This window comes from Pinus tabuliformis, chromosome 4_2, assembly GCF_031772625.1.
Source record: "Pinus tabuliformis cultivar Carrire ecotype Pingquan chromosome 4_2, CPIR1, whole genome shotgun sequence".
Taxonomy (NCBI): Eukaryota; Viridiplantae; Streptophyta; class Pinopsida; order Pinales; family Pinaceae; genus Pinus; species Pinus tabuliformis.
The window spans coordinates 279,241,738-279,385,916 of NC_142304.1; the positions used below are offsets into that span (position 1 = coordinate 279,241,738).

At 38.7% G+C, this 144,179-nt stretch overlaps 1 protein-coding gene across 2 annotated transcripts; it reads left to right on the forward strand.

The window, feature by feature from the left end:
- The first annotated feature begins 42,654 nt into the window (after window positions 1-42,654).
- On the forward strand, window positions 42,655-113,917 carry LOC149169083 (uncharacterized). 2 transcript variants are annotated; one of them, XM_089428548.1, is made up of 9 exons: window positions 42,655-43,015; window positions 43,108-43,329; window positions 111,906-111,963; window positions 112,100-112,144; window positions 112,491-112,571; window positions 112,663-112,743; window positions 112,973-113,053; window positions 113,225-113,305; window positions 113,398-113,917. In XM_089428548.1, the coding sequence occupies exons 1-9, from the start codon at window positions 42,936-42,938 to the stop codon at window positions 113,410-113,412; spliced, it is 744 nt and encodes a 247-aa protein (XP_089284674.1). In that variant the 5' UTR covers window positions 42,655-42,935; the 3' UTR covers window positions 113,413-113,917. The 2 variants fall into 2 exon arrangements, with proteins under 2 accessions (XP_089284674.1, XP_089284673.1); XM_089428547.1 differs by having other exon boundaries at window positions 42,656-43,015; window positions 113,395-113,917.
- The last annotated feature ends 30,262 nt before the right edge of the window (window positions 113,918-144,179 follow it).

A 144,179-nucleotide genomic window follows, 5' to 3' on the forward strand; every position in this document is an offset into this window, starting at 1 on the left:
CATAAAATGATGATTACAGTGATGAGCCAGTTGCAATTCCATGGTAGTTGCAGGCTTCATGCAGAGGATCACCTTCGTGGTTGTGATTTCAGTTGTCTGGAGATTCAAGGAGCAGGAGAGTGGCAGAGAGTTTGGAGCCATCTTAGAGGTAGGGCTCAAAGCCTACATTAGACCCTCTCCATTGGAAATTTCTCTATAATAGCTTTCCAACAATATGCGGAAGTCCAGAAATGGATTCCTGGTTCAAAAGTTAAGGCCTGCTGAAGTTCAAGGATTTTAAACCTTAGGCAGGAAGGAATGTCGGCATATCAAAGATCAAAAGATCGGAGGCCAACCATATCAGAGATTGCAACCCTGGAGATCATCCATATCGACGATCACATATCGGAGGTTGGGCATACCAGGTCATTGCAACACGAGATATTGGAATTTTCGGCGATTGCATATCGGATGTTAGATAAATCGGCGCATCGCAACATCAAAGATCAATGGTCGCAACATCGGAGCAACTTGTATCACATATCGTAGTTCAGAAGATTGAATATTGGCACATTGTGAATTGCATATCAGCAATCGTGATATTAGAACATTCCAAGTGTGAACCCTTTAAAAAGTTGCGATATGGGTAAAGTTATGATTGCGTTAAAAGTCGCCAGGGACATCGATAAAGAATTAACAAAGGATTTTACTATAAAACGAAAGGTGTATTGACCCTTTTATCTCTCATCTAGTAGGACGCGTGGCAACATCGGAGGTCCTACATATTGGAGCATCGGCGCATCAGTCATGTTGGCAATCCTTCTTCGTGTGCAAACCTTTAAAGAGTTGCGATATGTTAAAAACACCAATAGCATTAAAAGTTGTCAGGAATGCCAAAAGAGAAATGAGAAAGGAATTCATCGCAGAACCAAAATTGGGCGAGGCCCTTTTCTCTCTCCTTTAGTAGGACAGGTGCTGGCATATGATTGGCTCCGATAAGGACATATGGTAGCATGTGATTGGCTCCAATAAGTACACATGGTAGGATCTGATTAACTTTGATAAGGGACAAGTGGCAGCTGACATCAGCATGATGTAGTAGTATGGAAGGACACATGGAAGGTTGTTTTGGTGTTTTGGGGGGGCCTAATGGGTCATACCTAAGTGACATGCGTCACCATTCAGGAAGCGCCACGTGGCAGTGATGATGTCACATCGAAAGTCGGGGATCGGAGGATTGAGGAGTTCGACACTTTATAACAGTTAGCAATTGGAAAGTTATGATAAGAAGAGCTTCCAATGTGTTGGCACTTAGTCGAAGAACTTATAGAACCAAGGGCTCTAAGGTCTTAACAAATAAAAAGGCTTCCGGCAGAATGCTAAAGGACTTACCACCTTAAGGCTAAGACTCTGGTCACCACACCCGGTCCTATGGTGAAAGATGTGATAAGGAGCTACGTAAAAGGGGCTAAAGGCCAATCAAAATTTTGTGTTTTCGTAATATATTTTAAGAATAAAGTTCTGATAAAGAAGAAATCTGATATAGAACTATGGCAATAATACAAGACATATTGGGCTCTAATAGTGTAATACAGAGAGTTAAAGGCATATGGGTAGGCAGTTGAAGGCTAAATGAGCGCATAGGAGTTGGTCGTTGGTATAAATGTCAACTGCCAAAAATCAGCAGAAAACTCTTATACAAGGCAACACGGATAATGGTCCACATAAAGGTCATGACTGAGTACAGGGAATCCATGCCTACGTACTAATAAAACATGAATAGGCATGGAGAGCCTCAATGATGGGAGAGTTGCAAATAGAAGAGGAATGTGCCTAATTGGAGTGTGCAGTAGGATAGAGAATTAATTCTTAGTATGGATAAAACTATCAAAGTGCCCTTTCCTTTGTTTAATGCAGTGGTAGATGCAATGACTGAATGGAAGGGCCATGCCAAGGGACAGTTTCATGGTGTTAAATGGAGGACAGAGTGGCAGCATTGATTGGGGAGCAGCAGAGGAACAAAACCTAGGAGCTCTAATGAGAAAAGTGGGGAAAGAAGCATAGTGGCTAGAGAGCTGACTGGAAAAATCTCTATGAGAGTGTACATTCTTGTGTAAGGCTGAGTAAGAACCTGTTCTACAAAGTGAGGCCGAGAGTTCCTATGCAGAGGTAAAAAGACCCCCAGAGCTATGCAGTTGTGAGTAAAGGTTGAAAGTTGTCCATGCATTGTGTGTTAGGTTGAAGTTTCCTTTACGCTGAGAGTAAGGCCAAAGGTGCCTGCACTGTGTGAGTAAGGTTGTGTGTGTGCTGTAGAGAGCAAGAGGCTGAGAGTTGAGTGCATGCTGATGAAGAGTAGAGACAGAGCTGCGATGAGTAACTTTTGTGGAAGCAGATCAGTGGGCTGTTGTAGAGTGAGCAGATAGAACAAAGTTGTTATCAAGCAGAGTGGCTGCCAAATTACAAATAACATTAGTGGTTGGTGCCTGCATATAGGAAGTTGGTGCTTCCATTTTCTAGTGGGTGCTTGAGAAGGCTTGGGAGTTGGTGTCTCTTGCAAGTTGGTGCTTGCATAAATCCAAGGAGCTGCAAGTTGGAGCTTGCAACAAATTTGTGAGGTTGGTGCCTCACATGGGGCTTCTGATAAGTTGGACAGGTGTCTACAAATAGAGGGAGTTGGTGCTTCCTGCTAATCGGTGCTAGCAAACAATCAAAGGGAGTTGGTGCTTCTTGTGAGTGGGTGCTCACAAAATAGATTGATGTAATAGAGTAGGTGCTCTTATTTTACATTAATAACAACAACAAGCATGGTGGTTTTTTCCCAAAAGGGTTTCCACGTGAAAAACCTTGTGTCTCAATTGTATGGTGCTCATGGTGTGTATTCTTATTTGTTGATTTCATGTTGCCACCATATTACACATTGTTGCTGAGTAGATGGATGATTGCCAAGTTTAAATAAGAAAAGTAAATTGGCATAAAGGATTTAAAATTAGCCTTAATACTAATTGACCCCATCCTCAGTATCATCACTTGTTTCCAACCAATGGTGCAGATAATTTGGAGCCATTTTTAGAGCAATAGATCATCTCATAAGTAGGTGGAACCCACACATATGGAAAGAGCTTGGAAAAAACTTTCCATTGATATGTGGAAACCTGAAAATAGCCTCCCGACTCAAAAGATAGAGGTAGTCAAAGTTGGGCATACAAAAGTCAAAATCCCAGAAGCTGGGAACCTCAAAACCCCAAAAGTGGGTAGCAAATTCAGAAGGCCCGAAACCCTGGAAGCGGGTAGCGAACCAGGAAGGGCCGGAACCCTGGAACCCCGAAAGTAGGTAGCAAACTTGGAAGGCACAAAACCCTAGAACCCTGGAACCTTGTAACGAAGATCAGAGTGGCATAGCAGGGACGGAAGCCTGGAATCTCGAAAGGTCTGGAAGGCGCCATGAATCCCGTAACTTTTTCAATATTTAATTTTCCAAAAGATACGAGCACCAGGGCATCTAGGATCAAACTAAATAGAGTGGAAGCATGAGTGAGCCTACCTAGAGAAGAAAAAAGGCAGAAATAGGTGATAACAAGTTAATTGGTGCATAAAAGGTGTAAAGTTGGGACCATACCCAGAAGGTAGAAACCCTGTAAGGTTCTGATAATTGTAATTAAATGATGTGTCAGGCACTAGGGGACCTAGGAGAGCACACAACACATAAGTGTGGAGGTGTATTACAGTGGGCCATGCTGGAAGCCCAAATCTCATAACTTTTTAGAATTAGAATATAGCAAAAGCGTCAAGATCAAGGGCTTTAAGCAATGGATTTGCATTTTGCATTAAAAAGAAGATCAATGATGGAGAACCACATCAAGACCACTCTCCCTAATACCATAAACCACAATGGTGTGGTGTTGAGGTCGGTTTCTTGAACCCAATGCTTTTTTATTAATAAAGGAAATTGCTCGCAAAACAAAGGTCTCGAGGACCCTTTCTCTCTCCTCCAGTGGGAAAGGTGACAGCATGCAATTGGCCTGGACGACACAAGTGATGACATCAACATAAGCCAATCAGTTATGGACACGTGGCAGTCATCTTTGGCATTTTTGGGCACCCAAAAGGCCCATTTTCTAGGTGACATGTGTCACCAATCTTTGGTCGACACGTGGTACAAGTGACGTTAGAATGACGTCATCCCGCTAGTTCGAGCTTGATTGGTTATTAGTGGTGTGCAAGTGAAAGCATTGAGAAACGGGAGTCGAGACACGGAGGATAGACAAGCTGGAAAGCGACACCAATCGAAGCACAAGTGAGCAGTCCCCACGGGATGCGTCAACCCCGCAGATAGACATCATCAATTTATAAAGAGGGCGTGAGGTAATGCTCCACGATAGAAGGGCTATAGGCTAAGCCATGACACTTGGTCATTTTGTGTAGAAATATACCAAGGGCACGAGCTTGGCCATTTTGCGTAGAAATGAAACATGCAGGGCTCCACGTAACAAGGAGGAAGAAAAGTGGTGAACCAGGGAAATAAAAGGAAGGGAGTACTACTGAGACTGGGGGAGTTTTTTTTATGGAGGAAATGAAGTGCAAGGAGGAAATTACTGAGAAAGCTACATATTGAGAGAATCCTCACTTATTCTTGAGTTTTTGGGCACCGGGGCAAAGCACCTCATTTGTGAAGTACTTTGAAACTAGGCATTGAGATCGTGCCTAGTTTGGGTGGGAGGTTTTGGTCGTTTTGATAACGAAAGTGGGAACAACAACCACCAGAAACACCATCAGACATAAGTTCGACTTCAGGAACACTCCAAACAAAATTTACAAGTAAGTATTTATTAATGATTTGTCAAATTTCAAATAATGTCTGTTTGTCTCATAAATTTAAAGGTTCAATTCTATAAGAGTAAATTTAGAGGTTCAATTCTATAAGAATGATAAATTAGGGCTTTATCGTTGTTATGGGCCTTACAATAGGTGTTGGTGTTGCTTGTGCATTATTTGTTCAATAATCATAAATTGTTGAAGATGACCTTATTGGTGTTTCGTAATAGTAATTAGAGATTGTTGAAGTTGAAGGTGTTTGTAAGGTGGGTTTAGTGAGCAGTAGCAATGAGCAAGATTGATTTATTTATGAAATAAGTGGCCTATTGGTTCTAGTTTGAAAATGGATGAAACATGGATCGACAAGGTTGGAAAGTAATAGCTTGTAGATCAGGGGTAGTAGTTCCTTCTAGTGGGTGCTAGTGAATGAGCAGGGGCAAGAGTCCCTTTTAGCAAAGACTGATAAACGAGCAGAGGAAAGAGCCTCTTTCAACGTAGATTGATAAAAAAAGTAGGGGCAACAATCCCTTTCAGTGAAGATTGATAAACGAGCAAGGATAGAAGCTCCTTTCAGTAGCAGTTGATAAACATACAAGTAGTAGATTATGGGGGCATTGATGTAATCAAGTTGAAGATTGTAATAAATTAAAGATTGGTGTCTTATGTATAGGTTTCTCGTATGTTTATGATGTTATGTTTACATTATTAGATAGCGTTGTTGATCCATGAATAATTGTTAAAGTGGTTGAAAAGTGTAATTTGTGAAGAATTGTATAATTTGTCCGTAGTGTCCAGGTTTCCATTGTTTCTAACATCTACTTCATATGGGTTAAGCTAATGAGAGGTGAATTTTCCCTTGAAGTCTTTGAATTTTGAATCAAAGAGAAAAGCCAAATCATCAACTTTGAAATCCTTCTTTTTAATGAATTTGGCATGCCACTTTGAGCTATGTTGTTGCATTATCATATTATTCTGCAATGCTTCTTGTTTTCTTTCATCTAGTTGATTAATTGCATTATTCTTTCCTTTTGGGTTTTAGATAGATTCAACCCTAGTTTTGTTGCTAACATGAACATTAATAATTGGAATACAATTGGAAGGAGAATTTTCTTACCAAATACTAGTTCATCCGACGTAAAACTAGTAGCACTTTTCCAAGTTGTTATATATGTCCATAAGACTTGTGGCAACCTACCTACCTAGTCATTTCTATGCAATTGGATTGTCTTAGTCATGGTTGTTTCTAGAATCTTATTAGTTGATTCTACTTGGTTGTTGGCTTGTTGATTCCACTAGAACTTGCACTAACTTGGAGGTGAATTGTGCTCCTTGCTTTGTGAAAATTTCTCAAGGGACTCCAAATCTAACAAAGATGTCCTCAAAAGGAAAATTGACCATTGATTTCTCATAAGCTCTTGCTAATGCTTTAGCTTCTACCCGTTTTGGTAACATGGTCAGAAAAGACCATAATGTACAGCTTTCCTTTTTATTTAGGGTTGATTGGACCAACGAAATCTAGAGCCCATTTTTCAAATGGTTCTAAAATAACTTTTCGTTCCAGGGCCATTTCGTCAAATGTTATTAGTCAACCCATCTTTTGACACCTATCACAGCTTCGGACATGTTGTCTTGCATCTTTGAACAAGCATGGCTAATAATAGCCTTGATTATGGATTTTATAGGCAATTCTTTTGTTTGCAAAATGGCCACCATAACGTTCATTATCACAAGATTTTAAGATATCAAATATGCTATCTTCTCTAATAAACCGTCTAATAACAAAATAAAGCCCTATGTAGAAAATATTTCTTTTAATCCAACAATATCTAGACAAGAATTTGAAAAAAAAAATCTAAAGCATTCTCCTCAGATTATCCTAATCGTCATTAGAGCGTATTTACCAAAAACCAATGGATGGATTTTTTATTTGGAATTTTCATCAGCCAAATGCTTGGTTTTCCGATGAAAATGTTATGTACCCATATCAAAATAACACAAAACATAAGAAGAGATAGACCAACGCCTTGATAATAATCCAATTTGAGGGGGAAACCTCCTTTTACATCACATAAATGAACAATTCTTGGATGATTCAAATGAAAATACTTCCTTGGTATATAGGAGTTTAAAGGGTAAAATTATATTAGGGCCTACATAAAAATAATAACGTAATGGAAACAAAATAACAATAATGGGCTTCTATGGGGCACAACAATAATAATATAGGAGCTACCCTAGTTTTATAGGGACCTAAAATGCCCCTCTCCTTCAAAAAAGTGTCGTCCTTAACGCTTGAGTAGTTCTAGATGCTTCTATATAAAATACTCATCGTCCCACGTAGAATCTTCACCAGGTAAGTTCTTCCACTTAATGAGATACTTTCAAATTAATTGAATCCATAACTATCAGATTCTTGTTTCAGTGATTTCTTCATGATCCAATAGGATTTTTCCTTCCTCATCAAGTTCTAGAAATATAGTTTGAAATGGGATCTTATCACCTATAAACTTCTTTAAGCATGAAACATGGAAAGCTGGGTGTACTCAGGAAGATGCATGCAAATCCAATTTGTATGCCACGGTACCAATTTTTTGCAACACCTGATAAGGGCCATAGTACTTGGGTGATAATTTATTATCCTTCTTAGCTTGCTTGAGGGACATTTGTTTGTATGGTTGTAGTTGTAAAAATATTGAATCACCCACTTTAAAACTTCTTTCATTGCGATGTTGATATGCTTGTTGTTTCATTTGATTTTTCACTAGAATTAAGTTATCTTTTAAGAGTTAGAGAACTTGTTGTTGATGCTCGATGTGATCTTCCACTACTTGAACCTTAGATTTGTATCTTAGAGATAATGTAATGGATGGTTATGATATCCAAAAAGCACCATAAATGGGGTCATTTTTGTTGTGGTATGGAAGGAAGTGTTATACCACCATTCTGCCATGGGTAACCACTTGACCCATTGTGTTTGTTTATCAAATACAAAGCAACGAAGATATCCTCCAAACATTTTTTCACTATCTCATTTTGCCAATCAAATTGAGGATGATAAGATGAGTTATGAGCCAATTGAGTACTGAGACAAGAAAATAATTACGCCCAAAAATTTCAAGTGAAAAAGGGATCTTTATCACTTACAATAATCTTTGTGTTTCCATGTAGATTTTGAATTGTCTCCACAAAAGCAATAGCGACTGTACTAGTTTTGAAGGCTGAGATAGTGCCAAAAAGTGTGCATACTTGGTAAGTCTATCAACCACCACCATGATGACACTCTTTCCTTCGGACTTGGGTAGACCTGTGATAAAATCCATTGAGACCTCCTCCCAACACTGACTTGGAATTACTGATGGTTGTAAAAGACCTAGGGTCTTAATTGTCTCAACCTTATTTTGTTGGAAAACCAAACATACCAGCACAAGCCTCTAAATATCAGATTTAAGGCCATCCCAAAAAAATTCCTTCTTGACCTTGTGGTAAATTTTTAAAAATCGTGAGTTCCCTCCAATAAGAAAGGTGTGCAAGTCCAAAATAACCTTTTGTTTGATTTGGGAGTTCTTACATAGATATAAGTGATATTTGTGCCACAGTGAATCATTTTTCCAGGGAAATGTATCAGATGCACTAGGATTTTGTTACAACTTTTGAATGAGTGTCCACACTTCTTCGTCATTCTTCAATTCATCCCTTACTTTAGTTATCCAATTAGGTTGGATAATAGAAATGGCACAAAGAAATGTCTCCACATCCTCATCCTTTTTTTAGAGTGCATCTACAACAACATTTTGCTTCCCTTTTTTGTAAATGATTTCAAATTCATAGCCCAACATCTTTGTGACCCATTTATGTTGCTCTTCTGAAGATGATATTTGTTCCAAGAAGTATTTAAGACTATCATGATCTGTTTTTACATTGAATTTTTTTCCCATTAGGTAAGAGCACCATTGCTTCAAGGCATGTAGTATTGTTAGCATTTCCTTCTCATAAATAGGTTTGTGTAAATTATTTCCCTTGATTGGATGACTTTTAAAGGAAATGGGTCTTCCTTATTACATTAAAACAATATTAATGCCATTTCCCGAGGCATCACATTCCACAATAAAGGTTCTTATGAAGTATGGTGTAGCTAAATCCAGAGCTTGAAAATTTTCCTCTTTAAGATGTTCAAAGGTCCTAATTGCTTATGGAGTCCAATAAAATGCATATTTCTTAGGTGTTGTTGTTTGCCCATAATTCTTAACAAACTTGTGAAAATACCCTGTCAACCCGAGAAATCCTCGAAGATTCCTTAAGGTTGTGGGGATTTTCCATTCCTTATGGATTTAATTTTGTTGGGGTCTACATTAACACCTCATGATATATGATATGACCCAAATATTCCACCTCTTGTACCCCTAAAGAAACATTTAGAGGGTTTTGCATACAATTGTTTATCCTCTGATAGTTTGAGCACCCTATCAACATGTTGAACATGATATTTGAAGACTTATTGTAGATTAGTATATCAACAAAAAATACTAACATAGATTTTCTAAGGAAGGGTTTGAAAGAGGAATTCATCAAACCTTGAATTGTGGAAGGTGCGTTAGTAAGGCCAAAAGGCATTACCAAAAATTTATAATGACCTTCATGAGTTATGAATGTTGTTTTTGGAATGCCTTCTGTCTTCATTCTAGTTTGATGATATCTTGAATGAAGATACAACTTGGTGAAGTAAATTACTTTGGAGAAGAGAAAGAACTTTGGCTAGGTTGAATTATACCAACCTTTAGTATTTTTTAATCATATATTCAATTTCACTCTTATGGGCATATTTGTAAGGTCTAATGTTTGGAGGAACACTTCCTAGAATCAAGTGAACAACATGAGCATGATCTCGAATAAGTGGGATACTTTTTTGAGTATCAAATAATTTGGAATGATTGTCAAGGACTCTTTGGAGATCCTGAGAAATGGATGACTTAGATGTTTGAACATTTAGTGAGCATAATTGTGCAATTACACCTCGTTGTTCCTTCTTCAAAAGCTTTGTCATGCCATTAGAGCTTGTTATCTTACCAGGTACCCCTGTGATACCCCTTAATTCAAATTCCTTTCCTTCTCAAAAAAAAAATTCAAGAAAACTTATTGAAAATTAAAAGCTATCATCCCCAAAGATTGTAACCATTGGACACTCAATACAACATCAACACCACCCACTAGAATGGAAATCATTGGACTACTTAATACATATTACCTATGGTTAGATTGATATTATGGCACTTCCTTGTGTAATTTATGGTTCCTCCATCTGCAACCATCACTTGGAACTCTGGTGCTATGTATATAAAGAAATTCAAATTCTTGGCTATCTTACAATGAATAAAATTATGGATACTACTTGAATCAACCAACACTATTACCTTTTTCTTATTGATATATCCTTCTATCTTGAGCGTTTGAGGAGTGGTAATTCTAGCCATTGCATTACAATATATGGTCAGGCTAATTTCTTCTATTTCAATCCATGGAGTTGGTTCCTAGTGTTTATCTTATCCCTTTGATATTTCTTGTTCCTTGTCTTCCTCCTTTTCTCAATATATCTAAATAATTTCTTCTCAATGCACTTATGACCTTTACTATACTTTATATCACAACTATAACAAAGCCCTTTTTCTGGTTTTTCTTCTAGTTGTTGTGGTTTCAACCTTATAGGTTGTGGGAGGCTAGAAGCGACAACACTTCCATATTTATAGTTGTGAGTGGTATACCTCCTTGTTGACATAATTTTTCTTTTAACATGTCTCACCACCTTGAACACATTCTCCAAATACTTAGGTTCCAAAAGGCAAAACTCATGTTGGATGTTATCTCTTAAAGTCCCTATGAAGACATTAGTCAAATGCTCCTCTAGAATATCAATTACCTTGATATTAAATCTTTGAAAGTTATCAATGTGCTCTGCAACCGAACCCCTTTGTTTGAGATTTATCGATTGGCTAAAGAAGGTATTTTTATTTGTATCCTCACAATGTGTTGTCAAATCCTTCATAAAAAAAATTAGGTGACAAGTGATTTACCAAAAAAATCCATAGATACCACCCGAATTGATTGGGTTCTAAATATAAAGATGTAATGAGTACCTTTTATGTGTGTTGCACATCATGTAGATCAAAGAATTCCTCCATATGTAGCATCCATGTTACCAGATCATCGCCATCAAAATTCCTCATATCTATCCTTGGAGTGTGATTGGTCTTCCACCCAAAGTTGGAGCTTCTAAAATCATGGTTCACATTCCTTTTGTTCTCATTGTGAGTTTCATGGAATACCTTGTCATCACTGGGAAGCATTTCTTGTAGCAATTTTGTCAAACCTTCCATGTCCCCTTTATGTTTGCTTTTAAACCTTCCATGTCCCATTTTAGGTTTACTTTTAAACCATCCATCTTATCATTCATGATTGCTTCTAGTTCATTTTAGGTTGTTCTTTGTGAGAGTGAAATTTTTTGCACTTAGTATCATAATTTTGATATATCATGTTGCATTTGTTCCTCTTCTTCATGTGTCATAATAGATTTTTCTGGGGGCTTAATGGGTGTAGCATTTTTTTGTTTGGGAGACATTTTGGAACCAAATAATGATATATATGCTTCACTATGCCCTTTGAATCACTTCAAACTGATTTTTCAAACAAAAGTTATGCAATTTTAAAAATACACACCTTCTTTGTTTTTATGAGCTTGATTTTGAGCTTGTTGATATGGTTGACCTTGAAACATTTGCATATCTATGATTTTAGCTTCCCAAGTTTAAAAATCCATCATGAGGTAGATTTTTATGTCATCTTTGCAACCCCACAAAGCTACTGGTGTAGATTTGCAACTGCTCATGAAGTTTTAATCAAAATCACAAGATACAAACCTACTTTATTGCTCTACGGAAAGTAATTCACAATCTAGAACAAAAATTTCAGACATGCAATAAGTAATAACACACATGCACACAGTAGTTTTCCTGGGGAAAGTAATCTGCTAAAAACCCCAATGCCTGCTTGCATTAATCTGATGAATAAATATGTATTACAATTGCTTTGCTCAATTGAGCACAACCTGCAAGTGAATAAGCTATCTCTCTGCTCATTGAGAAGCTCTGACCCAAACTTAGTCAATTTCAGCCTTTGCTTGAGCCCCTATTTCCTTGTGCAATTCCTGAGGAAATAGGCCCCTATTAATTAGGAATTTCCTCTAAAATGTTTGTGCAATTCCTCAGGGTTGATCACCTGACCTCATGCAACACATGTCCACTCAACTAGTTTACAATTGTTGGTTAACTGCCTTGGAAACTCCACCATAACTGGGAAACTCGTATTCTTTACATGCATGAGCTAATTATTAGTTGATTGATCAGTTAACTAGATTATCTCTGAGTTAGACTGATGTCCCACTACTTAATTGACCAACAACTAGTTTTATTAACAGTTAGAACTAGTTTAACTAATTATAACTGAAATTAACTCAACCTAGGCTCCTAAAATTTAGGAACCACTATATACATCTGAGCTTCATGCACCTAACTCAAATTAACTGAGCTAATTGAGTGACAAGAGCCATGTCACCTCAGCTAACTCCTCCAAGTCGTCTGTTGATGTGGAATTTCAAATTTTATCAGTTTAATAAAGGCAAAATAAAATTGAGAATTTCTTGCTGCGTGTTTCAACACCCCCTCTCAGCAAGAAATGGATTATCAAGAACCCTTGTCCTACACCTATCAAATGTGTTGCATGAAACACTTCTCATTTTTTTTGTTACTACTACAATGTTTGCAACTGAGAAGCATCCAAACAAAACTGAATCAACTTTGTTGGTAACTGTCTACTAGGAAAATTGTGTTGTTGTTGATTCTGTTATTGAGCCACCTGCTCTGCTGTCAACACTCCTCTGCACTCAGTATCTGACTGACATTGATCCTCCTACTACTAAATATTGTGGGCCCCCATAGCAAGATAATGATCCATGAGGAGAACACCTCAGTGGACCTTGCCCAAATTTCTACAACTCTTGGACTAAGGATCTACATCACTCCACCTCACTCCTGGAGGTATAACTATGTGTGCTTCCTCTGCCCACTTGGCTTGAACTCTTCTCATACTAGAGGTCTCTGATTGGTCCTCTTCATCATCATCCCAACAACCAATTGGCTGAGAATGCATCTTGAGATCTAAATCATGCTCCCTCTCAACCACAACATCTCTAATCCATGCCTTGCTCCTCAAGGTTGTGCATGCATCTTCCTCTAATGTGTAGAGGCTCTCAATCCTAACACCAAATTGCGTGATTTGGAATGAAGCAAGATGCTTGAGTTATGCCTTCCCATCTCTAAAGACTACCTCATACCCTTTGTCTTCAATCCTCAATTTGTTCATCAGGTCAAGTTTCATGGATTCATTGCCATTTTTTAATAGATCATTGAGGGTCTTCCACGTAGCAAAGGGAGTCTCTTTTCCATGTAATTTCGAGACTATGTGGTCTCTCACACCCTCTAAGATGATCCTCTTGTCTCTAGCTACATCTTTCTTCCACTTAGCAAGGTTTTGGGCATCAACTGATCCTGGTTTTGCAATGTTTGTCTTGACATTAAAAGCAATCCCTTATCATCCAATACCGCCTCCATGTGATCCTTTCATGTGATGAAATTAGAGTTGCCTTCCAAGCATACTCTAGCCTCAGTCCGTTGAAGGTCATCTTCTCAACTTTGAAGAGATCCTGCTACATTGAACTACAAATTCGAACTTCAAAATTCCCGCTCTAAAGTGAATCCTGCTCTAATACCATGTAGAAATTATGGTGTAGATTTGCAATTTCTCATGAAGTTTTAATCAAAATCACAAGAGACGAACCTACTCTACTACTCTGTGGAAAGTAATTCACAATCTAGAACAAAAATTTCAGACTTGCAATAAGAAATAACACACATGCACACAGTAGTTTTCCTGGGGAAAGCAAGCTGCTAAAAACCCCAACGTATGCTTGCATTAATATGATGAATAAAGATCTATTACAATTTCTTTTCTCAACTAAGTACAAACAACAAGTGAATAACCTATCCCTCTTCTCATTGAGAAGCTCTGACCTAGACTTAGTCAAATTCAACCTCTGCTTGAGCCCCTATTTCCTTGCGCAATTCCTCAGGGTTGATCACCTGACCTCATGCAACACCTATCCACTCAACTAGTTTACAATTGTTGGTTAATTGCCTTGGAAAATCCACCACAACTAGGCAACTCATATTCTTTGCATGCATGAGCTAATTGACCAGTTAACTCGCTGATCTTTGAGTTAGACTTATGCCCCACTACTTAACTGACCACCAACTAGTTCTATTAATAGTTATAACTTGTTTAACTAATTACTCCTAAAATTTAGGAATCACTACATACAACTTAACTTCATGCCCCTAACTTGAATTAACTAAGCTAATTGAGTGACAAGAGACATGTCACCTCATTTAACTCCTCCAAGTTGTCTTATGATGTGGAATTATGAATTTTCTCAGATTAATCAAGGCAAAATCAAATTGAGAATTTCTTGCTGCATTTTTCAAAAAGTTAGAATGAGAATGGATTCTTCAAGATAATGTTATGCCAAATCTCCCACAATGACCTGATTATGGATTGGTTTAGTATAGTGAACTTGTACAAGCTTCCACATGTCATTGTTTCAACCTTCAACCCTAAAATTTGTAACAAAAAAACTACATTTTATGTATTTTCAGTAACTTTTACAGAATTCAAATCGGATGCTCGAAGAGGAAGTTATCTTGATTTTCCCCGGGACACCTATTTAAGATTGAAATGAGGGCTTGTAAAAAACCTAACTTGCACTGATCATAACATCCAAACCACAACAAATGTTTTGTTGAAACATGAACCCAAAGTACTTCGACCTATAATATTCATACTGTAAACGTTTCATACCCTTATCCCTAGCCAAATATAAGTTGTAGCAAAATTTCCAAGATGACTAGTTTTGAGGAAGACAACCCTGAGATTCGTTTGTTTTGATACCAAATGTTACATAACCAGATCAAAATGCCTTGATAATAAGCCACTTTAATGGGGCAACCTCCTTTTACATCACATAAATGAACAATTCTTGGATGATTCAAATGATAAGACCTCCTTGGTATATATGAGTCTAAAGGGTAAAACTATAATTAGGGCCTACATAACAATAATAATGTAAGAGAACACTAATACAAATAATGGGCCTCTATGGGGCACAAAAATAACAATATAAGGACTACACTAGTATTATAGGGACCTAACAAAAAATTCAAGTTTAGGTTATGCCAAGAACCTGGATTTTCATAACTGAACTTTTTGTTATTTTATTATTTTTCATCTTATTTTTCTTCTTCTTTTTTAATAGTTTATGGGAAAAAAAATTCTAAACGGATGAGGGGTAAAGATATTGCTATCAATACCCATAACCCCATGTATCCCAACAACATCCACTACAACATGATGGTTGGGAGTCTAACCCTGTAATGCTCACATTTAGATTTGCACATTGGCCTTTTGTTTCTAATCACTTAATTCACACTATGATCATTACTCCTCATGTGCCTTCAAAATTATCTCAGACCATATATTTCCATGCTCAGTAGCCTCCTGATTCTTTTGCTCATATTTCCTTGGGAAAATTTCATGTGTCATCCCTTCCTGCACATTCTCCCTCTTAGGCAACTTCATCATATACACATACTTACATTCCAAAATCAACAGGAGTGGGTCGAAGAGAAATCTTCTTCCAAGACATGCATTGAAAGATACAAGGAGAAAAGGAGGAGGAGGAGAAAAGACCATGCTACATGGTTGGCCCTAGCAAGGCCCCCAAGATGACATAAGTTATTTCTTTGACATGATGTGTTTTTTTTTTTAACAGAAACGGATAGAGGTTCTATTAAATACTTGGCCTTAATGCCGAAAAACAATTTACAAAAGGTGAGACCGATTCCACAAGAACCGCACAGCCATGCAAGGCCATGCCTTTTATGATTTGCTCACATTTCTTTTTGCCTGCTACTATGTAATCTATTTCTGAGATTTTCCCAACTTTATGGGTACAAACAAACTACTTTAACAAAATGCAGTAAAACATGACAGCTATCTAAATTAAGGAATTGGTTCCCATGATTCTTGTCCTCCTCTGAGTAGGGCTCCAGCCGAAAGGAGGGCAGCTTTGTTGGCTTCGGTGTCCGCCTCTTTATTGTTAGCTCTAAAAACATGATAAAATTCAACTTCTGGAAAGAGTCTCTGAGATCTGATACACGGAAAATCAGCCTTGCAAGCTTTAGATCCGTTGGCTTAGAATGAGTTACCATAATATTAATTATAACTTGGGAGTCCCCTATTACATTTGCCTCCCTGATGTTCAACATTTTCATAATCTTGAGACCTTGTAAAAGAGCCAAAGCCTCAGCTTGTATGCTAGAAGCTATGCCTAGACCCCAGGTGAAACTGTGTATCTTTGTGCCATCGGGATTCAAAATGACGCCTCCAGCTCCAGCTCTTCCAGGATTGGCCTTTGCAGCCCCGTCAAAGAAGAGGAAGAATCTCTGCTGATTTGTGGCCCAGTCTTTGAATTCATTTTCTGAAAGTCTTATTTGCCAATCTTTGAGGAGGGAGGTATTGTTTGCATTATTTTGGAACTGAAGTCCAAGAGAGGAGCCCCAATTTATATCTTGCTAACTGAGATTTAAGTCATCTTTAATATCTCTCAGATTCTCTTTAAGCTGGCTTTTAATCTTGACTGCCACCAGCTTGGCCTCCTGACCATAGCTTCTAAAAATCCTTTTGTTTCTCTCTAGCCAAACCTGCCAACAGATTATTTTAGGGAGAGCAGTCCAAGAAGCTCTGATGATTTTGTTTTTTGGAGGAGCCTCGGGATACCTTTGCAGCCATTTAGAAAAAATATCAGGGATGGAGGAAGACAACATTATGCTGAAACTCAGAGGTCCTAGAAAATTTGTCCAAATCTGCAAAGTAAAGGTGCATTTAAGCATCAGATGATAACGCTTTCCTGATTATCCTTACAAAGACTGCACCTTGAAGGATCGTGAAAACCACATTTCTGTAGGTTATCATCAGTCAGAATTTTGGAGTGACAAAGCAGCCAGCTGAAGAAATCGATTTTAGGCAAGGTGGGATAATACCATATCCCTTTCCAAGGCTCAGGATTAGTGGCCACATGGGGATGCTCACATAGCTTGGCGTAGCCTTGAGCAACAGAGTATCCGCCAGACTTCGTACCCCATCCTCTTGTGTCCCTTTTTCGAGCCAACAAAGGAGACAGGCCGTGAAGCATGGAAATCAGGGTCTCGCGCTCCATAAAAAGTTCTGGGGGTGTTTGAAGATTCCAGCCATCCCAGCGTGAGTTCTGCCAAGCTGAAATGTCCCAGAGAGTTCGCAAACCAGCCTCATTCATCCAACTACGCAGCGATTGGAGTGAATGGTAGTCTCCTAGAGGCTTGTTATTCAAAATTTTGTCAGTCCAGAGGTTGATGCTTTTCCCATTACCAGGAACCCAGAAGGCATGATCGTTGATGAGAGAGCAAGCATTGCTGCAAGACTTCAGAAAGGATGAATTTGTATGCTTCTTAGGGTGATCTAGGCAGCGAGAACGCTGGCCTTTGAAGTATTTTTTCAAGAGAGCTAATTGCGCCCAACCAGGTTTTGGGGCAATAATTCTCCAGATTAATTTAGCTCCCATTGCTACATTATGATAGCCAAGATTCTTGAAATTCAAGCCTCCTTCAGACAACGGTTTGGAGATACATTCCAAGTTGACTAGCGGAATCTTTTTCTCATTTTGTTTGCCCCCCTTCCAAAAGAATTTTCGGATGATCTCCTCCATTTTTCTGAGAATGCCAGTTGGAGCGAGAAGGACAGAAAACTGAAACAGGGGAAGACTGGAAAGAACAAATTTAATGAGGACCGACTTACCAGCTATGTTAAGCCAAGAATAACCCCAGGCATGCAGCTTATTCTTGAATTTCTCCAATTGGGGGAGCCAATCTCTGTTGTAAGCTTTTTTGAGGAAAACCGGGAGGCCCAAATACTTGAAGGAAGTCCAATTTGAGGATGCTGCAAAACCAAAGGTTCTGGATATAGAGTTGAGCAAGCTGGAAGTGGTGTTCCAGCAATAGATATGGCATTTTCCTTTGTTTAGACAGCTTCCTGAAACCAAACAAAACTCATCCAAAGCTTTTTCAAATCTGGAGGCAATAATCCCAGAAGCAACTCCCAATAGCAGCGTGTCATCCGTGAAAAGAGTGTGATTAATGGAATTCACACCCCTCACTATACAGAGTCCAGAAATATCCTGATCTGCTCTTTTTTTGTCTAGATAAAAACTGAGAAAAGAGGCTTGAAGAACAAATAAAAGAGGAGAGAGAGGGCATCCCTGCCTGAGCCCTCTCGAGGCTTTGAAAAAGTCAGTAGCTCTGCCATTAATTAATGGGGCAATCCAGGGCTTTGAGATGCAAGCTCGAATCCAATTTATAAAATTCTCCCCAAATCCAAGTTTATGTAAAACTTTCAGTAGAAAACTATGTCTAACTCTGTCAAAAGCAATAGCTAGATCAAGTTTGACAACCATACCTTTTTCATTGCGGCTCAAGCTTGAATGGATTGCCTCCTGGACCAGAATGAAGTTGTCCACAATCTATCTACCTTGAATGAAACCTCCTTGACTTTCTGGCATGATTTTTGGGGAGGATGGGCTTCAGTCTATTAGCGATGAATTTAGTGATTAGTTTGTAACCTATATTACAAAGCGAAATCGGACGAAACCTGTTGAAGGAGTTGGCTCCCTTCTCTTTGGGGATGAGAGCGAGGAAAGCAGAGTTCGTGCTTCCTCCAATTTTCTTGCAGACTTGAGATTTAAGGACCATTTTGAAAAGATCCTTTTCCACAATGGACCAACAAATTTGAAGGAATCTAGCTAAGAATCCATCTGGCCCAGGGGCTTTGTCTAGATTCATGGCAAATAAGGCAGCCTTGACTTCATTCTTGGTGACTTTAGCTTCTAGGAGTTGGTTCATATCAGCAGAGATCAGGGAAGGGATCCCATCCAACATCTCTGAGTTTTGATCCAGAATTATCTCTTCACTATACAGACTTTCAAAATGAAGAGAGGCTGCTTTTTTGATGTTTGCACTGTCCTTGTGAATGATGTTGCCATCTTTGATTTCAGAAATAGAATTGGTACATTTCCTGGCCTGATCTTGTTTGTGAAAAAAGGAAAAGTTCCTGTCCCCTGCTTTGAGCCAAAGACTGCGAGACTTAAGTCTCCAATATTCTTCCTCAGCTAGACATGCCTTATGATAGTCTTGCTGAAACAGAGCTTCTTTGTCTAAGATCTCTTTTGTTATGACCGTTGTTTCAGCTTGCAGCTGATGGACTTCCAGCATATGCTGGATTTTTTTCCTTTCGTTGGCTGGGTTTGGCAGGGATTTAGCCCAAGTTTTCAAAGCCCTTTTCACTCTTCTGAGCTTTTCTTCCCAAACGAAAAAGGGAGAACCTTTGACCGGTTGCACCCAAGTATCCTTGACTACTTGCATGAAGTTCGCTTCCTTAGCCCAGAACGGGCTGAATTTGAAAGGGATGGGACCAAGGTTATGCTGAAACACGAGTTCCAGCTTGATGGGTTTATGATCCAAAGTGCTGCAAGGGAGAATATGCACTCTAGCCTCTAATCCAAGCAGAATAAAAGAGCTGTGAATTAAGAATCTATCCAATCTAGCAGCAATGTGGCCAGGACCAATTCTTTTATTAGTCCAAGTGTACTTACCATAAATTGGCTTGATGTCCAGCAGATCCCAGTCCTGTATAAGATCCTCTGCCCATTCCCTTGCCAGATCTCGAACGATGCTGCCTCCTCTCTTGTCTACTGATGAGAAGGTGAGATTGAGGTCTCCTGCTATGATGATATTCTCAATGTTAACTAAATCTGCTTGGGCTCTTATGGAGTCCCAACAGTCCTTTTTTCCCACAGCGTTCATAGGGGCGTACACATTGAAAAGACTGATTATCTCTTTTGAATCTATGTGCTGCAATTTTAAGAGTAGCCAATGAGTATTGAGGGTCTCAGAGACGAATGTGAATTTGCTAGCGTTCCAAAGAGAGCCCAACCCTCCAGAAGCCCCTCGGCCTGAGATTGCTTTCGTCTCACATTTGTTCCAGAGTTTCTTACTTGCCTGAAGGAAGACAGAGTCTTCCAGTTTGGTCTCCTGGATGAGAAGTATGTCAGGAGTTTCTGTTCTTATTAAACTTCTAATGACTTCTTCTTTGATTCTATTACCTCTGTAGTTCCAGGAGACTATCTTCATCATTTGTATTTCTGATTGGCTCCTTTGGAGCCTTGGGGCTGGTTTCTTGTCATCTTTGCTTTTGATGCTAGTAACTTCTCAAGGGTTGGCTGGCTGCCTTGAAGCTTATCTTTGAAAGTTTCCTGCTCTCTTTTTTCCCGATCTGATTTGCAGCCTCTTGTGGATCTCCTTATCGTTGCTGGAGATTCTCCTATTTCCCCCTCTTCCTCCGAGCATTCCGATTCATGCTCGTCTTCCTCTTCTTCAAAAGTGTTTCCTTTGGAGCTCCCATCCATTGCTATTGCTGGAACACCACTTTCAGCCATTACCTCTATTGCTGGGACACCATTTCCAGCTTGCTCAACTCCATTTCCAGGACCTTTGGGGGTGCCTTTAGAGGGCGAGTTTGATTTTTGATTTTCTGGGTCCTGAGTTTCCTGTACTTGCGAGCTTAGAGGGGCGAATTTGTTTCTTGGGCCATTCTTGGCGGGGGTTGCTGAGGGGGGGCCTGAGTTCCTTTTTCGATTGTACCAGCCTGCTTTTGAATTTTCCTGGTGCGCATGATCTGATTCCAACCTTCTTCTTTTCCCTTATCTAGTTCTACATTGCTTGGGCATCCTCTGGCAAAGTGGCCATAAACATGACATTTTCGACATTTGAAAGGCACCTGCTCGTAGTCCAGCTTTTGCAAATGAGTCTAGTTACCTACCTTGATTTTGATGGCTTCCGGGAGGCCCACCTCTAGGTCTACTTCTACACAGATACGAGCACAGTCATATTGATCTTTGTTGTTTTCCCTATCTATGAATTTCCCAAGGGCGTTTCCGATGTGTTTCAGTGAATCCCAGTTCCAGCAATGGACTGGGAGATTAGGGAGCCTGACCGAGACAGGAACAACTGAGGGGACATCCACCACAGGGTCGAAATCTAGTGTCCATCTGTTGAGATACAAACCCTGGGGGCCCATGAAATAGGGGCCATTCTGAAAAATCAGGTCCTTATCTTCCTTTGAGGAGAATTCGAAGAGGAAAAACCCTCGACCTAAGAAGTAAGAAGTGACGCTTCCCTTGATCAGAGGAGCCCAATTCCTAGTAACCCAGGACTCCGTGGTCTTAGGAGAAGGCCAAAGACCTGTAAACTGGCCCACGAGAGCCCGCTCAGCTAAGGAGAGGGCAACTTGAATCGGGGTCTCTGGCGGCAGGGAGATTTCAGGAATATCATCCAGCCTCTTGACAAACTTCGGTGCTTCGCTCTTCTTCTTATGCGGCAAGCCAGCCAAGAGCCGAGAGAAAGCTTCGGCAACTGAAGGCGGGTCTGCCTGGGGTGAGCACGGGGCCTCCATAAGGACGGGCCCGGCTTTAACGCCTACCCAGCAGAGGCTGAGCGATCTGAATCCGTAGAGAGGCTAAGGAGAACGCAAGGGGAGGGGAGAGGGCCCAAAGCCGGGCTGCAGAGCAGCCTGGCGCTGAAATGCGACAACTCGCAGCTAGGGTTCAACACAACGTCTCGCAGCACAAAAATCCCCGCACTATACCTACATGATGTGTTTTCACTTTACTCTACTTTGACATATTTCAAACTAGGACATTATCGTGTTTTTGAGACAAAATATTATTATTTTTACTATGCTACATGTTTGATGGCACTATTGCTTATGGGAGACACAAAGATTGTTTCACATGTTTGTTTATATATGATGATGGATAAAGAGATGCTTCATAAGCATGATATCTATGGGGATGGTATTATTGATCATGTCATATTTATATATGCTTTATTTCATGGGTGTTAAACACATTAATGAAAATATTTCATGGAAATGGGGGACCCAGCCTACTAATAACATTTTAATTAATTAAAGGCTCCTTCTAAATGCCTTCTTCAGAATTAAAAATAAAAAGAGTTTAACATAATAAAAACATTAGTTATAAAATAGTTTTGCTCTCCAAATATCAAAGGAGAATATAAAACCAAACATAAGGCGCAGAAGGAGGTGGGTGTGGGGGGGGGGGGGGGGTGGTGGGGTGGAAAATAATAGTGATGAGAGGTATGCACAAGTTTTAAAGTTGTCATTTTTCCTCTAATAAATTTGTTATAGGGTATGAGAGCTTACCAGTTTTGTAGATAGTAGAAATCCTTTAAGGAGTGACAAGAAGAAAGTGAGCTCATCTATTTCTGGTCCTTTTATTAAGGTTGTTGTTTATTTCTTGCATTCTTTTATGATGTTAGAAGGTTTGATATTTATTATATCAATGCTAATTGATGCACTTTTTGTAGAAGATATTGTTGATCCAATTTTATCAAAAGATTCCAAGTTTCCCAACACTTTGTCTTACTTATTTTTTGGCATTTCAAAGTGTCTATGTAAGAGTCTTTTTACATCTATGGGGATGGTATTATTGATCATGTCATATTTATATATGCTTTATTTCATGGAAATGGGGGACCCCGCCTACTAATAACATTTTAATTAATTAAAGGCTCCTTCTAAATGCCTCTTCAAAATTAAAAATAAAAAGAGTTTAACATAATAAAAACATTAGTTATAAAAATAGTTTTGCTCTCCAACTATCAAAGGAGAATATAAAACCAAACCTAAGGCGTAGAATGGGGGGGGGGGGGGGGGGGGTGGGGGGTGGAAAATAACACTGATGAGAGGTATGCATGAGTTTTAAAGTTGTCATTTTTCCTCTAATAAATTTATTATAGAGTAAGAGAGCTTACCATTTTTGGAGATAGTAGAAATCCTTTAAGGAGTGACAAGAAGAAAGTGAGCTTATCTACTTCTGGTCCTTTTATTAAGGTTGTTGTTTATTTCTTGTATTATTTTATGATGTTAGAAGGTTTGATATTTGTTATATCAGTGCTAATTGATGCACTTTTTGTAGAAGATATTGTTGATCCAGTTTTATCAAAAGATTCCAAGTTGCCCAACACTGTGTCTTACTTATTTTTTGGCATTTCAGAGTGTCTATGTAAAAGTCTTTTTACATCTATGGGGATGGTATTATTGATCTTGTCATATTTATATATGCTTTATTTTATGGGTGTTAAACATATTAATGAAAATATTTCATGGATATGGGGGACCTCACCTACTAATAACATTTTAATTAATTAAAGGCTCCTTCTAAATGCCTTCTTCAGAATTAAAAATAAAAAGAGTTTAACATAATAAAAGCATTAGTTATAAAATAGTTTTGCTCTCCAACTATCAAAGGAGAATATAAAACCAAACATAAGGGGCAGAAGTGGGGCAGGAGGAGGGGGGGGGGTGTGGTTTGTGGAAAATAATAGTGATGAGAGGTATACATAAGTTTTAAAGTTGTCATTTTCCTCTAATAAATTTATTATAGAGTACGAGAGCTTACCAGTTTTGGAGATAGTAGAAATCCTTTAAGGAGTGACAAGAAGAAAGTGAGCTCATCAATTTATGGTCCTTTTATTAAGGTTGTTGTTTATTTCTTGCATTATTTTGTGTTGTTAGAAGGTTTGATATTTGTTATATCAGTGCTAATTGATGCACTTTTGTAGAAGATATTGTTGATCCAATTTTATCAAAAGATTCCAAGTTGCCCAACACTTTGTCTTACTTATTTTTTGGCATTTCAGAGTGTCTATGTAAGAGTCTTTGTACATTCTAGACATTTTAGAATTAATTTATGGTTTAGATTCTGATAGGAATCAACCAAAACAATATGTTGTACTCATATTTTTGTTAATAAAATCAACATTTGACAACCTATATCTTTTTTGCATATATCTCCAATTTTTTTCTTTATGTTGTTAATTTTTATGAATATATTTTTCTGACATTAGTGGCGGAAATTTTTAGTTAATTTATGTCAGATTTCAAGACATACTTGTGTGGTCTAATGGCTAGTTTGTTCAAATTTCAATTTATTTACTTTACATAATGTACATGATTGTTTAGATTATCCCTCTTTCTTTTGTTTCTCTCTTTTAATAATTTTCTTTTATTTCAGGGCAATAAACCTTGCGCATAGTCCATTATCTCACCCGCTCAGTGAGATTCAAGGAAGTTGACAATGAATCATAAGAACCTTCGCTCATCAATAAGGGTTTTATTTACAAATCTACATTTTTTATATCTATATCTAACGTGCGAATGTATAAGTAAATGCTATTAAAACTAAATCTAATTTAAGTAGACAAATATAAACATGAATTAGGCTTGCGTGGACTCAGCTAAAGTGAATGTGCAAGTTCTTACCTCTCGTCTTACCACCTCCACTCCTCCAAATCCTAAATGTTTATATTGTGAAAAATATAATGCAAATATTCAAGAAAATTTTAAGTCTAACTTAACTCAAAATGCACTCCCCCGTCAACAGTGCCAAAAATATCAGGCTATATTTAAGTGCATAAAGTAGGACATAATATGTGTATCAATCTAGGTGTTCATAAACTTAGAAGCATAATACGATATGTAGAGAGCTAGGTTAGATTGGTTGTCATGTTTTAAAACTAAGTACTAATGTTAGCTAGTTAAGGTCAAAACTTAGAATTCTAGCAAAAGTTAAAGAGCTAAGCTAAGAAAGAGGAAATTAAACTTAAACTAATCACATTGCTTGGAAAATAAAATAGACATACTTGAAATATGAACACCTATGATTGGGCTTGCACTGAGGATTTTCACATAGTTCATGGTCTTCTACGCAATCATTTTCAAAGGATTTGCAAGTTTTCACACTGACACCAAATGATTGTAAATGGAAAAAAATGGAAATAATGCTCAAGAAGTTTAATTTGATGGATTGGTAATGTCCTAGGGCCTTTTCCAATAGTAAAAGTAGATGGACAATTTGGTAGTTGTTTATCAAATCTATTAAACTCAACTTAACACTACTTAAAGAGCCAAGAAATGAATGGACACTCAGATAGTCTTTGATTCAACTAATTAGTTGGTGTACACTTAAATCATTGATTTAGTATAAGAAAACAAAGAATGAATAATAAATCTAAAGAAACAAGGAACTATGATGCTTGTTGATGCAATGCTAAGTGAAAATCTATGAGAGAGTTAGGGCCTTTACCATCAAGAAAGCTAATAGGTGGCATTCTCATCCTCTACTTAACTTGTCTTCATGCAACACATATTGTATGATAATTATGGCTCATCAATAGTACTTTAAACCATAAAATAGGAACAATAATATATAATAAAATATGGACAACAATATGTAGCCAAATATGGCAGCAAGCTCGCATGTAAACTACAAGCATAATAAAATAAAATAACTAGTATGAACAAGATAATTGAAAATACATTAAAACTGAATGTTAAAGGGTATGAATATGAAAGAAACACATATAAATAATGTTGGAAATAATACTGAGAGGGGGGGGGTGAATCAGTATTATCAGATCAATCAATCTTTTTCAATGCTCAAAAACATATACGCTACTTCAATTAAGTGAACCCGCGTGTACACGCTACTGTGTCTAATGAAACTCGCGTATATCCAGAGATCTTATAATTCAGTTAGCTTAATCTTCAGTAAATGCATCAGATCATTATTAAGCATATTAACAGTAAACAGGTGCAGTATAATAGAACAGATCATCACACAAAAGCCACACACATGAATACAAAGATATAAGGTGGAAACCCAATGTGGGTGAAAACCACCTGCTGCAAGTCATCTCAATCTTCTTCTTAATAAGAAAATCCTTTTACAATATTTGTACTGGTGCAGTCTTATACCAGTACGGGAGCTACAACCCCCTTTGCTCTTGTACTAGCCGATCCATTTACTAGTATGCAGGCTACTACCTGCTACAATGCTCCAAAGATCTCCTTTAGCTTTTGTACTAGCTTAGATACTAGTACGTAGGTGCTTGCCTACAATCTTCTCACCTCCAGGTACCACGTTTCATCAATTTTCAGACTGGATACACTGAAGCACAACACATAATCTGTAAGGCCACTTTTCATCCAATTTTCATACTGGACCCATAACTATCATTGAAGCTCAAAACAATCATCAAACTCTGAATCACTGAAACCCTGTTAACAACAGTCACCAGAACACAGAGTAGACACAGAACTCTGTAATAACTATCAGATCCATCTGCAACTTCAAATATTAAGATTTACAATGTATACGCTACTTCGATGAATCAAACCCGCGTGTATACGCGCTTTTATCAAAGCCAAACCGCGTACAGATCTAAAAATAATTTCTCATAACTTGCAGCTGTACCATACATCAGTCATACTCATAACACTTATAGAACAATACATGCGTCAGTATGTAGATCTAGAATAAGCATCATAAAGATAGTTCATTTCAAACCATTTGATCCCGATCTCTCCTTAGATCTAGTTCTCCATCAACCGGTGAGATCTCTCCTTAGCACAGATCAAGCAATGCATCATCAACCCATAACCCTGCATACTGGATCTAATGCTTCATCAGATATTCAAGACATTTCAGATACACTTGCCTAATGATTTCCTTCCCTTTATATAGCCTTAGGCCTTGTTCAATACCAAGAGCCAAAACCATAGAAATCCAATACCATCAACTTCAAAACTAGGGATCAACACGTCCGCCGAGACGCCAAGGTCCAAAACCATAGGCACAACTTCCAAGGAATAATCGCCATGGACCAAAGGTACTTTTCCACATACACGCGCTTTTGCTGAAGCCAACCTGCGTGTACACGCGACTTGGGCTTAACGAACCTGCGTGTATGAACTTTCTCTTCTTCTTATAGTCTGATCATCAATTCCTTGTTGCTGACCTTCTGTACTATGATTTGTCATCAGTGAGGTTTGCCATCAAGGACAACACTTATCTCATAATGCCAACAATCTCCCCCTTTGGACTTGATGGCAAAGCTAACTTGTCACACTTAGAACTATCATCTGATCCCTTTGAGCTGTCCTCCATCAGTCACATCTGATATCTCTTCTGAAGATTCATCATCTAATTCCTTTGAGCTGTCCTCCATCAGTCACATCTGATATCTCTTCTGAAGATTCACCCAGTTATACATAAGTGAGATATTCTTCTATGAGAGGGTTGCCATCAAGTACAACACATGCATCATAATGCCAACAATCTCCCCCTTTGGACTTGATGGCAACAACACCAAATCACTCTCCCCCTTTGACATCAAGGGCAAAGGGTGGACCAAGATATTCTCTTCCTTTGCTGAATCATTCCACTGTCCATACTCCCCCTGAGTACCTGCTGAAATCTCTGAATAGTCTCCCCCTTTGTATATGCCAAGGTGTACCAATCTGTTCATGCTCCCCCTGAGTACATGCTGAATCTCTGTACCGCTGAAGTGTGTTGTACATGCTCTTCTTGACTGTAGGCAAGATCTGCAAAAGATGTTCTTCAAGAAGAACATGACTCTATACATCATAAAGGACCTTCCTATCACTTAGGACTCATACATACATCCATCTCTCAACTAAGTGAGGATATACAAAAATTGACTCATCCACCCAACCAAGTGGGAATACATCAAAATTTTACATATGACAACCAATCACATTGCATCAATCATCCCAGGCATAGTGGGGAAACCAAAATAGGCCGTTACATGACCTTGACACCATGAAAGAGATACCACAAAAGAGATATATGACATAGAGACGAAATAACTAGACCAAGACTTATGAAAGTCACCAGCAGCATCTGATAATCACCATTCAGATCAGCAACCAAGAGATCCTTCTGTTCTCCTTTCGCCTTTGTTCCTCCTGAAATCAACACCAAATGTGAACTAGAACCAAAAGCTTTAAGATAATGCCAACAATGCATCATTGGAAGATTATCTGCTCCCCCTGAACCTGTGCCAGATGATCTCTGTCAGACCTATATCAGACTTTCTGCAACCAACATCTGTCCCTGCTGATTTCCTTCAAATCTCCATATACGCGTCTGTATACACATAAACAAGCGTATATACGCAGATATCCCTTACGCAACAGGCGTACACCATATACGCGACTATCCCCTTGTAAAACGGCGTATGCACGCGGATATCCTTTAAACAACACGCGTACACAAATTTCCATATCAGCAACCTGTAAATGTCCTGTAGAGAATAGGTCATCAACCTATAACAAGGTATGTCTGCATCAATTCATCCCTTTGAACAGAATTCAGAGTCATTCACATTGTATCATGTGTGAAACCACCATAGCCATTTCATCAAGCTCTACATGATCCAAGTATCATTACTTGGGAACATCTGCATCAATTAACATATGTAAGTATAAACCTATCATCATATAGATAAGAACTCATCACCATGTCTTCAATAAAGCAACTTTGAGTAGTCGTCCATGTATCAGCATTATGTATCTTGAGCTCAAGCTCTTCTTGATATCATCAACAGCAACAATCCTTATCCACAAGAGTGCCTGCATCATAACTGTATGATTTTTATGCATATGACAACAGCAGTATATGAGTGACCCATCATCAAGTGAGGAAGATGTATATTCAGGCTTTGTACTTCTTCTTGTCCTTATGAAGATCACCATGTAAGCACCATATATGCATCATCAAAGAATCATCCATAAATCTGATCTGAACATCAACTATGTAACCTCAAGAATCATATGAGAGTTTATCATAGACAACTCACAACATCATATCATAGCAAGATATATCATTTATCCATATAAGAATCATCACCAAGGATTATTAACCATAATGCCAACAATGAATTACTAAAGGCATATGCTCCCCCTCAACCAGTGCCATTTGTTAGATCTGGTCATGCATATATCAGCAGTAAGCATCAAAACATCTTCATCCTCAAGTTAGGATCAAAACACTTCCAGACATAATACAAGTAACAAAACATTTCCACACATCCTCAGCAGACTGTAGCTATTAACCAATAGAGCAAATAATGGACTGAATCATATCAGATCCCTTTTCTGAGCCTGTCCCCACTGCTTTTCTTCAGACTGACATATACGCGACTTTGCAGTGTCTAACTCGCGTATATACGCGACTTCCCTTTAAGGAACTTGCGTATGAGATTCAGGACACTGAAGGTTTACACTTTCAGCTCCCCCTGAGTCTGATATGTCTGTGCTGTGCTGTGTCTCAGTACATTGTGCTGACTGTACTTCCTTCTTCCTCCATATCTTCAAGTGTGATGAGGTTTTCTCCTTTCGGTGTGATGTCCATCCTTTGTTCCTGCATTCCTTTGCTATATGTCCAAGCTTGTTACATGCATAACATCTAACATGTTTCATGTTCCTTCTGTAGCAATCAGCAGCTTTGTGACCATACATATTGCAAGCAAAGCAATATCCATTAAAGTACCTTGATTGAGATGACCTGTCCGCATAATAGTCTTGAACTCTTCTTCTTCTACATCTAGCTGCAACATGTCCAAGATTATGACATACATAACATTCAATATTATTCATAGGAGGAGTAAAAGATTTTCTTTGAAGACTTTCTTTCCTTGGTTGATGATGAGATTGACCTTTCATCTCCTTGTTGATCATTTTGGATTTCTCTTTAGAGTTCCTTGCCTCACCTTGTGAACTAGATTCACCTTCAACAGATTCATGAAAACCAAGACCAGTCTTGATAGCAGGAGACCTTTGACTACTAAGAATATCATCCAAGGCTTTAGTACTATCTTGAAATTTCAAAAGTTTATCCTTTTCTTCTAATTTACCTTTCAAGATATTTACCTCAACTTGAAGTTGTTCCTCCTTTTCTAGACATTGCTTCTTCATGTCTTCTCCATCTTTTCTTCCTTCTTCCATTTGTTGCCTTAGATTGAGTATCTCTTTTTCTTGCTTTTCATACAGATCCTGCTGAATTTGACGAACTCTGAAGGCACATTCCAACTGTGATTTTAAGCTGATGACTTCGTTGTCTTGTTTTTCAATTGCTTGGTGTAGATCTGTATTCTGCTTCTTTGATTCTTCAAGATCTCCTTTTAGTGAGAGGATTGTAGCTTCAAGATTTTCATAGTAGCTGGATCTATCTTTGAGTTTCTTGATGGTTGTGCTTCTTTCGTTGACTTCTTTTCTTAATGATGTCACTTCATGCTGCAATTTTTGACATTGGTCTTCCTTGTCCTTGAGAAGCTTTCTTACCTTGTTTCCTTCTTCTAGTTGGGCCTTTAGTTTGGTAACTTCTTCTTCCCTTTTGTTCAATAGATCTTGTTGATCTTTAACTTTGTCTGCAAACCTTCTAAACATTGCCTCTATTTGACACTTTTCTTGCTCACCCATAAAAGCATGTTCAGTAGTTTCACTATCACTTCCATCACTTTCACAAGGAAATATAGCAGGAACATCAGAGGATAACACATTCATACCTGATAATGATTCTGAATCTAATTCTGAATCTGATTCTGAATCTGAAGAACTTCTTATACCTAATCCCCAATCGACTCTCCCACTGTCATAGTCCTTCTGAGATGTCTTCTTCTTCTTATGAGCTTTCTTCTTAAGCTTCTTTCCCATTGTTCCACGGATCTCCTTCAAGCGATCAAGCTTCTACCAAAGGACCTGCTCTGATACCAATTGTTGGAAATAATACTGAGAGGGGGGGGGTGAATCAGTATTATCAGATCAATCAATCTTTTTCAATGCTCAAAAACATATACGCTACTTCAATTAAGTGAACCCGCGTGTACACGCTACTGTGTCTAATGAAACTCGCGTATATCCAGAGATCTTATAATTCAGTTAGCTTAATCTTCAGTAAATGCATCAGATCATTATTAAGCATATTAACAGTAAACAGGTGCAGTATAATAGAACAGATCATCACACAAAAGCCACACACATGAATACAAAGATATAAGGTGGAAACCCAATGTGGGTGAAAACCACCTGCTGCAAGTCATCTCAATCTTCTTCTTAATAAGAAAATCCTTTTACAATATTTGTACTGGTGCAGTCTTATACCAGTACGGGAGCTACAACCCCCTTTGCTCTTGTACTAGCCGATCCATTTACTAGTATGCAGGCTACTACCTGCTACAATGCTCCAAAGATCTCCTTTAGCTTTTGTACTAGCTTAGATACTAGTACGTAGGTGCTTGCCTACAATCTTCTCACCTCCAGGTACCACGTTTCATCAATTTTCAGACTGGATACACTGAAGCACAACACATAATCTGCAAGGCCACTTTTCATCCAATTTTCATACTGGACCCATAACTATCATTGAAGCTCAAAACAATCATCAAACTCTGAATCACTGAAACCCTGTTAACAACAGTCACCAGAACACAGAGCAGACACAGAACTCTGTAATAACTATCAGATCCATCTGCAACTTCAAATATTAAGATTTACAATGTATACGCTACTTCGATGAATCAAACCCGCGTGTATACGCGCTTTTATCAAAGCCAAACCGCGTACAGATCTAAAAATAATTTCTCATAACTTGCAGCTGTACCATACATCAGTCATACTCATAACACTTATAGAACAATACATGCGTCAGTATGTAGATCTAGAATAAGCATCATAAAGATAGTTCATTTCAAACCATTTGATCCCGATCTCTCCTTAGATCTAGTTCTCCATCAACCGGTGAGATCTCTCCTTAGCACAGATCAAGCAATGCATCATCAACCCATAACCCTGCATACTGGATCTAATGCTTCATCAGATATTCAAGACATTTCAGATACACTTGCCTAATGATTTCCTTCCCTTTATATAGCCTTAGGCCTTGTTCAATACCAAGAGCCAAAACCATAGAAATCCAATACCATCAACTTCAAAACTAGGGATCAACACGTCCGCCGAGACGCCAAGGTCCAAAACCATAGGCACAACTTCCAAGGAATAATCGCCATGGACCAAAGGTACTTTTCCACATACACGCGCTTTTGCTGAAGCCAACCTGCGTGTACACGCGACTTGGGCTTAACGAACCTGCGTGTATGAACTTTCTCTTCTTCTTATAGTCTGATCATCAATTCCTTGTTGCTGACCTTCTGTACTATGATTTGTCATCAGTGAGGTTTGCCATCAAGGACAACACTTATCTCATAATGCCAACAAATAAGATATGTCAACATGTACAAGATGAACAACAATTATAATGGAGTGTACAAGCTTCGGTTGTGTGGGCCCTCCATGCCTTAGCAAGGACACAAAGTGACTACCAAGAATTGAAAATCAAAGGAATATCATATATTATATGAAATAAACTAGAAGCAAGCTTCAAAATTGAAGTCTAAGCTCACAAAATATTTCTTCAATGTTTTGGATTTACAAACTTATGCAGAAAGCACTATTTTCTTGTTTTTATAAGCAAAAATGAAACTAAAAACTTAAAAATCCTCCTTGTTGATTATTATGGCCTATCATGGGATTGTAAATAGATTAAATCAACCTTATTATGGACCCAAATCATGGAGAGAATAAAAAAAATAAGATATGAGCGAAAATTCAAAATTGCCCTGCATTTTTGCTATTAGACTAGGCACATTCACTATGTGTTGATCGAGCACCTCCGGGGTGATTATGCTTGAGCGGATAGGTGTCCGTCTATCTTGGGACACTGTGCGACATAAACCCATGTCTCAAATTTTTCCCAAGTGGCCTACATGTATGAGAACGAATGATCAAATATGACAGTGGTTGTTATTGTAACTTCGTTTTACAATGTAATTATTTCATAAATTTCTAAAAATTAAAAACTAACAACAAAACACCTTAGTGAAGGTATTTATTAGGAAAACTATGACAAAAATGTATCATAAGTAACTTGAAATGGATTTCCTAAGGAAAAATGGAGTAATACACCATAGAAAAATGAAGTCATAATGAAGGATTGATATGCATCTTACAGTGTATTGGTTCCATCACTTCACACTTTGGTCAATCTTCATGCCCAACTTGAAGAAAGCTTTAACACAACATGTGAGAGAGGAGACACCTTTAACTACCAAAGCACACAAGTCATATACAATTTGTGCATAATAGTATGTATTTTGTGTAGGTTTGGCTTGTTTGTTTATCTTGTTTACTTATGTACACCGTACACATGCGATAACTTTATATTACAAAGGCACATTGTTAATACACATTTTTGTGCTTAGTATGTAGATCTTTTGTAGGTGTTTAACTTCCTTGTTCCCCTCATTTATTTATATATATTGAAGTTTGCATGATTAATGTTTGTTTTCATAAGGGAAATGCCACACCTATAGGTACACTGAGAGGTCCTAACCCTATTTGATTTCTTGTCATTTGTCTATTCCTTGAGCCCAAATATTTGTTATTATATTTCAATTAAGTAGGTTGTAATAGAACACACCTAGTTAAGGGGTTTCACCTACCTAGGAGGAAAATTAACCTTGGATTTTTCCTTCCCATTTAACAAACATTTACCATCGAGAAAGCTTATAGGTGGCATTCTCGTCCTCTACTTAACTTGTCTTCATAGGCAACACATATTGTATGATAATTATGACTCATGAATAGTACTTTAAACCATAAAATAGGAACAATAACATATAATAAAATATGGACAACAATATGTAGCCAAATATGGCAGCAAGCTCACATGTAAACTACAAGCATAATAAAATAAAATAACTAGTATGAACAAGATAATTGAAAATACATTAAAATTGAAAGTTAAAGGGTATGAATATGAAAGAAACACATATAAATAAGATATATCAACATGTACAGGATGAACAACAATTATAATAGAGTGTACAAGCTTCGGTTGTGGGGGCCCTCCATGCGTTAGCAAGCACACCAAGTGACTACCAAGAATTGGAAATCAAAGGAATATCATATATTATATGAAATAAACTCGAAGCAAGCTTCAAAATTGAAGTTTAAGCTCACAAAATATTTCTTCAATGTTTTGAAATTACAAACTTATGCAGAAAGCACTATTTTCTTGCTTTTATAAGCAAAAACGAAACTAAAAACTTAAAAATCCTCCTTGCTGATTATTATGGCTTATCATGGATTGTAAATAGATCAAATCAACCTTATTATGGACTCAAATCATGGAGAGAATAAAAAAAATAAAATATGAGCGAAAATACAAAATTGCCCTGCATTTTTGCTATTAAACTAGGCACATTGACTGTGTGTTGATCGAGCACCTCCGGGGTGATTATAATTGAGCGGATAGGTGTCCGTCTATCTTGGGACATTGTGCGACATAAACCCATGTCTCAAATTTTTCCCAAGTGGCCTACATGTATGAGAATGGATGATCAAATATGACAATGGTTGTTATTGTAACTTCGTTTTACAATGTAATTATTTCATATATTTCTAAAAATTAAAAACTAACAACGAAATACCTTAGTGAAGGTATTTATTAGGAAAACTATGACAAAAATGTATCATAAGTAACTTGAAATGGATTTCCTAAGGCAAAATGGAGTAATACACCATAGAAAAATGAATTCATAATGAAGGACTGATATGCATCTTACAGTGTATTGGTTCCATCAATTCACACTTTGGCCAATCTTCATGCCCAACTTGAAGAAAGCTTTAACACAACATGTGAGAGAGGAGACAACTTTAATTACCAAAGCACACAAGTCATATACGATTTGTGCATAATAGTATATATTTTGTGTAGGATTGGCTTGTTTGTTTATCTTGTTTACTTATGTACACTGTACACATGCGATAACTTTATATTACTAAGGCACATTGTTAATACACATTTTTGTGCTTAGTATGTAGATCTTTTGTAGGTGTTTAACTTCCTTGTTCCCCTCATTTATTTATACATATTGAAGTTTGCATAATTAATGTTTGTTTTCATATGGGAAATGCCACACCTATAGGTACACTGAGAGGTCCTAACCCTATTTGATTGCTTGTCATTTGTCTATTCCTTGAGCCCAAATAGTTGTTATTATATATCAATTAAGTAGGTTGTAATAGAACACACCTAGTTAAGGGGTTTCACCTACCTAGGAGGCAAATTAACCTTGCATTTTTCCTTCCCATTTAACAAACATTTACCATCGAGAAAGCTAATAGGTGGCATTCTCGTCCTCTACTTAACTTGTTAATTAACTTGTCTTCATAGGCAACACATATTGTATGATAATTATGGCTCATGAATAGTACTTTAAACCATAAAATAGGAACAATAATATATAATAAAATATGGACAACAATATGTAGCTAAATATGGCAGCAAGTTCACATGTAAACTACAAGCATAATAAAATAAAATAACTAGTATGAACAAGATAATTGAAAATACATTAAAACTGAAAGTTAAAGGGTATGAATATGAAAGAAACACATAAATAAGATATATCAACATGTAAAAGATGAACAACAATTATAATGGAGTGTACAAGCTTTGGTTGTGGGGGCCCTCAATGCCTTAGGAAGCACACCAAGTGACTACCAAGAATTGGAAATCAAAGGAATATAATATATTATATGAAATAAACTCGAAGCAAGCTTCAAAATTGAAGTCTAAGCTCGCGAAATATTTCTTCAATGTTTTGAAATTACAAACTTATGCAGAAAGCACTATATTCTTGCTTTTATAAGCAAAAATGAAACTAGAAACTTAAAAATCCTCCTTGCTGATTATTATGGCTTATCATGGACTTTAAATAGATCAAATCAACCTTATTATGGACTCAAATCATGGAGAGAATAAAAAAAATAAGATATGAGCGAAAATACAAAATTGCCCTGCATTTTTGCTATTAAACTAGACACATTGACTGTGTGTTTATCGAGCACCTTTGGGGTGATTATGATTGAGCGGAAAGGTGTCCGTTTATCTTGGGACATTGTGCGACATAAACCCATGTCTCAAATTTTTCCCAAGTGGCTTACATGTATGAGAACGGATGATCAAATATGATAGTGGTTGTTATTGTAACTTCATTTTACAATGTAATTATTTCATAAATTTCTAAAAATTAAAAACTAACAACGAAATACCTTAGTGAAGGTATTTATTAGGAAAACTATGACAAAAATGTACCATAAGTAACTTGAAATGGATTTCCTAAGGAAAAATGGAGTAATACACCATAGAAAAATGAATTCATAATGAAGGACTGATATGCATTTTATAGTGTATTCGTTCCATCACTTCACACTTTTGTCAATCTTCATGCCCAACTTGAAGAAAGCTTTAACACAACATGTGAGAGAGGAGACAACTTTAATTACCAAAGCACACAAGTCATATATAGTTTGTGCATAATAGTATATATTTTGTGTAGGTTTGGCTTGTTTGTTTATCTTGTTTACTTATGTACAATGTACACATGAGATAAATTTATATTACCAAGGAACATTGTTAATACACATTTTTGTGCTTAGTATGTAGATCTTTTGTAGGTGTTTAACTTCCTTGTTCCCCTCATTTATTTATACATATTGAAGTTTGCATAATTAATGTTTGTTTTCATAAGGGAAATGCCACACCTATAGGTACACTGAGAGGTCCTAACCCTATTTGATTGCTTGTCATTTGTCTATTCCTTGAGCCCAAATAGTCGTTATTATATTTCAATTAAGTAGGTTGTAATAGAACACACCTAGTTAAGGGGTTTCACCTACCTAGGAGGCAAATTAACCTTGGATTTTTCCTTCCCATTTAACAAAAATTTTGGTCTTCTTTGAGTTTGAAAGAGGATTAACTAAACAAAAGTTAATCCTAACTAAAGAAAATCTTGAAGATGGACCCAGTTGGAGGTTCCGAAACGTCGACTACAATACTTAAATTTGTGGATCTTCCTAAATCTATCAATAAATAATAGTTATTATATTTCCCTCTCAGTTGTAAATCTTTGTTTTATTTTAGTAGACCAAGTATATCACATAATAAATTTGATATTTTCCATATTTTCTTGATTTATTTCATTATTTAGTTTTCTCTTCTTACTCCACACATTATATCACATAAAGTAAAACATTCAATAAATTTAATTTATTTTCAATACTTTACTTGCTTTAGTTCATTGTTTGGTTTACTCTTTTTACTCCTCACATCTCACATGATAAAGAAAAAAAATCCTCTAAAACTATTGGTCGAATAAACAAAAATTAAATAATCTAATTTACATAGTGGCATACCTTCTCCGTGTCTTGTTTTCTCCATTTTCCCCAAAACTTATGTGGTGACCCAAACCTACCTGAACTAGTCTTATTAACTTCATTAACTTTCATTTTATAGTGCATTGGTATTTCTTTATAAGCTCATAAGCTATCCTCCTTTACCTAGGGCCTTGAATGTCTTAATGTCTTGGTTTGAGAGTGATCATTGCTCCTTTTCTTTTACAGGATTATATCCCATTCCCTCCTTGGAATAATTTCACACTTACATATTATGGAAAAGTGAATATTTAAACAAAATTTAAGTTGATGGAGGCGGGGGTGAGCTGGCTGAACCCTAGCCATTCGACCCCTCTTTTATCCCTCCCCTGGTTTTCAATATGTCGTGTTTTTCTCTTTGCATGTGCTACCATGGACGATGGTTAGTGGGGGCCTTGTTGTGGGGCATGGGATTGGGTGTGTTGGGGTTTTGTTGTTTGATGTTGTTGTGTAAGCACTGCTCCAGGGTTGTTTTATTAGGATTTAACCACTGCTCGTTCCTTGGTTTCCACTATCTTTGCTTCCAGATGCATTTGTAGTCGTTGGATTTGGGGTTACCGTTGTATGTTATGGGCCTTCCAACCATGATTTTGTTGCCCAATCTCGGGCTTTTCCTTCGCTCCTGGAATGTCTGTGTCCCTTGGGGCTTTATTTCGTGGGCCTTGTGCCCTTTCTTCTAGTGATATCCTATTGGGTCTTGTTGACCAAAATTGTAATGGTTATTTTCCCATTTTTGGGCTCTGTTTGATGCTCCCTTTGGGGTTATCCACCGGGCCTACGTGCCTAGTTTTTTTTTTGTGTGTAAGTCTTGCGGCCTAGTGTTTGTTGTCCCTTGGTTTTTATTTTCTTAATGTAAATCATTGTTCTTTCCATTGCAATGAAGAGGTATGTCAGAGGATTTCCAGGATTTTCTTGCTATTCAAAGTATCTTCCGACGTTGCCATAGTAATGATTGGCTACCCATTGTTGGGTTATATTTGGTGCACCCTACGGGGTTCTTTGATGAGTCCACATGCCCCATTTCTAGTTTTTTTCACAGTTTGGTGGCCTAGGGCTTGTTGTCCCTAGGTTTTCTATATGATTATGAATATCAATCATATGTAGTATGGGGAATATACTGGCACATATGCTATATGTAAACATCTTTTTATTTAAACAATTGAACAATAGTATAAAAAATGATTTCATAAAGAAATTATGTAGTTCAATTTGGTATAGAATATTAACTCCATATCTCATTAAATGAATAATGATTTGTGTAATGATAATATAAAAAACATGAAGCTCTTGGCATAGTTTTTGGGATAATCATTGTGTCAAAGTTTTGGAACTTTTCAAAACTTTGACATAGTGATTATCTAAAAGGATACAATATGTTTAACCATTGTGAAAATTTACATTTCAGAACATGAAGCTCTATAACAACTAACACATATCAACCAACTATAACTAAAATCTACACCAACATTGACTTGATTACAATCTCTAAGAGGGTTACATGAATGATACAATCTCAAGGAATATTAATCAATGCACATCTTTAATGTCTGTCTCTAAAATTACAATGGTGCATATTACCCCTCCTTTTAGTATGGGTACATGCAGTACCTTTTTACATTTTAATGAATAGGGAATATTAGTGACATGAAGTAACCTTCTTGGGTGGGCTAGTTGCATTTTGATTTTTGAGAAGTTTCATGGTTCTCTAGGAACGTCATATATTCTAAGGCATTGATCACACCTCTTGATGTATTGTTGGGGTTATTTGGGCATATGTGATGATCTATGTGGAGGATCATTGAGCATTTTCTCTTTGTCGCCTTATGGGTTGATATGGAGGGACGATTTGCACACATGGCAACCATGGGGGTATCATAATAACTATGGGGTTTTTTTTGACGTGGATAAGTTACTTTGATTGCGTAGCCCTCACTTTGAGCAAGTGTGATGATGTGGATTGATCTTGATGATGTTGCTTGAAGATTTATGAGTTGATTATGAGGGTTGACCTGTACTTACTTGCACTATGATAGTCGTGGCACTTTTGGTGATATGACAAGCCATTTAAATGGTTTGGGGGTGAATTAAAGCATTATAATTTCACGTCGTAGGTCAATTGAGGCTAGTATGACAATGTGAAAAATGACTTAAAGGCATTACTTGAAGCTTTACAAACTAAAATGGAAGGCCAACCCCTTTGATTTGGATGTCACATGGTTGTTAGACAATTTTGGGGCTAATTTATGGCTTGGAAAACTACTCCCCTATTTCATGAAAGTGCTTTAACATGAGAAATAGGCAAATAATTTCTTTTTAGACCCTATTTGGAGGCATCAAAGTATTATTCTGCATGATTTATGGGTCTATTTTACAGGGTTGTACCATTTCTTTATCATTGCAAATTCAAATGAGGACATTGCAACATTAAGGTGAACATTCGACATATTTCGACCATGTTTGGGTGTTGGACCATTACTTATGGAGTTGTTATCATGTACTTGTTCCCATGTTGGATTTTCCTTGAAGATTGATTTGCACTTTTAATGATGGAAGCTGGATATAGTTGACTTGAGGTGCCACTTTATCACAATTGGGGCAACATTGGACCACCTTCTTTCAAGGACTATTAACCATCTACAATAATGTTAGAGCCTTTGGAGGTTGGACATGGTGGTTTGGAACATTATTTTCTCTTCTTTGGTGGAGCACACCCTCGCTTTGAGGGTTTTACTCATCGTTAATTGTATATGTGGCTTGACCACTTTATTTTAATGATGTGTTAATTTACTTGATTCTAGGAGTTAGTTAGATTTAGTTTGCTTAAGCTAGATCTAAGGAATTAAATCAAATTATAGTATTTTGTTGTAAAGGAAGTTAGATCTCGCTCTATAAATAAAGGATATAACTTCATCATTTGTACTCATGGTTGGATTGTGAGAGCACTCCTCTCCTTGGAGCTTAATGGAAATATCTTTATTGGGGCATTTTGTTTTTAAGGGTTTATCTATTTAATGAATGTTCTTGACTTAGAAGTTGTTCTTTCTTGGTTATTTCTTCTACATCATTAAAGGCATTGTTATGATTACTCAAGACTACCACAAAGCTATTAAGGCTTATCCATTTGAAGGGTAACTTTGTCACTTGGAGGGAGGAAATCTAGAGGCCATTCTCACACACTCTCCTTTGTTGGTTTGGGGTAAGTTTTAGTCCTCCTTGCCAGGCCATACTCTAAAGTTCCTTAATGAGGGGTTTTATTATATTTCATGCCATGATCAATTTTGTGGTTGAAGGCTTTCCCCTTGGAGGGATCCCTTCTTGTGAAGCCATGATTTCAAGGTTTTTCTTAATTAATCAGAAATTAATTTAGCTACCAAGTTCTACACTCTTGGCCTAATCCACGAGTATTAATAATCAACCTAAGAGGGTATTCTCCTTGATACATATTGCCACTTGATTCCTCTTGACACCATAGCCATAGTAGGATATTGGAAATGATATTCATATTCCTCCATCACCTTTTTATTTTTATTTTTGAACTCTAAAAATATTAAAAAAGAAAACGTTTCACTAAGGCTACTATTGACATCAACTTGTGCACTTTTAAGAAAGCCTTGGTGATCTTAATAGGGGACCCTCCCTTAAGTCAAAGGAGAGCCAATCTAAATTGAAAGGATAGGTTGCTAAGGTGACAATAGGTGACTTTCTTGAAAAGTTCTCATTGGATTGTGCATTGTGGATTGGGGCTTTTATCACACATGTACAATTTGGTCAATAATAGTGCAAACATGTGGGAAGATGAGGAGACATGGATAAATAAGATGTTGAATAATAATCACCATCAACATTTTGAAGTAATAATGGGTCGAGCTCTCATCCATTTCAAGGTCTGTATGTATCTGCAATGAAGTGCCAAGGTAGTGCGAGAAATTTGAATAAGACAAAAACTTTAGACAATGCCACTTAGTCGCAATGCAAGACAACATAGCTAGGATATGAATTCATTTGCAACATAATGCAATGCTTCCACTCTATAAATAAAGTCATGTGATCATACACAAACAATAAATCATGGGATGAACTCTCGTCAACATTATTCCTCTAGTCTTAGATGTGGTCAATCTCCGAATTTATTTTGAATCACAAGTAAATACAAGCATAACAAGTTAATTTTGGGTGGCCATCATAAGAAGAAACACAATATTATTTGAGTATGTATGTGCTTGGGTGAAGTTGGTTAAAGACCCAAGCTATTGCCTCACTTTTAAAGTGATAATAGTGGCAAGCCCTTCTTACACAATGTATTCATGTGGGTCACTTACCATGCTCCATTACATCATTTTTTAAAGTTATACAATGGTGTAGTTGATTAAGAGCTAATGTTGATGTGCTATTGTGTGTTGGAGTAGTCGATCAAGAACCCATGCTAACACTTTTTTTTGCAGCTAGAAAAATATATAATACTCAAGGTTGTTGACCTTACCTTCATTGATACAATCTCAAGCTGCCCACTTGTAGTTGCATCATTATGTGGTAGAAAAAACCTTAGGCCACTTGAAATAATCCGTTGGAGGTCCAAAATGGGACAAACTTGCACTCCTACTAGATGTCTGTATGTCTCACGCAGTTAACTATTTCCTTACATTTAATAAAGACAAACTTTTAGCTAATAAAATATAGTTTAATGTCATACTCCATGACTAAAAAGTGTTTTAGCCTAGATAGTATCCATAAGGTCAAGATTCCATATTATCATCGTTGATGTTATAGTAATGGGGTCATGTGTTTTCAAGTAGCATCAAATGTTAGTCCTATACATGAGACTAGACACTACCCTCATATGTAGTTTAACCTCACATACTAGCACCTTTTTTTTCCAATGCAAGGAAATACCTACAAAAATCAAGATTACTCGCCTAGCTTTTGTTGATACAACTTCAAGACCTTGACATGTAGCTTCTATCATCATGTGCAACCATCATGTATAAGCAAAACTTGGTCACCATCACCAGAAATAAATTATTAATAATTTATAAAAGTAAAATTTCGTTCATATCATATACCTTTTAGATCTTAAATAATTAATTAACTTATTTTCTTACCTTAAAAAAAAGATAAAATTTTAGTGAAACAAAAATACTTTTAAATTATATTCTAGTTTGAAATATACAATTTCAACCCATCATTACTATTCACTAAACATCCCATACCTGGTTTGATTATCACTAAAGTTATTCAAAAAGACCTAACTTTGATCCATACATAAATTGAATACCAAAAACTAGTTGCAATTGAAACTCATGCCATGAAAAAATCATGAAATAGATGAAATTTAATATATTAATTTGGTTGCAACGATACATAAATATTTCTTTTTACCAAACGTGCTCCTTTGTGATTTTATATAGCATGAAAGGAACAAATGTGTCCGTCCGTGGTCACAAGAATATCATGTAAGTGATCTTCGTCGATTAACTGATTCACTGGATTAGACTTTTGAGCTGTATGCAGACAATACATGATTAGCTGATCGGGGATCAGAATTTCCCATATCTGTAGGAAAGGTCGAATTGTGAGAGCACAAGCACAAGCCAGAGAGTGAGCGGTAACTGGGAGATTCGAGTTTTGTCATCTCTCAACGGCTAGGTTGTTGGAAGGTGCTGTTTTTGAGTAAGCGAGGAATGAAGCCGAAGAAGCGAAGTGCAGGTGCAGCTAAAGGCTCAGGGAAGAAGGATCCCAAGGATTTGAAACCCGTTCAGAAGTAAGTGTTCTCTTGCTGGAAGTGGCAGCATACACAGTAAATATATACATTTATATATTAAATTTGCATATGTGTGTGGGGTCAATTTGCAGGGAGAGAGTACTAAGAGTGAAGAAGAACGAAGATAAGCAGACAGGCAAAGGGAAAGGCAAAATCAAGGGCAAAGGCAAAGGCAATGACAAAAGCAAAGGCAATGACAAAAGCAAAGGCAAAGGCAGGCAGAAGCAGCAGCATAAAGAGAGAGAGAAGAAAACCAAAACGGAAAAGGACCCCAACCTACCCAAGAAGCCAGCCACTGCCTTCTTCTATTATATGTGTGTATTCATTTTCTCTTTCACTGCCCTCTTACAGATTTCTATTCCCTTTGAATTCTTACTTTATGTTAGTCTTTGTTGCATGAATTCATATTAGCGTAGTAAAGGCTGAGGGTGCTTCTAATTGGGTCATGCAAACTAGTTCTGTTGCATTTACTGGCTTATTGAACTGAGTTTGACCTAGGGCTACTAGATTGATCGTATAATATATAATGTAATAAGCCTTTATTGTGCTGCATATACAGTAGAAAATATGAGTTAGGGCCCTTCGCAGTCATTAGCAAGTTGAACTAATGGCATCTGCGAGGGGTCTCTGCCTTCCCTTAGTCCAGGTTTTTGCTAAGATAAATTTGCCCAATTCAACAGGCACCCTATCATTGATGTTTTTCGCTAATATCGTCAGGTGGTGTGTATTGGAATGTGACCTCATCAGTGACTTCCTGTAACTACAGTTTTCGTATTGCTTGAGTCTTTATGCCCTCTCATTCCACAAGAGGCATGTACAACCAAAATACAAGCATGTAGGAAAACTTAGCAATCAACCATGTAGGGGGCAGTATGTCCCTCCTTAAAACTGCATTAGGTACCTTAGCCATTCTTGAAAATTATGGTTAATCAAAGAGATCCAGCAAACAGCTTTCTGTCAGCAACTTTCTAATGAAATGCCTGACTATTAGATGCTGTAAAGCAATCATATTATCAACGCTATCCATGCACTGTTGAAAGTGTTCTTAGGAAGATATTGTGGCAATTTTCTACTCCGTGCTTCCCTGCACTTCTCGAGCACCACGGTTCAGAAGCTTTTTTCAGACTGATTTGCCGCCTTCCTCACCCTCTCAGCATCCCTTCCTTTTACCATTATTTTTTGAGTAAATTATTTTGTTGGTGATGTTTTCAGTCATTGTTCTGCCAATTTATGTACCTTGAAACTTAATTGCACTCATAATTTATATCATTATCAGAGTTGGAAAATGTACATCTGCAGACATACCCTCTGAAGGTATATAGGCTTTAGACTTGTGTTATTCGACTTACTGATAATTATTAATCTGTTCATTTCAGTAGCCTTTGCAATATCTAAACCAACGAAACAATCTACTTTTATCTTTGGCAGCTCACATGTATCATTTATATTTATAAAGCTACAAGTAATTTGACATATTTAATCGAATGATTCCAATATGTGCACATTGCTTATAAAAGTATAAACTTTTGACATGATTACTTGAATAATTCCTGTGATTTGTTTTATTGATATATATTTTTGAAATTTTAATATTTATTTCTTTTCCCTGTCCTCTCTTCCTCTGGAACTTTTGGGGTACCTTCCAGAGGTTTCTGAAACCCGTTCCCATATCCCCTGGAAATTGGGGGGTACCTTCTATTTGTTCCCAAACCCATCCCTAATACACCTGTAACCCCATCCCCAAAACTGGGTGGAATATAGAAGATCCATATGCATCGTTTGTTTTCAGGGCTTTCCTATGTTCAGCTTCCACTTCCTTGGCCTTATTTGGTGCTCTTCTTCCTTGTTGTGTGAGCATATTTAAGCATATAACTTGTACGCTATTTATTTATTTTATTTCTTTTGTTATTATTATATTAGTTTGATAATATGGGGCATTACATATTTGGTTATAGATATTTTCTTTCGGTCATGTTCTTTTGCAAGGATAGCATCCCTCATCTTCTTTAGCATGGTCTCTATTCTGTCATACACCTCTGCCAAGTAAGGTTTGTTTGTGTCAAAGTAACAGCGTTAAGAGCCTATTCCTTAGGGACCCCACTCTTGTGAGCTGAAAACCATTATGAACCCAAGTACTGCACTAGCAGTGAGCTAATAGCAGGATTAGAATAAAAATAACAGAGTTTCTGCAATAACAGCTGTAGATTCAGCAATAACAGCTATAATTTTTGCAATAACAGCAGTAAAATAAGAAAGGCTGATTATGAAGTTTTAACTATCAGTGGGTCCAACACTCTGAGCAATGACTAATAAATAGAGATTTCGGTTCAGAAAATCCTAAAAAGATAAGGCAGATTGGTGACCATAATTAAATAATCTAAACTGTAACCAAAAATCTGATATGATGCTGATATCAATTGGGATTCCATCGATATGAGCCAACCCGGAATTGTGCTTTTATAACTGAAATCTGAAAATCCTGAAACTAGATCTAAAACCTGAAAATAAAGCAAACTCAAAATTTTAAGCTAACAAGGTGTTACCTGCGAGGCCCACACTTAAAGATATCCAAAGTCCCCAAACCACACGCAACCCTAGAGGCAATTAGGAAGGTTGCCCACTGGTTCCACAGCAACCCTTCCTCTAACTCTAGGTTGTCTCTCCTCCAGCACAAGGAGGGAAACCCTAGAAAAAGGTGTCTGATATTCTTTAGGATTTTTAAGGGATGGTGGATTTTTTTTTTACTATTTAGTGACTAGGCTGACCCTAGGCCGGGGCCAGCCTGTTTATTGGATGGAAGAAGAATGATCAGCCCACATTGGGATGCTATCACCAAGATTGTGCGACACTTGGTCAAGCCTGGATGCCCCTTGGGATAGTTTAATTCACCCAAACTGGCTTCCATCTTCAGCCCCTCCCCATGAGGTTTGAACTCAAGACTTGGTGGGGAGTAAACCCCACTCAAACCAATTGATAAGAGTCAGGACTAGTGCCTATCCAATGGGTGATGGAGTTAGGATTAACAATCAAAAGGGTTTGAACTTGTACAAAAGAAGGTGTAGCTAGTCTGTTACAAGCATGCTCTAACTAACCACATGTTGATTTTTAAGGTGCAATTAAGGCAATTACAATTTTCTACCAGATAATTACTTCTAATGACACAATTATATATTTAGGTCATTCTAGATAATTAAGCAATTACACTTCAGAAAATTTCAACCATAAAAATAGTAGGGCAATAGAGATCATAGTAAAAATAAAGATGCACAACAGACTAAAAAATTTATCCTGGGAAAACCCAAACCAGGGAAAAACCCAGCAATCTTTTCTTAGGAGAAATTGTCCAATTCAATCAAATGTACATCTGAATTTTCCAGTCAAAACATAGTCAAATTGACCACACCACTTTCCAAGTCAAACCTGGTCAAAGGAGAGAGAAAATTCAGACTTCTGTTCAGCTAGTCAAATCTGGTCAACAGGCTGAAGTTTAGCCTCTGCTGCTCATGGTCAACTGTGGTCAAAGAGTCTGAATTTGGTCAAACTGCAACAATTGACTTGCGGTCAATGCTAGTCAAACAGGTTTGGTCAACGTCGAGATTTCTGCCCAGAGATTTTGTCAACGGCCAGTCAAAGATGCCCAGAATATTTGGTCCAATAACCAGTCAAAAGATTCCAAGTCAAACAGCCCAGAAAATGCCAAAGTCAACACTGGTCAATGAGTCAAACTTCACTTCAGATTTCGGTTGTCAACCTCAGATTTCCTCTGATCCTTTGCATGTGTGAACAGATAACTAATTGCTCGTGTGTGATTCGAATTGATGCCAAATGAGGAGGTCAAAATGTCAATATATATGTGTTCAATCATGTGGGTTTTGACCAAGGGTCAAACCCCTTCAACTAGTGGGGCCAACCTGACAGTTTTGGAGCCTACATGAACAATGAAATAATAATTTGTTTTCCCAGTCAAAAGATTCCAAGTCAAACAGCCCAGAAAATGCCAAAGTCAATGCTGGTCAATGAGTCAAACTTCACTTGAGATTTCGGTGGTCAACCTCAGATTTCCTCTGATCCTTTGCATGTGTGAACGGATAACTAATTGCTCGTGTGTGATTCGAATTGATGCCAAGTGAGGAGGTCAAAATGTCAATATATATGTGTTCAATCATGTGGGTTTTGACCAAGGGTCAAACCCCTTCAACTAGTGGGGCCAACCTGACAGTTTTGGAGCCTACATGAACAATGAAATAATAATTTGTTTTCCTTTGACTTTGTTGACTTAAATACCGACCATAGCAACAAAATATCAACATCACATAGATTCTCTTCAATATGCAGTGAATTAAAGGAGAGCTCTACAAAGATGCTTCTCATAACTAGTAGAAAATCAACCAAGTAATAACATGCAACCATGAATAATTAAAGGACATCCACATATGAAACCCTAAATGAAGTAGACGAGTAGAAAGCCTTGTATATATTTGAACAACCAATAAGACATATTCTTTAATTAGATTTCACCATCATATTAAAAGAGCCTAAATGTGCTATGCTTAACCTTCAAAATTTAGTTAGGGCAGCCCTCAAAATAGAGCGAACAGCCCCAACCAAGACATTATAGCGGCAAATATCCTTTCAATAACTCCAATGATTATAGCAAGGACGGTTTTGCTCTGATACCACGTGTAAGGAACCATCTTGAGGTCCTCAAACCATAAATAAAATTCCCACATAATTTCATAGCAAAAAAATAGCATATTTACAACACAATATTTTTTTGACAACAGCATATGAAAAAAATGTAACAAAATTGATTTATAACAATTTGCATAATTTAAACAATGACAAGAAGAATATACTTGGTTACGATGGCTTAGTTACGATGCTCTTGCTAGGATCGACTGACTGAAAATGCTACCCTGCCAACTAGGTAGTCTATCTGACTTCCTAGCCCAAGGAACCTCCACAGGTTCCCTAGCCCTTCGAGCCCAAGTCCTACCGCAATCGTAGTGTGTTCGAAATTGATCCCCCACTCTTTGCCCCACTCCAAATTCTTCCTCCAAGTTATCTTGCTCAACCTCCCGTAAGAATCTCCAAAATCCCCATCCTCCTTCCTCCAAGCTCTCTGTGAAAACAAATATAATGACGGCCCTGTTACCGCTCAAACTAACAGGGGACATAAAGGGATTCCTAAAGGGAAACTGCTAGATCAAAGGATAACGATTGAGGCTTAGCCCACTGTCACATCAACTAAGACTCCCTACTCTTTACGGACTTTCACCGATGGGAGGAGACCCGGTATATACAAAAGGTCACTTTACAAGGATAAATCAACCAATGGATGTGAAGTGACCCTTATAATCCTTTTCCTTGAAGGGGTTTCAAGGATATAAATTTCTTTCTTGTCAAGCAAGGTACGAAGATTTCTAGGAGGAGATGAGGACTTGAGGGTTAGGTTTAGAGGAATATGCCTTATGAAGGAGTTTCCCAATCCTAAAATCCTTATTAAACTTGACTTCCTGAATGATTCTTGAAGATTTGACTTTTCAGAGGTGCGGGACCACACGGGACCAAGTGGACCCAACCAAGGTTAGGGGGAGGAATTTAGCAACCAATGGTGTTCTTAGCTTAGACAAGCAGGGGAAAGGATCAAAGCAAGAATTTTCACTTAAAGGTGTCAAATTGATCCTATGAGGCACTAGCCTTGGGGATGCTAGGGAAAAGTTTGATCTCGGAGCTAGGGCTTGGGTTATCTCACAACCCCACCATCAGAATGGCTTAAAAATTGGAGGAGGTCTTGAGGACACACCAACATAGGAGAGGCTAGGAGATCGAACTTTTTGGAAGACTACTTAGTCGGGAAAGTGATGCCCTAGGTGATCCAACTTGGCTAGACCTAGAAGAAGGTGAAAAAGAGTTTATTTTTGAGTGACCATCTTTTGGTAGATTAGTGCCTTAGTCTCGAGAGAATGGAGTCTAGGATAAATATGAATGAGGACCTTGTTTCTTAGTCAAGGAGACCTTAAGACTACTTCGTTTGCCTTCTAGGGCAAGGGGAAGTAATGTTACAACTTTATACTTCGACTTGCAAAAGGTGATGGCTTGTCAAGATAAATTCGTTGATAGAGTTATCCCTAGGAAATTTCATTCAAAATTAGATGGCCCATACATTGAGTGATGCTATATAGAGACAAAATTCCACAATTTAAGCAGTAAATGCATGCAACAATTAGCCCTAAAAATAGCAAAATTCCCAATCCAATGTATATGACAAAGTAAAATAAGAATAACATTAAAAGCATGTATTCACATGTAATAGAACATATTCAACCATCCACAATTTGACAATAGAGAAGCTCCAAGATAAGATAAACCAAATCCAAACATCAAAATTCATCTATAAAGCTCCAATTCATCCTCCAAGAAAAAGTGCAAAATACTTAAGAGAGAAAGGAGATCCAATCCAAAGTGATGATGAGAAAATGAACTCATCTCACTTGTATTTATACACTAATGAGGAGTTCGAATTAGTCTCCTTGGCCTACATAAGCCCCAAAAATAAAATAATATGCTAATATTCTAACTTTTGGTGACAAGCCCACCAAACTAGCTCACAAATGAAAGAATATGTCTCTTAAGAGGTCAAATATTAGCTTTTGCCCATATGCTAAATGCGTTAGTCTTGACCATATTTTGGATTTTGTGGTACATTTCCTTGTTGGATGTGGCCAAATATGCTTTTATCTTTCTTTTTAGCTGCGTCAACCTCCGGGGCATCATTCCAGGCCCCACCCAAGGTGTGGGCAAGGGGAGGGGGTGAACCAACCCTATGTGGACCCATTGGAGGAATGTGGACCAAGGTGGAAGAAATGATGAATGGGGTAATAATGAGTGGAAAGGAAGTAATATAAGTGGATAAGGGAGCGGGACCATGCAACCAAAATCAAGGTTTCCTGTGAAATACCATCCTTGAAGCCAAATAGTTAGTAAAAGAAATCTCACGGGACTAGAATCCAAGGTTAATATCCAAAAGGGGTCTAGGGGACAGGAGCACAGACCTAGCCCATTCTTTCCGCCGAATCCCCCCATTAATCCATGCCTAGAAGTGTCCATGATAAGCAAACTACAATACTCAATTACCAAATGACAAGGCATACCTTTAGGTTTGGGAGGCCCACCTTCAAACATACGATCATGGTAGATGGGCGAGGGACCACATGGCTAGCTCAGGTGGCACGATGAGCTAGTTGGTGGCTGCAAGGGGCTGCCCGCTGAGGACCATCTTAGAGAAAAAAATTCTCCTAGGGATATCACCCACAAAATGGTGGGTAACATCTGGCTCCAACCGGGATGTGATCTCTCGAAGAAGAGGGCGAAGCTACTCGAACAGGAAGTCATGAGAACTCCGACGATCTCTTGGTTACCGTAGACTTGGCTCTTGCACATATGATAGATGAAAAAAACATGGGGCAGCATGCTTTCGCGGCCTCTCATGATCGCACATGCTATATTTTAGGCCATAGAATCAACAAAAAATAAAATATGCAAATATGCATCTATCTATCATGAGAAATATCATATGATGTTAGTTCTAATGCAAAATCAACATGTAATGCGTCCTACTCTAACATGCATATGATGAAGCTATTATTAAGTGTAATCATAAAGCCAATGCAACCAACATATCATCAAGTCAATATAAATATGCATGCCTATATGATTACTCGTGCAACAAATCCCAAAGCGAATGCAAACCCAAACAAATGGAGGATGTTGTGGGCAGGAGGTGGGAAAATATGATGCCCACACATGGATGATTATGTGAGAAGAGCTAAGAAAAGGATGTAATCTATAGTCCATGAGATCTTCTCTTGTAACCAAAATATAGAGATGTCAACAACCAAGCTCTTAAAATTTTGATGGATGGCAATCTCTGGCATATCACTTCCACCATTGCCCTTATTATTCACGTCGTGGCTTGTGGCCTTTATCGGGTTATGATTGTGAGAAAAGCTAAGCCCTAGCTCTGAGATCAAACTTTGCCCTAGCATCCCCAAGGTTAGTGCCTCATAGGGTCAATTCAACAACTTTAAGTGAAAATTCTTTCTTTGATCCTTTCCCCACCTTGTCTAGGGTAAGAACATCATTGGTTACCATACCTTTTTCTCCTACCCTAGACTGGGTCCACTTGGTCCCGTGTGGTCCCGTTCCCTAAAGAGATAATTCTTCAAGAACCATGTGGGATACCAATTTCAATAAGGATTTTAGGGATTGAGATGCTCTTTCATGAATCACATCGCCTAAACCTAAACCTCAAATCTTCTAATCCCTTTCCTAGAAGTTATTGTACCTTGCTTAGAAAGCAAACAAGCTCTATCCTTCAACCTCTTCTTGAAAGGAAATTATTTGGGTCACTCCCCATCCATTCATTGATTTATCCTTCATCGGTGACTCCATAATATACCGGGTCTCCTCCCATCGGTGAAAGTCCGTAAATAGAAGGGAGCCTTAGCTGAGGTGATAGTGGGCTAAGTCTCCATTTGTTGCCCTTGGTCTAGCATTTTCCCTTTAGAGATCCCCCTTAGGTCCCATGCTAGTTTGAGCGGTAACAGGCCCCTCTTCCCAAACTTCCTTCTACTTATGTCTCCCCCGAGTAAATGCCACCCACTCGTTTATGTCATCAACTCTCCCCATATACTTGAATTAATTCAAGGGAACCATGTTAGGGCCTTGAAGAGATAAGTAATAAAATATTAATAGTTAATCATGTCCGTGAACTTTATGGATTCACAAGAACCCTATCAATTAAATATTAAATAATCATGTTAAAATGTAATTTATTAATAATAGGTCAAGCTTATGTTAGTTTTCTTGCGAACCTAGCACTCGGTATTTAATTCTTATCATAAAACTTACTGAATAAACACACAACTAGGTTCCTAACAAATTTAGCGAAAACAAATATAACGATCTCAATCACAATGGCACAAACAGAGTTCTGCGCAACAAGTTTTTCATTAAAAATCCAAACTTACATCGACTCTTGTCCTGGGATAATGGCCCACCTGAGAAAATACATAATACAGTTAACCTGGATCTAATCTAGCAAATCTACCCTAGATTGATGCTCGATCTTCTTTGCAAATCTAGATCTCCAACTTCTCTGCACACCCTCAAACTCAACACACTGCTCATTGAGATGCCGCTCCCAATCTTGTGCTGCTGTAGCGTTTATATCTCTTCTCCTTTGCCTTGCTTTTATAACTTTACATTGAGCTAAATCCCTAACCCTAGCCCTAATCTCAAAGTGATTAACGACTGAGATTAGATCTCGTCTCACTTGACATCAACGACTAAGATTAAAACTCACTCACTAAAGTAAATAACTAAGTTGCACGAAACGGGGAAACGGGTACGAGTTTCCGAAACGGGAAGCGATACGAAATGCGACCTCCCCAAATTTTGGAAACGGGGAAACGCGAATATATATATATATATATATATATATATATTGAAAATATATATTTTTCAATATATATATATATATATATATATATATATATATATATATTGAAAAATATATATTTTCAATATATATATATATATATATATATATGTGCAATCATAAAGCATAAATGATACATTATAATCTATTACACTTAAACATTAAGATTTAATTTACATCGCATTTACTCATGAATGATCACATAATGAAAATAAAAATATCGGAATATCCAAAAGCAACCTTTATTATATATCCAAATCTCAAAATCAGCCTTTATTTATATTAGTATATGACGCTGCAAGTACAATAAAGACTATAAGGCTGCAAGAGAGAGATCCAAATCAGGATTTTCTGCATCCACATCCCATTCTTTAGAAGGATCACTGTTGTATTGGGAGTCTCCTCCTACATAGTCGAACGACCTTAGTGCTCTTGATTAAATACACGTGTCATACCCTAGTGCCCTACATGATCTTGATTATTGGGAGTTTCCCCTGCATAGAGGGCTTGGTTCTCTTGAATAAATACAAGTTCCATACCCTAGTACATGATAAAATCCAATGGAAACATTGCAATCCCTCCAATCCTGAAATCCTGAAAAACAAATAAGTCTGCTGGATTTTGAGTGAGATCTAAAATTCTACTTTCTCCATATGAAATCCAATGAGGGCGAAACCACTCTCAAACATCCTGAGTCATTTCATGGTAATGTTAAAAGTTTAAGTAAAAGGATGAAAACGAAAAATAAAGGAGAATATCACTTTTACTTTAAGAATTTAACATTACCATGAACTGCATATCCCTCAAACTTCCTGATGAACTGCATATCAACACTAGGGCAAAAATTCACTTTTATAACTTTAGACACGCATCTTGAAGCAACAAGAAGTCACTAACATACCCTAAAAGTAAATTAAAAAAATTTAAAAAAAACACAAGTTAATGAGGAAACGTGGGTCGTACGGCCCTGAAACGCGTTTCTGGCCGTACTGGCCATGATTCTGTTTCGAGAAACATGGCAGTACGGCCGGGAACGCGTTTCAGGGCTGTACCAAACACATTTCCGCGTTTCGTACCCGTTTCCGTACGGAAACGAACCTCTATACCACGTTTCCTGCAACATAGGTAAATAACTTTAATTTTACTAAGTTTCTGTTAGTTGAATAAGTCAACATATTAATATCTATTTTTTCCCAAGTTAAACTTAGGCTAAGTTACATTGACAACTTGCTCACACTAGAGCAAGTGTTCTAAGGTGTTGAAAATCTAGTGATGGAATGACTAGAATAGTTTTTCACAATTGATAACTACTTCTGTTGATATAAATTGTTCCTTCTTTATACTTTAGTCAACAAGAAACTATATGTGAAAAACTTCAACCATTATTTTTTCAACAAGAGCAGTAAGTAGAGATCATAGTAGACAATGAACAAAATACAATAAGCAAGAGACAAGAGACACCAAGATTAGGCTCACAACTAGGGCAAAACTCACATGGGGAAAACCCAAAATTCTTTCCCTATGAGAGAGAGATTTTGTCCATCAAAGCACATCAAAATGTTCCAACAAAATCAAGATAATTAACAATGCAATTCCCAATCAAAGTCTCCTCATAGAAGGAGAGATAAACCACTTCTATCCAATAATTAAGGTCTGCATAAGGAGGCCTAAACTCAAGCTTGAAGTCACTGTAATGGTAGGTTGAAATCCTCATTGAAGTTACCACAAAATCTGCCAACGATCTTGTCAAGAATTCAGTCCTAACACCCTTGGTCGGCCTTAACACCCTCGGTCAATCTGCAGGGGTATGTCACATAAAGGAGCGAGCTTCGCTGTAGCTTCGGCCTTAGAACAAAAATCAAAATGATCCCAAAATCTTCCCCAAGTCATTGTAGTCAACGAACTTTTTAAGGAGATCAAACCTTAGTCAAAACGAGCCCTATTTATCTTCTTCGCATGTGTGAATATCCCTGTAATAGAAGGCCGTCTTTATTTTGTAATTGTGGACCGAATTGTTGTGTTGAAGGTATGTAAAATGAATGCCATATTAATAGATGTCATGTGAAGGCTTAATCAGCCCTAATGAGCCGACTTGATGACCTTTCAAGGAGCCAACTTGAAGGGCTTGATTGAGCCAACTTGAGGTGATCAATAATTAAATTCTCCTTTGTGTAATCAATGAAAAATGTTGACCGAAGCTACAATATATTTCAACACTCCCTTCTTAGATAGGGAGGTAGTTTTTCATTCTCTCTCAAAATAAATCTTCCTGACTAGTCTATAGGTCTCACGGCCCACAACCCAAAGGAAGAGAACACAATCCAAGTTACTCTTGCTCTCAAACTCATCATAAGGAAAGATACATAGCATCCATCTCAAAACATCTCCTCGACCATGAGGTCTCATGGCACATAGCCTAAGGGAGGAACCCATCAATACATCTTTTGGACACCAATGTCTCTCGGCACACAGGCTGCAGGAGGTATCCATCAATACATCTCCTAGACAACAATGTTTCTCGGCACACAGGCTACAGGAGGAATCCATCAATACATCTCTCAGACAACAAAGTCTCTCGACACACAGCCTATAGGAGGAATCATCAATACATCTCTTGGACAATAATGTCTCTCGACACACAACCTATAGGAGGAATCATCAATACATCTCCCAAACAACAATGTCTCTCGGCACACAACCTACATAAGGAATCATCAATACATCTCCTAGACAACAATGTCTCTCGGCACATAGCCTATAGGAGGAATCCATCTTCCAGACCACAATGTCTCTTGGCACACAGCCTACGAGACATGGTTTATCCATGATGCTATGTAGTTAGTGCTCCCTCTCCAAGGGGATTTTCATTCATTCCAGTTTCTTCACATAAACCTCAACAACCAGTTCATCATCAGAATTGTAGCCATGGTGGATCACAACAACATTCAATCGTTCATTTAGCTTCAACCAGGGCTTCTCTCAGAAGCAAACATCAACAACTATTAGCAGACAATAGTAGACCTTAGCAGTGGCTTCTCACAGAAGCAATCATCGATAACCATAATATAGTCCTATAGACAATATGTGGCTTCTCACAGAAACAAGCATCAACAACCATAGTAGAATCCAACAAACCATAATCAAATCTAACAGATAACAATAGATTTCAACAAATAGATCAACGAACCAATCAATGAATCAACATCAAAATCTTGCAACTTCTTCCAATCATTCATAAGAGATATATTGATGGACCTGCAGTCCATTGTGCCAAGGATATTACCAAGTTCATGCCTCAAAAAACAACTCCCTCTTACATTCAATTAGGCTAATCTTGTCTGCTCCCTCCGAGTACAAAGCCTATTATGAGTCTTCTTTTTGTCATATTTTTCTTTTGTCATTTCCAATGATTTGTCACACTTTGGCAGTCTTCATTATGCACCCGCAATCCTCTCAAGGAGGCTATGAAGAACAAGAGAAACGAAGCAAGCCAAGAGACTCATAATGAAATAATCAATAGAAACAATCAAGATAATACTTATCTTTTAAGAGTGTGTTAGCTCCCTCTTGATCTTAGCCTTCTCAAATTGAGTCAATTTCATCACAACATCAAGGAGTCCATACTATGATCAAAGAGTTCACGTCATCAAGGAATCCACAACATCATTAAGGAGTTCTTATCATCAACAAAGTGTTTGTAGAGTGCAAGTCATTGGGGAGTTTATATCATCATCATCATCATCATCTTCAAGGAGTCAAGGAGTCATCATCATTAGGGAGTCAACATTATCATCGAGTCCCTATCTTCATCATCATCAAGTAGTTTTGTTCATATCACCAAAGAGTCCACACAAGTAGTACATATCATCTTATATTATCCATGTTAATATCATCATCAAGGATTCTAGTCCAATACATCATCATCATCAATATCATCAGCCCATGTCATCAATGAGTCCATATTATCATCATCAACATCATCAATGGGTTAATGTCATCAATGTGTCCACATTATCATCATCAATATCATCAGCGAGCCCATGTCATCAATGAGTCCATATTATCATCATCAATATCATCAAATGGGTTAATGTCATCAATGTGTCCACATTATCATCATCAATATCATCAGTGAGTCCATATCATTAATGAGTCCATATTATCATCATCAACATCATCAATGAGTCTCATCATCATCATCTAGATCATCATCATCATCATCAAAGAGTAAGCATCAAGGAGTTCAGATCACCATCAAGGAATCACATTATGAGTCATACATCATAGTCAACAAGGAGTACTTATCATCATTAATAAGGAGTACACATTGTCAACATCATAGGGTGTGCATCATACATCATTAAAGAGTCAACATCAACATCCTCAAGGAGTCCAAATCATCATCCACATTATCAACATCAAAGAGTTCACATATCCATATCATCAAGAAGTCTATATCATTAACGAGGAATAAGGGTTTAGTTTATTAGACTTGGATTTTCTTCTCCAAACCCAACCTAGGGTTTTAGAAATCATAGATAGTTAGTGTTAATTGAAACAACAAAATAAACACAAGATACTTATCTTTTGAGCTTCCTCTTAATCTTTAGTCCTTTTACATTCACCCTGCAAATCAACTTTAACAACAAGATGTCAAATCTTATTAAGTAGAAGCAATCAGGTCCAGGGTTGGATTCATAAGCCCTAAGCTTTCTTCTCCAAACCCCACCCAGGGTTTACAAAACAATCCAATGTCAGTAATAATTAAAACAATGAATGAGATACAAGATACTTATCTTTTTTTGATCAGGACAAGTCCCTCTTGAATCCAACCTTAGAACTTCTTTTCAAGTAATTTAGATAGCTAGAATGAGTGTTTAGATTCATATTCACTTCTTCTATGCCTCCTCTTTGAAGATGGATCATCTAGATCAACAACAGATGCATGATGTCTTCTACTTCTTTTACGATCATCATCCCTTTCATAGTCATCTCTTCGATTCCTTCGAGGACATTGAGTTTGATAATGACCATAAGCTTGACAATGAAAGCATTGAATATTGGACAAATCTCTTTTATCCCTTCTATCTCTTCCATCTCTTCTATCTCTTTCATCTCTTCTATCTTTGATTCTTTTCTATCTGGAGAGGGAGGAGGAGGCCTTCTATGAGAAGTAGAGTCCTTCCTTGAAGTAGATCTAGGTCCTTGTCTTTTACCAACACTTTGGGATTTGCCAAAATTTGATTTCTTCTTCTTGTTTCCCTTAGCATGAGCTGCAAATGCTTCTATACTTGGATCTTCAATTTCTCCTCTAGAATAGAGTCTTGACTCTTATTGAATGCATGCTGCCCATAACTTGTCAATGGTTGGATCATTCTCTCTTGCGCTAATGCATAATGCAAATGAGTCCCAAGATCTAGGGAGACCACCCAAAGCAATAACTACCAGTTCTTTATCAAATACTTCTTCATCAATGGCTTTGAGTTGGTCTCTAATTTGAGATATCTTGACAAATATGATGCCACTGTTTCATTCTTTGTCATCTTGATGTTACGAAGCTAACCTCGTAAATTGATAGATTGATTCACATTATTGATGGTATATAATCCAATGATGGCATCGTACATAGCTTTAGCAGATTTATGTTCGGCAATATAGGGAATCAAATGATCCCTAACATAATCCAATAGAATACTTTTGCCAAAATATCGTCTTCATGATACTTCTCCTTTCCTGCTTGATCAGATGGTTCAGTAACTTTCCCTGTGACAATTCCCAAGGCTTTGTTCCTTTCAAGAATGATCTCAAATCTTGCTTTCCATGCCTTGTAGTTTGCGGCTCCTTCAAGCTTACTTTTAGTCTTCATGAATGTAATGTTCCTACGTAGGAATACAAGTGAATACAAGCACACAATCAATTCAGCAAACAAAAAACCGAAATAGACACTAAGGACCCATGGAAATGTCGGAAATAAGGAGCTGCTAAGCCATTTTATTACTTTTCCAAGAGAAAAATACAATAGTAAATAGAATGGTGCACCTGGGCTTGTCTCAATGGACAAGCATGACCAAACCCAGGTGAGCAATAGCTGAACTGAAGGTTGCTACAACTGTTGCACCAAAATGCACTACGCTGCCCAGAAAATTGCTCTTTCTGTTGACTTCGAAGTGTTGGAATCACTACTTCCCGTGCTCAGAAAATTATGAGATTCGAGTTCCTGACTCCTTGGCCTAAACCAAGAAAAACCCACGAAGAAATTTGGCTGGTTCAGACTTCTGAAATTCGACCCCCAAGGAGCCCAACTTTAGCTGTTGCAAAACTTGGCCTGCTAGATTCTGACTGTAAAACCTCCTGGAAAGTGTCCAAAAGTGCTAGGCTGATCCCTCCTACAAATCTCCTGACTTCCCGGATGAGTTTCTGGGTTGTTACCCTTGCCCTCAAGACCCACGAAATTGCTGGACTGGCCCTCTGCATTGTCTCCCAGGCCTGGAATTCGAACTGCTGGGTTGCTGGCTTTTTTGGCTCCAAAACTCTCACTGAACGTTGGCCTAATGCTGTCCTTCAGATTCCTTGACTCCTCTGTGTGTTCTCCCTGTAGCCCAGAAATATGCATTCCCTGTGTGTGGCTTAGTGATGGTGCTGTAGAAACTCCTCGGATCTCTTGAAAATGCTAGTGGAACTGCCTTCCTAGGGCGGGCATTCAAAGTCCCCTGAAGGTAAGGTTGAATCTCCCGCTTGAGAGATTCGTGGCTAAATAGCCAGTTGACTCGACTAAGCAGCTGAGCAAACAATCAAGTAAATTCGACTTGGAAGGTGATTGAATGATCCAAATGAGAGCCTCCTCCTCCTTTTGTTTTCGTGGGCCTTCCTTGCCTCTTGTGGGCCCCTCCAATCAGCGTTTCAAATTCCTTCCAAGCCATTCAAATGGCCTAGTTCGAATTCCCATGTGGGTGGCCCCCACCTTCCACTAGCTAACAAATTAAACCGAAATTTCTCCCAAGTCCCTAAGTCGAAACTGCTGGGTCCTTTTCCTTAGCCAAAAATGTGCAAAAATGTGTAGAGACACCCTGCTACACGTGTTCGAGAAGGGACATGACAGTCCTCCCCTCCCAATGTTGCTTGCCCTCAAGCAACCTCAGCGTTGGGTGCTCCAAAATGTGCTCACCCTCCCAGGTGGCATCCTCATTCGGCAAGTTCTTCCAGCTACCAAGAACTCCCCGATGGTCCTGCTCCTCAGCTTCCTCTCCCTCCTCTTCAAGATGGTCTTAGGCTCCAAAACCAAGTGGCCCTCATCATCTAGTGGGGGTAACTCAGCTGCTGCTGTCACTTGTTGCCCCAACACCTTTTTAAGGCACGAGACATGAAATACATTGTGAATCCTGCTCCTTGGAGGTAGCTCCAACTTATAAGCCACCTCCCCAACTCATCTGATCACCTAGTATGGCCCATAGAAGCGGGGTTGTAGCTTCTTGGCCCCATTTTGCTTCAATGTGGATTGCCTGTACGGCTGTAGCCGGAAGTACATCAAGTCCCCCTTCTCGAAATGCCTCTTTGTCTGGTGCCGGTCTGCGTACACCTTTTGCTGGTTCTGTGCTATCACCAGGTTATCCCTGAGAGCCTTGAGGATGTCTTGGCTCTCTTGGATCCAATCTTTGGCCTTTGGGTCCCGACTGTCTCCAAAAACAACATTAACAAAAGATAATGCATCATATCCATACAAAGCATGGAAAGGAGTCATCCAATGAACATGTGGTGGGTGGTGTTGTAGCAGTACTCGCTCAAATGCAGCCACCAGATCCAAGCCCTCTGCTGTCCTGTCACGTAGTTCCTCAAATACCTCTCCAACCACTGATTAACTCGTTCTGTCTGGCCATTTGTCTGGGGGTGGTAGCTCGTGCTAGGAGTGAGCTTGGTACCAACCAATTTGAAAGGCTCCTGCCAAAAACCTCCCATGAACATGTTATCTCTGTCACTCACAATGTTCTTAGGAAGCCCTTGTAACTGGAAGATCTCCCTAAAGAACAACTCTGCAATCGAATACTTGGTGGGGATGGTGAAAAAGTGGGCATATTTGGTCAACTGGTCGACCACTACATAAATGCAGTGCTTGCCTTGCATTGTGGGGAGCCCTGTGATGAAATCCATAGATATGCTTTCCCATTTCCCCTTGGGGATGGGAAGCGGCTGTAGCAATCCTGCAGGGTGAATCAACTCCCCCTTGTTCTGTTGACATGCCTCACACTCCTGTACGTGCTTCAACACGTCCCCCTTGAGGCCCTTCCACGTGAATCTCTCCCTGACTGCCATATATGTCTTCCGGAACCCCTGGTGCCCAGACAATGGCGAGTCATGTGCTGCCTGGAGCACTCTCTCCCTCAACTGCGAGTTGGGCACCAGAAAAATGCGCCCCTTGTAATAGATGACCTCATCCATCACTCGGTAGCGCTCATCTGCGTGGGTACCCTCCAAGATCTCGCATGCCCTCCTGTCCTTGGAGTACTCCACTAGTAGCTGAGCCTTCCAATCATGGCAGATGCTCATGAGTGATAGACCAACGGGTCTCCGTGATAGAGCATTGGCCACCACATTGTGCTTTCCCCGCACATACTCTATATCGAAGTCATAGGCCTGCACCTTGCTGACCCATCTTTGCTGCCTGTTGTTGAGGCCTTGTTGCCCCATGAAGTAACGAAGACTATTGTGATCAGTGTTCACCCGAATCCTGTTGTTTACCAAGCACTGTCGCAATTTGGCCAATGCATGCATGATGGCCAACATCTCTTTGTCATATATGGAATATGACTGCTCATGTGGTAGGAGCTTTCGACTCTTGAAAGCAATGGGATGCCCATCCTGTGATAGAACTGCTCCAACTCCCTCCCCGGATGCATCACACTCCACGATGAAGGGTTGGGAAAAATCTGGAAGTGCTAAGACCGGGCAACTGCTCATCACCTCCTTGAGGCGATCAAAGGCTACCCGTGCTCCATCAGTCCATGCGAAAGATCCCCTCTTGGTCAAATTTGTCAAGGGTGCTGCCAACTGTGAAAACCCCTTGACAAACTTCATGTAGTAGGTGCAAATATCCAAGAAACCCCTCAACGCTGTCACATCTCGGGGCACTGGCCAGTCACGAATAGCTCATATCTTCTCCTCATAGACCTTCACCCCATCAACACCGATGATATGCCCTAAGTAGAGCATCTTTGTCAAGCCAAACTCGCACTTGGATAGTTTGGCATAAAATTGTTGCTCCAAAATACGTAGCACCTCCTCCAAGTGCTGGAGATGCTCCTCCCACGTCCGGCTGTAAATCAAAATATCATCGAAGAAAACCAGCTCAAACCTCCTCAACTGTCTCCGAAAGACATGGTTCATGCACGATTGGAAGGTAACCGGAGTGTTGGTTAGCCCAAATGGCATGTCTAGGAACTCGAAGTGCCCATAATGACACTGGAAAGCTGTCTTGGGGATGTCCTGATCCCTCACCCCGATCTGGTGGTACCCTAATCACAAATCGATCTTAGAGAAGTACTTGGCTCCTCTAAGCTCATCCATCAACTCATCTATGCGGGTGATGGGGTACTTGTTCTTCAGTGTCTTCCGGTTGAGGGCCCGATAGTCAATGCACATGTGTAAGGTCCCATCCTTCTTCTTCACCAGTACTACTGAAGAAGCGAAGGGACTGGAACTTGGCTTGATATGGCCCAATGCCAACAACTCTTGAATGGCCCTCTCAATCTCATCCTTATAGGCCTTAGGATGCCTATAAGGGGTAGTGATCACCGCCTGCACACCTGGCTCCAACTCAATAGTGTGCTCGAATCCCCTGTCTGGTGGCTGCCCTGGTGGAATATCCCCAAACACCACTGCGTATCTGTCCAGCAAGGCCTGTATGTCTAGTGGTGGTGGCTGGGCCTGTCCCCCAACCTCCGAAATCCTCAGCTCCACTGCCCATGCGATGTCCCCATGTCGCAGATTTGCCTCCATCCTGTGGGCTGAGACTGTCTGGGGTGGATAGGAATGCATGCCTCTGAGAACTACTGATTTGCCATTCGGCCCGGTAAACTCCATCTCCAGTTTCTTCCAGTCAGTAGTGACTCGCCCAAGACAGTACATCCACTGGACATCCATCACCACGTTGGTGTTTGACACATTGACCACAAAGAAGTGGTTTGTCGTCGAGTAGTTTCCCATAACTACTGTCAAAGCAAGCACATACCGAGTGCACTGCATGGTACGGTCACCTAGTACTAGGACTAAAAAGCCCTTAAACTCAGTAGTGGTGTGGCCCCTCCTCTGAACCAACTGGGCATCTATGAAGTTGTGGGTAACCCCACTGTCAACTAGGACTGACACCCGCTGTCCCTGTATGGTGCCTCTGATCCTCAATGTCAAGAATTTGGGAACCCCACATAAAGAAGCAGGGACTCACTCGGATGGGGCAAAGGATGCCCCTCCCTGTGGAGGTGGTGGTGGTGGCCCCCTATTTGCCAGACTCTCACGATCTCCCACACCACACTCCTGCTCCAACTCGTCCTTGTGGTCACTGTCTAAAAAGACCTCAATATAATGTGCTTTGCCAGTAGTGCACCAATGGCCTGGTGCCCAGGGTTCCCTGCAAGTGAAGCACAACTTCCTCCTCCTGAGGTCCTTCCGTGTCTCATCATCTAGCTACCCTCGCCCCTGTGTGGTTCTTTGAGGTGGAGGTCTAGTGTCATGCCCCTTCTGTGGAAAAGGGGTCCGTGCAGGAAAAGGCGCTCTAGTCTTGGGGATGGCCCCCTGTAGATCTCTAGTGCACAAAACTGCCTCCTGCAGCGTGGAGGGTCTGCGTGACTTCACCAGTCCACGCAGGGGCTCAAGTAAACCCTCAATGAAGGTGTATACCCTTCGAGCCTCTGATAGATCCAGAACCATCACTGACATTCGCAGAAACTCTGAAATATACTGCTTTGGGTTGTTTGTTTGGCACAGTTGGGTCAACTCCTTGAAATGGGCCTCCGGATCCCTCTAGTCAAAACGTTCCACCACCCTCCTGGTGAAATCCTCATAAGAAGCCACATTGGCATGCCCTAGGGTGGCCAAGCCATGGAACCACCACTCATGGGCTTCCCCCCCATGTGCAACGTGGCCATCTTGATGGCTTCCTGTTTTGTCATCCAGTTGAGCTGGAAGTAGGTGTCCCTCTTCTCAACCCAAGCCCTCGCAGTGTACTTGGTAGTGCCATCAAATGTAGGGAAGTACATCCTCCCTATGGTCCTCTGTAGCTCATAGCTCTGTGTACCCTGTCCTCCATAGCCCTTGCTCTTCTCATTCTGCTTGAGCTTGTAGAAATCTCTGAAAGAGAGTGCTTCAAGGAAGTCTGTATCCATAGATTGCCACTCTCTGAAATGATCTCCCATTTGTGTGGGGTCTTCACCCCCTTGCTGGTTCGATCTGTGCCATAGGTACGAAAGAGGGCAGTGTGGCTCGAGTTGGCCCATTAGCTGATGGGTGCGGTGCTGCTGGTGAGGAGTGATCGAATCGCTGGGAGGCTCCAGAAGTTTCCCCAAATATAAACCCTCTACGAGTGGTTCTCTCTCTGTTCTGCATCTTTATCTCCTCTAGCATATCTTTCTGGCCCTTGGCTAAGTCATTCAAAGCCCTCAGGAGGCTGTCAAAAGCCATCTCTTCCCTGCTCTTGGGTTCCACCAAGTCCTCCTCTTCTACCACTGCTTTCCCCTTGTCCTCTGTGTCTGGAGTAGTCTCAAGCTCTCTTTCTCTGCTTCGGTACCTTTGCCTTCTGTATGTGATGTTCTGCTGGTCCCCTTCTCTTATAGGAGAAAAATCCCCACAACTGAGCCAAGACCTAGGCTTTGATACCACTGTAATGTTCCTAGGTAGGAATAAAAGTGATATACAAGCACAAAATCAGTTCAACAAACAGAAAAACGAAATAGACACTAAGCACCCATGGAAATGCTGGAAACAAGGAACTGTTGAGCCATTTTATTACTTTTCTAAGAGCAAAATACAATAGTAAATAGAATGGTGCACCTGAGCTTGTCTCAATGGACAAGCATGACCAAAGCCAAGTGAACAATAGCTGAACTGAAGGCTGATACAACTGCTACACCAAATTGCACTGCGCTGCCTAGAAAATTGCTCTTTCTGCTGACTTCGAAAGGCTGGAATCACTACTTCCCATGCTCAGAAAATTATGAGATTCGAGCTCCTGACTCATTGGCCTAAACCTAAAACAACCCACAAAGGAATTTCGCTGGTTCAAACTTCTGAAATTCGACCCCCAAGGAGCCCAACTTCCTCTGCAACTGCAAAATTCGGCTTGCTGGATTATCACTGTAAAACCTCTTGGAAAGTGTCCAAAAGTGTTGGGCTGATCCCTCCTGCAAATCTCCTGACTTCCCGGATGAGTTTCTGCCCTCAAGACCCACGAAATCGCTGGACTGGCCCTTTGCACTGTCTCCCAGGCCTGGAATTCGAACTGCTGGGTTGCTGGCTTCTTTGGCTCCAAAACTCTCACTGAATGCTGGCCTAATGCTGTCCTTTAGATTCCTTGACTCCTCCGGCAAGTGGTTGATCCATTGTGGCTCAATCTTCCTCTGCGTGTTCTCTCTATAGCCCAAAGATACACATTCCCTGCGTGTGGCTGAGTGATGGTGCTGTAGAAACTCCCCGAATCTCCTGAAAATGCTGGTGGAACTGCCTTCCTAGGGCGGGCACTCGAAGTCCCCTAAAGGTAAGGTTGAATCTCCTGCTTGAGAGATTCATGGCTGAACAACCAGTTGACTTGGCTAAGCAGCTGAGCAAACAGTCAAGTGAATTCGATTTGCAAGGTGAATGAATGATCCATTCCTCCTCCTTTTGTGTTCGTGGGCCTTCTTTGCCTCATGTGGGCCCCTCCATTTAGCATTTCGAATTCCCTCCAAGCCATTCGAATGGCCTAGTTTGAATTCCCATGTGGGTGGCCCCCACCTTCCACTAGCAAACAAATTAAGCCGAAATTTCTCCTAAGTCCCTAAGTCGAAACTGCTGGGTCCTTTTCCTTAGCCAAAAATGCTCAAAAATGCGTAGAGACACCCTGTTACACGTGTTTGAGAAGGGACATGATAATGAATGAAGAGTTCATGATGAAAATATAGGGCAGAACCCAAAAAACTTTCAACTGCTCTTCAAGATGTTTTTCAAGTGTTCTTCAAGTGCTTTAAGCTGATCTCTTTGCTCTTTTCCTTCACCAAAGCTCTGATACCATGTTGAAAATCTAGTGTTGCAATGACTAGAGTAGTTTTTCACAATTGATAACTACTTTTGTTGATATAAATTGCTCCTTCTTTATACTTTAGTCAACAAACAACAATACATGAAAAACTTCAACCATTATTTCTTCAATAAGAGCAGTAAATAAAGATCACAATAGACAATGAACAAAAGACAATAAGCAAGAGACAAGAGGCACCAAGATTAGGCTCACAGCCAGGGAAAAACCCACAAGGGGAAAACCCAAAAATTCTTTCCTTGTGATAGAGAAATTCTGTCCATCAAATTACATCAAAATGTTCCAACAAAATCGAGATAATCAACAATGCAATGCCCAATCAATGTTTGCTCATAGGAGGAGAGATAAACCACTTCTATCCAATAATTAAGGTCTACATAAGGAGGCCGAAACTCAGGCTTGGAGTCATTGTAATGGTAGGCTGAATCCTCATTGAAGTTACCACAAAAGTCTGCCAATGATCTTGTCAAGAATTCAACCCTAACACCCTCGGTCAATCTACAGGAGTATGCAACATAAAGGAGCGAGCTTCGCTGTAGCTTCGACCTTAGAACAAAAATTAAAATGATCCCAAAATCTGCCCCAAGCCACTGTAGTCAACAAACTTTTTAAGGAGATCAAACCTTAGTCAAAACGAGCCCTCTTTATCTTCTTCACATGTGTGAATATCCCTGTAATAGAAGGCCAAATTTATTTTGTAATTGCAGACTGAATTATTGTGTTGAAGGTGTGTAAAATGAATGCCATCGAACTTGTATTAATAGACATCATGTGAGGGCTTAATTAGCCCTAATGGGCCGACTTGATGACCTTTCAAGGAGCCGACTTGAAGTTACCGCAAAAGTCTGCCAATGATCTTGTCAAGAATTCAACCCTAACACCCTCGGTCAATCTGCAGGAGTATGTCACATAAAGGAGCGAGCTTCGCTGTAGCTTCGACCTTAGAACAAAAATTAAAATGATCCCAAAATCTGCCCCAAGTCACTGTAGTCAACAAACTTTTTAAGGAGATCAAACCTTAGTCAAAACGAGCCCTCTTTATCTTCTTCACATGTGTGAATATCCCTGTAATAGAAGGTCGAATTTATTTTGTAATTGCAGACCGAATTATTGTATTGAAGGTGTGTAAAATGAATGCCATTGAACTTGTATTAATAGACATCATGTGAGGGCTTAATTAGCCCTAATGGGCCGACTTGATGACCTTTCAAGGAGCCAACTTGAAGGGCTTGATTGAGCCAACTTGAGGTGATCAATAATTAAATTCTCCTTTGTGTAATCAATGAAAAATGCCGATCGAAGCTACAATATATTTCAACATAAGGAGAATGTGGGTGTTTTCTACACACCTACACATGAGCCCTGTGCAGAAGCACCTGCCCGGGCTACAAAAATCAACAACTTAAAGGTTAAGTAACCACTAATGAAGCTTAACTATTAAGCAAGCTTAAGGCTAACCATAAGCTTAAGCTTGATCATTAATCAAGCTTAAGGTTAATCGTAGCTTATTCATTAATTATGCTTAACTGTTAATTAATCCTCTAACATAATAGGCTACAAGATACTAGTGTATTCGTGCGAAGTGTGGGCATGTAGCTAGCATACACATGCTAATAATACTTATCAGAATCACACATAGAAAACAATCACTCAACTGGTAGGTTAATAACATATTGTAAGATAATAGGATGAGGTAGGGGCATTACATCAACTAAGCTTAGATGGAATCTCCCACCACACTTTCAACCATGCCTTTAGCAAATGAATCATCTTGTCTATCCATATCTTTCAAATCAAATCCTAATTCATAAAATAATCTCTTTTTAAAAGGTCCAAGAATTCTCGAGTAACACTCTTTACCTTTTAAATGAATAAAATGGGTCCATATTGTTTATGTTACTAGATCCACAGGGTCTTGATGCTAGATCCGTGGATCTGCATTTTAAATAGGGATACGGCTTCTGATCCACCCAGTTTTGTGTAGTATCAACCATGTAAACAGAGCCTTCAAGCTTGGATATGGATCCCATGCTACTGAAATAGATCTTGTGTGAGCTAGCCCTCACACACTGGATCCCAAGCAAATAACGTTAAGAGTTTTTGGTTTATTCTTTATTTATTTAAGGATATTTGCCACTTGTTTGAAACCCTAAAAGCAAATATTCTATTCAGATTTTTTTATTAGATTACTTATTAGTAATGTGTAGGTTGTATAGCTGTATAAGTAAGTTATTAATTACCTATAGGCTGTATAGCACACGATAATGCTAGCAGAAAAGGTTTGACATATGAAAATTTTAATTTTCATTTTTTGATAATGTTAACAGGAAAGCTTTGAGACAATACATAGATAATAATGTATAGTGTGCAAAGGATGGCTATTTCATTAATAATTTAATTAGATCAATTCCATCCAACTCTATGTGAAGAATCTTCTTAGAACAATATGATACAGACTTTAGAATGTTCTCAGATAGTGTACAATATTCATTTATCATCGTGACTAGTTGGGAATTTTTATATTTTAAGGCAAATTTCAAGATAGATGGTAGGTTGATCATGATGTAGAGTCGAAATATTTAAATGATGAGCATGTAGACCCATTTTGGTATATGTAGTTAGACATACTCTACATCATCATATCAATAGAGTGATCATTGATGAGACACCTGATTTTGTATTTACAATTATCGTTTTTGTTTGAAGCATGATGCATCATGATGACAGTCTTCAGATTTATAAACTATCTAATGATTTCAGTTCTAATGTTGTAATTCATGAAAAGTTTTGATTTTTAACTTCGAATATGTTTAAAAATAAAAGTACTATTCTATTTTTAGTACGTGGTGTTTCCCCACCATATCTGGATCCTGGCTTTTTAAAAATTTGGTGGATTCGTATTTGGATCCATTTCTGTTTCCATTTCCTGACAACTTAGCATATCGTCACTTGTCGTCTTTCTGTTTTGTGAGATTTTTATAAAGCATGTATTTATTATTCATTTAAGTGTCAACAATGCCACATGCCATCTCCTCATGCAAAGACCTTTCCTCCTGATTTGTAGAAAATGCCTCAAACTAAGTGTTTTCACCCCAAAGCCCCTCTCAAAGGTTAAACATGCCTCCAACTAAGTTGCACGAAACGGGGAAACGGGTACGAGTTTCCGAAACGGGTACAAGTTTCCAAAACGGGCACGGGTATGAAACGTGACCCCCCCAAATTTTGGAAACGAAGAAACATTATATATATATATATATATATATATATATATATATATAGTAGGACATTTAAGAAATATGTGCAATCATAAAGCATATATGATACATTCTAATTTATTACATTATGATTAAATTGTCAATTGTCAATGCATAAACTATAAGTCTCTAAATTTACATCACATTAACTCATGAATGATCACATAAGAAAATAGCAATATCCAAAATCAGCCAGGAGAAATTTCTAATTTCTTGTCTCGTGCTTGATTGGGAGTCTCCTCCTACAGAGTCGAACGACCTTAGAGCTCTTGATTAAATACAAGTTCCATACCCTAGTACCCTACATGCTCTTGATTATTGGGAGTCTCCTCTGCATAGAGGGCTTGGTTGTCTTGATTAAATACAAGTTCCATAGCCTAGTACATGACAAAATCCAAGGGAAACATTGCAATCCCCCCAATCTTGAAATCTTGAAAAACAGATAAGTCTGCTGGATTTTGAGGATCTAAAATTCTACTCTCTCCATATGAAATCCAATGAGGGTGAAACCACTCTCAAACATCCTAGGTCATTTCATGTTAATGTTAAAAATTTAAGTAGAAGGATGAAAATGAAAAATAAGGGAGAATGTCACTTTTACTTTAAGAATTTAACATTACCATGAACTGCATATGAACACTAGGGCCATAGGCTTGAACATTAGGCTGCCCCACTCAAAAAAATCCTCTTTTTTATAACTTGAGAGGCATCTAGAAGCATTCAGAAGATATTTTAGTCGCCCAATAAAAAATTAGAAGCGAAATTTTTTTAAAAAATATAAGAAAAAGTCAAGTTAGAAAAGGAAACTCCGCTGAGGCCGTACTGGCCACGTTTCCTCCTTGAGAAACAGGCCAATATGACCGGAAACGCATTTCTAGGCCGTACGGTTCCTCGTTTCCGTTTCGTTTCTGGCCGGAAATGGACCCTTATCCAACGTTCCCTGCAACTTAGGCCTCCAAATATGTAGAAAATGTTGAAGAATCTAACTAGGTTCGATCTTCATAATTGTATTTGAGTCATAATGAAATGTATTTATCAAAAGAAAGAAAAATGAATTATTATTATTATTACTATGACTTATTAAAGCATGGGTCATCATGAAATGTATTATTCATGCTTGGGTCATGTTTTAGCTCAAAAGTCCCCATTGAAGAATTCTAGGTTTTATATTGAGTCACTAGAGTCGTTGCCTATTTTATGCTTGGACTTTTGAATCATGTAAAAATAATTATTATTGAATAAAATAAGGCATTTGTCACCTCCACACCAAGTCGGCCCGTACCTGATCAAGTCTGCCTACATGAGGGTAATTCAAACTCTAGAAAAAGCTATATATAGAAGTGCAGTTCGATTCATTTGGAGCATCTCACATAGAAGTTCGATATTCAAGAAAAAGTGCGAAGTTGCAAAAGGAGGAGGAGAATTGCAGGGAAAGACAAGATCAAATTTTTGGGCTATCTCTCTCTCACACTTGTGAAGTTTACTGGGTTATTGTTGGGGTCGAAATTCTAGATTCTGTTGCTGGGTCGAAGTTCTGCTGCTAGGTCGAAGTTCTATTGTTGAGTCAAAGTTTTGTTGCTGGAAGTCGAAATTTTGCTGCTGCAAGATCGAATTTGTTGCTGGAAGGTCATCATATGCAGAAGAAAGGAAGGGGTGACTTGGTGATGGGAGGAAGTTTGTGTCTAGGTCAAGGAGTCTTGGATCATCTCGTGAAACTATTGAAGGAAGAGTCGTTGACTGGGTTTTCCCCTAGATAGGGGTTTTACCCTGGTTGTCTGCCTACAATTGGTGTCTTTGATCTTCGTGTTATGATTTTGGTAATTGCTGTTGAAGATAATGGAGAATATCCTAGAATAGGTAGAGTTGGTTCATGTAACCTCAGGATAGGGATTAGTTTCTATTTCTTAGGACGCTATTCTAACTTCCCTAAAACCATGTTTTCTATTTAATGTGTAATTGTGTATGAACAATGTAGAGCGTTTTGCAGAGCCAGGCTCTCCTGGTTCAGACTCTCTTTCGTAGAGCTAACCAGTGGGTTTTATTTCATTTAATACAAATATTGCCATTTTTATCAGGGCTGAGGAACCTGTATGCTGGCTGGTGGGTGGTTTTTTGAACCGACATCATCGCAGTTGTGAGGAGGATAACTGCAACAATTTCGAGATCGTCGCTGGTTCTGAGTGTACCTTTGCGACAAGGGCACTGTAGCACCTTCGCGCATATTTTTAACTTTTTCGTCGCAGGAAAGACGTGTACAATTGTGACGACGTCGCAGAAAAGACAGGCATATCTGCGACGATCGTGGAAGCCAACAACAAGGCTGTGGCTGCGAGGGGAAGCCAAGAACAAGGCTGTAGCTGACAACAGAAGGTTGTTTGGAGGCTGAGAAGGAAGCCACGGTGATTTGCAAGATCAAATAACATTGAAGACAATGATCTGTCTCTGTCACAGATTTGGGGTAAATTTAACATCTTTTACCTGTCAAATTTTTTTCTTTCTAAATCGCCAAGATGAATAACAATATATTTGAAGCATGCATGAACGAGCATAACAAGCTCGATGGTTCCAATTATGAAAATTGGAAGTTCAAGATGTAGACTCTGCTAGAAGCGTAGAGTGCTTGGACGATTGTGAATGGGGATGAGCCGAAGCCCGCAGTTGGATCAACATCGATCCTAGATTGGGAGAAACGAGAAAGTAGAGCAAGGACAATGTTAAAGATGTCAGTGAAAGACTGCATTATACCACACATCAGAGAAGGTAAGTTAGCTAACGAGATCTGGGGAATTTTGAAGGAATTGTACGAGATCAAGAATTCAAATCATCTTTTGTTCCTCAAGAGTAAGATCCTGTCCCTGAAGATAGAGGAGAATGAAACAATTGCTTCATTCGTAGCAAGGATCAAGGATCCGAAGAACAAACTAACAGATATTGGTCATACAGTGACGATACAGATCTTGTAACCATTACAATGAATGGTGTCATTGATGATTATCAAATGTTCATCACTAGGATAAATGCCAGAGAGAAGATCCCGCATTTTGAAGAGCTGACAGGTATACTGATGCAGGAAGAAGAAAGAAGATCGACTCTGAAGCCCTAGAGTGCCGATCTTGCATTGATGGCGAAGAAAAACTTCTACAAAGGGAAAGGAGGTCCACAACAGCAAAACGGAGCAAGTTCACAGAAACGGCCAAATCAGACTCAAGGTATGCATCCCAATAAAAACTACTCTGAAACTAAATGTTTTTATTGCGGAAAATTGGGTCATATTACCAGGGAGTGTAGGAAAAAGAAATATCATGAAGAACAACAGAAGCCAAAAAGACATGCAAGTCATCTCGTGAATGGTGATTAGGTGCAGAATTTCAGATTTTTCATGGCAGATCGTGATGAAAATGTTGATGCAGACATCTGGTATGTAGATTCAGGAGCGTCAACACACATGATAGGGAATAAGCACTGGCTCAAGGATTTTAAAGAAATCAACGAAGGCGCACAAATTTACCTAGGTGATGACAGAAGTCATCAAATCTAAGGGTGTCAGAAAGTTTCTGTCATTCTACCTAATGGTAATATCAAACAAATTTATAATGTTATGTATGTGCCTGGCATAACAAAGAACTTGATTTCTGTATCTATGATTACAGACCAAGATTTGAAAGTTGAATTTTTAAAATCTAACTATTACATTAAAGATCTGCTAGATGGCATGAAGACAATTGCTACAGGAATCCGAACAGGAGGATTGTACAAGTTGGATGTGAGACCTGCACCGGTTCGAGCATTGACAGTAGCGAGCCTGACTACAAAAGAGCTTTGGCATCAGAGATTCGGCCACATCAACTACAATGATTTGCTGTTACTACAAAGGAAGGAAATGGTAAGAGATCTTCCTATGCTAAAGCAAGTACATAATGATTGTGATGCCTGTACATTAGGAAAAATGCATAGAGAAGAATTCCCTGTTTGAGTAGAAAAGAAACAGAGGGATATACTTGAATTAGTGCACACAGGCCTTTGTGGACCCATGCAGACAAAATCATTAGGAGGAGCACTATATTTTCTACTGTTTATTGATGACTGTACGAAGTTTTCTTGGGTGTATTTCTTAAGTGAAAAGAGTCATACATTCGAATACTTTAAGCAGTTAAAAATATGATTGAAAGACAAACAGGGAAACAGATAAAAATTCTCCGTTCTGATCAAGGGGGAGAATACAGGAAGGATGAGCTTATCAAACATTGTAAAGATCATGGAATTTTGTAGTAGTTCACAGTACCCCATACTCCACAGCAGAATGGAGTAACAGAAAGAAAGAACAAAACACTGGTGGAATGTGCTAGAAGTATGCTGAAAGGTAAGAATCTGTCGAATGGTTTTTGGGTTGAAGCAGTGAATACTGCAGTTTATTTGAAAAATAGGAGTCCCACAAAAAGTCTTGAGTCTAAAACTCCTTTTGAAGCATTATATGGATATAAGCCTGCAGTAAAACACTTAAGAATATTTGGATCTAAAGCATTTTCCCACATTCCAAAGGAAGATAGAAGAAAATTAGATTCAAAAGCCATCAAATGTACTTTTATAGGGTATTGTTCATCATATAAAGCATACAGATTATTTAATCCCTCTACTCACAGGATTTTTGTTAGTAGAGATGTTAAATTCTATGAGCAGGATCATGAAGAACCTGATGAGCACTATGATGGATGGGACATTCCGTACTTTGAAGAAGAAGAAGCAGAGAATAGTAAGGGTCAGCAGCAGACAAAGGCAGAGGATGAACAGCAACAGCAGCAATAACAGGAAGAAAAAGTAAATGATGATCAAATAAGGTTTGAAACCACCACCCCACCACTCAGGAGATCAGGTAGGAAAGCTCAAATGCTTGCAAGATATAGGGAAAATGCTTTTATAACTAGTATGATGAATGTGGTTGAACTGTCTAGTTATAAAGAAGCAAATGAATGTAGTGAATGGAAAACAACCATGGAACAAGAATATGATTCAATAATCAGAAATAACACTTGGGAATTGGTTGAACTTCCTAGAGGAAAACAAACCATAGGTTGTAAATGGTTATATAAACCGAAGATTAATGCAAATGGAACCATAGAAAAACTAAAAGCTAGGTTGGTTGCAAAGGGGTACTCACAAAAAGAAGGGATAGACTATGAAGAAACCTTCGCCCCTGTAGCTAAATTGAATACTATCAGAATGTTAATCGCTTTAGCTACTAAGAAACATTGGATGATGCACCAACTAGATGTAAAGTTTGCATTTTTGAATGGAGAACTAAAAGAAGAGGTTTATCTAGAGCAACCGGAAGGGTTTGTCCAGAAAGGAAAAGAACATTTAGTCTGTAGATTGAAGAAAGCACTTTATGGACTAAAACAAGCTCCCAGGTCGTGGTATGAGAAAATTGATTCATTTTTTCTACAAGCTGGCTATAATAGAAGTAAGAATGACCCTAATCTTTACACCATGAAAGATGAACAAGGGTGCGTAGTGTTGATTTCATTATATGTAGATGATTTGATAATTACAGGTGATGCTACATATCTAATTGATGAAATCAAGCAACAGATGTCATAGATGTTTGAGATGAAGCACCTTGGTGAACTCAGACACTGTTTAGGTCTTGAAATCTGGAGAGATTCAGGTCAAACATTTCTGTCCCAAGCAAAGTATGTCAAAGGCCTATTAGAAAAGTTTAGAATGGATCAGTGTAAGTCGACACTGGTACCATTGCAGCAGAACATCAAATTGCAGTGTGAGGATGGCTCAAAAGTGGCGAATGCAACACTTTACAGACTGCTGGTTGGGAGTCTAATCTACCTAACCACCACTAGACCTGATTTGGCTTATGCAGTCAGTGTGCTAAGCCAATTTATGTCTAAGCCACTTGAAAGCCATTGGAATGCAGTGAAGAATGTTTTGAGGTATCTACAAGGTATTGTAGATTATGGAATTATTTACACTGACTCTTCTGATGTTAGATTGGCAGGATTTGCAGATTCAAATTGGGCAGGAAATGTAGATGATCGCAGATCTATAACAGGTTATGCATTCAGTCTTGGATCTGGGGTGATCACATGGAGCAGCAAGAAGCAGAACACAGTCTCCAGGATGTTGGGGAAGAACAAACAGTCTCAACAACAATTAGATGCAACAATCAGAGTTCAATCAAGCTGGCCAATAATCGGTGTTTCAAAAAAACACTAAACATATTGATACTCAATTCCACTTTGTCAGGGAGAAAGTGCAATCCAAAGAAATTCATCTGGAATATTGTAATACATGTGATAATGTTGCGGACATTTTCACTAAGCCTCTTGGAAAAGTTAAGTTTCAAATGTTTAGGGAGATGTTAGGCATATTTGTGAACCCATTCTCCATTAAGGGGGAGTGTTGAAGATAATGGAGAATATCCTAGAATAGGTAGAGTTGGTTCACGTAACCTCAGGATAGGAATTAGTTTCTATTTCTTAGGATGCTGTTCTAACTTCCATAAAACCATGTTTTCTATTTAATGTGTAATGTGTATGAACAATGTAGAGCGTTCTGCAGAGCCAAACTCTCCTGGTTCAGACTCTCTTTCGTAGAGTTGACCAGTGGGTTTTATTTCATTTAATACAAACATTGTCATTTTTATCAATTGCTTGATGAACTAAGATAAAAGGACACATGAAAGTTAATAAGAACATAATAATATCACAAATAATTATCAACATAAATAAAATCTTTTTTCCTTTTTGATTTTCTAACATGGGATCAGAGCTAAGGTGAAGAAGAAGGAAAAAGGCAACCTGAAGATCTATTGAAAGGAGAATAAGGAGTTTTAAGAAGTTTGAATAATATTCATCAAGGAAAAGGATCATATAAGAAGTCAAGCCTACTATCTTCAAGAACAATGTCTAAAACTCAATGAAGGGAGAAAACAAATTAGAAGGAGCATCTAATTACAGGGCATGGAAAAAGAGGATAAATCTCATCCTCAAAAAAAATAAAGTCTTGGTTCTAGTCAAAGGAAAGGTAATGAAACCCACAAATGAATCAAGTGATGCAGAAAAAACAAAGTTTAGAGAAACAAAGATATTGTCCATGACTCTAATGGTGGATGGAATAAAGGACAACCTCATCCCATATATATCCTGTTGAAGTTTCTAAGTCTAACAGTTAGAAACCCTCCATGTACTTTCTGATTTATTCCTTCCTACTTGTTCTGATTAATTAACAAATTATTTACCATGTAAACACTGAAAATAAACACAAGTACATGCTCAACACATTACAGATCATCAACTGAAGGAAACAGAAACAAGCACACAAATGACACCGTTATTTTTGGACTAATGTCCCCGGAAAAACTCAATGCAGGGAAACCGGTGCAGCTATCTGAGGGTTTGATTTATTAAGTAGTTTTAGAATACAATCTGGGTGCCAAATCCGGCTCACCCAACAGAGAAAGATCTCGACAGTAGTACCTCTCCTTCGGAGATAGATGCTCCTGCTGAAACCCCGGATAAACACTTCGGCAACTCCTCAGCTCCAATCTGCCCCACGAAAAACCCTAGCGTTAGCCTCTTCTGCCCTCTGCGTTAGCTTTCCTGGCAGTTCCAGTAGTTCCCGGTAGTTCCGACTGTTCCCAACAGTTCTGACTTTTGCCCTCTGCGTCAGCTTTCCTGGCAGTTCTCGGTAGTTTCGACTTTTGCCCTCTGCGTCAGCGTTCCCGATAGTGCCGACAGATCTTGGTAGTTCCTGTTGTTTCCAGCAATTCCGGCTTCTGCCCTCTGCATCAGCTTTCCCGGCAGTTTCGGCAGATCCCGATAGTTCCGACTGTTCCTGGTAGTTCTGACTTTTGCCCTCTGCATCAGCTTTCCCTGCAGTTCCGGCTGTTCCCGACAGTTCTGGCTTCTGCCCTCTGCATCAACGTTTTCGGCTGTTGCGCTGATCCTCCCGGCACTATCTCTACCTCTCCGCTTCTGTACTATTCACTGCCCCTCAACTGCAACTCCAAATCACTCTCTAAACTTTCTCAGCAAACCCAGCCTCAGAAAGTCGAAATCTTGATCTCTTGGTGTGTTCTCCAAGTGACCCTCAAGCCTCCTCTTATACTTTTCTCGTTGACAGATCAACGGCTGAGATCAAGTCCCTAATCAATGACTAAGATTAGATCTGGCTTGATCCATGACTTTTGGACCATTCTTACACAGTTTTATATTAATTCACATTAATATTTTAATTTCCCTAAGTTTAGACTTAAGGACTCCATTAAAAATATTAATTATTTTAATATCTCCCAAACTATTTAAAATCTGCCCAAACCCTTTCTGGGTATTGGAGATCTCATGTGCCTTAGCCTCCCCACCAAATTTGGTGGCTAGAGCACATCCGATGCTACCCCAAATCAACATATCCAACATAGATTCCGCTCAAGAGATGTATGAGGCCTTATCCAAATTATTCACAATCAAGAATCTTCGTCAAATTGCAAGTCTTAAAGATGGACTAAGAACTATAAAGATGATAAAGGAAGACACTGTGACATCTTTCTTTGTAAGGATAGCTAGAATCAGAGATGAACTCCAAGTAATAGATGAGATAGTACCTAAAAAGGAGCTTGTAATCACTGCACTTCTAGGATTACCAACATCTTGGAGTGCCTTCTCATCAGGTCTCAACAGTTGGAAAGAAACTTCTACATTCGAACAATTATGGAATGCATGTAGTCAAGAAGAAGTTAGAATTTCATTAGTAAGCAACAAAGAGAATGAAGAGGACAAAATTTCAAATGCCTATTCCGCTCATCACAAAAACAAAGGAACTTTCTGGCTGTCTGAAGGGCTTAGAAGGGAGGTAGACCTATCCAACACTGAATGCTACAATTGTTACAAGATGGGTCACTATAGAAGCGATTGTCTTGAGAATCTGAGAAATAAGAGGAGAGAAAGGGAACATGCAAATGTTGCTGACGAAGGACCACCAAAGAAGAACAAGATGGAAGAATCTAAAGTCAAAGACTTATTTGCTAGGGACTCTTAGGGACTCTATCCCTTATATATCCTCCTACTCTAAAGTTTTGAATTATTTTCCTTTATAGTACTTGTAGGTTTAACATGCTTTGGAAAAATATTTCTGAATTGTTTTGATAAAGTTATAGGTATCCCTCGAGATTGGATTGAGAGGGAGCCCTCACCATTTTTCAAAGATAAGTATCTTATTCCTTGTATTATCCTTTTTATATTTGGTTTCCTTTTCTCAATGAAGTTGTACTAGATCACACCACTCTCCACTGACAAAATATAGTCCTTGATCCCAGATCATGTTGTTGAACACCATGCATCCTAGTCATAGGGAGTACGACAGTACACGATGCATCCATCGGTAGTGCTATGGTCCCTAACCATCTTTTCCCAACTCATTGGCTTGATGAGAGGTACTTCCCATGAGTCCCAGACTCTATGGGTAGGATGTTTGCCGGGGCATCAGTAGGAGAAGGTGAACCACTCATCCCGCTCATATGAAATAGGAGAAGGTGAATCACTCATCCTATGCATATGTCAATCGTAGAGGAAGGTGAACCACTCACCCTACATGCATGTGTCCGGATAGGGGAAGGTGAACCACTCACCCTGTATCTAGCGCACCGCTAGGGGAAGGTGAACAACTCACCTTATGGTCGCTCATAGCTCCAAGAAGTACCCCAAGCCCTTAGGAGCTCCTAGAGCTCAGTGTCCAACTCATACGAGACCCTCATAGGAGGGTCGTTCCACGACTCCAAGTCTCTCTTGGAAGGTTAAGAATTTGACCTTCCCCAATGGCTTCGTGAGAATCTCTACGACCTGCTCATTTGCTCTAATGTGTTGGAGCCTTATTGCTCCTTGTTGTACCATATCCCGGATAAAGTGGTACCTAATATTAATTGCTTGGAGTAGTCGTGGAACACGCGATTTTTTGATAGACGAATCCCACTCTTGTTGTCGCAAAAGATCACGGTGGTATCTAGCACATGCTCAAATAGCTCACTGAAGAGCTTTCTCAACTAAATTGCTTCACAAAAGGCCATATTCGCAGCAATGTATTCGGCCTTGACAATGCTTAGTGCAACCGATTTCTGCTTCCTGCTCATCTAAGATATTGAAGCAGACCCCAAAGAGAAGCAACACCCAGATGTGCTCTTACGATCCACCACACTGCAGCCCATTCAACATCTGAATATCCATGTAGTCTCAAATTTTTGATAGTGTATCTCAGATCAAAGTGGATTGTGCCCCAAAGATATCTCAAGAGATTCTTAGCAGCAATCCAATGAATGTGATGAGGCTCGACTATATGTTGACTCAATGTGTTTAGGATGAAGCATATGTCAGGACGAGAGTTGACCAAAAACATCAGGGCCCCCACAAGTTGACGATACTCGGTAGGGTTCGCCAATCGAGGCCCAACAACACTTCCACATAGCTTCTTAAAGTTGAGTTCCATTGGAGTAGTCACAAACTTGCAATCCACCATCCCACATCTTTCAAGTAACTTCACAATGTATTTTCCTTGAGAAAGGAAAATTTCACCTGGATTTTGCCAGACCTCTAACCCTAGGAAGTAATGCATCAGTCCTAGGTCCTTCATCTCGAATACGGAAGCCAACTCCCTCTTGCATTGATGAATGAAAGGGTCATCACCTATGAGAAAGAGGTCATCCATATAAAGGACCAGAATGAGGGGCTTGTCCTTTTCAACCTTGAAGTAAAGGTTCAGGTCAACATTGCTCCTTGTAAATCCCAACTTCATGGGATAGCTATCAATCCTCTCATACCAAGCCCTAGGGGCTTGCTTCAACCCATAGAGGGCCTTCTTCAACCTGCATACATGTGTCTAATGATCTTGAATTTCGAACCCCTTGGGTTGTTCCCCATAGACTTCCTCTTTAAGCGAACCATGCAAGAAGACAGTTTTGACATCCATCTAGTGTAGGTTCCATCTTTGTGAGGCAAGAAGGGTTATAATCGAATGGATTGTGGTATATCGGGCAATTGGTGCAAATATCTCATCGTAGTCTACTCCTTCCTTTTGAGAGAAGCCTCGAGCTACAAATCTGACCTTGAATTTCTCAGCACTCCCATCAGCTCCATGTTTGATCTTGTAGAGCCATTTCGAAGTGACCACTGACTTGTCCTTGGGTCTAGGAACCACATCCCAGACATCATTCTTCATGATCGACTCATATTCCTCATTCATTGCATCCTTCCAAACTTGTTGCTTCACGGCTTCTTCGAATGTACAAGGCTCAGATTATACAATGGTACTCATGGCAGCTAAGTACCCTTGGTACCTATTCGGCTTCTTGCTTTCATGAAATGTCCCCCTCGGTGCAATATGTTTCTCAGCATCTTGAAGAGTATCTTTGAGCTGCAAAGGTCTTTTTCTTGAATTGGAGGGCTCATTAGGAGGTGGATCAATGGGATCCATCGGACCTTCAATATCGGGCATCAACTCATCAGACAGAGGTTCGTCCTGCTTATTTGCATCAACATCATCATTATCCTTCCTAGGGATAGGAAGATCTCAGATCTTTCTAAGAGCAGAATCTTCATTGAAAGTGACATCATGACTTAATTCCACTTTTCTTTGACTAGGCACATGGATTCTATATGCCTTTAAAGTTTCCTTGTAGCCCACAAACATTCCTTTCTTCCCAGATGTATCTAGTTTGTTTCTTTTCTCTTTCGGCACATGAAAATATACGGGACAACCGAAAATTCTAAAATGAGAAACATCAGGTTTCTTGTAGGTGAAAACTTCTTCGGGTGTCTTGAAGTCCAAAGCTTGATGTGGGCATTGGTTTTGGACATACACAACAGTGTTGGCAACTTTTCCCCATAAGAACTTCGGAAGACCATGATCATGTAGCATGGCACGGGTGGCTTCTATGATGGTATGATTCTTCCTTTCGGCAACACCATTTTGTTAAGGAGTGTACGCGGTAGTGGTCTCCCTCTTAAAGCCAGCTTCTCTACAATAGTCTTTGAATTCATTTGACTCATATTCGGTACCATTATCGGTCCTCAATATTTTGATTTTATTCCTTGTTTGATTCTCGACCAAGGCTTTGAAAGAGCGAAACCACTTGAATACTTCGTTCTTCTTCTTTAGAAATAGATCCATGTTTTGCGAGAGAAGTCATCCACAAAAATAACATAGTACAAGTATCCACCCAAAGATGTCACGGGCAACATACTTGATAGATCATAATGGACCAATTGAATAATATCAGTGGTTTGAGTTTCACTTGAGGGGAATGGTCCCCTTGTATGTTTTCCAGCTTCACAACCTTGACAAACACCTTCATGATCTAAGTTGAATTCGGGCATACCTGTGACCATCTTCCTTACATCAGGAAGGGCTTTGAAATGAAGGTCAGCAAATCCACTGTGCCATAATTTGGATTGAAGAGAAGTATCACAACTCATTGCTCCCAACAGACTTCCTCCAACTTGATAGAGACCTTCAACCCTGAATCCAAGAGTGAATGCATCTCTTGGGTTCCTTTTCCAAACACGAACCTTCCCATCAATGAATGTCACCTTAAAACCTTTATCTTCCATCGCAAAAATAGAGACCAAGTTCTTTTTCAGATCAGGTACATATAACACTTCTTGTAAATGAAGGGTTTGACCTTGATTTAAGTGGAGAGTAACAATTCCAATTCCGCTTATGGGATAAGTGCCATTATCCCCAAGTATAATCTCCATATTTGTCTTCTTTTCAATCAAATTAGAGAGAACTTGTTTGTACCCAGTGAAGTACCTTGAGGCACCACTATTAATCAACCAATGATCCATTGTATCCGGAGGAGAGGCAGTGGTGAGGGCAGAAATAAGATAAAATTCTTTTTGCTTTACAACATTAACTTCTTCATACCTGGAGTTTCTCGACTTCTTGGGAGGACGACCATTTCCATTTCGAGCAGCGAGAGCATTCCTCTTTCTTTTATTATTGAACCTGTTGTTCCCTTGATTTCCATTGCCCTTGAAGTTGTTGTTATTGTTGTCATCATCTCTTGGAGTATCCTTCTTGTGAGGACACTCTCTAGCGAAGTGGCCAAACCTATTACAATTGAAACATCTCCCTTTTCTTCCTTCTTTGAATCCCGACTTGAACCCTTGTCCTTGATTTCTTGGACCTGTTGACTCTGCCGCCTACACCTACGTACAAGTTAGTGAGAAAAGCCTTCAACTCCACAAGGTGTGGTTGGTGGCAGGGAACTCAGAGAAGGGGTTGTCAAACTAATCCTGACTCTTTTCGTTTGAGCTATCTCCTAGGTTAGGTAAGGGGGGTGGTCCCTAATGAAAAGTTAAGTTAAAAAGGATGTGAGTTTTTAGGAGAATTGTAAATAGATTATCTCTTTAAGATTTATAAGCAAAACACTGATACGAGCAATAACCATCATAAGATAAGCATGAAATACATAAACAACCAGTGCCTTCCAAGTATTTGCTCTTTAAGAAATGAAATTGTATTTTGCTTAAAATGAAGTGAAATGCTTTCAAATGGAAAGCCAAAATAACCCTGAAAAGTGAAACACTAAATTGTTAGCACAAGATATTATAAATGCTTTCAAGATGAATAAGTCTACAAATCAAAGCATGAAAACTATCTTGCTCAAAAGGATCCAAAAAGAACTCAAATGTTAAACCAAGATGACAACATGCGATTAAGTTTGCAAGCAAAAATAATAGTACTTGAAAGTGAAATCAACCATTCATGACAATAAGCAATTAAACCAAAAGATGAATCAATTTCCAAGTACAAGAAAATTAAACTTGTTGCAAAATTAAAAGAGATTACAATGCTTGCATCCAAAGTGCCTCTTGAAATAAGATTTGCATTTGAGACTTTAAACCAAAGCAAATGTGATGGAATGTTTTCCTTGGTTCATTTTATTCGATTAGTGTAAGGCAAAGTTACAATTGAACTCTAGTCCTTAGACCTCATTTTTGTTCAAATATTTGGATCTCACAATGAGGAGTCAATAGAGGTAGAGGGTCCTTGAAAGTCTATTCAACCAATTTAAGTTGGAGGTAAGTTTTAGTGATGCTTGGGGCATGTAAATAAACTAACCAAATAATGATAATTAACTTCTACTTGAAATGTACTTGCTTGACATGAAATAAAATGTTATTTTATGGAGAAAATTTGTCCAAATACTTGATGCATGTAAAATGTGCTTAATGGTGAAGCATAAGTAAACTTGGAACTATGTTCAAGCCAAATAAGATCAAGTAAAAAGTGCTTGCATGCAAAAAATTTGAACTTGTTATGGATTTAAAACATGTAGTAAGTTAAAATAAAGTGCATGCAAAATGAGTGTGATGCATGTTGTGTTAATTTCTCAATTAGATGATATGCATGCAAAATGAAATAAACCAACAAAGTCAAACCGCCAAGCCTCTCCAAAAGGCGAAGAGATAGGGATACCAATGGGTAAAACCCACACTCTCAAAATCAGAAATTTTATTAGTTGTTACAAGAAGGAAAAGACAATGAAGTCTTCTCTTAAATCTAAGGAAAGTCTTAACAAATTGGAATCAAACCATAGACTTTTCTTCGCTGAAGATTTCTGCAATTTGAGGTCCACAAAAGCTCAACAAAATGCAAATTTTCCGAAGAAGAAGAAGAGAAGATAAGCCTCCTCTATGGCCACGACCAAGAGAGAGTAAGAGATGGCCAAAATGAACTCGGCCTTCCTCAAGAAGAACACGGCCTTATCCAAGATGAATCTGGCCTGAAGGTGGAAGTAATCACTAAATTTGAGCCCTACAATCCTACATGCAAACTTGTAAGTAATTTTTCAATGATGAATGCCACAAGTAGCTGCAAGAGAATAGGTTAAATGAAAATCTACAACGACAAATGTTAGCTCAAGATAACTACAAAGTATGTTACAAAAATAATCTACAAGAGGCTAGGCCAAAGAGTATGAGCAAGCTCTTATCTTTGACTAGCCATGTCTTAGCTTTTTGAAATAGACAGATATTGATAAATGAAGTACAATACGTAAAAAATAAATTTTTTCCAAGTCTGATGTTTTGATGCAAGAAATAAAAGCTTTAAGAAACTTGAAAGAATCCCTGCAAGACACAAATAAGATATAGATGAGACTTTGGAATTCAAAACATGCGGGTTCTCCTTGAATATTTTTCAAGAATGGGTTGATTCCTTCGAGAATTTCCCCTCACGTTTGAAAAACTTGACCAAATAATGATTCATCTACAAAACTTCACCACAAATCATTAAATTGACATGAAATTAAATAAGTGCAGTGGAAAAAATTCCTGGAGATACATCTATTATCCACTAGAAGATTTCTTTTCCTAAAGCAAGTAATTAATTCTTATGCTAATATGAGATAGCTACATACTAACATAACTTGAAACAAGCATGAAAGAAACAATGAGATGATGAAATAAATAGAAGCATAACAACAAGTCAAGAGTTTACCACGCATGCAAGGAGAAGAACACCATCACGCTTTACCCCAAAGACTGTTGTATTATATTGCAAGTAGTGAATACAATCCCGCAGAGTCTCCTCAAGCACAATAGCTCGTATTACATGATACAATATGAGAGCATATAGCCTCATTATATAGAGAGTTGGGAGCAAATCCCAAAGAAGAATGCATGTGATAACTAAACTTGGAGCAAATCCCAAGGAAAGATAAGTCAAGTTCAATGCGGAGAAGATAGAGACATCAGAGCAAAATCGAATTCCATATGTGCACATCAAGGGAAATCGAATTCCATATATGGCATAGTAAACTCATCCATGAGTGAATTCAAGTACCGTGATAACTCCAGTCAACAAATGCAAACCCGAACTAAGTGATGCCACATATGTAGATGATCCCCAAATAGCTCTGCGTAGGTCCCCAAGAACTGCATGATTCCTTCATGTGCAACTCGTAGTTTGGCCAAGTGAAACTTGTAATCCTCAAGAGTGGAGTGCTAAGAGTAGAAGACCTTGAGATAACTGTGAGATGAGGCCCCACCTAATCTTTAGTCCAAATATACCATAGAATATTCTTTCAGTGCATGATCTCATCTAATAAATTCGATTTTCCACATGTGGAACTACTGCTTTATCTCTGGGAAATTCAATTTTATGAAATAACGGTGTATTTATTATGCAATGTGCTTAGTGATCTTCCACATGTCTGTTGACTCAACTCTTTGACTTAGGATAATTTCCAAGTCATTTCCACGTCATTCTTTCACATGGAATAATTTATTTCTCTCTACTTTATTTAATTCTAGCCTAATTAAATGCCACAATTTCCATTAAACTTAGGAAATGTGGGTTTTGAGGGTCCAAAACACATTATTAACCCCTCAAAGTATGTCACAGTAGAAAGTTGAGGGTGAGAGTATAATTTTGATTACTCATACCCCATACAACTTCTCTAGACTATGCTTATTACAATTTAAACACAATTTTATTTGCAATTTTTGACTGTGGGAAATCTAAAAAATTGAAAAATGACTACCTAGACCTAACCAAATTTCATTAATTTTTTTGTGTGATCTAGTATGGTAATATACATCGAATCTAGACACTAAGATGTGTTACCGTCTCAACCTTCAAACTGTTACCCTGGCTTTGGGGTAAAAAGTGAGTGAAAAAACCCAGAAAATTATCTGCCTCTGAAAAAGAAGGGATAATTAACTAGATAAAAAAACACTCCGAGGTGTATTCGTTTGCTGATCGAGTCCCAACATTCTAGGCCTGTTACAGACTCAAAACTCATCATTACTAGAGTCACTTATTACAGTTCCCCGTAGGGTGTGGAATCTGGGTACAAGAAAGATGATGAGAAGATAGAAGTAGAATTAAAAAACTCTGTTGATTGATGATATCTGATGGTACAAGTGTCCTTTGGAGCATCCTTGGGCATGGAGTTTTTTAGATAATCATTAGGTGTCATCCTAGTGGTCAATAGAACCAACATTGTTCCTTCTCTTAGAATGAGCGGAGAAGGCGGTAGGATTGTTTCCATTTGAGGGTTTGTCACTTTCCATCATCCTTGTTTCTTCTTGAGTGCATCTAGCCAATAATTCATCAAATCCTGGAATCTTGTCATTGTTGAGGATGGTGGTGTTGAACACATCCCATTCTCTTGTAAGGCCTCCCAGTGCAATAAGAGTGAGCTCCTTGTCACCAATGGCTTCTCCAATAGAGAGGATCTCATTCTTGATCTCGTTAATCCTCATGAAGTAGGATTCTCCTCTATCCATCTTGATTTCTTTCAACTTGTTCTTGAGAAAGAGAACTTGATTTGCATTGTTTACTTTGAACATCCCAACCAACTTTTCATACATCTCCTTAGATGTTTCCAAATTAGAAATATAGGCAACCAAAGGCTTATGAATAGAATCAACAATAATCTTCTTAGCTTTAACCTCACCTTTATTGTACTTTGAACTTCCCAACCGGCTTTTCAAACATCTCCTTAGATGTTTCCAAATTAGAAGAATAGGCAACCGAAGGCTTATGAATAGAAGCAACAATAATCTTCTTAGCTTTAACCTCGCCTTTTTTGTACTTTGTTTGTGCAACAGAGAATGCATTTGAAGGAGGCTCCACTACTCTTCCTTTGACATAGTCCATGGCATCATTTTCTTCCAGTGTCAGAACTAGAGACATCTTCCATGCATGATAGTTGGATTTGTCCTTAAGCTTTTCCTCGGATTTGAAGAAAGATGTAGTCGTCACTGGGACTAGTTCCAAGTCTATGTCCAACATCTTCCCTTAGTGATTGCTTTGCTTCACTCTTGCTTGGGCTTTGTTTTCACTTGAGCTCTGATTCCATGTTAATTTTAGATAACAATGGTATGCTCTATGCTTTAGCACAATTTACTTCAATGTTCCTTATCAGCCCAATGACATTTTCCAATTATTTCCAGTAACAATCACATTAACTTAAACACATTGACAGTAAATGCAGATAGAACATAAAAACATGTGCAGAAGACAAGCCAAGACAAGAGGACACAAGATGTGGCGGATGCCATGGAAAAACCCTAATGTGGGGAAACCCTTTGATCAAATCTTCTTATTATTTTTCAATAGTTCAGCAGAGAGAGAGAGAGTACAAATATCAAATTAACTTGCCCAAAACGGTCCTATCAAATCAGCTGTCAACAACAATCAACTGCAACCCTAACCAGAAAGCCAACTGTGGTCAAAGCAGCTCCAAAATGTCCTTCAAGCAACTCGGTCAACAATAGATAAATTCAGCCTTCCAAGTGGCTCAAAGTTAGCCCAAAACAGTTCGGTCAAACCAGTGAAAGGAGAGAGAAAACAATGTTGTAAATTCTGCGGTCAAATCTAAAGTCAATGCTGAAGTCAACTGAAGTGAAACTGTCCCAAACTTCTCGAAAATTGTGCCAATAAATGCGGTCTTCAAAAATCGGATTTCTGCCCACAAAAACGAAGTCAATGCTGGTCAAAAGCACTTTGGTCAATACTGTTCTATTTTCTTGAAATTTTCGGCCAACAAACAAACCCAAAAATTTATCCTCCTTTCACACGTGCAAAGTAGAGAAGGCTGCCTCCAAGCTGTACGAACCAATCAAGAGAGGAGAGAGAGAGATATGTGATGAGATGAGTGATGTTCCAATGAGGAGAGAGGTCACTCCTATTTATACACTTTGTTGAGGGTGAGGAGACACATCTGTTGGGTTTATGAGCCTACATTTGACCGAGGCCGACCTTGACAATTTGTGCATGAGAGAGAATAAATTCAAAATCCCATTTCTGCTTGTCAGAATGAGATAATCTTTATATAATAATTGTACCTCTCAGAATCCAACGCAATAATCATCTCCATCATATGAGATGTTCTAAGGTGGAAGTTGGCCCTAGTTGCCAATTTTAACAATTATCAACATATAATATAACAATCTAGGGCTCCTGTACAAGGGATAATGACCCTCAATTATCCACAAGTACAAGAATAGAAGTTACAATGACAATATCGCTACAAGCACAACACCTATGTTGTATCTCGTCCTATAGGTCTTTTGCTTCCGATATGCTCTCTAGCTGCCCCTTAGTCCATCAAGGAACAACACATAGAGACTCCAGTAGGGCTGCCACCTATCACTACTGCAAGTCACTTCTGCTACAATGAACATATGCTCATTAATTTGCTCCTCTAGGATGACCAATACCTTAGCTATACAATTGCCTCTGCTAGTGGTTACTTTCGTCCATCAAAGTGCCACATATGCTATCAAATCTTCACCCAACGTTAGCTGTCAAACTCCCTTTATGACTGCTAATCAAGGGTTGCTTTGGACACCTACACGTTGCCCTCCAACAGTCCAAAGATGCCCAATCCAACAACCAATCACCACTGTGAAATCTGCTCCTAGGAAAGGGCTTCTAACCACCCTAGTTAGCCCTCTTCCACTTGGCTTCCACAGGCTGCAAACTGTCCACGCTTGGACACCATCCACCTAGCACAAATTCAACATTAATTCATCAATCACACATACCTTTGACTGCTCTTGCACTGGTGTAACCTACTATTGATGAGGCTGCCTGGTTAGGGATTCTAACAATTACCCGTCAACCCTCTCTACTTATCAAAAATACCCTCCAACAGTTGCGACATAACTCCTCTTCGTAGCTGCTGTACCTTGCTGGCTTGTTGGGCTAAATACCAACCACTGTTCACACCCAACAACTCTCTGTTCACTAAGGAACAGACCTCGGCTGCCTGTCTAGCCTCCTGTACCTAAACACAACCCTAAACAGTGATGTCATATGCGACAAATGTACCTCCAAATAGCCCATATCTGTCCCTTGAGGCCTCGGCCTGCTTTTGCTCCAACTCGGCCTATGGAAAAGGTAAGATCAACTTAAAAACAACACTCTTTTCCAACCTCGACCTCCCTTCTTGAGCTGCGGCTACCTCAAATTGAAGAAATGTTATGAATTGTGCACTTGTGGATGACTGAAATGACTTCACATCACCTTGTATTTATACTCTTTACAAGGGCTCCACAAATTCCCTATAGAGACATGACTTTTGGACATATCTACCTCAAGTCTACATGACTTGTATGTCCAAAATCCCTCATTACCTTCAAAAATTCATATCTCATCCTAGACAACTCGGAGTTCGACGATTTTCATTGCGTTGGATTCTCCGCAGCGTCTTCTATCATCTCCATCCATCACATGTCCAAAATGCTCCATGGTTTTGGCCCAAACATCTATGAGTGCAAAACCCCAACTTTGGGTTCCAAGCCCACAAGTGACTTTTGTGGTGCTCCAACCTCCACATCTCGAACCCTAGGGCTTGGAGTACCTCCCAAGCTATAAAAAATCAACAGACATCACAAGGTAGCTCAAGGTTTTCTTCATTCTTGGGAAGTTAGACTAAGTGCCATATACCATTTGAAAGCCCTCTGAGAGGGCTATCTAACCCAACACTTTTCATGCTCTTTTGAGCAAGGTAATTGTAGACAAAATGCCTTCAAAGATAGACTACTTAGCAAACAACCAAGTCATCATAAGCTTAACACACTATTCATATAAACAACCAAGACATCAATAACAACATAAGCATCATGCATGAAAACTCAACAAGCTCCCCTTGAACTTCACATCACTTGACTAGACTTGACATAAGTGGCAACAACTGCCAACACACTCAACAAGTTCATTGCATGTAATGGAACTACATTAGTAGAGGTTCTTGAATCAAGCATACAATTGTGTAAAATCAAGTCATTCACTACTAATGAAAAGAAGAAAGGTGTGTGTCCTCCATTTCTTCGATTGTAATACATGTTTTGCAAAATTAAAGGAGGATCCTTAGGTTCTTTCTCAAGGTTGAGAATTTTCTTTATTTGACCTCTCTAGCATTCAAGCTTAGCCAATTCAAGAAAAGGGACAGGAATATTGACTTTAGTTAAGGCATTTCCCAAGTCCACATCTAAAGATGCATTATTATTCTTTTGGGTTGAAGTGGGTTTGGGGTTGCTAGCTAAAGGTAGGGATAATCTTGTGCAATTCTTTGGCAGGACATCATTATTGTTTGTCTCAGGGTTTTTTGGTTGTTTTTTCTTTCTGTGAATTGGAAACCTTTAAACCTACCCCTTGTTTCTATAGCATTCACATGTTCATCTTGGTCTTTCACACATGCTTTGACTATTCATCATGTTATTGTTCCTTAATGGGGGAAGATTTCTTTGAAAAAATAGTTAATGGGCGATGATCATTAATCAAATTCAATTGTTGTGAATTTTCCTCATTTGCCTGATTATGAGGACATTCCTTTCACTATGGAGATCATCATAATAAGGACAATAAGGAATCTCTTCCTAATTAATCATGTTAGTAGGGGCAAGAGTGTTGGGCACATTTTGTTGCCCATAAGGCTTGCTACCACTTGGACTTTGATTCCTTTTAGGAGGCTCGTTACTATTGTAATGGGGCTTAGAAGGATAATTTGGACGCGAACCCTTCTCGTTATCCAGGAGAGTCAACTTTTTCATCATTGTAATTTGACCTTGTATAATCTCATTAGTTACTTTATCAATTTTTTGAGCAAAGGCTTGTAAGGCTGGGTCAATATGAGTTGAATATTTAGGCTTAGTTTCAACTTTGACTTCAGGATGGGAGAACAAATGTACTTTGGCAGTTGTTAGATTGTGTTCAATATTGACAGTAAATTTCTTGTCTTGGTCTAGGTTGTGGGTTCCTTATCTCTAAGGGCATAGCCAAAGTGTCCATCAAATGCAGTGAGTTAGTGACATATTGCATTAGTATTGTATCAATAGTAGGTTTGGAGTTAGGTGGTATCTGTTTGACTAAAATTTCAAACCTCTGGTTTTTCTTTTTAGCTTCCTGAAACTGAGCCATCAATTGCCTTCCATCCTTGATGGTTGCGCATATTTTATTGAAGGCTTCATGGAATTGCTCCCAATTCTTAAGCCCTCCATTAGGCAGATCTGGGTACCATGATTTAACATTGTCTTGAAAAGATAAGGCATAAAGTTTTGTTACCACATCCTCTTCTTCAATATATCTTCCACCAACATGTTGATATAATAAATCTTTGTGTTTAGCTGTGACCTTATTATTGCCTAAAAACTTTGGCAGCCAATATTCACATTTATTAGGCATTTTGTTGGGAAATCCTTGAAGGGCACTCATGTCCAAAGGTTGGAAGGCATTTGTAAGCCATGGCTATGCCCTTGTGGCTGAGGTGGATTCTTGAAGAGAGCACTAGTTAGAGGAGTCTTTGGGGTAACTTTCCTTTTTAGAGGAATATTAGCTTTCTTGCTAGGTTTATGGACTAGGAGCTTCAACAATAGAATAAGATCTTGAAGTCTCCAAATGACAAATTTTAAGCTTGGCTTTGGGATGGTCTCATCGATTGAAATTGAAGCATAGAGTTTGAATCATGAGGAAGACTCAACTCCCCCTCATCGACCTTGACAAAAATATCATTGCAAAATCTAGTAGCCTAGTGCAAAGCCTCACTAGGAACTTTAGGTCTAGGGCAACAATGAGAACAACCACCACAACCACCTTGGTGTTTTGTGGTTGGTGGATATCATCTCCACAAGGGAGGCTTCCCCAACAAGCCTCAAAGATTAACCCAAGGAATCTCAGGTTAAATACCCTCCTAGGAACTTGTCAATTAGGCACTCCAGAAATGTATTCAATAATGTATGGTGTTGGGTGAGAATGAAATAGCAAGTTCAAAGAACCTATGGCTAGGTCTAGAGGGTTGAGATAAGTCCAGATGCTTAAATAGATTCCAAACACATGCTACCATTAATTAAACAATTGCTGCTATAACTTAGGGTTTGAGATAAGGGCACTTTACAACATGCAAAAATTATGACAACAACAATAAAAATGGCTTGTAAATGATGATAGACAATAAAATATCAAAGGCTATTAAGTAGGTAAACAAGAGAGGCTAAAGTAAATTTTTCAATAGCCAAAGTGCACAAAACAAGAAGGAAACGCTAGAGGTTAGTCTAGAATTATGGCTCTAAAATGAATAAAAATGATATTTTTCCTTTTTCAATTTGATAGATGTAAACCACCACAACCACGTGGCTGTTGCCTTGTTGTTTTGTGGTTGGTGGATATCATCTCCACAAGTGAGACTTCCCCAACAAGCCTCAAGAATTAACCCAAGGAATCTCGAGCTAAATACCCTCCTAGGAACCTGTCAATTAGGCACCCTAGAAATGTATTTAATAATGTATGGTGTTGGGTGAGAATGAAGTAGCAAATTCAAAGAACCTATGGCTAGGTCTAGAGGGTTGAGATAAGTCTAGATTCTCAAATAGATTCCAAACACAAGCTACCATTAATTAAACAATTTCTGCTATAAATTAGCCTTTGAGATAAGGACACTTTACAACATGCAAAAATTATGACAACAACAATAAAAATGGCTTATAAATGATTATAGACAATAAAATATCAAAGGCTATTAAGTAGGTAAACAAGAGAGGCTAAAGTAAATTTTTCAATGGCCAAACTGCACAAAACAACAAGGAAACACTAGACGTTAGGTCTAGAATTATGGCTATAAAAGGAATAAAAATGATACTTTTCCTTTTTCAATTTAATAGATGCAAACCTATGTTGCCAGGAAACATGGGTGACGGGGACGGGGACGGGGACGACATTTTTGGAAACAGGGTGCGTGGGTTCGTCGGGTAATATAATAATATTAAATTTTAATAATTATATTTTATAAATTATAAATTTATAATTAATAATATATATTAAATTTGAATTTGCATATTTTTTCAACTTTAAACAAGAAAAATTTAATGATAATCATTTAAACATGTTTAGTCTCTCCCATATAAAAACACAATTTTTTCATAGGAGATTCTTCTCAACCTAATAGTGGTCTAGACTTTTCTTGATGTCTAATCATCCACCTGCCCCATGCATGGTGTGCTCTGTGGTAAAGCAATCCCAAAAAGTTAAAACAGTGGCAACCTTACCCTTCCACAAAACACGCTTATTCTTTTAGGCATATTTTCCTAGTTTTAATCTTAACATGATGTTATCAGAATGTTGTGAGAAATTGGCAGATTTTGATACTTAATTTAGCCATTTTCCAAAATAGCCCTTCGCCATTTAACAACATCAGCTGATTACAGCTTATGGCTGGTCCCAATCCTACTTTCTATTTGACCGAAAATGTCTGAACCTGTATGTGTGAATTTACAATTTATAATTTGATGGTTATTAACTTATTTGGCTCGGGAATGAATGTTTCATAAATTCATTCCAAATTGATTTACAAGAATCTGCAGGCTCAAATTACAGAGTAAGAGGTCTCTTTTCCAGTTCTGGTTTCGATGCCATATAATATTAAAGGCATTGAAGATCCACAAATACAGGAGATTCATAATTTACATTGAGACTCTAACAAACCTTGGGCATAAGTTTTGAAATTGTTTTTATAAATTTATAGCATAAGACTAATGGAGAGACTGATCATAAGAGTCTCCTGCGGTAGGAAGGGATTCATGAATGTGCAAACAGCTACCCTTTTTTTTCCAACTATGGTCATCACCTTATTAAATATTTCCACAAAGCTACAACAAATATGATATGATATTCTGCTTGTGGGATTGTACACCCATAATGTTCCTTTTATAATATTGAGATATCATAATCATATATGATTTCAGAATGCTGTGTCGCTCATAAGTTTTGAAAAACTTACCACTGTTGATAAATTTTTACAATGATTCATTACCCTTGAGCAGCACGTCATGCCCACAGAGCAATGCTAAGGCATGTGAACAAAGACAGTCTTTGGAAACTGTAATCTTTGGAAATGATGGCAGAAAATTTCCTTGAGAAACATTCAGAAGACCTTACAACCATCTCTGAAGGACAATCCAGACCAATGACCATCAATGACTCCAAAAATGATATCATTCGTTTATGGCATATATTCTATATTCTATGGCATATCATTCGTTTATGGCATATCATTTTTTAAATTTCAATAAAAAAAATTATTTGAAAATTAAATTTGTAATATAGTTTTTTTATGAAGAACCCGAAGAACCCAAAGAACCCAACCCGAAGAACCCGAAGAACCCAAGAACCCAAGCACACAAAGAACCCAAAGAACCCGAAGAACCCAAGAACCCAAGCACCCGAAGAACCCAAGAACCCAAGAACCCGTTAAAGGAAAAGAACCCAATTTTTTTTTTGAAGAACCCGGTTCTTCATGGAAGAACCCGGTTCTTCTGGGTTCGTCTGGGAAGAACCCGTACCCGAATCCGGGAAGAACCCGAAGAACCAAAGAACCCAAGAACCCGGGACGGGTTCGAGAACCCCACCCCCGGGTGCGGGTACCCGTGCAACACAGATGCAAACCCTAACCCTAGGTATATGATGTTCAAGGTGTTTTACACTATTTAATGTAGATTTTGCCAGACCCTAACCCTATTTTACCTTAAAAACATAAGAAGATGAAATTATAAAAGCTTGACACACAATGACTATGGCTTCAATCAACTGGGTATATGAAGTCAAAAGGGCGAGGTCAAAGGTGGAAAATGGAGAGAGAGAGTGAGGAAAACCTCTCAATCTAACCTTAGGGACTTTCATGAAGTGGAGATCTAAAGTCGAGGAATGCTATTCTAAGTTTCCATGATGGATACTTGGTGAGAAATCTTGCATATGGAGATTTTAGAGGAAATAAAGATGCAACATATCATGAAGACTTCATAAAACCCTTAATTCCACAACATTGGCAAAGTGGAAGAAAATATGCTCACAATTAATTAGTACTATTCATCAAAGCATCATTTCATCGATCGAAAGAAAGTCCTTCCATGCAATTTTATCTTCCCCAAGACAATTCACTAGCTTAGTGATCCATTGTCCCGAAGAGAGAGAAAAGTGTTAGTGCACACTCCTTTACAAGAGACAAATGAGTTTGTGTGACAATGATTCTCCTCAATTTGACGTCCCTCTATTTATACGAGGGAAACCAAGTCAATCTAGGGTAAAATACATGAAAAGCCTTAAAATAAGACATTAAGTGTTTACAAGTTAAGTAGGTCTGTTAATTTTAGGTTATGTTCTATGCTTAGAGCAATTTATTTCAATTTTCACAGTTAGCTCAATATCTTTTCCAGATTAGCAATCACTTCAACATTAAAGTAAATTGCATATAGAACATAAACATAAATCGCAAAAGACAAGCCAAGACAAGAGAACACAAGATGTGGCGCTAGCCAGGGACAAACCCCAATGTGGGGAAACCCTTGATCAATTCTTCTTATATGTTCTTCAATAGTTCAACAGAGAGAGAGAGAAAGAGAGAGATAGTACATTTACTACAGAAGCCAATACTTTGACTTATCTAGATAAGAGCATAGATCATCTCTAAGAAGATGATACATGAGATTAGTTGAAGACATGCTGCTTCAATTGATTCTCCAAGGTAACTCCTTCACCTATCATTGTGCTGCATCTCGTCATCATGTTGCACCTCACGGTGCTACACCATGCTGCACCCATCATCACAATGTTGGACCTCATGACCATGCTGTACACATCATACTGCTGCACTGCTGTCCCATGTGCCATTGTTGCACCATGCTGCCACAGCTGTCCCATGTGCCATTGCGGCATCATGTTGGCACACTGTTGCCCCATGTGGTATGCTGAACCATGTTCACATACATCATGTCTCATGTGCTTGCAGCACCATGCTTGTCATGCTGTCCATGCTTGCTGCTGTCCTATGTTTGCCTTAGCATTCCTTTGCTGTCCCATTTACTATGTAGTTGTCCCTTGCCACTGCTGCCTAGATATATTGCTGTAGTTGCTGTCCCTAATAGTCATGCTATACCTTGTTGCTATCCCCTTAGCCTTCCCATACCTTGCTGCTGTCCCATGTGTCTTAGCAGCACCATGTAGCCCAATTGTCCCATTTACTAGCACTGCTGTCCTGGGCATGTTTGAGCCCTCAAGCTCTCCATGTTGTCCCTGTTTTGAGGTGGTTAGGACTGCAACCTATCATAGTCCCACGCTGTCACCTACAACTCACCTTTTTGCTGCCCCAAACAACCATTCTTCAACTCGGCCTACCCTCGGCCTCCTTTCAGCAGCTTGGTGCCTTGTTTTAGGCCTTAAAACAATCCTCCCTCTCAGCTGCATTAGGCCCGCGTCTAGGGCACCATTAGTATGTATAGGACAATGTCTATCTTCATCTTAACAACGGCTGGGATACCCTTGAGATAGCGTAGGTTGGGCTACCTTAGGATAGCGTTGGGGCTTCCTTTAGGACAACCTTTGGGCTGCCTTTAGGACAACGTTTAGGGCTGCCTTAGGACTGCGTTTACGCTGCCTTTAGGAAAACGTTTAGGGTTGCCTTTAGGACAACGTTTAGGGCTGCCCTAGGACTGTGTCTAGGGCTGCCTTTAGGACATCGTTTAGGGCTCCCTTTAGGACTGCGTTAGGCTTCTTCTTTAAGCTTCTTTACGTCCACACATAGAACCCTTCCATTGCTTTGCTGGCCTGCCTTCTTTGCTGCGGCTAGGGCAACCTCTTTTCCTCCAACGACTAGGGCTTCCACTCCTAGATTTCTCTTCCACTAAAATCCAAGACAAGTGGAGAGAAATCAAGATAGAAGTGTGTGTGAAATGACTCTCAAGCAAGGTTGCACGAAACGGGGAAACGGGTACGAGTTTCCGAAACGGGAAGCGATACGAAACGCGACCTCCCCAAATTTTGGAAACGGGGAAATGCGATATATATATATATATATATATATATATATATTAGGACATTTAAGAAATATGTGCAATCATAAAGCATATATGATACATTCCAATTTATTACATTATGATAAAATTGTCAATTGTCAATGCATAAACTATAAGCATCTAAATTTACATCACATTTACTCATGAATAATCACATAATGAAAATAGAAATATCCAAAATCAGCCACGAGAAATTTCTAATTTTTTGTCTCATGCTTGATTGGGAGTCTCCTCCTACATAGTCGAATGACCTTAGTGCTCTTGATTAAATACAAGTTTCATACCCTAGTACCCTGCATAGAGGGCTTGGTTCTCTCGATTAAATACAAGTTCCATACCCTAGTACATGATAAAATCCAATGGAAACATTGCAATCCCTCCAATCCTGAAATCCTGAAAAACAGATAAGTCTGCTGGATTTTGAGTGAGATCTAAAATTCTACTTTCTCCATATGAAATCCAATGAGGGCGAAACCACTCTCAAACATCCTGAGTCATTTCATGGTAATGTTAAAAATTTAAGTAAAAGGATGAAAATGAAAAATAAAGGAGAATATCACTTTTACTTTAAGAATTTAACATTACCATGAACTGCATGTCAACACTAGGGCAAAAGTTCACTTTTATAACTTTAGACAGGCATCTGGAAGCAACTAGAAGTCACTAGGCTAACGTAAGAATAGGTTAGAAAACAAATAAATAAATAAAAATTTAGAAAAACACAAGTAAATGCTGAAACGTGGGTCGTACGGCCCTGAAACGCGTTTCAGGCCGTACTGGCCACGTTTCAGTTTCGTGAAACGTGGCAGTACGGCCTGAAACGCGTTTCAGGGCCGTACCAAACGCGTTTCAGCGTTTCATACTCGTTTTCGTACGGAAACGCCCTCCTACCCCACGTTTCCTGCAACATAGCTCTCAAGTCATCTCCTTTATACTTAAAATGTTGAGCACATGTGGGGTTTATTTGGTTGCTGGCCGACCTTGACGAACTGTCTTATAACACAAATAAATTTATAACTCCATGAATACTTATCGGAATCGGATGATCTTTAGATCAATCCTACACCTTTCAGTGAGAGGGATCCAAGAAAAATATCAGTTGCCATAAATAAGATGACCCACATGGAGTTTGGCCTTAATTGCCAATTTTAACACTCCCTCTCAACTAGGGAGAACTCCATCCATTGATCCATCTGTCCGACTGTATTATCTTCCCTGTTTTAAGAAACGACCGTTTCGAAACCGAAACGGCCGGCTTGATCCGAGTTGATAGCTGGCAGAGTGACCCGGCCTAGGAAACGGTCCGGTTGGCCGAGTCACCCATGACTCGGCCAACCCGGCTGTTTCCGATTTGACTCGGCCGAGTCACAAAGGGACGACCCTCCACGCGTAAACAACAATAAAAAAATGATTTTTTTGGGATTTTAAAAATGTTTAATGTTTGTTTTGGATGTCAAACTGTTATACCAATATCATTCATGATTTTTGGGGTCCATTTCCCCCTCCCAAACCCTATTTAACACACCCAAGTGCTCTCATTCACACACAGCAGTCTTATGCATTTGAGTGAGAGTCTTCTTTGAGAGTTAGTGAGCAGTTCTTGAACTTGTTTTAGAGCAGCAGTGAGGAGTCTTGGAGGAGCATTGTAGCTGGAGTGAGGAGCTTCTTGGGCAGCCATTTGGAGCAGCATTGAGGAGCTGATTCTTGGAGCAAGCTTGAGGAGGCAGTTTGTGCCTGGAGGTATTTTTTTCCACCTCTATAAATCTGTTTTTGCTTAGTAAATTTTAGGTGCATATCTAGAAAGCTTAGAGAGTGTTTTTTGTCAAATAAATGAACATTGAATCAATGTTTTTTTTTTTTTTTTTTGTCATTTTCAGATTGTTTGCTTTCATTTCCTAGTCAAAAAATGGCACCTAGAGCAAGAGATCCTGCTTGGGCATATGTTGAAATGGTTGATAGTCAAATGCAATGCAAATTTTGCCATAGGAAAATTAAGGAAGGTCCTGGGGGCATTAATAGGCTGAAACAACACTTGGCAGGGATTAGAGGCCAAATTACCCCATGTACCTCACCAGAAATTGGGGAGATTAGAAAGAATTTGTTGGCCAGCTTTGAGAAATTTAAAGAAGATAAGGCTAGGCAAAAAGACATACAGGCTGAAATTGGGAGGAAGAGGGAGATACAAAAAATGATGGCTACCAACCCCCACTATGATTTTGAGGGTTCTTCCTCTATCCCTCAAACTGAGGCATCCAACCCTTTCCGATATGTTCCTCCCTCTTTTGCTTCTGTTCAAGATAAGGGAAAGGGTAGAATGAATTTGAAAAAGGGTGATGTGACTATCAAAAGTTATTTCACTCCCTCCTCTCCATCAGATGCACATGGTCCTGAAGTTAGTAAAACTCAAATGCAGCCCACTTTAGATGACCATTGGAAGAAAGAATTGAGGGAGACTGCTTGTGATTACATAGCTAGATGGTGGTATGATGCTGATATCCCCTTTAATGCTGCTCGTTCACCATATTATGAGCCTATGTTTGATGCCATACATGCTACTGGAAAAGGCTTCAAAGGCCCTACTATGCATGAGCTAAGGGGGTTTCGTTTGCAGAAAGAAATTCAATCCATTAATGAGTATTTGCAAGAGTTCAGGGACTCATGGGCAAGAACAGGGTGTACCATCATGTCAGATGGATGGACTGATCAAAGAAACCGTACCATCATAAAATTTCTTGTCTTCTGCCCACAGGGAACCATGTTTTTAAAATCAGTTGATGCATCTAATAAGATAAAAGATGGCCACTTGTTGTTTCAGCTATTGGATCAGGTTGTTGAGGAGGTGGGGGTGGCTAATGTTGTTCAAATCATCACAGATAATGCCTCTAACTATGTTCTTGCTGGTAAACTGTTAGAGGAAAAACACAAGACCATATTTTGGACCCCATGCGCTGCACATTGCATAGACCTCATGCTTGAGGATATTGGAAAATTAGATTGGGTCAAAAACACTATAGATCATGCCAAAAGCATAACAAAATTTATCTACAATCATACATTGGTTTTGAGCCTCATGAGGAAACACACTGGGGGCAAGGATATTATTAGGCCTGCCATCACTAGATTTGCTACACATTTTTTGACATTGCAATCTATGCTTTCCCAACATAGAAACTTGCAAAAGATGTTTTCCAGTGATGAATGGAATCAAAGCAATTGGTCTAACAAACCAGAAGGCAAAGAATTGAAAAGGAAAGTCCATGAAGAAACTTTTTGGAGAAAGGCAGCAGAGATTGTGAAGCTTGCTGAGCCACTAGTTAAGGTGTTGCGGTTGGTGGATGGGGAAAGGTTGGCTATGGGCTTCATTTATGAGGCTATGGATCAAGCAAAGGAGCAAATAAAGACGGTATACAAGGATAGAGTGGCAAGGTATGGGCCCATTTGGGCAATCATTGATGAAAGATGGAACAATCAACTCCATCGCCCTATACATGCAGCTGGGTATTTTTTGAACCCACGGTATCATTATAAAGCTAAGGAGTCAGGAGCTTTGACGGGGAAGGTCAGAGATGGACTGGTTGATTGCATTGAACGCATGATCCCATTGGAGTCTGATCAGCTGGAGATACACCGACAGGCCAATGTCTTCAGCAATGCAGCAGGTACCTTTGGGAAGAACCTAGCAAAGATTGCAAGAGAAGCAGATGAGCCAGGTAAACAAAAATTTCAATTTTCAAATTCTTAATAGTTTTACCTTTTTTTAAAGTTTGTTAAATCGTTTATAATTTGAAAGTTAGATATAATTTGTAATTTTGTTGAGCTAACTCATTACACTCCTATGTTTTTTGCAGCACAATGGTGGGAGGCCTTTGGTGGCCATTGTCCTGAATTGCAAAGGTTTGCAATTCATATTTTGAGTCAAACTTGCAGTGCATCTGGGTGTGAGCGCAATTGGGCTGTCTTTGAGAGGATTCACACAAAGAAGAGAAACCGTTTGGATCAAAAACGGTTAAATGATCTAGTTTTTGTCCAATACAACCTCCGGCTCAGACGAAACCATTTGCTGAACAAAAGACCGGATTCAGATCCCATTGTGTTGGAAGACATTGATCCAACATCAGATTGGGTAGTGGAGAGTTGTCCAGCAGAGTTTGATCCTGATGAGGATCTTGATTTAGATTTAGATCTGGAGACATCAGTTGAACTTGAACATGCTGTTCAACTTCAGCCTATTCAGTTGAATGCAGATCCCAATCCACCAGCCTCAGTCTCACAGCCAGCAGGGACTCCAGTTGTAGGTGCTTCCTCTGCTCAGCCACGACAGAAGCGCAGCCGCATATCTACTCTATCTCAGCTTGCATCTGCTGCAGTTGCACAGCCTGCTAGTGGTACCACTTCTACAGTTGCAGTTGGGGATGATGATGATGAGGAGGAGCCATGGGGCCCCCTGTCTGACTCTGATGATGATGATCCAGAGATTGATCGACGTGATCTTGGCTCCTCTGACAGTAGCTACTAGCCAGTGGCCCAGTAGTACTGTAGTACTAGTACTGGAGTCTGGTCACCGTCACAGTTTACTTTTGTTGTAGAGGCCATTTCTAGCCTCCTTGGTTATGTGTTTTTTGTTTTGAGTCTTCGATCATGTATGACAGTTGACTATGTATTGCCATTGGGTACCATTTTGATATAATGGATTGGTTCATGAGCCTACTTTGATCATATGTTGTCTTCCATCTATATTATAATGCTGTGTGTTTGGAAACATGAATGAAAATCTTTAAAATAATGTTTAAAATCTTTAAAATTATGTTTTTTTATAAAAAAAATAAATATTTAATGTATTTTTTACAACGACCGAGTCATTGAAATCGAGCCGGCCGAGTCATTACCGTTTTGGAGTCGGAGTCGATCCTCGGCCGAGTCGGAGTCGGAGTCGGAGTCTTAAAACATTGGTCCCATTTACTATGCAGTTGTCCCTTGCCACTGCTGCCTAGATATATTGCTGTAGCTGCTGTCCCTAACAGTCATGCTATACCTTGCTGCTGTCCCATGTGTCTTAGCAGCACCATGTAGCCCAACTGTCCCATTTGCTAGCATTGCTGTCCTCGGCATGTTTGAGCCCTCAAACTCTCCATGCTGTCCCTGTTTTGAGGTGGTTAGGACTGCGGCCTACCAGAGTCCCATGTTGTCACCTACAGCTCACCTTTTCGCTGCCCCAAACAACCCTTCTTCAACTTGGCCTACCCTCGGCCTCCTTTCACCAGCTCGGTGCCTTGTTTTAGGCCTTAAAACAGTCCTCCCTTTCAGCTGCATTAGGCTTGCGTCTAGGGCACCATTGGTATGTTTAGGACAGCGTCTATCTTCATCTTAACAACGGCTAGGATACCCTTGAGATAGCGTAGTTTGGGGCTGCCTTAGGATAGCGTTAGGGCTGCCTTTAGGACTGTGTTAGGGCTGCCTTTAGGACAGCGTTTGGGCTGCCTTAGGACTGCGTTTAGGCTGCCTTTAGGACAGTGTTTAGGGCTGCCTTTAGGACTGCGTTAGGCTTTTTCCTTAAGCTCCTTTAGGTCCACGGATAGAACCCTTCCATCGCTTTGCTGGCCTGCCTTTTTTGCTGCAGCTAGGGCAGCCTCTTTTCCTCCAATGTCTAGGGCTTGCACTCCTAGATTTCTCTTCCACTAAAACCCAAGACAAGTGGAGAGAAATCAAGATAGAAGTGTGTGTGAAATGACTCTCAAGTCATCTCCTTTTATACTAAAACGTTGAGCACGTGGGGTTTATTTGGTTGCTGGCCGACCTTGACGACTTGTCTTATAACACAAATAAATTCATAACTCCATGAATACTTATCGGAATCGGATGATGTTTAGACCAATCCTACACCTCTCGATGAGAGGGATCCAAGAAAAATATCAGCTGCCATAAATAAGATGACAAACATGGAGTTTGGCCCTAGTTTCCAATTTTAAAAAGGTCATAAGTCAACCTAAAGGTAGCTCTCATAATAATAAAATATAAGAGTTGGCCTCATTTTAACCTGCTAGTGTGAGTAAAAAGGCCTCCAAGGGTGACACCATCATCCAAAAGTGAAAATCTACATCAACAAGGTGCAAAAGATGAGTCTTATGAGTGCTCCTCACTCAAAGCCATCTCATCAACAAGGTGTACAATGGTCAAGCAAAACCCTCCATATCAAGATATTTCCATGAACCAAGCCCATGTCATCAACCTAGGCCTCAACATGGTGATGCCATCATCAAGAAAGTTGCACCATCTCTTTTAAAGGGATATCAAGTCATCATCATCCATAAACTGGTCTAGGAAAAGGGCAACATTCATCAAGAATGTGCAAGGCTAGTCGGGGGGCATCTTGTCGTCACTAGGGCACACCATCTTTCCTAGCAACATTTTGCTTTCCTGAAGTAGTGTTTCAATCTCTGGAGGGAAAGCAGTGGGTCATCATCAATGTTGGATCAATCCGAAGGTCAACGCTCTTCTCTGGGTGGTCAATGCCTTGGCTATAATGCCAGAAAGTGTCATCAAGTGGGGTTGGATATCCTCTCTGAAGTGTTGGAGATGTATTAGTCAATCCCTTAAGGGATAGCTATCGTATCTGGGAGACATTATTTGTAGCATACCCTCAAAATAAAGTGAGATCATGATCATGGTAAAAGAAATCATACATGTATCACAGTGAACCATGTCTAATGCAAAAGGCACAAGAGTATTTCACATCAGTGTTGAAAAAATTGGCAAGGCTCGAAAAAACATCTTTTTGGCAACATTGGTGAAAAAATCGGCAAATCGTGACACATATTAAAAAATACAAAATATATTCACTTTTTCAAAATTGGAAAAAATCGGCAAAAATCAGGAAAGATTGGAAAAAATTGGCAAGAATTGGGAAAAATTTGCCAAAGGAAAAAATCACGATTTTTCGGTAACTGGAAAAAATTGCGATGTTGCCGATTTTTTGGGTTTTTTCGCCGATGTTTGCAACATTGCTTCACACAAGTATCATCTTCAAATGTATTTTTATCTTAGGGTTTGTAAACAAGTTACCATGCTTAGGTATGGGAGGGTTATCTAGTGGCCCTATTAGGTGTTTCCAACCTCAAGGGAAGGAGCAGTTCCTAGATCAATCCATCAATCAGGAAGTGCAAGTGAAAAGTGTTACAGTGGGGGTTTACTTCATGGAGGATGCTACCATATGGGTACTGACTATGAAATGCCATCATTCTTAAGCGTTATAATTGTAGAGGGAGCAATAGTGGGACCTGAGTTATCCCTCTGCCTATTTTTATCACCCCTCTTGTGCACTTTTTTCTTTGTTTATTTTTATTTTTATTTTTAAAATTTTTCTTGCATAGTTTGGGCTATAAGCTTGATTCATGCATTTATTTCCCTTTAAGATGAAGTAGTTTGTCATTCATCAGGGTTGGGATATCAAAGTTCCTTTTCATTTTGGTTTGCTCATGCATTAGCTAGGTAGGAACTGGGTGAGGGCTAATGAGGGGGGTAGAGCTCAGGCTAGGCTTCTGTCTGGGCACTTTCTTTTATCCTAGCCAATATTTTGCATTTTATCTTTATGGCTCATGCTTTTTCTTTTCTTTCTGCTGCATCAACCTTTGAGGGCAAAGTTTCCAATCCCCTACTCAAGAATGGGAAAACAGGGAACCGATATTGGTGATAGATAACAATGAACTTGAAGATTGGGACATGAAACCAGGGAAAAATAGAAAGTGTTAAATATGGATTACCATGGGCACTCAACATCAATCAGTGCCTCCTATTCATCCCCCTTCTGGACCATAGAAAGAAAAAGCCTCCAAGAAGGTCAAACTTGACTAGGATCAAGGGATAACCACAAGGGAACAAAAATACGACCAGAAGTGTTCAATCATCCAATTCAACCCGTGACTCACACTAACATGCTATTAAACATTGAATGAAAGCACTTGATGAGAAGCATGATTAATGTACCTTATAAGGGATGACCCATCTTCATTTGATAAGTAAGCTAGATGTCACAAAGCACTGACCAGAGCATAGGTGGAGGGCCTTCGAGGCTGGCGTTCTGTAGATCACATATTACCGCTGGCTGGCAAGCTGAACAGAATGGGAGAAAAGTTTTTTTTTTTATCCTGGGAGTCACCCACTTGGGTGGGTAACAAGGTACACAAAGCCTCATCATGCAGGGTGCCCTCCTAGCTGTGAAAATCAGGTACAGAAGCATCCTAAAATGGCATTCTGCACATTCATTACTCACTGAATTTGGCACACAAAAGCAATTCTAATTCTGGGTTCAACAATTAGCATCCATTATCTGAAAATAGCGGCAAAAAAGACCAGAAAGGAATTGCCCCTTTTGGCTAAATTTATCCTTTCAAAAGTAGATAAAATTATATCACAAAGACACCTCATGCACACCCAATAGCAGTGCCTCTATTCAAATCTGGAAATAGCATCAAATTGATCCCAAAAACAGTGGCCTTGTCCTTCAAAGATGCTGTGCCGTTATTATAAAAATAGCATAAGTATCCTAAAAAATAACACCATGACAACACCTTCATGCTCTTGACTGGATGCTGATATGAGGCAAAAAACAACAGTTTAAGGAATGCCATCTAAAAGAGGCTTAGGTGAATGCCATCCTTACTAGTTTATACACTACTTGTGGGCGATGGCATGCAAAAACTGGTGCCCATGGGCCATATCCCTGCTAATATCTCTTCTAAAGGGCCAACCATGCATGCAAATCAATCATAAAACCAGCTTCTCTCCTCATGGAGGAACAGTCAGAGGAAGTAGACTAATAACTGCGACCCCTTTCATCTATTTTTGGTTCTCCAAGTCCGTGCTTTGTTTTCTAAGAATGGAGCACAACATAGCTCTAAAAATTGGCACAAAAGCACACCAAGAAAGTGCCATGTCATGCTGAAAGGCCAAAGTGCAGTACTGCCTTTTTCTGGTTGAGAACAGTCATAACAGCGGCACAGATGACATACGAAGCAGACCAAAAAATGGCACTTCAACTGCTTGAAAATTCCTTAAGAAGTGCGTCTCCTTACCAAGCAAACATACTCAACACCCTATGTCATGCGAAAGAGATCCAAAAACTGTGCTCTCCATCACACCAATAGCAGTAACAGTAGCACCCTCCTTTAAGGTTGACTTATCTCTCATTAAATCTCGAAAAAGGTGCTTGGAATAAGTAATTTTCAAGCTTGTTTATTGATCATGCAAAATAACAGAAAGTCTTCACAGGTGAATTTGACTTAGCTTGAGGTGTAAGCAACCTCCATATGTTGGTCCTCCATGTGCATATCCCAAGAACGTAGCTTAGGGAGTTAGCTACCTCATTAGACGTGGATTTGAAATAGATCTGATATGCTTCATATCAGAGTTGGAACACAGTGCAACTTGTTTCTCGAAGGCAATGGACAGCAGGCCATGATTGTCCTTGGAAGATGTGCCTAAGATGTTCTCATGAAAGTATGCTTCTCCTCCATATATGATCTTCCGAAAGGCTGGAAACTTTCAGATAGAGTCTGATTTGATCTGCTTACAGGGTTGGGAGTTAACATTCAACATGAGTTGCAAGAGTATGTTCATATAATAATTAGCATATGTGGTTGCTATGAAAGTCATATGCTATTGTCCAGGAACCCTTGCTTCCTACAAAGCAACCAAAAAAATTTATTCTGCCTCTAGTATGCACTGAAGCTGACATACTGAGTCATCTTTGCCATTAGTGTCCCACACTGCTCTGCTCTGCTGAACCATGAAGAAGAAGAATTGATCGAGAATGTCTCATACCATTCTCTATTGCCCGAAGTCAGTTCCATATGAGGAGAGTGTGTCATACCACTCTTACTGACCCGAAGTCAGTTTCATTGATCCTAGATCAATATCACAAGAGAGTGTCTCAAACCACTCATACTGATCCCAGATCAGTGTCATCGATCCCAGATCAATGGAGGTCATTCTAGCATAGGGAGTACGGTAGATACAACGATGTGTCCATCGATAGTACTACTATGGTCCCTAACCCCATTTCCTTGCTCATTGGCCAGATGAGATGTACTTCCCATGAGTCCCAGACTGCATGGGTAGGATGCCTCGACAGGAGAACCACTCATCCTGTCCCTAAGTCGCCACGGGGTATCACAGGGGAAGGCTAAGCCATTCACCCTGTACACAACACACCATTAGGGGAGGGTGAGTCGCCCTATGGTCGCTTGTTGCTCCAATAAGTACCCCAAGCCCCCCGGAGCTCCCAGAGCTCAATGCATGCAACATGCAGGACCCTCATAAGAAGGTCTCTCAACGACTCCAAGTCGTTCGGGAAAGTCACAAATTTGACCTTTCCTCGGGGCTTTGACAAAATTTCTGTGACCTGTACATCAGTCTCAATGCGATAGAGCCTCCTCGCTCATCGACGTACCATATCCCAGATAAGGTAGTATCTGATGTCTATATACTGGAGCAATCATAGAATACAGGATTCCTCAACAATCGAATCCCCCCTGGTTGACACAGAAGATCACGGTGGTATCCATCATGTGTACAAACAGCTCACTAAAGAGCTTCCGCAACCAGGCAGCTTCACACGAGGTCATACTCGTAGCTATGTATTCGGTCTCAGCGGTGCTTATAGCAACCGACTTCTGCTTTCTGCTCATCCAGAATATCGAGCAAAACCCAAAGAGAATCAACACTCAGAAGTGCTCTTGAGATCCTTCACACTGCCTGCCCAGTCAACATTCGAATAATCATGCAGTTTCATATTTCCGGCAGTGTATCTCAATCCATGAGGGATTGTGCCCCGAAGATATCTGAGAAGATTCTTATCACCAATCTAGTGAGGCTCAACCAAAATATGAGCCCAACATGCTAACTGCAAAACATATATCCGGACGGAAGTTCACCAAGAACATCAATGCGAATGAGTTTATGAAACTCAGAGGCATTTCCCAAATCTGGTTCGGCATCACTACCATATAACTTCTGAAAGTTAAGATCCTCGAGGTAGTCACAGGCTTGCAGTTTACCATTCCACATCCGGAATCCAACTCCCTCTTACTTCTGCAAATGAGAGGGTCTGCACCTGTCAGAAATAGGTCGTCCTCAGAAGGTGCCGGTATGAGAGGTCTATCATCCACAACCTTCGAGCAATGGTTTGGATCAACTTTACTCCTAGTGAATCTCAACTTCATCAAACAACTATCAATCCTCTCATACTACGCCGAGGGTGTTTTGCTTCAAGCCATAGAGGGCTTTCTTCCACCTGTATACATGAGATTCCCGGTCATGAATCTCAAAATCCTCGGGTTGTTCCAAACCTATGGATCCGCTATGAGGGGAATGGCCCCTTGGTAAGATTTTCCTTCGGTACATCTTGGACATGTACCTTCATGCTCTTCTTGGATTCAGGCATCCCTACCATCATCTGACTCACATTGGGTAGTGTCCCATAATAAGTAGACCTTTGGTCCTATAGATGAGATGTGACAACTGACATGGTCCCGAATGGACCTCCTGCAACTTGATGCAACCCTGAACTCAAAAGCATCTTTGAAAATTCCATTTTCAAACATGTACCTTTCCATCGATGAATGCCACACTGAAACCTTTGACTTCCATTGTTGAAATGGACACCAGGTTCTTCTTGCGATCAGGGACATAAAGAGATTCTCGTAAATGAATTGAGTTACCCTCATTCAATTGAGGGGTAATATTCCCTGCACCCTTTCCGGGATAGGTGGCATCGGCTCCAAGTATAATGCCATGATTGTTTCCATCTCTACTAAATTAGAGAGATCACCCTTCTATCTGATGAAGTGCCTTGAAGCACTACAATCAATAAGCCAGATTCCCACAGAATTTGAAGGAGAGGGCCAATACAAGATAACGCTTCTTTATCTTATTAGAAACAACATTTGATTCTTCATACCTGGGGTTCCTTGCTTTCTATGAAGAGTCGACCGTTTCCTTGATGACTTGCATTACCTCTCATTCCTCTGATCATTGAAGATGTCCTTGGAATGATTGTTATCTTCATCAAGAGATGTGTCCCTGCCATTCAGACACTCCTTCGCATAATGGTTGAACTTATTACAAACAAGGCATCTATCTTTCTTTCTACCCTTGGATCCAGACTTCCCATTGAAGTGATCTTTAGGTGGGCCATCAGAAGCTTTTGCTGCGCCATTCTGATAATATTCTCTGCTTCGACTTCACCCTTGGTGAATTTGAAGAGGGATGAGGAATCCATTGATCCTTTTGTCCTTTCCCAACTGTCTTCAATGATTGCTCTTTCACTCTAGCTTGGGCTTTGTCTTCACCTCAGTTCTGACACCATGTTAATTTTAGGTATTTTCTATGCTTAGAACAATTTATTTCAATTTTCATAGTTAGCTCAATATCTTTTCTAGACTAGCAATCACATCAGCATTAAAGTAAACTGTAGATAGAACATAAACATAAATCGCAGAAGACAAGCCAAGACAAGAGGACACAAGGTGTGGTGCTAGCCAGGGACAAACCCCAATGTGGGGAAACCCTTGATCAATTCTTCTTATATGTTCTTCAATAGTTGAGCAGAGAGAGAGAGAAAGAGAGAGATAGTACATTGACAACAGAAGTCAACACTTTGACTTATCTAGATAAGAGTATAGATCATCTCTAAGAAGATGATACATGAGATCAGTTGAAGACATGCTGCTTCAACTGATTCTCCGAGGTGACTCCTTCACCTATCATTGTGTTGCATCTCGTCATCATGCTGCACCTCACCATGCTGCACTATGCTGCAACCATCATCACAATGCTGAACCTCATGACCATGCTGTACACATCATACTGCTGCACTGCTGTCCCATGTGCCATTGTTGCACCATGCTACCACAACTGTCCCATGTGCCATTGCAGCATCATGTTGCCACACTGCTGTCCCATGTGGTATGCTGAACCATGTTGACATACAGCTTGTCTCATGTGCTTGCAGCACCATGCTTGTCATGCTGTCCATGCTTGCTGCTGTCCCATGTTTGCCTTAGCATTCCTTTGCTGTCCCATTCAGTGTTTTAAGAAACAGCCGTTCCGAAACGGAAACGGCCGAGTTGGTCCGATTCGATGCCCTCAGGACTGACTCGGTGGAGGAAACGGTTCATTTGGCCGAGTCAGCCATGACTCGGCCGAGTCATTGAATGACTCGGCCGAGTCATGGCTGACTCGGCCAACTCGGCCGTTTCCTCCACCGAGTCAGTCTTGAGGGCATAGAATCATGAGTTCATGCCATTTTTTCAAAATATGAATGATATACATAAGTTGGCTGCGGATTTTCAGACCCTGTTCCAATGACAATGTATATGTCCACAGATTGATGAATTACAGATCCAATGCTGAACTTTAGGCTGAAAATATTAGCCTCTATGGCCTTCTCATAGACTTCAGTTTTTGTTTCTTGCTTATATATGTTCGGGTCATCAGCCAGCAGGAATGCCCATGGCATATATAAATGAAGTTTTGTTCCTATCTCAGAAATAAAATTACTGGATCTTTTCCTTGAAAAGAAAATGACTTGGGTTTCTTTTCTTTATATTAGTGCACTGCTATCTTGTATTGTAATTCTAAATTAGTACATACTTAGGAAATAGTCGGTGCAGTTAATTGTCCCTGTTATCATCTTCATTTATATTTATAACAATTAATCTTGTGTGTGCCATAGATAAAGTTATAAACCAGGTAAGTGCATCTCTACTGTAGATGATCTGATGCTTGCAACCATGCATTCTCCTAGAGATCTGTCCTCTCAATTGGATTGCATACATCTTACCTAACTCAACTTAGACTGAACTCTGAAGTCAAAATTAGAAAGCTGCTAGAATAAAACTGAACTAATACATGTAAACTTCTAAGGATACCATGCAAACAGTTGAGGACAATTTGTGGAAATAGAACAGTAATCAATCCTACGTATATAATGCATTATAGTGCTCAGTCAACAAGAGAGGAAGTGCATCGTTGCAGTGCACAGCTCGAATTACTGTAACTGAAGTATCGACATCTGTTCATAAGTGTGTGCTGGACTGCCACATATGTGTCTGGGCTGTAGAAGACTATCTAAGGTACAATTTAACAAGTTGCAATTCCTATGCCAACTGTGTTAGGACTCAGGAGAGTATTAATGTAGAGTGAATCCCATCAATGGATATGCTGTCATAGCATGATAGCTGCAGATATCACATAGATAGGAATCGGACATCACATAGATAGGAATGGTTTTCTTTAAAATTATGTTTAAAATCTTTAAAATTATGTTTTTTTATAAAAAAAATAAATATTTAATGTATTTTTTACAACGACCGAGTCATTGAAATCGAGCCGGCCGAGTCATTACCGTTTCGGAGTCGGAGTCGGAGTCGATCCTCGGCCGAGTCGGAGTTTTAAAACATTGATACTGACGTGCTCCATTATCCATTAGTTGTGTTTTAGGATGTGTTTCTGATCAGTATCAATCCTTTTACATCAAAGATGAAATTGGAAAATTATTATAGAGAATATCTATAGTATATATTATTTTGATTCTTTCGATGGGTGAATTTTCACTTTCTATTGAGGGTTCTTATTTGTTTGAAGGATTCCCTGGAGAAAGCATGCATGGGATGTTTCCTAAACCTTCTATTGTTTGATGTAAAAATAATATTAGATGGATGCTCACTATGAGCTGCAATATCATTTTTATTGAATAATTAAAATACCTGTTTGCTATGAAAGTCATGCTTTATCCAGGAACCCTTTTCCCTACACGGGAACCTCTGAGATTTTCTACCTTAAGTGTGCACTTGTCATACTTACTGATGTGCTTCGTTATCAACTGGTATTTTAGGATGTGTTTTTAATCAGCAGTCCTTTTAGAGCAGGGATGAATCTGGCTACATCAAGGCAAGAAACAAAACTAGAGTTCTTTAGCTTTTGTGGTGCTGATATGTGGCTTGTGCAGGGAGGAATTTCGGAAAACCTACCAAAAGGAGAATCCCGGAGTCAGAGGAATGAGAGAAGTTAGCTTTTCTTGCACCATTTCCATCTCTTCCCATTTATATTGGTTCTGATTTTTTTTTTTCCTCTGAAGTTTCTTATTTATTGATACTCTTTTCAGACTATTTTTCTAACTTGTTTTCAAATTCTCTCATCCAGATTGGTATTGCTTGTGGCGTCAAATGGAAAGAACTGACATACGAGGTCTCTGATTCTTACGATGTTTATATTTAACAGCTGATTGTTGCATAGTACAGTGGACAGTTAGGTTGTTATTTTAACATGGTACTCACAATGGAGTGATTTGCAAGTAGCCAGTCCCTTTTCAAATTTAATTTTGTAATTTTAATCTGATTGCGGAGTTATATGCTTGCATATTGTATGTGTGTGCTTATCTATTCCTGTTATTGCCAATTGGTATGTGCTTCATGTTGTAACACCGTTCTAGATTTTCTGATGCTGTCCAGTTAGAGGCTAAGCTAACTCCTTGGCAACTCTCTGAATCTTCATTCCAATTTGTATTTTTCATTTGATTTATCATTGGTGGCAGGAGAAAGCCCCATATTATGATATAGCAACACAAAAGCGAGCAGAGTATGAGAAAATTCTGGCAGCATACAGAAAGAAGAAGGTAAAAATATTTTCTTGTGATCAAATCATGCTTTTGTTTTCATGTTTAAACGTAGCATATATCTGTAGATTTCCCTTGATTTCCACTTCAGGAGGCTGGTGAGGAAGTTGAGGCACATGAGGCGTCGGGCAAAACAAATTCAGTGATAAATGATGGCAAGGAAGGTGGAGAGGTAATGTTCTTCTATCTCCATTCTATTTATTATTTGTGGGTGTTTGATTGAGTGTCAAAGAGAGCCCCATTTTATGATGTAGCAACACAAAATTGAGCCAAGTATGAGAAAATTATGGCAGCATACAGGAAGAAGGCGGTAAAAGTCTTTTTTTGTAATCAATTCATGTTTGCATTTTGATGTTTAAGCCTAGCATATCCCTATGGATTTCCCTGGATTTCTTCTTCAGGAGGTAGGCGAGGAAGTTGAGGCTCATCAGGGACCAGACAAAACAAATTCAGAGATAAATGATGACAAGGAAGGTGGAAAGGTAATGTTCTTCTATCTCTTCTATGTGGGTGTTTTGATTAATTGGCAAAGAGAACCCAAATACTATGATATAGCAACACAAAGTGTGCAGAAAGGAGGCCTTGAAATTCTTTTCTTGTGTTAATGCATGTGTTTCAATGTTTAAGCATATTCTTACGGATATCTACTTCAGGAAGCTGGTGAGGAAGTTGAGGTACATCAAGAGGCAGATGAAACAAATTTGAAGATAAATGATGACAAGGAATGTGGAGAGGTAGTTTTCTTCTATCTCTGTTTTATTTATTATTTGTGCGTGTTTTGATCAATCGTCAAAGTTACTAGTCATTTCTCATCCTTTTGTAGCAGGAGGATATGGAATGATACTACATGCCTGAGGTGCACTTTTCATATGGAACTTGTGGAGTCAGATAGGGACACATAATCGGTGCTTGAGAGAGTCCTGGCTAAAAATCTCGAGAATACCTTTAATGAATAGCTACAGTCTGACTTCTGCTGCTCAAAACACAAAAGGATGTTGTTGATCCAACTTAGTTCCTTTGGAGTCTGGACAATAGCTATAACTTAGAAACAATAAATCTCAAGATTGTTTGATACCAATTTTGTCTTGTCAGACTTGAGGTTTGCTTTGGACTAATTACTGCTCAGTGAAATGATTGTTGTGTCCTTTTTCATTTGTCTAGTGTAAGGCAGCCTTGGTGTGATAGCTGCGTCTATGGTTTTTGTTTGAATGCCTTGTGACTTCAAGAAGTTAAATTTGTAATCTATGCATCAAAGCAAGGACGTTCGATGAATAAAATGCAACTTGTTCTGACAAGTAAAGATGGAAACCATTACAGAAGTGACGGAAGCCAATTTGCAGAACTAATCACTTGGAAGTTTTTCTGATCTTCAATTTCTTTCTGCTTGTGAAATTTAAATTAAATTGCGTGTTCTTAGAACTTTGTTTTTGAGTCAGTGAATGGGCATTCTTACAGATACTAGTATTTCTGACGAGTATTAGAAGTAAGAAATATTATGCTGTTGTGTATGCTTTTTCCACATGTTTGTGACTACCCGTGCCTGCATGTTTGTTTATAAGTACTGAAGAGGCAACAGGCAAGTTTAATCTCCTACAACAATACTGTCAGATTAGGTATGCTTTCCCAGACTAATTCATTGTTCCAAGAGGAAGTGAATATAGAAAGCCAAAAAGTGGACAATATGCATATATGCAAGTAATGAAATACAAGTTGCAAAGAGATTGCACAAGTTTGAAGGAGACCAAATGAAGGGACACAAAAATCCTCACCTAAATGTGGCATACAGGAGATATAAACTACTGGAAAAGGGCTCAATCTAGTTAAACATGGGTGAATGGATATATAAGATGATTATAATCATTTTGCTCATTTGTATAAGAACTCTTTTCTTGTCGATAGAATGATCCTTTCTTTCAGGAGTATATTTCTTCTTATATGAGAAATTGGATATTGTGTCTTTTGTGTACAGTATGTCACCACGATTTGTTGCACAATATTATGGTTGTGCATTTAGGAACTTTAGGCCATTCTTCTAGAGAACGAGTGTATATGTCTGTTTTACTTATGGGAGTGAATAAAAAGGATTATAGCAATGCTAAGTAGGATGGTCTACATATGGGTGGCTTATTTTCATCTGTAATCCGGTGTTGATTATTGTACTCCCTGAAGAATCATTACGTTGAACGCAAGTACTAATCAATCTAGAATGTAAACCACAATCTATAGAGATTTGTTAACTTGGGCATTCATCATCAATGCATGCATATAATGCATCTATGAGGCCTCCGCTTTCTCTGCAAGTTTGTGTCTCTCCTTGTGGTATTGAAAGCAATGCATTTTCTTCACTACAATAGGTATTATTTTTTGCTACTCTAAACATTCTATATTGATTAAAGTGGCAAAAGGCCAGATAACAAATCGATATTTTTGTCAAGGTAGAGAGTTGCATTTTGAGTTCGAAGCCGCATCATCTCAAAGTCGAAATAAAAACAAATGGTTTTTTTCATTCTGGATCAGTGATCAATGAACCAGATTATAGTTTAACATTTGTTTGGGTAGGTCTGCACTTTCCTCAAGTAGGGTTGAGCTATGAGTTTGCTTCATCCTCTTGATGAAGAAGATATTTTAGAGCATGTTCCATGACATCAACATCTTGCCCCACATGGTAGATGTGGATCTCGCAAACCAAAATTTTGTGTCTAACGTAACGTAGCATCATAATGACGACCCATGTTGGAAATATTAATTTATCTATTGATTAAACAATTGTGAAGCTATTTACAGATTTTGTTGTAATGTATTGGAAAAAACCTTAACGGGTGAGACCGAGTGTTATTGCTTTTGTGTAGAAGCCATTTTTATCTCATTTTTCACGTTCTTATGATTATTTATAGTTTTTGATTTACTAGCAATATGTATGCGTTGGTGTTGGAACCACGTGGTTTTAAATCATATTTTCTCATTTATTCATGAACATACAATCTAAGTTTTGATTAAGAAAGTTTAGAATAAACATTTGTTTTTGTTTTGGCGCTTGAGTTTGATTATGCGTGATACTAAATCTTTATTTTCCATTGTTTAGTGTTCTTGTTTTTTAAGTTAAAGATTTTAGTGATTAATCAAAATAAAACCACACCATGGTTTTGGTATTGCCTCAATCTGCTGCAAGACAAACCGGACTGGTGGGAAAACCTTGAGTTTTTAGATAGTCATACATAGAGTTTAAAAAATAGAGCAAAAATACTGAATGTTTAGTCCAAAGACTTCCACAACCTAACCTATTAGTTGACATATGCATGTAAACAATAAAACCTAGAGGGAAAACTAGAGAAATACCAAGTCATGCTGATGGAGATGAGCTAGAGGGAATCATTTCAACATGCATTTTGTCATTGGCTGAACTGCCTAGCTTGAGTGTAACGTTGAGCTAGTCTACAATTCTTTGAAGGTGCAAGTCCATGGGTTTTATAGACAATTGAATCTCATCCAACACTAGGAGAATTTCCTCCTTAGCATCATTGTGATCCAACAAAACTTGTCCCAACGTCTTCATCTGTCAATACAAGTCAACTATTTGCAGGTACTGGTTGTGTCTTCCACGGGTATAACCAATGTTAGGGACCTAGGCCATCACTTTCCCTGCAATGTCTATATCTAATAAGCAACCTCTCTCCCCAACGATCCCTCTTTTTGCCTCCTTGAGCTTAGGTTGAATAATAGGGGACGTTCGGAAGTGATAAAGGTTAGCAGATGATTCAACTCACTAACAAGCACGAGAGCCCCCATGGGCCTCATAATAGGTAGCACCCCTGCGACACCCAGTGCTCTATCTTGGCATGTTAGACAATAGGAAAAAGAGTAGGACTACAAACAAGATTGGAGGGCAGTAAGGGTGACAATGTAGGAGAGGGAGGGGATGCATAAAGCCTAAGAAACGAAATGTAGAAAGTAGATAGACTAGGATGGGCGCCTCAAGCTAGAGACCTGTACATCTAGAGCATTAGTGAATGAGAGAGGGGAGTAGAAGAAAAAGCTTTAGCGAAAAAGTAAACACTGCAAGAAAGATCAACACCAGTCCAGTGCCCAAAATGAAGATGAAGGAAATAACTAAATCGAATGGCAAACCAAACAATGTCTTGGAGGTCACATTGTTGAGCTTGACCATTACAATTATGAAAACATCACAAAATTGAGCATATGTAGATCAAATAGGCGGAGGAAAATCATCAAAGTGAGCGGGTTCGAGGAAAGGATTAAAACCACGACACAACAAATACCAAACAACACTGGAGGCAATGGACAACAATTATGGTGACCTGTGTTCATTCAAAAGCTATTTAGTGACATCGATCTTCTGTGGGAGGAGCTATTGGCATGTCCCTTCGCACTAGTGTTGGGAGGGACGACCGACATGCCACCTCTGACATGTTGCATTCCATACCACCCTATATGGGGAGTGTTCCGTTGAGAAATCTATGGCATTAAGATGTAGGTGATTTCTTTGTTAATGATAACTGCTTATGAAGAATTTATACTTTTCTTAGTTAGATTCTTCTTGCATTTAATTAGTATTATGTGTTCTTCTTCATCAAACAACCATCAAATCATAAAGAACAATGAGACAAATGACACAAGATATAGGCGATCACCCAGGGCCAAAACCTCTCTAATCTTGAGAGGAAAACCCACAAAATTCTTCTTCTTATAGAAACTTCAATCAACGAATTCCAAGACCTAGACTTTTGACCAACAACCCCCCCAAGACCAAGTCAATGCCTCTTTTGGATGTACTTCTTCTCTGATCAACACTAGTCAAACTTGTGCCACAACTTTAGATTTCGGCCCTAACTCAGAATTTTGGCTAGTTGTTGTAGAGTTGCAATTTTCAGCTCCTTTTGCAGAAACCCTAGGTCACATGTGTGGTTGAGATATGGATAGATTTGCCTCCTTTTGACTTCGCTTGACCTTGACCCCTTCTCTTGATAATTCAGCTTGCTAAATAGTTCTTCTTTGACCCAAACTTTGGCTCCTTTGAGTGACTTCAATTTCGACTTCTATCGCTGTAGAATGATGCCCTAATCTTCATGTGTGGAGGAGATTTAGCCCAAAACAGATCAGGAATGTCTCTCTTCTTTGCCCTTCCTTTGTTGGGTATTAGGCTTTCTTCTCCTTGATCAAACTCCTTCTTGATCCTTGAGTGAGTCTGCATTTAGTGAGGCCAAGGTCACCTTTATATAGCCCTTCATGAGGCTTCAAATAGGTTGACTTCATCTTCAAGAGAGGCTGACTTGTTCATTCGCATTTGACGAGGTCTTGGAGGGTTATTTTAGTTGACTTTGACTCAAATAATTTCTTATTACAATATGTAACATGCTCTAAATGGATCTTTCATACATGACAAAGACTTGTAAGCCCTAGAAGCTCTCAATGGGAGCTTTGAACTATAAAAATAAATTCCTCTTGAGCATGTAACCCATGCCTCAAGGTCAACAATAATAAATTTGTTTTTTTCCATTTCATTAAATACATAAAATCATGATTACATATGTCATTATGAAAACCGAACCTAGTTACATATTTCAACTCTCCCTCTTAACTAGGGAGGTATTCATAATTCATGCAAGGTACTTGGATATTCTCAATCTGAAGAATTTTCACAAGAGGAGTCGGATTGGTAACCCATCTGTTTAACATCATATCATCCAACATTGTCACATAGTAAGGCCTTGACTAACAACTCTATCTCTCCACAAAATAACAACACAATGTTGTTCAGATCAATGATTTATAGACACCATCATCATTGTCTCTCTTGAAACATACCCCACCCGGGTTCTCTTAGAGTATGTTCCACCAGGACTATTCTTATCTTAGGTTCCCGGTCCTCAAAGAATATTGGCCCTTTACGATTGCAATTATCTTGGATGCCCTACCATATCCTCAAAAAGTATCGGATGATAGATGCTTACCCAATCCTCTAAAGTGAAGACAAGAATGATGTGTCTATCTCTCCCTCTCAACTAGGGAGGATATTCCGATTCGAATGAAGGAATGTACCCAACCTCCCTCTTAACTAGGTACTTGCTTCCAACAACTCTCTAGGTGGAGATCATGGGACAATCAACTGCTTGAAGGGCTCCTTCTTTTGATGTCATGAACTTCTTTGATATGGAGCCATCATCTTTTGGGACTTATTCGTAGTGCACAAACCATCCATTACTTTCATTTATGAATCATGTTAGTCATGTCATCCTTCCTTTTTTCAGAAAGTGATCCATTAGTCCATATTTAGCCTACCTTCATACCTTGCTACCTTTTTCACATCATGTTTCCTTCAGGATCTTTCATCCTATGACATGAGTATCAGTTGTACATGACATCTACAACTCTTCCTTTAGTAGTCTTGGATTAGCCCATCTAGATATTGTTCAAAAATCAAGAATGAACATTAAATCAAAATTACCTTTGTGATGGTCTTTTCATCATGACATCTACTTGTTGTAACATCAACATCTTGCATACATATTGACACATCTCCAAAAATATTAAATGTCAAGGGTCTCTTTCCTTTCCAGACTTCATCAAAGTCTTCATACCTTTTCCATGGAGATGTCACTCTCAATGCTTCTAGTTATCAGAGGTTGATTTCTTTTTCTATGTGACAATAGTTGCATCTTTCATGATCTCTCCTTACTTTCTTCACATACTGCTTCTCAAGAACTTCCATTCATAGTTCCTTCATTTTTGTCAACCACCTCATATTCCATATGAGAACTTATCATGTTGATTTCATCTAGTCAATATGTGAACCATGCCTTTATGCATCCTTCCAAAGGAGGATATCCCTTTCTCTTGATTATGCTCATGAGGTAAAGCATTTATCCATGCTATGTGCAACTATATGACATGACTCAATTTATCAAATATAAGCATACATACCTCATCTCTTCCTTTTGGTCATCTAGACTTCTTTCGACAACTTTCTTGATTGAAAGAACTTCAATCACCTTGACCTGCTTCACTTCTTTTGACATCATACCATCATCCCATGAATCCCATACAAGGTGGAATTCTCGATGAGATGCTTTTTCCAGTAGGTGAACCTTTCAATGAAGATTCCAATGGAGGATCTTGATCATCGTCATCTTGCAAATGCTCCTTTCGAATGATGTATGATGAGCTCTATACTAGATGACTTTCTTTTTCCCATAAGTACTACATATGCTTCTAATGAGGTTACCAAGAGCTACATCCTTCTATAGGTGACTTCCATATACTTCTATTTCAACTATCTTTCATGCTTCTTTATGATGATGTCACGAGATCTTGCTTTCAATTGTATGCTTCTATGACGCCATCTCTAACATGATGCATCCTATCATGCTTCTAATGATTCCTACCATGATAGCTATACTTTACAACATAAAACTTGAAAAGAAATAGGTGAGGAAGACTATCTCAATCATAATAGAGATCTTTTACTTCATCCTTGGATTTTTTCTTTTCAGCTTCTTCCACCTCTTCAGTGATATGGGTGTCTTCCCTTCCTCTTTTGTTGTTGTCCTTCTTGAGCTTTGACGATCTCTCTTGTAGTGCCCATATTCATGATAGCCATAACATTGAACTTTCAACATGTTCTTCTTCTTTTTATGAGGACCAAGCTTCCCAAGCTTCCCTTTTCTTCTAGCCATGGCAACAAATGCTTGAGCTTGCTCGCTTGATCCTGCATCGATTTTTGCCTTTAGCCTCGTTTCTTCTATCTTGCATAGTGACCATAGGTCATTGAATGGAGTAGTTTCCTTCTTCCCATAAATGCTTGGTATGAAGTTTCCCCATTCTTTTGGTAGTGCATTGAGCACCATGGTAGTCATTTCCTTGCCAGACATTATTTCTCCCAACTCTTGTAAATCGTCCCTTATTTCAGACACCCTCATAAAGTATGAGGCTATTCCTTCTTCTTTAGATATCTTCATCTTGTGGAGTTCTTTCCTTAATGAGATCACTTCTCCTACAATGCTTACGGAGAACAATTCTACAAATTTTTCATGTATTTCTTTTGGTGTTTCTAATTTTGACACATAGGGAATGAGGGAATCCTTGATGGATTCTATGAGAATCCTTTGAGCCCTTACTTCCCCATTCATGTACTTTGCAAGAGCTTGAGCTTCTTCCTTCGTGGGCTTTGTGATTGATCCCTTAACATGTTCCACGACTTCATTTTCTATGAGGATCAAATCTGTCCTCTTCTTCCATGCAAGGAAGTTTGATGAACCAATCAACATGTTTCTTTCCTTGCAAAAAAACATTTTGATAGATTCAGATGTAGACATAAATATACTTGTGAAGATACTTCCTGATGACAATATCTTCAACTTGTTGCCTTCTTGAATTTGATGATGATATTGGTAAGAGAAGACTTCTTCTTGATTAAGATGTCTTTCTTCAAAAGTGATCCTTGACCCAAGGAGAGGGGGATCACCTTGAATCCTTTGATGATGATATCAATACCTTGATGATTAGGCTTCAGGATGCTTCAATTTGAAGATCTCTTCAATTTGGGTAGAGGTAGGGTCTTATGAGGTCTTCTTCCAAAGAATGAGGATCCCAATAATGTTCCAAGTGTAGATACCTTCCTTCAAGATGATGATGTGATCCTTGTCCTTGAAGCGCTCTTGAGGTGAGAGGTCCTTCTTGATGATTGATGCCTTTGATGATCTTCTAGTGCTTCGGTCTTTGAGTGCACTTTATTGAGCTGCCCTTCCTTGACTTGTCACCTTAGCTCTGATACCACGTTGAGAAATCTAGGGCATTAAGATGAAGGTGATTTCTCTGTTAATGATAACTAGTTGTGAAGACTTTTTACTTTTCTTAGTTAGATTCTTCTTGCATTTAATTATTATTATGTGTTCTTCATCAAACAACTATCAAACCATAAAGAACAATGAGACAAATGACATAAGATATATGTGATTAGCCAGGGCCAAAACCTCTTCAATCTTGAGAGGAAAACCCAAATAATTCTTCTTCTTATAGAATCTTCAATTGACGAATTCCAAGACCCAGACCCTTGACCAACAACCCCTCCAAGACCAAGTCAAGGCCTCTTTTGGATGAACTTCTTCTTTTGTAGTCAACGCTAGTAAAACTTGTGCCACAACTTCAGATTTCGGCCCTAACTCAGAATTTTAGCTAGATGTTGCAGACCTGCAATTTTTGGCTCCTTCTGCGGAAACCCTAGGTCACACGTGTGGTTGAGATATGGACATATTTGCTTCCTTTTGACTTCGCTTGACCTTGACCCTTCTCTTGACCATTTGGCTTGCTAAATAGTTCTTTGACCCAAACTTTGGCTCCTTTGAGTGACTGCAATTTCAACTTCTATTGCTGTAGAATGATACCCTAATCTTCGCATGTGTGGAGGAGATTTAGCCCAAACTAGATTAGAAATGTTTCTCTTCTTTCCTCTTCCTTTGCTGTGAATTAGGCCTCCTTCTTCTCTTTAATCGAACTCCTCCTTGATCCGTGAGTGATTTTGCCTTTAGCGAGGCCGAGTTCACCTTTATATAGCCCTTCATGAGCCCTCAAATAGGCTAACTTCATCTTCTAGAGAGGCGAACTTGCTCCTTTGTAGGTTGACTTGTTCATTCGCAGTTGATAAGGTCTTGGAGGGTTTTTTTACTTGAATTTGACTCAAATAATTTCTTATTACAATATATAACATCCCCTAAATGGGTCTTTCATACATGAGAAGGACTCATAAACCCTAGAAGCCCTCAATGGGAGCTTTAACATGTACAAATAAATTCCTCTTGAGCATGAAACCCATGCCCCAAGGTCAACAATAATAAATCTATTTTTCTCATTTCATTAAATACATAAAATCATGATTACATATGTCATTATGAAGACCGAACCTAGTTACATATTTCAATTGTTAGAAAATCAGAAAGGCAAAAAGATTTTCTTATATAGATAATTACTTGTGATTCTTTTATCTTTATGTTCTTATTTATCTTTTAGTTCATCAAGCAATTACCAAAACAATAACACAAAGACAACAAATGTGTTGGAAAATGTAACTAGGTTCAATCTTCATTTAATGTATTTGAGTCATCTTGTAATGTACTTGTCAAAAGAATAAATAAAATTATTATTATTGTGACTTATTAAAGCATGGGTTTCATGCTTGGGTCACCATGTTTTAGGTCAAAGTCCTCATTGAGGACTTCTAGGATTTATTCAGAGTCGATAGAGTCATTGTACTTTTAAAGAGACCCTTCTTGGGATTTTGAATAATGTAAAAATGTTAAGTATTGGGTCAAATGTAATTTATGTATCCTCCACATCAGGTCGCCCTAGAAGAGATCAAGTTGGCCTATGGACATCAATTCGACCTCCCATGAAGCCTATAAATAGAAGCAAGTTGAATTCATTTGGAGCACTTCATCTCAAGCAAGTTCGATATCTCTAAGGATGCTGGGAAGTGCAAAGTATGAAGTTGGGAAGCCAAAGGAAGTGCGAGTTGGGTGGAGTCTAAGGAGAAGAAGAAAAACAAAATTTTGGTGACTCTCTCTCTTTGTTTCGTGCCCTAGATTAGGAGATTGAAGTCTTCCAAGTTTTGCTGTTGCTGGAAGCTGCGTGATGCTAGATGCTGCTACATAGTCAAAGTTATTGGAAGAGAAGTCAAAGCTCTGGGAGGCTGACTTGGTGTGGAGGGAATGTTTGGTCTTCGTCTAAGGTGAAGAGTATCAAAGAATACTATTGAAAGGAAGATACTTTTGATTGCGTTTTCCCCTCAAGGGGGGTTTTCCCTGACATAGTGCCTACATTTGGTGTCCATTGTTTTATGTGGTTTCGCTTTGGTAATTGCTTGATGAACTAAAAGAAATAAGATATAAAGAATCATAATAAAAAATCAAAAACATCACAAGTAATTATCAAGAATAAGAATTTTTTTCTACCTTTCTGATTTTCTAACATCGGTATCGAAGCTTTGGTGAAGACAGAAGAAAAACGTTGTCTCAAGCACTTGATCAAGGAACCATTCAAAACGATTATCTCAGGGAAGGAGGCTACTATTCAAGGAAGATGTCTAAGACAATTAAGGGAGAGAACAAACTTGAAGGAGCCTCAAACTACAGGTCCTGGAAGAAGAGGATTGACCTCATCCTTGAAAAGAAAAAGGTTCTAGACTTGGTCAAAGGAAAAGTAAAGAAGCCTACGGAAGATTCCAGTGATGCTGACAAAGTAAAGTTCATGGAACTAGAATTGGTGGCCATGACTCTAATGGTAGAAGGAATAAAGGGTAACCTTGTCCCATTCATAACCAACATCAATCACGCTTAGTAAATGTATGAAGCCTTATCAAAGTTATTCACCATTAAGAACATTGGTCAAGTAGCATGTTTGAAGAATGAGCTAAGGACCACAAAGATGACTAAATAAGACACACTGGCCTCCTTCTTTGTGAAGATAGCAAGAATTGGGATGATCTTTTGGCCATTGATGAAATTGTTCCAGACAAAGAACTCGTGATCACTGCTCTATTAGGATTGCCACCTACTTGGGTGCATTTGTTGCAGGTCTTAACAGTTGGAAGGAATCTCCCACTTTTGAAGAACTATGGACTCCCTGTAGTTAAGAAGAATTGAGGATCTCTCTAGTTGCCAATCTTGAAGGAGTATCAAATGCCTACATTGCTCAACATAAAGGAAAATAGTCGAAAGGACCAAGGAAGAAAGTTGACATGTCCAAGGTAGAATGGTATCAATGTCATAAGAAGGGCCACTACAGGAGTTACTGTCCCAAAAATTCAAAGAATAAGAAGAGAGATAAAGATCATGCTAACATTTCTAAAGAAGGAGACCCAAAGAAAGTAAAACTTGAAGAATCTGATATAAGGGACTTACAGTGTTAAGTCCTTTGCTTTTAGTCTTACATATTCTATTTTTGTATTTTTGTATTTATGATGTTTAGGATTTATAGGTTTTAACATGTTTTCGGAAAATACTTATTTTTTTTGTTTTATAAGTTTATAGGTATCCCTCAAGCTTTGGATGGATCCTCTCAAAGATAAGTATCTCATTTTCTTTCAGTTTTTAGTTTCATGTACTCATTTAGTTTTGATTATATCAATACTAATCACCATTCTCCCTCTGTTGTCTTGATTAGGAAAACATCTGCTATATTCTCAAGAAGTATGAAAGAGGACCACTCAAGACAAGGTTTGTCAAGGAACAAATGTATGATTTAAAACATTGATTTCTTTATAATAAATGCTTATTAATTTGACAATCTATTACTAACATCGTTTTGTCTAGCTATAGTGAATCATATTGATTCTTATTTTGGGTGATTCATCACTTGATAAATCTACCCCATTCCTATTCTTAACTGATTTTATAGAACCTTAGACAAGTTCTCTGTAAAACCTTAACTTAAGGGTATGCTAATGTGAATGTATGAAACCCTAAACTACTTAGGGATATTGTGAAATGTTGTTTGAAGTTCTTGTTGATGATGTCATGATTGGGATTTTGGGATGATCATGAAATCTTAACTTGTTAGGGTTGAATGATGTTTGTCTGAGATCTTGAACATTTGAAACTTTTGGAATAGTAGGGTTTGCTTTTCTATGTTATGAAACCATATATTTTGAGGGTTTGGTTGGACCTACAAGAATTTTTTTTGTTATGAATGCAAAATCCTAGGAATGAAACCCTAGGTATATACAGATTTGTCCATTTGGTCGAAACCCTAGCTTGGTCTAGGTCAGTATATGTCTAATGTATTAATCTTGTCTGACATATGATATGCTTATGCATGATAATGAATTCCTAGATACATGTGTTGACCTAGTTATTGATGGTCATAAGTCTTAGGATTTAATATAAGTCCTTGTATGAGATTCTATGATGATATTTGAAAATCTAGGGTTTTGCAGCCAAACACTAGTAGTAATTAAATTCTCTAGTATGCGTGATATAACAATCTAAGAGCTATTTATATAATGATTATTGAGATTGTAAAAAATGAAATTCTAGGGTTTTGTAGTTAAACCTTAGTAGAAGTAAAAATATCTAATATATGATGACAATGTGATGATTTGAGATTTGTGTAAGATTGTTAAAATCTGAGTTTTAGTTGTGTGTGATGATTGATTGAAAATCTAGGGATTGCAACTAACCCTAGTGGACGCTGGTCATGTTAATGGCTAAGTTGTGATTGGTTTTTCTCTTGTATGAAATCTAGGATTTGTATGAAACCCTAGTGGAAAATATAACATCTAAATTCTGAAAGTTGTTAGATGCCTTGTAGATCTATATTTGCTTGAATCGTTCCTAGGGTTTTCTATATGTTGTAGAATGGTATGTTACACCTTTGAAAGAAACATTGAAACCCTAAATGGAATGGAAGTTGTTATGAGGTAGTCTAGGGTTTATGACAAAGTCCCTAGAAAGATGTTGAAGAGTATGTCTCTTGTTTATTTTTGGGTATATGATATATATAAGGTTGAAATGCTTCTGTAATTCTGATATGGATAACTTCATGCTTCTATAGATTTGGTTGTACTTGCTATGTAAGTTGTGTAGGTACACAATCTTCAATATGGTGAAGATGCTCGTTGATGTGATAAGCATGATGATGATGATGATAACTATGATAAAATGGTTGGAAGCCATGAAAGATTTTCGATGAAGAAAAGAAGAATCTGATCTCCCTAAGGAATCCTGAATAAAAGAAATCTCCCTTAGATTAAGAGCGAGTCTAGATAAAGAGATTCTCCCTGGTTGAGAGGGAGGGCATAAATTGGTTTTTATTGAAGAATGAATTTTGGAGGATATGTTGCTACATGGTGTTACAAAATATTTTGTTATGCCTCCTACACTTCCCTGTGTCATACGCTGAAGTGCCCGAAACTTGGAAATCATGCAGTGTATCCCATCTTGATATGCAATTCAGATCCTCCCTGAAATAGTGATGGAAACATGCCTTGAGCCTTCCCTGAAGAAGTAAGTTCTAAAAACCTAATTTCAGGACTAGCGGTTTGAGGAATTTATTTTGAAGTTCCGTTCACCTTTGCAAGTTATTTTTCCTAGTTAACACATTCTTTATTTTCTCAAAATAAAGATTGGAAAACTTGGTGCAGGAACCTTTGTCCCAGTATAGGAATCGATCTCCTAATACAGGAACAGAGTGCTATAGCCTTGAGGCTTAGAGTTCCTGCATGAAGACATAAATCTTCAGTATAGGTGTAAAATACACTTCCATCACCTAAGCTTTATTCTGGTACTAGTGCAAGCACATTGCAGAAGTACAAGAATAATATCTTAGTGCAGGGAGAGAAATCTATAAGGAGTCCAATATCTTCAAGGGTCTAATTATTAACCTGGCACACAACTATATTGAAGATACACATAGATTTACATTTTCATTACTCAAAGATTGTTTTCAAGAGGTTTGAGAATTCTTTCATTTCTTTTCCTGCAAAAGTACTTTCTTTCGTATTCCAACACTAGAATATCTTTGGTGTAAATTGCCTGGTGATCTTTTCTTTTTGATTTTGAAAGATTGCAATTAAGGAAGTAGGAATAGAGTTTGGAAAATTTCATATCATCTTTGGAATTCCCTGTGCTTCGTCTCTAAGTTTACGAAACCCCCGGGTTGACAATTAAGTGTGGAAGGAGTCTGCTTGACCGCAATTCCTGCACCTAACATTTTGGCGCCGTTGCTGGGGAGGCGATTTGAATTGGTAAGAACTTTCAATTTTCTGCAATAGGGGTAAGTATGTTATTATTTTTTCTGCAGTATGCTTCTCATGTTTTGAGGATTTTACGAGTGTTGATTTTTTTTTTCATTGCAACAATTAACAAATTCTTTTTCTTTATAAGCATTTGAATTTTGTTTTTCTTGGATTTGGTTTTTTAAAATGAATGCCTAAGAAAGGTAGGGGTATGAAGCTCAATAAGGGAAAACTCTTCCCATATTGGACCTTCTTTTGTAGGTAGAAAGTCCAAGCAAACTCAAACTCATCACGCCGGAATAGTCCACTTGGATTCTGGACATAGTGATTCAGGTGTGACACAACTCGAAAAGGGGAAGGAGGAGGCTAAAGGCGATCATAAAGTTCAATTCAACATTAGTCAACCTTCACCTTCTAGAAGTGGTTCGATTGAAGGCACAACAATGATTGATCATGAATACCATGCAGAGAGGACTGGCGAGAACCAGGTATATGACGAGCAGTCCACTTTTGGATTTCCAATAGTGAACTCAGAAGAGAATGTACAAATGAAGAATATTTCACCTTCCACTCTTCCACACTTTCATGGTAAGGTGCACGAAGACCCAGATTCATTTCTTTTCGAATTTGACATATTGTGTCGGAGTTATGATTATTCTTCTGATGCCTAGAAATTAAAGTTGTTTCCTGCAACTCTCAAGGATTCAGCCTTGAGTTGTTCATGGGACTAGGAGGAAACACTGTAAGTTCTTGGGGCCAATTGAAGAGAGTATTTTTTAATAAATATTAGGAATATTGTAAAACTAGAGAAATGCAGGACGAGATCTTCACTATTGTACAAGGTGATGATGAGACTTTGGAGGATTACTTAGAGAGATTTTTGTATATACTCCAAAGGTCCAAACACAAATTTGATTTAAGTACTATTCGAACCTTGTTCCTACGAGGACTTACTGAGGATTCTAGACATACTCTGAATTTGTTAGGACAAGGAGACATTTCTCAGAAGATTTTTGAACAAATTTGTGACTTGTGCAGGAAGTTCTCTAGAAATCAATCTATATCCACTAGAGGAGGTCGAAGCAAAACTAACAAACTGGGATCTATAGATGCTATGATCATTAGCTTGGATAATAAACTAGACAACATGAAAATTGAAATAATGAATATTGTTAGCAAAAAAATAGACTCTTTGAAATTTCAGCAAAAATTAGAAAAAGAACAAGAGTCATTGTTTATTTTTTGTCCAAAGTGTAGAAAAAAGCATCCTTTAAGAGAATGTCCTACTGATATGAAAGGTGCTAATAAATGTGTGATTTGGGCAGAGAACCATGCCACTGAGGAGTGTCCCTCCATACCGGGATTAAAGTCTGTACTTGAAGGAGAGCATTTCGAACTTGAGCCACTACATGCCATGGGAGCATGAAGAAACTGACCATAGGTAAGTGCAGGTATCGCCCCTGAACCACATTTTTATGGCTATAATGCACCTCCATATTCCTATAATAATAATAATAATAATCACTCTCAACATTAGCAGCATGGGAATCACTTTCATCATGGACAATCCTCTCAACCTTGGCAACAAGGATGGAGAGGGCCATACCATTCATACCATTCCTATCCTGCTCAGATGCCATCATATCCTCCTTCCTATGCACCACACCATATGTCACAACCATCTTTTCCCTCTCTACCTCAGCAAAGTCAATCATTGTCACCATTTCCTTTGCCACCACCATTCAAACCACCTCAACTGCTTGCTCAGCTATTGAACCCTACTAGTGGGGATACATGAGCTTCAATTGAGATCGGGAAGGGTGGTTAGACCAGAAAAACAAAAACAATCCACGATGATTATTGAGGAGAAAAATGAGGAGGTAACTCCTAATAATTCGAAAAATAATATCACCCTTCAGCCCTTTTCCGTACCTTCAGATTCACCATCTTCTTCAAACCATCCCCCTTATCCAGAGCGGTTGGTCATGGAGAAGAGCGACCCCGATTTCACTCTGACTTCTGAATTAAGGAATCTTTGTATAAAGGTTCATTTACTTCAGGTTATCCAAGAAATTCCCATATGTACAAAGATCATTCAGGAATTATGTCTAAAAAATCGAGGGAGGAAGAGAGTAGAAACTCGAATCATTCAGTTTGTTGGTAGAGGAGTTGAGTTAATGACAGGATGTGTATTGATGGAGAAATATACAGATCCTGGAAACCTAGTTGTTTTTGTCCAGATAGGTTATCCTTGTCTCTAATGTATTAATAGACTTTGGGGCGACCATCAATGTGATGATTAGGCAAACTATGGAACAACTTAGGTTGGGCCATATTCGTCCTACACCCACTGTGCTTGAACTTGCAGACAGATCTAAAATCAAGCCCAATGGAGTATTGGACGATGTGGTTGTCTCTATAGATTCATGGGAATACCCCATGGATTTCATTGTGCTTCAGCCAAAGAATCTAGTGGGAGGACATCCTTTGATTCTGGGACGACCATGGCTTGCCACGACTGATGCTTATATTGGATGTCGCTCCGGTGATATGTACATTTCACATGGAGACTCTAGGAAAAATGTCACCTTATACCCACCTGCTAGATCTATTCGGGAACTCAAGGATACCTTATGGTTAGATTATGACAGTAGTGATGAGGAGACCTGACCTATTTCTTCGATTCAACATCATATCGAGTCTGCTCAGGATGGTGAATTACGAGATTTCTTGAACAATCTAGACACTATGCCTAGTTTTGATACACTTCACCAGATCTTTAGTCTGGATTTTCAAGAAAACTCTGATTCCCAACCTTCCTTATCCCATACTATGGCATCATCTTCCTGTACTCTTGAGCTCGAGACCACTCTTGTTGAAATTAGTTCAGGAAAATCCTTGCACATTAGTTCAGACCTGGATTTGTCTCAACAAGAGAAACTTGTTACCTTGTTGCGAGATCATTTGGATGCATTCGCTTGGAGTTATGAAGACATGAAAGACATTCCTCCTGAGACTTGTACTCATCATATCTATATCTAGGAGGGAGCCCGACCTGTCTGACAACCCTAGAGACGAATGAATCCCGCACTAAGAGATATTGTTAAGGAAGAATTACAAAAACTCTTAGATGCTAATTTCATCTACCCCATTTCTAACAGCTAGTGGGTCTCTCCATTAGTGATAGTCCCTAAGAAAGATGGGAGATGGCGTATTTGCATTGACTATCGAGAATTAAACAAAGCCACTCTTAAGGATTACTTTCCCCTTCCTTTCATCAATCAGGTGCTAGATACCCTTGCCGGTAAAAATTACTTTTCATTTTTAGATGGCTTCAGTGGGTATAACCAAATCCAGATCACACCCTCAGATCAAGACAAAACCACCTTTACATGCCCTTGGGGTACATTTTCCTACCGAGTGCTTCCTTTTGGGTTGTGTAATGCACCCGCTACCTTTCAAAGGGCTGTGCTAGCTATTTTTGTTGATCTTGAATGTGTTGAGATTTATATGGATGATTTTTCTGTGTTTGGTAACTCATTTGATGAAGCTCTTAAAAATTTAGAAAAAGTGCTTTTACGTTGCCAAGAGGCCCATCTTGCTTTGAGTGATAAAAAATGTATATTAATGTGCAAAGCAGGAGTGGTTCTTGGTCATTTGATCTTTGACAAAGGTATTCAGGTAGACCCCGCTAAAATTGAAGTCATTATTCGTCTGCCTGCACCCAAAACTCAAAGGAAAGTGAGAGGTTTTCTAGGACATGCTGGTTATTACCGGAGATTCATTGAATTTTTTTCAAAGATTGCTACCCCCCTTTTTTTATTACTAGCTAAGGATAGTGAATTCACTTGGTCCACAACTTGCCAACAATTGTTTGAAACATTGAAGGAAAAATTAGTACAGGCACCAGTTTTGAGAGGACCAAACTGGTCCCTGCCATTTCATATTTCCTCTGATGCTTCAGATACTTCCATTGGCGCAACCTTAGGATAAGAGGAGAATAAATAGTCCTATGCTATTTACTACATCAGTAAAAATGTGTCATCTTCTGACTTTAACTATACAGTGATTGAGAAAGAATTTTTAGCCGTTATTTTTGCTATTAATAAATTTTGACATTACATTACAGGATTTGAAGTTTATGTGCATACTGATTATTTTGCTATAAGATATTTAATGAATAAGCCTTTAACTAGTGGTAGAGTGACTAGGTGGTTACTTATATTACAAGAATTCAATGTTACGATTATTGATAGACCAGGAAAGTCTAATGTTGTAACTGATTATATTTCCAGATTAAACAATCTTGGCGAAAAAATTCCTGTAGATGATAATTTCCCTGACGAGCATCTTTTTTCTATGTCAGCAAAATCTCCATGGTTTGCTGACATAGCCAACTATTTAGTCATTGGAAAGACACCACCTCACTTATCCACTCTTGAAAAGCGAAATATTATTCATAAAAGTGCTTCATATTCTTTGGATGTAGGGAGACCTTTTTTACATTGGACCAGATTGTGTTATTCATAGATGTGGAAGGGAGGAAGAAATGTTTGAAATTTTAAAATCTCCCCATGATGAACCTTGCCGTGGCCACTTTGCTGACAAACGAATTGAATATAAGATTTTACGCACTGGCTATTTTTGGCCTTCTTTGTTTAATTATGCCAAACAATATGTTAGGCATTGTGATAGTTGTCAACAAATGGGTTAGCCTGTTCAAGCCAATGAAATTCTTTTATGTTATCAAGTCATGATTGAGGCCTGTGAAAAATGGACTATTTATTTTGTAGGACCCATAAATCCCACATCTTTAAATAAAAAGCATATCTTGGTTTGTATTGATTTTGTTACTAAATGGGTAGAGGCCAATGTTGTTTATTTTGCCACTTAAAAAGTAGTTGTTGATTTTTTGTTTAATGAAATTTTTACTAGATTTGGTGTTCCTAGGAAAATTGTTTTTGACAATGGATTGCAGTTTGTTTCTAACTTGGTACAGGAAGTCATGAACCAATATAGGATTCAACAAAAGAAATCTACACCGTACCACTCGCAAGAAAATGGCCAGGTGGAATCCACAAATAAGGTGATCGAATCCATCCTCACCAAAACACTAAACATGCACAGGAAGGATTGGGCTAGTCGGTTGCCTGAAGCCTTATGGGATTATCGAACGAATTAGAGGAACAACACGAGGCATACACCATATGAGATGGTGTACGGAAAACAAGTCCTTTTGCTGATTGAATTACAGATAAAGACTTTAAGGACTGCATTTTAGTTGGGTCTAGATTTCTCGGAAGCACAACAACAACGTCTATTATAGCTAAACAAGTTGGATAAATTTCGAAGGGATGCTGTTCAACAAAATATTTTGGTGCAACAATAACGCAAGAAGTGGCATGACACGTTTATCAGGAAGAAACAGTTCCAACCAGGTGATTGGGTACTTCTCTATGACTCTAGATTTAAACATTTTAAAAGGAAGTTCCATACTCGTTGGATGGGACCATATGAGGTGGTTTAAGTCTTCGACAATGGCGATGTAGAAGTCAAAACCATCGATGGGCGAGATTCAATTTTCCTTGTGAATGGGCATAGGCTTAAAGTATATTTTCAGCCTATCACAAAGGAAGACTTCATGCAGCAAGTGCAACAACAATCTAAACTTTAGTTAGTAGGTGGCTATGCTAGCCTATTGTAATCTGATTTCTTCTCTCTTGAAATGAAATTTAAGAAAAATCCAAAAAAAATATATAAATAATTAAAAAAAGGAAAAAATTTAAAAAAGAAAAAGAAAAAGATTTTTTTTTTTTTTTTTTTGTTTTTCCTGTGATTGTGAAAATTAGTTCTACTGACATGATTACAGAAGGATCAACCTAAAAACCAACTTGCTGGCAGGAAGATCAGTTCTAATAAAATGGGAATTTTTCTTGACCTTTAGATGTGTTAACTATCACCAAGAAGAATCAAGTTCAAGTACAGGAACCAGGCCCTTATCCAAGTTTGGGATAGTTGGCACGTAAATTATTATTGAGGCAACACTCAATTCTCGCTACATTTATTTTATGGATCAACACTATGCAGGCAAATATTAGGTGATATTGTGCCTTTCCTCTATTCCCATTTTCGAAAAAAATCCCCTTATTTTCTTCTTTTTATCCCAAAAAGTTTATGTGCATACTGATTATTTTGCTATAAGATATTTAATGAATAAGCCTTTAACTAGTGGTAGAGTGACTAGGTGGTTACTTATATTACAAGAATTCAATGTTACGATTATTGATAGACCAGGAAAGTCTAATGTTGTAACTGATTATATTTCCAGATTAAACAATCCTGGCGAAGCAATTCCTGTAGATGATAATTTCCCTGACGAGCATCTTTTTTCTATGTCAGCAAAATCTCCATGGTTTGCTGACATAGCCAACTATTTAGTCATTGGAAAGACACCACCTCACTTATCCACTCTTGAAAAGCGAAATATTATTCATAAAAGTGCTTCATATTCTTTGGATGTAGGGAGACCTTTTTTACATTGGACCAGATTGTGTTATTCATAGATGTGGAAGGGAGGAAGAAATGTTTGAAATTTTAAAATCTCCCCATGATGAACCTTGCCGTGGCCACTTTGCTGACAAACGAATTGAATATAAGATTTTACGCACTGGCTATTTTTGGCCGCCTTTGTTTAATTATGCCAAACAATATGTTAGGCATTGTGATAGTTGTCAACAAATGGGTTAGCCTGTTCAAGCCAATGAAATTATTTTATGTTATCAAGTCATGATTGAGGCCTGTGAAAAATGGACTATTTATTTTGTAGGACCCATAAATCCCACATCTTTAAATAAAAAACATATCTTGGTTTGTATTGATTTTGTTACTAAATGGGTAGAGGCCAATGTTGTTTATTTTGCCACTGAAAAAGTAGTTGTTGATTTTTTGTTTAATGAAATTTTTACTAGATTTGGTGTTCTTAGGGAAATTGTTTTTGACAATGGGTTGCAGTTTGTTTCTAACTTGGTACAGGAAGTCATGAACCAATATAGGATTCGACAAAAGAAATCTACACCGTACCACTCGCAAGAAAATGGCCAGGTGGAATCCACAAATAAGGTGATCGAATCCATCCTCACCAAAACAGTAAACATGCACAGGAAGGATTGGGCTATTCGGTTGCCTGAAACCTTATGGGATTATCGAACGAATTAGAGGAACAACACGAGGCATACACCATATGAGATGGTGTACGGAAAACAAGTCCTTTTGCTGATTGAATTACAGAAAAAGACTTTAAGGACTGCATTTTAGTTGGGTCTAGATTTCTCGGAAGCACAACAACAACGTCTATTATAGCTAAACAAGTTGGATAAATTTCGAAGGGATGCTGTTCAACAAAATATTTTGGTGCAACAATAACGCAAGAAGTGGCATGACACGTTTATCAGGAAGAAACAGTTCCAACCAGGTGATTGGGTACTTCTCTATGACTCTAGATTTAAACATTTTAAAAGGAAGTTCCATACTCGTTGGATGGGACCATATGAGGTGGTTTAAGTCTTCGACAATGGGGATGTAGAAGTCAAAACCATCGATGGGCGAGATTCAATTTTCCTTGTGAATGGGCATAGGCTTAAAGTATATTTTCAGCCTATCACAAAGGAAGACTTCATGCAGCAAGTGCAACAACAATCTAAACTTTAGTTAGTAGGTGGATATGCTAGCCTATTGTAATCTGATTTCTTCTCTCTTGAAATGAAATTTAAGAAAAATCCAAAAAAAATATATAAATAATTAAAAAAAGGAAAAAATTTAAAAAAGAAAAAGAAAAAGTTTTTTGTTTTTTTTGTTTTTCCTGTGATTGTGAAAATTAGTTCTACTGACATGATTACAGAAGGATCAACCTAAAAACCAACTTGCTGGCAGGAAGATCAGTTCTAATAAAATGGGAATTTTTCTTGACCGTTAGATGTGTTAACTATCACCAAGAAGAATCAAGTTCAAGTACAGGAACCAGGCCCTTATCCAAGTTTGGGATAGTTGGCACGTAAATTATTATTGAGGCAACACTCAACTCTCGCTACATTTATTTTATGGATCAACACTATGCAGGCAAATATTAGGTGAAATTGTGCCTTTCCTCTATGCCCATTTTCGAAAAAAATCCCCTTATTTTCTTCTTTTTATCCCAAAAAGTTTATGTGCATACTGATTATTTTGCTATAAGATATTTAATGAATAAGCCTTTAACTAGTGGTAGAGTGACTAGGTGGTTACTTATATTACAAGAATTCAATGTTACGATTATTGATAGACCAGGAAAGTCTAATGTTGTAACTGATTATATTTCCAGATTAAACAATCCTGGCGAAGCAATTCCTGTAGATGATAATTTCCCTGACGAGCATCTTTTTTCTATGTCAGCAAAATCTCCATGGTTTGCTGACATAGCCAACTATTTAGTCATTGGAAAGACACCACCTCACTTATCCACTCTTGAAAAGCGAAATATTATTCATAAAAGTGCTTCATATTCTTTGGATGTAGGGAGACCTTTTTTACATTGGACCAGATTGTGTTATTCATAGATGTGGAAGGGAGGAAGAAATGTTTGAAATTTTAAAATCTCCCCATGATGAACCTTGCCGTGGCCACTTTGCTGACAAACGAATTGAATATAAGATTTTACGCACTGGCTATTTTTGACCTTCTTTGTTTAATTATGCCAAACAATATGTTAGGCATTGTGATAGTTGTCAACAAATGGGTTAGCCTGTTCAAGCCAATGAAATTCTTTTATGTTATCAAGTCATGATTGAGGCCTGTGAAAAATGGACTATTTATTTTGTAGGACCCATAAATCCCACATCTTTAAATAAAAAGCATATCTTGGTTTGTATTGATTTTGTTACTAAATGGGTAGAGGCCAATGTTGTTTATTTTGCCACTGAAAAAGTAGTTGTTGATTTTTTGTTTAATGAAATTTTTACTAGATTTGGTGTTCCTAGGGAAATTGTTTTTGACAATGGATTGCAGTTTGTTTCTAACTTGGTACAGGAAGTCATGAACCAATATAGGATTTGACAAAAGAAATCTACACCGTACCACTCGCAAGAAAATGGCCAGGTGGAATCCACAAATAAGGTGATCGAATCCATCCTCACCAAAACAGTAAACATGCACAGGAAGGATTGGGCTAGTCAGTTGCCTGAAGCCTTATGGGATTATCGAACGAATTAGAGGAACAACATGAGGCATACACCATATGAGATGGTGTACGGAAAACAAGTCCTTTTGCTGATTGAATTACATATAAAGACTTTAAGGACTGCATTTTAGTTGGGTCTAGATTTCTCGGAAGCACAACAACAACGTCTATTACAACTAAACAAGTTGGATAAATTTCGAAGGGATGCTGTTCAACAAAATATTTTGGTGCAACAATAACGCAAGAAGTGGCATGACAAGTTTATCAGGAAGAAACAGTTCCAACCAGGTGATTGGGTACTTCTCTATGACTCTAGATTTAAACATTTTAAAAGGAAGTTCCATACTCGTTGGATGGGACCATATGAGGTGGTTTAAGTCTTCGACAATGGGGATGTAGAAGTCAAAACCATCGATGGGCGAGATTCAATTTTCCTTGTGAATGGGCATAGGCTTAAAGTATATTTTCAGCCTATCACAAAGGAAGACTTCATGCAGCAAGTGCATCAACAATCTAAACTTTAGTTAGTAGGTGGCTATGCTAGCCTATTGTAATCTGATTTCTTCTCTCTTGAAATGAAATTTAATAAAAATCCAAAAAAAATATATAAATAATTAAAAAAAGGAAAAAATTTAAAAAAGAAAAAGAAAAAGTTTTTTGATTTTTTTTTTGTTTTTTCTGTGATTGTGAAAATTAGTTCTACTGACATGATTACAGAAGGATCAACCTAAAAACCAACTTGCTGGCAGGAAGATCAGTTCTAATAAAATGGGAATTTTTCTTGACCTTTAGATGTGTTAACTATCACCAAGAAGAATCAAGTTCAAGTACAGGAACCAGGCCCTTATCCAAGTTTGGGATAGTTGGCACGTAAATTATTATTGAGGCAACACTCAATTCTTGCTACATTTATTTTATGGATCAACACTATGCAGGCAAATATCAGGTGAAATTGTGCCTTTCCTCTATTCCCATTTTCGAAAAAAATCCCCTTATTTTCTTCTTTTTATCCCAAAAAGTTTACCATCCCTTTCTTCAAAGAAGTGTCCCTATCCAATTTCGTATTTCCCTCTTTTCCTTTGAAAACTTTTCTCCAAAATCCCTTTTTCGATTTATCCCTCTTGGTGTTTTCGCTCTTGAATTCGCTGTCTTAATTTCCTTCCCATTCTAAAAATTTACTCTTTTCCCACTTCTTTTTTTTCCCTCACGGATTGATTGCAGGATCTGATGTGAACTCACAAATCAGATCAAAAGGCATATGTTAACACCAAATAATGGCGAATAAAATCTCCCTTGTATATTCAACAAATCTTTTAATCCAATCTATGAATTGTATTCTATCAACATTTTCTTTTGCTTCCTATTACGCTACACATATACCTGGTGCAAGAATGCGTCTTCAAGTGCAAGCAGATTCGGTGCAGGCATAGGTAGTGCAAGCATGTCTAAGTGCAAGCATGTCCGGTGCATGCATGGTTGGTGAAAGAACATTCAGTACAGGAATCCTCATAGTTGAGCATGCCCAATTCAAAAAAACACATGTTCCGGTGTAGGAACACCTGGTGCAAAAATGCGTGTCGAAGCTTATCTTTTGTGTCATGAACCTTTGTACAGGAAGAATAACTGTACCACCTGCAGATCATGACATTCAATTTATACTATGATTAATGCTTTGTTTAATAATTTACTAAATTAGGAAGAAATCATTTAAGTACAAGGATATTTTAGGTTATGAAATCTTATCTTTTTAATGAGTACTAAATACACCTCATGTGAAATCATGGAGTAAATGCGGAGTGGTACGATTCTCTCGAAATTCAATACTTACCTTCCTTGGAAAACTCATCACCTGATAATAATGGCCTCACCCCATATCCGACCTTGCATGACCGTTATGTGAAATTATTGTCTGAACCACCACCTCTCCCAATCATCATTGCTTGCTTGTACTTGCACCAATTCACATTCACATCTGTGTAAATTTAATAATGAAGCACGATCTTTTGGGAAATGGTTGATATAACGGCGGATGTGTAGCTCGATCACCATTTGAGTTCTTTTGTTGTAATATCTTTTTATAACTTGAGACAGAGAGTAGGTGAATTCGAACAAACATGGCGCTTGTAAGGATTGAGCCACGATCCATACAAGAGATGGAACAGACAACTAAGTACAGGAATAGTCTTCCAATGTTGCAGGAATTCGGGTTCCTCCAGTTCCTGCAAAAGTTCGATGGGTTTGACTAGGCTGTGGCAATAGCATTTTCCCAGACCTTCAATGGGAGCCGAGCCAAGGTTGGTTCATTAAATTTGCAGTAACATAAGAATCCATATCTTAGGCTACAAGGTTTCCAGTAGTGGGGGAGAAATGGTTCAAGAAGGAGAAGTTAGAAAAGAAACGATGGCGCTGATTCATGGTCAACCCGAAGCAGAAGGTGGACTGGAAGAACAACTTCTAGTGGAACACTATGATCGGGAAGTGGAAGGATTTCCAGTATGTGTTGCAGAAGTTCCTTACTTGCGAGGGCCACTAATCACTAACTTTCCTCTACCACATACACCTACTCTTGCACTTTGAGTCTAGTAAGCTCATCAATTCCCCGTATTATTTTCTTAGAAGTTTAGAAAAGATGGTGAAAGGGGTTTAGGAGGGAAAATCCAGTCAGGCCACATACAAATTATATCACCACGGGCTAATCACAATCTTAGTTAAGAAATAACTGGAAGCTAAAAATGTGACTTGGGAGGAACTCTGGAAGGAGTTTCAGGGGCAGTGCGTAGAGAAGTCGACTCAAAAGAAGAGTGCAGAAAGGCCAGCTCAAAAGAAGAGTGCAGAAAAGCTAAAGTCGACTTAGAAGAGGAGTGCAGGCGAGAATGAGAAATAAAAAATGATGACCCCGCATCCTATCAAGACTAGGAGGTCGGCTAGGTGAAGAATTGCCTCCTCAAGAGCGGGTCACATTCAGTTGACCTCTCTGATATTGTTGGATGACTCGCCACCTGCTTTGCCAGGTAAAGATAATCTTTCGGTTCTCGTTGAGGTAGCAGCTCATATAGTGGTTGACGGTGACTATGTTGAGAAGGAAGATGACACACCCTTGTCGGTCCTCTTTGGAAGAATGAAGAAAATAAAAGTGATGTTGAGTACAAGTAAGGACTCGACAGAGGGTTAGATGGATGACAGGGCACAAGGTACTGAAACCCTCAATAATTTTGAAGAGTAGGGTACTGAAACCCTTGGTGCGATGAACGAGTAGGGTGCTGAAACACTCAATAATTTTGAAGAGTAGGGTACTGAAACCCTTGGTGAGATGAACGAGCAAGGTGCTGAAACCCTCAACGATTTTGAAGAGAAGGGTACTGAAACCCCTGGTGAGATAGATGAGTAGGGTATTGAAGCCCTTCATAACTCTGAGGAGCAAGGTACTGAAACCCCTGGTAAATTGAATGGAAAGGGTACTGAAACCCCTGATAAAGTAGAAACGTAGGGCACTAAGACCCTTACTAACATTGAGATTTCGGGTGTTGAAAACCCTGATGATATTACAATGCAGGAATTGAAAGGTGGCTAGGATAATTTTGACCTTGATGATGATGGCACATGTCTGGAATCGACTGACGAAAAGTCTGCACCTGAGGAATTGAGAGTGGAGAACTCCACCCTCTATCTGAACAGTCGGATAGAAGAACTCAAGCAACATGTTTATGAGTTGGAGGTGTTTAACCAAGCCATGAAAGAGAAGAGTACAATGCAGAAACAAGCAAACACAGAGTTGGCAGGGGAGGTGAAGGAACATAAAAGACAAGTTAAGATATGGAAATATCGGGCTTCGAAGTGTTATGAATGTCTTAAGAAGGTGACCAAGAAACTTAAAAAGGTTCGAAGCAGGAAGGCAAATATAATGAAAGCATGGATCAATGTGCGAGTTGAGAATTAAAGGGAGGCCCTTCTGTTTTGGTTTTTTTGGAGCAGGTAAAGGTTGTGTGAGGACCCACAACAACTTAAGGAGGGGAGGATGTTGGTAGGCTAAATTGCTTCATATTTTAACCATTTTCCCCTTCAAAACCATAACCTTAGACCTTTGTTTTAACCTTGCAAACCTCCATATTCCTGCACTAGTCCAAGAATCGTGTCTTTTCCTGCACTAGCTTTATGTTTCATGTTTAAGGGTTATGAATGTGCTTAATTAATCATTTTCATAGATTTTATACCTTAAAATCTTTGCAACTAATAATTATTTCCCTAAAATTATTTGATAAACAATGAATTGATCATCTCGTTAGCATGGTCGAGTGGAGGTAGGATTCCTGCATCGTTGACAGATCTTCAACTGCCGTGATAACTCACCACTCCATGCGGAAACTGTGTTATAGAACGATCAACTTGAGTTGGGCTCAGAGTGGAGAGGAAAATCCGAGATATGGTGGAGATTGGGTCGCTGGCTAAATGCCTAGAATAACATTTTGTTATAGCTGAAAGGCTTAGTACAAAGTGTTATTATTATTCATTACAGCTAAAAGGCTCAGATTAGAACACTTGATGTAATTTGGTTACGGCCGTAGGCCTGAATGAATGTATAAAATATAGGACTTAGGTTGAAAATGGTAGCGAGTGATAGCTATAGCAAGGATATTGTGGCTTTGTTCATTTGTAATTTTGCTAGTATCGCCCTCGTTCTGGGTTGGATTCGAACTCATGATGTATATTTGTTGATCATTAATAGAAAGGAACTGCGCCATGATTTCTCAATATTGCATTGTAATTCTGTGTTGATGTGTTGATTAAAGAGCTGAATCTTTACGTTTCCTAAATAGGGAAACGAGCTGGTTGGCTAGGGCCCAACCAACCTAGCTCGTTCTCCCTTGTGTTCTTCTTTTTCGATTAAGGTGTGTTAATTTATTTTAATGCAAAGTGTGAAGTAAATAGATGTTTCTTTTATTCTTCTGCAAAGTTTAAATCTGATTTCATTACAGTGTGATGGATCCATGGTGTGCATGCTCAATTGAAGTTTAATCTTGTGATTCTCTTCTTTGAAGTTTAATCTCGTTTTCTGCCTGGATCGTGTAAGCACACTTTCCTGTACTAGTGCATTTACAGTCTTGCAGATTGATTCCTCTAGTTCACTACAGTAATAATATTTTATTCTTATATGTATTTGATGAGTCATAATGTGATTCTAAAGAGCGTGATTTTCATTTCGAAGTGTTCTTGATATTTTGAATTAAACATACTTTTGATAATCAGAAACCCAACGATGTTGTGACATAATGATCTGTGCTTGCACTTCATGCTATTTAGGAAAGATCAGACTTATGCGTAATTATTTTTAAAAGGAAGCTTTCTGAGTTAAGAAGGTTATGAATGCAGATCAGTTCACGTGGATAACTATTACAGGATTGAAGCCTTCTGTCACAACTAAATGATCTTTTAGATTACATGCAGAAGTTCCTTAATTAAAGAAGAGTGCGCTTTGACCTTGGGAATTAATTCTTGTTCTAGACATTGATATTGATTGAAGCATATTTTGGTTTGAGGAATTTATTTTGAAGTTCCGTTCACCTTTATAAGTTCTTTTTCCTAGTTAATACATTCTTTATTTTCTCGAAAGAAGGATTAGAAAACTTGGTGCAGGAACCTATGTCCCAGTACAAGAATCGATCTCCTGATGTAGTAACAGAGTGCTCTAGCCTTGAGGCTTAGAGCTCCTACATGAAGACATAAATCTTCAGTATAGGTGTAAAATACACTTCCAACACCTAAGCTTTATTCTAGTACTAGTGCAAGCACATTGCAAAAGTACAAGAATAATAACTTAGTGCAGGGAGAAAAATCTATAAGGAGTCAGATATCTTCAAAGGTCCAATTATTAACTTGGCACACAACTATATTGAAGATAAAAATATATTTACATTTTCATTAATCAAAGATTGTTTGCAAGAGGTTTGAGAATTATTTTATTTATTTTCCTGCAAAAGTAATTTTTTCATATTCCAGCACTAGAATATCTTCGGTGTAAATTTCCGAGTGATATTTTCTTTTGATTATGCAAGATTGCAATTAAGGAAGTAGGAATAGAGTTTGGAAAATTTCATATCATTTTTGACATTTCATGTGCTTCGTCTATAAGTTTACGAAACCCCTGGGTTGAGAATTAAGTGTTGAAAGAGTCTACCTGACCGCAGTCCCTGCACCCAACAACGATTTTTGCTTAGATACCCACGCTGATCCCTAAAAGATAAGTTTTATCAAAGAGGAAAAGAATCTTTGTGATCTATAGGCTTCCAGAACGACGAGCTGGAGGTTTTTCGGTGTGGATGTGGTCAAATTCTCCCAATATTTCCCTTTGATTTTATCCCTATGAGCTACCTCCTTGAGATGAGGGCCTTCTCCTATATTTGGAAAGATCTTAATTCCCTTTCCTTGCCTATATATTCAACCTCTCCCATTCCCAAATGTTTTGTCTCTGATTATTTTCACCCTTATGCTAAGATAGTGCTTACATGCTACTCATCTGGCTTGGAGAAGGAGTGCTTGGAGAGATTAAGCTTGGACTTGGACATTCACTCAAGGAGAGCTTACTGACATCAAGGCTTGGTTGTATGCTTTCTCCTTTATTTCCTTAATATACACAACTACTGGTTCACTTTCCATAAATGTTTGTGTTAATGCATCATTTATCTTAATGCTCCTTGATCTGTTAAGTGGATTACTTTCGATTATGCTTGTTGTACTTGTATGCTTTATTGTGTCTTTGATCTCTTGTGCAGGTATCCATACGCCGTGAGCAATAAATCCAAGCTTGAGGTGCAAGTGATTCGAGATCTTCAACAAAGGAGTGCATTATAGCATTAGAACGAGGTAGATCATCTTCCTCTCTCATTATGTTGTAATTTAGGAAAGTGTCTTGTAGATTGTCACGTAGGTTGCTAGTCCCACTCATCGGGCTAGAGGGATCATCTATGTTTGCAGAGAGGATTTGCATAGACAAAAAAATGACGACTCCACTGGGGAAGCTATAACCGTTCCATCCATTTCTTCAATTTGATCCTTTGATTAGTTTGACCAACCGTCCAGTTCTCAGTTAGATTGAGTCAATATAGATCAAATGTGGCAAGGAATAATTATTTATATAATGATTTAATAATTATTCCTAGAGAAAATTAAATAAATAATGATTTATCTATTTATTCTCATGGGTTTTTTGATTTAAATTCAAAAATAATTTAATAAAAATGGTTTACTAAATTATTTTCCACAGTGAGAGTGATTTTACTATGGTAAAATTAATCCTACATGGTGTATTTCGATCCACCTAGTTAGAAATGGCTAGGTGATCATTTTTTGGTGATAATAGATTGCTCCCCAACGTATGAGTGTTAGGATAAAATCATATGACCGAATTACATCATAGGTTAAACTTCCATGAGACACCAAAGGGGAATCAAAGAGAGAGAGAAAGAACTTAAGCAATTCAAGGATGGAAAAATAATGGAGGGGGAGATACCTACTAAACTAGTAGAAGTCTCCTTTTATGTGGGAGTACATGATCTCAAATGAGGTGGGGGAGGCATACCCATACCTGCCAAGATAACTGTGTACAAAGAATAATGATGAGCCCAACAATGTGGGACTGAGCTACAAAGTACATGATACA

Bases quoted from the DNA above. Each gene is read 5' to 3' on its own strand.
- LOC149169083 (XM_089428547.1), top strand. From the start codon at position 42,936: ATGAAGCCGAAGAAGCGAAGTGCAGGTGCAGCTAAAGGCTCAGGGAAG. The intron at 112,744-112,972 runs GTAATGTTCTTC...TTTCTTCTTCAG, and splicing joins ATGGCAAGGAAGGTGGAGAG to GAGGTAGGCGAGGAAGTTGA. The intron at 113,054-113,224 runs GTAATGTTCTTC...TATCTACTTCAG, and splicing joins ATGACAAGGAAGGTGGAAAG to GAAGCTGGTGAGGAAGTTGA.